The sequence below is a fragment of the Lepidochelys kempii genome, chromosome 2 (assembly GCF_965140265.1).
Source record: "Lepidochelys kempii isolate rLepKem1 chromosome 2, rLepKem1.hap2, whole genome shotgun sequence".
Lineage (NCBI taxonomy): Eukaryota > Metazoa > Chordata > Testudines > Cheloniidae > Lepidochelys > Lepidochelys kempii.
In genome coordinates, this window is record NC_133257.1 from 33,120,708 (window position 1) to 33,264,886 (window position 144,179).

The 144,179-nt window shown below is 41.5% G+C and overlaps 1 protein-coding gene across 3 annotated transcripts; it reads right to left on the reverse strand.

Annotated features, from left to right (window-relative positions):
• Nucleotides 1-25,879: 25,879 nt before the first annotated feature.
• EMC2 (ER membrane protein complex subunit 2) lies at nt 25,880-77,679 on the reverse strand. 3 transcript variants are annotated; one of them, XM_073330318.1, is made up of 12 exons: nt 77,579-77,679; nt 71,455-71,568; nt 67,299-67,363; nt 63,595-63,680; nt 56,923-56,980; nt 40,727-40,879; nt 39,920-40,005; nt 39,695-39,754; nt 36,324-36,405; nt 35,181-35,291; nt 33,280-33,384; nt 25,880-28,270 (listed from the first exon to the last, which is right to left on the reverse strand). In XM_073330318.1, exons 1-12 carry the CDS (start codon nt 77,616-77,618, stop codon nt 28,184-28,186), a joined length of 1,047 nt encoding a protein of 348 aa, XP_073186419.1. In that variant the 5' UTR covers nt 77,619-77,679; the 3' UTR covers nt 25,880-28,183. The 3 variants fall into 3 exon arrangements, with proteins under 3 accessions (XP_073186419.1, XP_073186420.1, XP_073186421.1); XM_073330319.1 differs by lacking the exon at nt 77,579-77,679 and adding an exon at nt 77,249-77,455; XM_073330320.1 differs by lacking the exon at nt 40,727-40,879.
• Nucleotides 77,680-144,179: the final 66,500 nt, after the last annotated feature.

A 144,179-nucleotide genomic window follows, 5' to 3' on the forward strand; every position in this document is an offset into this window, starting at 1 on the left:
AGGGTCGTAGTTTTCAGGGCTGGGTGGTGAAGCTACAGATGTTGGAGGCAGCTGGTGGTGGTAAGAACCCAGATATTGGGGAAAGTGGGTTGGAGGTGACATGGGGGCACATGGGAAAGAATTCTGGGACAAGGGCTGCCGGGTGGGCGGGCATGGTAGTGCTCTGCCTGCATGGCTACAAGCGCCTGGATCGAGTCCGCTTGGCGCTCCATTATGCTTATCAGCCGATCCGTGCTTAGCTGCCAGAGCACTGTGCTTTTGTGCCGGTGCTCCTCACTCTGCTGGCGGATCCTCCTTTGACTGTCTCGCCACTTCTGCACTTTTTGATTTTCATTACTTGAATGCTGCATTACTTCATGCAACATGTCTTCCTTGCTTCTACGTGGCCTCTGATTCTTTGGAGTCTTTCGGCCAGTGATAAAATGGACGCCTGAGATCTCAAGGTTGCATCTATAAAGGGAAAATGCAGGCAGCATTGCTCACCCCAGACAAAGGAATGATTCCCCCATACTTAGAAGCAAGCACAGTCTACACAATAGCATAATTTGCCTGTCCCAAAGCGAGCGCACATAACCCCCAGGAGCCCCAAAATGGTGAGTAAGCACAGGGTCAAGCGTGACTGATTGTTTCATGGCTGTACTGTCCTCTGGGTTTCTTTGCCTTGGGGAGAGCTAACAGCAGCAGGGGGCCCCTATACTGAACACTGTCCTCACATTTTCCACAGGAGTTTGTCCAGGAAAGTATCTTGCTGCTGAGGGTGACCTGGGAAGCAAGGGAGGATCTTCTACTGCAATGCAGCTTCCACCCTGGCCCGTGTGCAGCAAAGGTCCCCCCACCCCTCATGGTCAGCGCCACTGTGCAAGTTAGCCTTACTGGGACAAGGACCACAGTGGCTCTCCCACGAAACCTGTGCAAGCGCATTGCCCAAGTTCTGGATGAGACCTTTGAAGAGATCACTGAGGCCAATTACTGTGATGTGAGAGAGCACATCAATGCCCTATTCCGCATCTAGGCATGCAAACCCTCCTCACCCCAAGAGCCCACACCGAATAACTTCCTTCCCAAAATAAAAGCCGCTTACCGGGAACATCCTCTGGTGTTTGTTCTTCCCCAAACACTGGCCGCTGTGACTGGCTACCTTCCTCCTGGCTTGAGAACAGCTCCTGGCTGCATGCATCTAGGGATGCCGGGGTGTCTTCCTCTGCCTCAGCACCCTCGCTCCCACTTTGCTCCTCCTCCTCCTGCCTTGTTGCACTGGGCTCTGAAGTGTCCATGGTGGTCCTCGGAGTGGAGGTGGGGTCGCCCCCAAGTATCGCGTCCAGCTCTTTGTAGAAACAGCAGGTCACTGGGGCAGCACCAGAGCGGCTGTTTGCCTCGCGTGCTTTGTGGTAGGCGTTCTGCAGCTCCTTCACATTAATCCTGCACTGCAGTGCATCCCGGTCATAGCCCCTTTCCATCATGTCCCTTGATATTTGCCCAAAGGTACTGTAATTCTTACGGTTGGAGCGCAGCTGGGACTGGACAGCTTCCTGCCCCAAGACACTGATGAGGTCCAGCACCTTGCCGTTGCTCCATACTGGGGATCACCTGGCGCGTGGAGGCATGGTCACCTGGAAAAATTCGCTGAGAGCACTCCACGCCTGGCTGAGCAAACAGGAAGGGGATTTTCAAAATTCCCAGGGAATTTAAAGGGCGGGTCTGATGGTTGGTCACCTGAGGGCAGGGCAGTAGAGTTCAAAGTGATGACCAGAGTGGCTAGAACAGGCATTGTGGGACACTTCTGGAGGCTAATCAGAGCACACTAACAGACCAGGGTGTCCACACTGATGCTGCAGCGCTCCAGCAGGGGCGCACCAAATGTTATTCCACTCACCGAGGTGTTGTACCAGGAGTGCTGTAGCCGGGGAGTCAGAGCACTCTACGTGCCTTGTCAGTGTGGACGGGTAGTGAGCTAGTGTGCCCGGGGCTCCTTTAATGTGCTCTAACTCGCAAGTGTAGCCAAGCCCTAAGTCTCACACTCCTCCTCCACTTCACCAGATATACAGACACACAAACTGGTACAGATTTATGGAACAGTCTTGTTCAGAGAGTTACAAAGACCATGACATTTTATATGAAGAAAAATCCCTCTAAACAGCATGGCTTTGGTCACATAAATCACAGCCAGGACAAACATACACCTTTAATCATGATTATTTTCTAAAAAAAAATGCAGCTTTTAGATTAATGTAACAATCACTGATTGGCAGTTTACATAATTTAGAACCAGTAATCTAAAACCTGTCTCAAATTAGAAAAATATGATGTGGAAGTAGTTGATGTTAAATTGGAATTTTTCTGATTGCACTATTTATCAGGTAGGATTTCAGTTAATTAAACTGAGCTATGAGTAATATGAAAGGGTATAGTTATGGTCAGTTTTTATCTTTTGCTGTGCAGGGTTGTTAGGACTTGAAAATTACATGCAGGCAGGATTGGAAAAGATCCAGTGTAGACCACACTAACATCTGGTGAGGAGGGCTTACTTTAAAAAAAAAAAAAAAGTGCGTCTTGACAGTAGTAAAATAAAAATGACATGCACCTCTGACTAACGGTTATATGAAAAGTTAGCAGTGCGTTAATTATATTTTAATGGGAAAGACAGTGTCCCAATCTCAAATCTTCCAAACCCCAATCTGGAATCTATTCAAGACTGTTTTAACTACATTCTAACGAGTTTGCTTTACATAAATTGCCCTTTAAAAAGCAGTGAGAAATAAAGATAAAACTCTAATCTTTAACTATGATTTCCTGTGCTAGTCAATCATTTCAACCCATTAAAAAACTTTGCTTGGCCTTCAGGAAGGAATTGGCAGGGATTATATTTTGGCATGATAGAGAATATAGCTATCAATATAAAGTACGAATGCAGTTTGTAATGTTAAATATACCAGTCCCATTAACGAAGAGGTGAACAAATATATTAAGTTTATTTAAAGTTTGCAAAGAAGAAAGAATACCAAAATAAGTTATTTTATATAGACAGCTTCTCCCACAAAGGTTCTTTTCATTTTCTTTCAAGCCACTATTTATGCATGGAATTGCCTTCCCCAAATTAATCCTTCAAATCCCTCCTGAAGACTCACCTCCTATCATGATGCCTACAGGAAATCACCACCTGTTAATGGGTAAGGAGAAAGCTAGTGGAGATTGATGATCTTTATTTATATTTTAAAATAAACAAAAGCATAGAATCATAGAATATCAGGGTTGGAAGGGACCTCAGGAGGTCATCTAGTCCAACCCCCTGCTCAAAAGCAGGACCAATCCTCAATTAAATCATCCCAGCCAGGGCTTTGTCAAGCCTGACCTTAAAAACTTCTAAGGAAGGAGATTCCACCACCTCCCTAGGCAACGCATTCCAGTGTTTCACTACCCTCCTAGTGAAAAAGTTTTTCCTAATATCCAACCTAAACCTCCCCCACTGCAACTTGAGACCATTACTCCTTGTCCTGTCCTCTTCTACCACTGAGAATAGTCTAGAACCATCCTCTCTGGAACCACCTCTCAGGTAGTTGAAAGTAGCTATCAAATCCCCCCTCATTCTTCTCTTCTGCAGACTAAACAATCCCAGTTCCCTCAGCCTCTCCTCATAAGTCATGTGTTCCAGACCCCTAATCATTTTTGTTGCCCTTCACTGGACTCTTTCCAATTTATCCACATCCTTCTAGTAGTGTGGGGCCCAAAACTGGACACAGTACTCCAGATGAGGCCTCACCAATGTCGAATAGAGGGGGACGATCACGTCCCTCGATCTGCTCGCTATGCCCCTACTTATACATCCCAAAATGCCATTGGCCTTCTTGGCAACAAGGGCACACTGCTGACTCATATCCAGCTTCTCGTCCACTGTCACCCCTAGGTCCTTTTCCGCAGAACTGCTGCCTAGCCATTCGGTCCCTAGTCTGTAGCTGTGCATTGGGTTCTTCCATCCTAAGTGCAGGACCCTGCACTTATCCTTATTGAACCTCATCAGATTTCTTTTGGCCCAATCCTCCAATTTGTCTAGGTCCCTCTGTATCCTATCCCTGCCCTCCAGCGTATCTACCACTCCTCCCAGTTTAGTATCACCCGCAAATTTGCTGAGAGTGCAATCCACACCATCCTCCAGATCATTTATGAAGATATTGAACAAAACCGGCCCCAGGACCGACCCCTGGGGCACTCCACTTGACACTGGCTGCCAACTAGACATGAAGCCATTGATCACTACCCGTTGAGCCTGACAATCTAGCCAACTTTCTACCCACCTTATAGTGCATTCATCCAGCCTGTACTTCTTTAACTTGTTGACAAGAATACTGTGGGAGATAGTGTCAAAAGCTTTGCTAAAGTCAAGAAACAATACATCCACTGCTTTGCCTTCATCCACAGAACCAGTAATCTCATCATAGAAGGCCATTAGATTAGGCAGGCATGACCTTCCCTTGGTGAATCCATGCTGACTGTTCCTGATCACTTTCCTCTCCTCTAAGTGCTTCAGGATTGATTCTTTGAGGACCTGCTCCATGATTTTTCCAGGGAATGAAGTCCCTGGAAAGCAAAACAACTTCTAAAAGATTAGGAACAATCAGTTTATGAATTTGAATTATGGCCTAAGTAAACCTGTGTTCCTATCATTACTCTTGTTCTCCCTTCCCTTTTTCCCTGATATATTGTTTATTCCACATACTTGTCGCATGTTGCCTTAAATTGAACTATAAAGTCTTTGGGGCAGGGACTGTATAATCTTGTGTGTTTGTACAGCACGTAGTACAGTGGGGCTCCAATCCAGATTGAGGCCTGTGTGTGATACTGCAATATGGCTTCTGGTATCTGTGACATCTGGGCAGAGGAGTTTCCAATTATGACCAAAGTGGTCACTGTTGTAGGGAATGGGGCATTGTGGGAGAACTGCTGGAGAACTGTTAGGGTCGATGCAGGTCATGCAGTGTCTACACTCACACTGAGTCAACCTGAATAGGTCAACCATGGCTTTATGCCATTCAGGGAGGTGGTTTTACTGAGTCACTGTAATGGAGTGCTTACAAGGCCGGAGACAAATTTGAGCACAGACACATGCACACACTGGTCGGCACAATGCGACTTATGTCAACATAACTTTGTAGTGTAGACCTGGCATTAGTTTCCCCTGCTATTGATGTGAATATTTCACACAGCAACAGCAAGTTACATACATATTCAAATATAGGTAAATATGATTATAAAACCACAAAAACTGGCATGGGGTTGCTAGGGACTTTCAAAGGCTATGTCTACACTAGGCCCTGGTCTACACTACAGGGTTAGGTCAAATTTAGCCGCATTAGGTCAATTCTACACAAGCAACCCTGTTCCATCGACCTAAAGGGCTCTTAAAATCGACTTCTTTACTTCTCCCCGGCAAGGGGAGTAGCGCTAAAATTGACCTTGCTGGGTCAAATTTGGGGTAGTGCGGGCACAAATCAATGTTATTGGCCTCCGGGAGCTATCCCAGAGTGCTCCAATGTGACTGCTCTGGACAGCACTTTCAACTCCGATGCACTAGCCAGGTACACAGGAAAAGCCCTAGGAACTTTTGAATTTCATTTCCTGTTTGGTCAGCGTGGCAAGCTCAGCAGTACAGGTGACCATGCAGTCCCAGAATCACAAACAAGCTCCAGCATGGAGCGAATGGGACACTGGATCTGATTGCTGTATGGGGAGAAGAATCTGTGCAGGCAGAACTCCGATCAAAAAGAAGAAATGCCAATATATATGCCAAAATCACACAGGCAGGGCGTGATGGACAGAGGCTACAATAGGGACACACAGCAGTGCTGTGTGAAAGTCAAGGAACTCAGGCAAGCCCACCAAAAGACAGAGGCAAATGGTTGCTCTGGGTCAGAGCCCCGTACATGCTGCTTCTATGATCAGCTGCATGGCGTTCTAGGGCGGGACCGTACCACTACCACTGTCCGTGGACACCTGCAAAGGGGGGAGTCTCACACAACATGGAGGAGGATTTTGTGGATGAGGAAGAGGAAGAGGAGGAGGAGGAGGAGGAGAAGGAGAACGCGCAGCAGCAGGCAAGCGGTGAATACATTCTCCCCGGCAGCCAGGATCTTTTCATCACCCTGGAGCCAATGCCCTCCCAAGGTGGGATCCCCGACCGTGAAGGCGGAGAAGGCACCTCCGGTGAATCCACATTTTTAACAGTACAGAGTTTAAAAGCAATCATGTTTAATGTTTTCCCTGAAGACCTGGGATGCATTTGCGGCCAGTACAACTACTGGAAAAGTCTGTTAACGTGTCTGGGGATGGAGCGGGAATCCTCCAGGGACATCTCCATGAAACTCTCCTGAAGGTACTCTGAAAGCCTTTGCAGAAGGTTTCTGGGGAAGGCTGCCTTATTTCATTCTCCACGGTAGGACACTTTACCATACCAAGCCAGTAGCAAGTAGTCTGGAATCATTGCAGCACAAAGCATGGCAGGAAATGGTCACGGGTTTTTGGTCACATTCAAGCAAGATTCGGTCTTTATCTTTCTGTGTTAGCCTCAGGAGAGTGATATCATTCATGGTCACCTGGTTGAAATAGGGGAATTTTTTGTAAGGGAACAGTAAAAGGACCCCGTTCATGCTGGGCTGTTTGCACTTGGCTAAGAGGGATCATCTGATAGCTACGTGGCAGGGGGAGGGGTGAAGGGATCATCCCAAATAGCCACACGGAGGGATGGGGGGAAGTGTGTGCTTCACATCCACCTGAAAACCGCAGCCCCTCCTTTTAAATGGCAAACCCAACCGGCATTGCTTGCTATGGGAAAGGAGGACACTGCAGTTTGAAAACATTCCCACATGTTATGAAGGTGTTAGAAGCCAAACCCGCGTAGCCTCTGGCTTACCATGGCTGCCTGGAAACTGAATTCTGTTGCCCAGCCATGTGTGATGTGTCATCATACCAGCAGGATCTCAATGTAAAAGGCAAAATGCAACCTTGTACCTAAAGCACATGTGCTGTCTGCTGTGAATTTCTTGATTCACTGTGAAAGAGTTTCCCTTTTGTTCTTAGAAATATATCATCTTAAATTTTACTCTCCCTTTTTATCCCCCTGCAGGTGCAAATGTTTCTATTCTCCCCCTATCATCTCCGTTCCTGAGGTTATCACAGATTAGAAGGCAAAAAAAAAAATGCACTCTCGATGACATGTTTTCCAAGCTCATGCAGTCCTCCCACACTGATAGGGCACAGCTGAATGGATGGAGGCATTCAGTGGCACAGTCCAGGAAAGCATTAAGTGAGCGAGATGAGAAGAGGCAGGATGCAATGCTGAGGCTAATGGGGGAGCAAACAGACATGCTCAGGCATCTGGTGGAGCTGCAGAAAAGCCAACAAGAGCCCAGACCGCCGCTGCATCCACTGTACAACTGCCTGCCCTCCTCTCCAAGTTCCATATCCTCCTCACCCAGACGCCCAAGAACACAGGGGGGCGGGAAGGCTCTGGGCACCCAGCCACTCCACTCCAGAGGATGGCCCAAGCAACAGAAGGCTGTCATTCAAACAGTTTTGATTTGTAGTGTGTCTACAATAAGCAATGTGCCCTTGTCCTTCCCTCCTCCACTACCCCACCCGGGCTACCTTATCAGTTATCTCCCATTTTATTTTAATTAATAAAGAAAGAATGCATGGTTTCAAAACAATAATGACTTTATTTCCTTTGCCAGCTGTGATCGAAGGGGGGAGGGTGGTTGGCTTACAGGGAATTAAAATCAACAAAGGAGGTGGGTTTGCATCAAGGAGAAACACTCAACTGTCACACCATAGCCTGGCCAGTCATGAAACTGGTTTTCAAAGCCTCTGATGCGCAGCATGTCTACCGGTGCTCTTCTAATCGCCCTGGTGTCTGGCTGTTCAAAATTGGCAGCCAGGTAATTTGCCTCAATCTCCCACCCCGCCATAAACGTCTCCCCCTTACTCTCACAGATATTGTGGAGCACACAGCAAGCAGTAATAACAATATTGGTTGTGCTGATGTCTAACCTAATCAGAAAACAGCACCAGCGAGCTTTTAAATGTCCAACGGCACATTCTATGACCATTCTGCTCTTGCTCAGCCTATAGTTGAACTGCTCCTTACTACTGTCCAGGCTGCCTGTATATGGTTTCATGAGCCATGGGAGCAAGGGGTAGGCTGGGTCTCCAAGGATAACTATTGGCATTTCAACATCCCCAACAGTAATTTTCTGGTCTGGGAAGTCAGTCCTTTCTTGCAGATGCTCAAACAGCCCAGAGTTCCTAAAGATGCGAGCGTCATGCACCTTTCCCAGCCATCTCACGCTGATGTCAGTAAAACGTCCCTTGTGATTCACCAGTGCTTGCAGCACCATTGAGAAGTAATCCTTGCGGTTTATGTACTGGTTGGCAAGGTGGTCCAAGATAGGGATATGCGTTCAGTCTATCGCCCCATGCTCAGGGGCCAGGTTCTGCACGCACTGCAGTATAACGCGCAAGGTGTTTACAATGCTCACAACAGCACCGGTGAGCTGAGCAGGCTCCATGCTTGCCATGCTATGGTGTCTGCACGGGTAACCCAGGAAAAAAGGTGCGAAATGATTGTCTGCGGTTACTATCACGGAGGGAGGGAGGGGAGACTGACAACATGTACCCAAAACCACCCGTGACAACGTTTTTGCCCCATCAGGCATTGGGAGCTTAACCTAGAATTCCAGTGGGCAGCGGAGACTGCGGGAACTGTTGGATAGCTTCCCACAGTGCACCGCTCCGTGTGTCGATGCTAGCCACAGCAGTGAGGATGCACTCTGCCGACTTAATGCGCTTAGTGGGGACATACACAATCGACTGTATAAAATCGATTTCTAAAAATCAACTTCTATAAAATCGACCTAATTTCATAGTGTAGACATACCCTCAGAAAAAAGGTGTGTGTTTACAAGCTAGCTAACACATGACAGTTAACAGGTTGTAAAGACATGCAAGTTGTAGTTTTACCTTGATAGTGCTGGTTGACATGATTGGTAAAGTCACTTTGTCTACAGTAGCAGTGAAATCAATGGCAAAACTCCCATTGACTTCAGTGGGGTCAGGATTTCACACTAGGATTTTACACTGTGTTAGTCATCTCACTGTATAAACACATCTTTGTTCCTATTGAAGATATGGCCTCTGGTTACCAGAAAACAAAGGGTTAATTGTAGCTTTCATTAAAAAAAAGTTCCTCATGCTTGGAGACAAAACTTGAAAACATAACCTGAGTGTACCCTAAATGCTCAAAACCCAGAAGGCAAATAAAAAAGAACCTCAAAACTACTGTTTATTTAAAAATCTCATGATCTTTAAGCATCTGTCTCATGATTTCATAATGCTTGAGGTTGACAATACTGCTCTCCTGGCTTGTTTTATTTAAAATTACTTCACCTATCATTAGACAGACAAGGTGGGTGAGCTCTGTGTAGCTTGAAAGCTTGTCTCTTTCACCAACAAAAATTGATCCAATATAAGGTATTACCTCACATACCTTGTCTCTCTAATATCCCGGGACCAATACAGCTGCAACAGCACTTCACCTATCATAGTCAAGGGGGAAAAGCAATTGTGCTAAGGAATGTTGTCACTTACTATGTCTTACAGGCCTTCAAACTCCTGCTGATAGTTAAGAGTACACCCTCTTTGTGCTAAATTTCTGGTCCTGTTGCACCATAAATTCCAGTTCAGGGTACTAAGTCCTGTCATCTCACTTGAGTTCAGGTGGCACAAATGCTGAGTCATTCATCCTTGGGTCAGTAATGCTGAACTCATTTTCTTCCACCTTCACAAATACATTTTAAAAATCATAAGTCACCCACCTCGTATAACACCAGTGGGCAAGACAAAATGCTGACTTGGGCAGATTGGGTTTCAGCCGGAGGGCAGCTGCATGCAGACACACGAGCAAACCCATCTGCTCCTCTAGGTGCCAGGCTTGGCTCCCTAGGAGCCACTTTATATAAGCTTAGGCATTGCTTCTTTCTATAGTTTCACTACAAAATGTTGAGAGGCACCTAAGGACCAAGCACCTGCAAAATACACTTATTCTGAAGAATAATCTTTCATTAAACAGCATCTAAAACCACTAACTCAGCAAATAAATACCTACAGTGTTCCTGAAAGCGGAAAAAAACAGGCCAAGCAGTTTTTCTTCCAAGTCTGAAAATTAATTCCCAGGCTGTGAACATAGCCAAATTTTATCCCACAAATACATTTTTGGCTGCTTTTAAATCCCTAAGTATATTGGAACCAGTGACTGAGTTTTTACCGAGTATCTGCTCAGTAGTTAAAATTCAGTCACTACTTCCAATATGGAGGATCACTTACAATGAGTAAACTGGATCTTATACAATAATAGTCAATCTATAAAGGGACTAATATGGATCCCTTCTACACATAGCTGCTGGGGCTGCTGCTGCACCTCCTGGCTTAAAGTGGTTTCTATCATGCACAGGGTTTACAGTTTGGTTCAGTGGCTCTCAGCAACCCCACTGTACAAATTGTTCCAGCACCCCTGCTTCTATACTGTTTAATTAAGAGGGGAGAATTAAATTAAAATTAAATTAATTAAAACAAGAGAAGCAGAAGCATGCAATATCTTTTTACACCACATAGTTGCCTCTGGGAGCAGTAAGCGACTTTAAGAAATTTTGGAAGCACAGAGACAAAGGATGACTGATACTTTTGCTGTCAAGAGGTGAGACTTTCTGAACAGCCCAACCAGTTCTGCAGAGGGTGCGCTGTGCAGTGTCAGTCCATAGCCCCTATCTATCACCGAGAAAGACTTGATAAGAGGGGATTAAAAAGGAGGAAGAGAGAAAGGTGAGTGGAGAGACTGAAGGGCTAGGCACATAAAGCTTTATTGGAGCAAAATTCTAATTCTTTAGAGCTAGGTGATACTTCGGTTTGTGAGATTTTCTTTTCAGAATTCCTGCGTCATTCAAGCAACAGCCCCCTGGATGAAACTGCCACAGGTCTTTTAAAGCCGATGACATTAAGCTCAGGGTCAAACACCAGCAGGCAAAGCGGTGAGCCCTTTGGTATCAAAATGCTCCTGTTTAGTTGTCTTTCAGCACATGCTCCTTCCAGCAGGATACTGGAAACTCCCCTCACTCCACCAGGATTGCGTTTACAGATGGGAATCTTTCTTCCCTTTCACTCACGGCTGCTGTTTAGCAGCATTACGGCTCAGAGCTGCCTTTAAGGCCCATTTCTGCACCACTAATACTGCAGAGCTGCTCCCTCCCCATACTGCATCTGGGAACCAAAAATCCCATCTTCAGCTCCCCAGTGTACAGCATCTTTTAGATAGTGTAATTTGAAAGCAATGTCACAGGCTGGTCCCAGGAGAGTCTTTCAGGCTTTAATCACAGACCACAACCACTCTAGGTCTCCTTCAGCACCACCACGTTTTATTGTATTCTTCAGGCCTCAGCCTGTAGCACTCTTCACATATACTTAGGGTGAACAGTCAGCAAATGTGAAAAATGGGGACGGGGGGGGGGGTTAGCAGCCTATATAAGAAAAAGCCCTCAAAATTGGGACTATCCCCATAAAATCGGGACATCTGGTCACCCTACATATACTTATAGCCCATAGCCAGCTTCCCCACCTACTTCTAGGGAAGGGAGCAGTACTAGCAGTATCCAGTCCTACCTACTTCAGCCTTCCTTCAGGCTCCCTGCTCTTCTCCAGTGCTTCCTTCCTGTCTGTTTATATAACCCCAGCTCTGTGGGTTGCTTCCCTTCAAATAGCCTTTCAGCTGTAGCTCTGTGCAGTTAACTGGCACCCTCTGTCAACTACCTGTCTTCCAACTAGGTCCCAGTTAGCATGTACTGGTGGGTATTAGAGTGACAGGGTGCTGAGCTGGCTCCTGGCTCAGCACACCCTGTTACAAGCACCCATAACTTAATAATCTCTTCAAATTCTCCAAAAAACTCTACTACTCTGAAGGCTTTCATAGCTCTATCCCGCCACCGCCAGCACCACCCCCACCTCGCCTTGCCAGTGCAGCATCACAAGGGGAATGAAAAATGGAGCTCTGGTTACAATCTGAACTATGGAGCTGCTCCCAAGCAGACCACATCCAGGGGAAATTTTAATGAGCTGTAACTCAAAAAGAGTCAGACCAATGCACCATACAAAATAAGGCCCTGACCCTGCAGTGGGACTCTGCACGGATGCAAGCACAGAGGTCAACCTGTGTGGATCTCATTGTGGGATCAGGGCCAAAGACAGTTAGGTAGCTTCTATGATTAATCCATTGCTACAAAGGAATAAAAACACAGTGACTCAAACCCCACACACTCAGGCTAGCCTGCAAGTGGAACCCAGATCTGTAGCATTGAACTAAAGGAAACTCTCTTAAGTATTGCCCATAGAAAGACCTTTTAGGTCTTGTTTACATGGGAAAGTTGTACCAGTTTAACTCAAATCCTTTTAAAAGCTGCCATAACTAAGGCTATGTCTACACTGGAGACCTTACAGTGGCGCAGCTGTACCGATGCAGCTGCGCCACTGTAAGGTCTCCCACGTAGCCACTCTGTGCTGACAGGAGAGAGCTCTCTGATCGGTTTAAACAATCCCCCGCCCATGAGTGGCAGTAGCTGTGTCTGTGGGAGAATGTTTCCCACCAACAAAGAAGTATCTGGGTGGACAGCGCTGTCGGTGTAACTTATGTTGGTCAGGGGGTGTTTTTTCATACCCCTGAGCAACGGGGCTAGAGCCAGTGTAGACATAGCCTAACCCAGTGCAAACCTGGTGTGGACATACTTTGATTTAACTTAAAACTGTTCCCAACTGACAAACTGAATTGAAAAAAAAATGTTCCTATACTGAAATAAGAGCATCCACACAGTTTAGGCGGGTATTGCTATATTGGTTTACTTTCATACTTAGGTGATATCCATGAAACTTTCCTGTGTAGTCCTTCCCTCTGGCTCTCTTATTTCAGAAGACACAGTTTTTCCTTTTGCTGAGTCAATTCTAAGGAGACCCATTTCATCCGGTTACCAGGATGAGTTGCAGTGTAGACATAACCTAAAAAGAAAAACTAGTGGCACAGTCTTAGAGCCCAGGTCAATGGATTTGGCCTTACAGAGCTCTGCTGCAGGGCTAAAAATAGCAGTGTAGATGTTCCTGCTTGTACTGAAGCCCAGGCTCTGAGACCCTCCCCCTCGCGGGCTCCTTAGTCCAGTGACCTTTTGGCAATTTTCATGCCAAGCCAATTCTCAAAGCCAAATAGGTTTTTATAGGAAAACCTGGTTGCAGCCCTAACTATCCAGTCATGACAGTGATCGTGGAGTAATGTCAGGTGTTCATTATATATCCTTTTTATAAATCCTTTTTGATGAGATTACAAGCTTGGCTGATAACGCTGTTACCTTGAACAGAATCTACTTAACTTGGGTAAGGCGTTTTACTTGATGTCAGATTACATTTTGATTAAAAGCTAGAATATATGAACATGGCACACAATAAATAGATTAAAAACTGGCTAACTAATAGGTCTCAAAGTGTAATTGTAAATGTGGAATCATCATCAGGCAGGTGCATCCCCAGTGGGGTCCCTCAGGGATCAGTTCTTGGCACTATGCTGTTTACCTTTTTATCAATGTCCAGGAGAAAACAAAATCACTACTGATCAAGTTCGCAGATGACACAAATATTGGGGAACTGGTAAATAATGAAGACGACAGGTCACTGATACAGAATGATCTGCATCTTTTGGTAAACTGGGTGCAAGAAAACAATATGTGTTTTAACTTAGATATATTCCTGTTAGCTGAAAACAAGGCAGCTTGGTTCCAACACTGAAGAAGCTTTAAAGCTTGTCTTTCTCACCAATAGATGTTGATCCAATCAAAGATATGACCTTACCCACCTTGTGTCTTTAATATCCTGGGACCAACATGGTTACAACAACATTGCATACAAAAAATTCAAATTTGGGCTGACTCTTTAGAGGTCTATGATTAACGTAGATTCTGAAAGATAGATATGTTACTTCCCTTCCCCCCGTGTGTATTATGAGGAATCTGGTATTTTGGTGTATTTGGAAAAATCAAATTAAAATGTGTTTCAATATGGCTAAATGTAAATGTATATATCTGGGAACAAAGGATGTGGGCCATACTTACAGTGTGGGGGACTCTATCCTGGGAAGCAGTGATTCTAAAAAAGATTTGGGAGGTGTGGGGGATAATCAGCTGAACATGAGCTCCCAATGTGATGCTGTGGCCAAAAGAGCTAATGCATCCTGAGAGGCATAAACGGGGGAAATGTTGAGTAGCAGCAGAGAGGTTATTTTTACCTCTGTATTTGGCACCAGAGTGACTGCAGCTGGAATACTGTGTCCAGTTGCGGTGCCCACAATTCAAGAAGGATGTTGGAGAGTGTTCAGAGAAGAGCCATGAGAATGATTAAAAGATTAGAAAGGACATGACTTATAGTGATAGACTCAAAGAGCTCAATCTATTTAACTTAAAGAGAAGGTTAATGGGCAACTTGATTACAGCTTATAAGTACTTACATGGGGAACAAATATTTAATAACAGGCTTTTCAAGCTAGCAGAGAAAGGTATAACAATCCAACGGCTGGAAGTTGAAGCTAGACATATTCAGGCTAGCAATAAGGTGTACATTTTTGACACTGAGGGTAATTAACCACGGGTCTTGGTGGATTCGCTGGATGTTTTTCTAAAAGATCTGCTCTAGGAATTATTTTGGGGAAGTTCTATGGCTTGTTGTTATAAGGAGGTCAGACTAGATGATCACAATGGTCCCTTCTGGCCTTGGAATCTATAAATCCTCGCAGCTGTACCAGGCCCTAATAAAGACAATTACCCTACACAGACAATACTTGTACAAGACTAAATTAACGCATGCCTTTGTGAAATAAACTCAAACAGTGAGTTTGAATACGATGTACCTTATGAGGCACATGGTTTAGCAGGGCTTAAACCTCATATACCTCAAACATATCTTTTAAAGGGGGCACTCAAACTGGAAACAACACATGCTGCATAGGGAAAGCCTGGCATACAGTTAACTTATTGATTTCTGTTTAACATACTACAGACCTTCTGATTCTACAGCATTACATGTTTTGAACCTTTTAGTAAAGTGGAGGTTTCTCGTTTCAGTTTAACTGCTGTTAATCTGTTCCAAATGTTAACATTGCAAATAAGGTCTGGTTACTGTCTCGGCCCTGAGTTGATAATAGGAACAGAGTTGATCAGCATCTGGTTTAGTTCAGAGTACAACTTGCTGCCTAATACTGCAGAATTTGGGTTGGAAGATCCCTGCATTTCACGAACACCACAAAAAAAAATTTTTTTAAACTAATAGCACTTGCATACAGTCATGTGTCATTATTTATTGCTCTATAGGTTTGCTAAAGATGGAATATCACATTACTAATTTTGGCAAATTCCAGCACACGTAAACAGGCCAAAACCTCTTAACATAAATTATACCAGAGCTGCCTAATGATAATTAAAAAAATTCATGGTGCATGCTTTCCAGAGTTATGATGGAAAAACATTTTTAAAATAAGAAAAAAAAATTAAATCAGTTTCTTATTTCATCTTTTCCTGCTGAACACAGATACATGATCATGTAGTTGACAATGCCATATTCTCAATATATAGCAAATATGGTTAAATCTGGATGCAATGGTGACCTAAAATAATTTTATAAGCAAAATAGAGCATTTTAAGGGAATACAAAAAGCTGTTCCAAAGCCCTCATGCAGCTCCAATTAAAGTAAAAATAAAGACTCCCAATTACTTGAATCTGAGCTAGATAAGGGCCAAAATTTAGAGAGAATAACCAGTACCACAATGATCCCTCTAATATTTACAAACGTTTAATCTACTGCTTCCCCCCCACAGGTACCTTTCATACCTTTCTCACAAATTCCTTTACTCTGTGTTCCACCGATTCATAGCTGATCACACCAAAATTTCATATACCACTGACTTAACCAAACTTTGCTTTCTAATCTAAATAGTAGAGGACAAACAGATACTTCATCATAAACCTTGACAGGGCTTGCAGGTTTGGGGGGCCTTAATTAGCATCACACTATTTGCATGCAGAAAATCAGTCTGGAATAATTAATGAAAGTTGTAGGCCATGAGCAAACCTTTTACAGTGTCCACCAAAGTAACAAGGATAATAATGAAAAACAAACAAACTTATATTGGTTGCTCAGCAGTACTTACAAAACAGTTTTATATGTAACGTGAGTTGAGTATTATCACCCCATTTTACCGATGGGGAAAGTGGCTAAATGAGAATAATTTGCCCTTAGTTACATAGGAAAGCCAAGAATAAAACCAAAATGTGACTGACTTCAAATCCTCTATGCTGCCTCCTACATATTTGCCATATTTCTCCCCTAACACAGAATTCAATATACCTATGAAAAGGAAGAAAAAAAATCAGACATCATTCGCCCTTGCTGTTATTCCTCTATTTCTGAATACCAGTATCAGAGAAATATCACTCAGTGCATAATCTGTAGAGGATTTCATGACCTCAAATGCTATGCTCACTCAGCAGGCAGAACAGTAGGATGGTAGCATGGAAGGCAATGTTTACAGAGGTCTTTTCAAAAGCATCAGCATAGTGGGAAAACAATGCTTCCCTCCGCCCACCCCCCCATGACCAGGACTGCAGCCAAGTAGGAAAAACGTGAAAACTTGGCACCGATTGGGAAATTTAAAAACTTAGCATTTTCTGAAGTGCTGGCATTGCTGAAATGACACGTCTCCCTTAACAGTGCCAGATTTTAACAGCCTCCCTGCTAAGCAAAGAAGGCTCATGTTAAAGCAGCTGATTCTGTTAAAATCACAACAGGTTCTCTCGCTCCTAGGAAAGCATAAAGCCTGGAGGCCGTATCTATGTTCAATTCATATTAACCAAAGAGAAACTACATGCCAAAGATGCCGCCTGATAACCAAAAGGGAACCTAACTCTGTCAGTTCCATGTGTAACCCTGACAGACCCTGGTCGGCAGGAACCCCAGTCAGCAGAATCAAACCGGGGAACCTCTGCAGCTTAGGGCATAAGCATCTACTGTATGAGCTAAAAGCCAACTGGCTGTTAGCTAAGGCTCATTCTCATTCTCTCTCTCCCCCTGGTGCCCCTAGATGGGACAGAACATTACACCCAGGAGGTGTGCGGGTTACATATGCTGAACAATATTACCAGGCGTAGGCCCTGATCCTGCAAAGGAATCTGTAAGGGCAGGACCACACCCTCACACCAGGTGTCAACTTATCTCAGTCAGCACACATGTAGAGCAATATGTCAACACGAGAGCTGGTTGGGAAACAAAAGCACACTTTCACATGCCAATTTTTGAAAATTACCCTATCTACTCCATGCTGAAGAAAGACCCCATAGGATCTTCTTTATATACTCGACAAGAGCCTTTCTGCTGGAAAACACATGGGTGTTAAGCCAAAGAAGTTTAAAAAAAAAAAAAGAGTGTATTCTATCATCATGTTGCTGTTTGTACTAAACACATTAGGCCAGGCCCTCCTCTGCTAGAGTGAAGTGACACTGCCCTACTGATGTTAAGTTTCAGCTATGCTGATTTACACTGTTTAGACACCTGGCCCAACACGTAAACAACAGAGCTGGTTGAAAAAAAAAATTTAAGTGTGAGTGAAATTTTGCAATGAAATCCCAAATTGCAATGAGAAAAACAATGGAAGTTTCACAAAAATTGGTGTCTAAAAATGTGGGTGCTTCCCATCAGCCCCAGTAAACAAACCTTTGCTCTAAAAACAAAGTCCCCGCAACATACCATGAGTGATCTTTCAGGTTCCCATAGGTTCACAATCACTCATATTACAAGATGTTACTCAGTGTGGGCCACATCAGGCCCAAAACATTTGTTTTTATTTACTTATACATAATGTAGAAAGATATTTTTGAAGGCACTATACTGAGTCATGCAGCTGCAGTTCGTGAGGGGCAGAATTACAGGCAGCCATGTGTTTTGTTGATGATTCAGCTGATGAGTTGTCTCTTCCTCTTATGTCCTGCAAAGAGATTTAGATTAGGCAGGTTGGCCTTCCTCTAGCACCCAGGATTCCCTCTTGACTGAACAGGGCTCTCTCTGTTCAAGTTGCATAGAAGTTATAGAATCAATCGCAGTGCAGGACTAGAAGGGACCGCAAGAGGTCTTCTAGTCCACTCCACTATATTCCTTTGCTGAGTTGATCCAACGAAGGTCTTCTGCGGATGTATTTAAGGTTCATTGAAAGGTCTTCCTAATCAATCTTTGACCATTTTTAGCCTCCCTCTTCATTAAAACTTCCTAGAGGTTGTTTGTCTTATTGCCCATGTTGGATGATATCTACCCACATGCCAACCATCAGAAATTTCAAAGTAGTTTTTTCCAAGTAAACTATTTTCCTACTTTATCCCTTTAAGCCCTCTGCTGGTCCAATGTAGTTCTAGTCCTCTCCCTCTTTAATGTCTCGTATCTAACCTGGCCTCCGACCCTGCATACACTTGTGTGGAAGAGACATGGAAAATAACGAAAGAATAAGATTATGTGGTTACTTGGATGAGCAGAGTATAAGTCTTTTTTCTAAATAGATCTCTTACATCACTGATTTCTATGATTTTCCTGGCTTTGAAGCACTGTCTGCATTTATCTAGCTCAAAATGTGTATTTTATGATCTCAGACACCAATCCCACCTGCTGTTTGTTCCTTAAGACTCAATGCAGAGGTGGTGGTGGTACCCAGAAAGGTAGCTTCCAACTATAGCTATGAGAGATTTGGAAAATATATCCTGTCCCCATTTTCATTAAAAAGAGGGTAGCACATTAAGGACAACATTCTCAGAATGGGTGCCTAAAGTTAGGCAGCTAAGCATGTGACCTGATTTTCAAAAAAGAGCTGAGCAGCTGAAAACTGCCACTGAAGTCACTGGGAGCTGTTTGAACAGTGATGTTGAAAATCAGACAACTTATTCCGCTGCCTAAATATGGACCTACGAGCCTAAGTTAGGAGCTTATTTTTTAAAACCTTTGAATGCATATTGACTAGAGTGAGGAACAATACACCAGACCATTGGTCCCATTCCACATGGCAAGTCCTTTGCATTTTAAAAAGCGTCATCATTATTTGTAAAAAGGAGTACTTGTGGCACCTTAGAGACTAACCAATTTATTAGAGCATAAGCTTTCGTGAGCTACAGCTCACTTCCTCAGATGCATATCGTGGAAACTGCAGCAGGCTTTATATATACACAGAGAATATGAAACAATACCTCCTCCCAACCCCACTGTCCTGCTGGTAATAGCTTATCTAAAGTGATCATCAGGTGGGCCATTTCTAGCACAAATCCAGGTTTTCTCACCCTCCACCCCCCCACACAAATTCACTCTCCTGCTGGTGATAGCCCATCCAAAGTGACAACTCTATCACCAGCAGGAGAGTGAATTTGTGTGGGGGGGTGGAGGGTGAGAAAACCTGGATTTGTGCTAGATATCACCAGCAGGAGAGTGAATTTGTGTGGGGGGGTGGAGGGTGAGAAAACCTGGATTTGTGCTGGAAATGGCCCACCTGATGATCACTTTAGATAAGCTATTACCAGCAGGACAGTGGGGTGGGAGGAGGTATTGTTTCATATTCTCTGTGTATATATAAAGCCTGCTGCAGTTTCTACGATATGCATCTGAGGAAGTGAGCTGTAGCTCACGAAAGCTTATGCTCTAATAAATTGGTTAGTCTCTAAGGTGCCACAAGTACTCCTTTTCTTTTTGCGAATACAGACTAACACGGCTGCTACTCTGAAACCTATCATTATTTGTGTTACAGTAACTTCTAGAGGCCAGAACCACAGGGTGATAGGCACTGTACAAATACTTGACGAAAAGAACAGTCCCTGCCCTGCAAAAGCATACATGTTGGACCAGATTAGAGTAGGTCCAGAAAGAACCATTCTGAAACTAAGGACTTGAGCCATTGGTTATTTATTCAACATTTTCATTCTCCTTTAGAACTTTTTAAATATATTTCTAGCTGAAAATAAATCTAAGTAAATAACGCTCCAAGGGCCTTTATAGTAGCTTGTTAGTGAAATAAAACGACAGCCTTGACCTTAGAGAACAGAGGATACAGCAGCTATGACTTTTGATAGTACTATTAACAAGTTTTCATGGTTTTCATTCTTCATTCTGACTTAAGCAGAAAAAGCTACAACAACTTTCTAGGGAAAGGAGATACTCCCCTGTATTGGGTTCTCATACTGCTACCCACATAGTGATCTATCCATACTTAACGTGATTTCCAAAGCTTAAAATGAAACAAACATTCCCATTCTCCCAGTGACAGCTTCAAGTGTCATACTTCTCTCTCTCCCCATAAACACACACACACAGAAAGAGAGACACACACCAGGACCAGCTCCAGGCACCAGCAAAGCAAGCACTTGCTTGGAGGAGCACATTTCCAGGGGTGGCATTCTGGCCATCCTCTTTCCCACCCCCCCAGGCCCCGCTCAGTCAACCGATGAGCCCCTGTGTGGGGTGGAGTGGCGGGCTCAGTGCAGGGGTCCCGGCCTGGGGGCAGTCCCTGCCCTGGCCCCCTGCTGCGGGGGGAGCGGGGCAATGCAGCTCCCCCCCCCACCCCCCGGTCCGCCCCTGCCGCACATGTCACAAGCAGCGGAGAAGCTAGTGCCAAGCCGAGCGGAGCGGAGCCTGGGATCGGAGCAGGACCCGCAGCCAGTAAGGGACCCGCTGCCCCGGGTGGCTCGGTGCTGGGCGGGCGCCCCCGGTCCGCCCCCATCCCCACAGCTGATCCACGCCCCCTCCCCCTCACGCTCTGTCAGTTACTGTCCCCTCTGCAGGGGTGGGGCAGGTCTGAGATCGGGCTGGGGGCCCACAGGCAGGATGTACAGCCCCGAGCACCTCACTCCAAACACTGCTATAGCATTACATGTTTTTTTTGTTTGTTTGTTTTTTTTTAACATTACCAGTATCTGTGGCTTCTGGTGAGCGCAGTTTCTCAGAACTGAAATTACTAAAAAGTTATTTGAGGTCCACCATGTCTCAGAATCGTTTGTCAGGACTCGCATTCATTTCAATTGAAAGGACCATTGCAAAAAATTTAGATTTCACTGAATGATTAAAAGACTACACAAGTATAAAAATGAGAAAAATTCAGTTCATATAAATTCTTTTAATTTATGAGAAACTGGGCGCACTGGAAGACACGAACATTTTTTATTCCAGTGTATAGCTGAACCCAAATTGTTTGTAATTGTGATTTTGTTAAAATTAAATGAATACACTAATAGGAAATTGTTTTATTTCACTAACTACAAATTCTCTGTTTTCATTTTTTTTAAAAATGGTCAAAAACAAAAACACACACACACACAGCAAAGTGCAACCATGTTTAAAAGCCTTCCTCCCCCCCCCCCCCCCAAAAAAAAAAAAGCAGAGGGCAGGGGGGATGGCCAAAATGTTTTTTGCTTGGGGCGGCAAAAAACCTAGAGCTGGCCCTGACATAGACACAGAGAGAGAGAGAGAGAGAGAGAGAGAATTTAGTATAGTACATATACACACATACACAGAAAGAGAGAGAACAAAAATGCAAAACAACTTGTCAGACACACCACTGTGTCAAGCTCAATTACCTAAAGAAGCAGAAATGATGGTTAATTTTTGTTGTTCACTTTTTGAAACTGCCTCAGCGCTGATCTTTGCAGTCATTTCCTCAGGGAACCACATCAGCATGATATAAAATATCACTTCCAAATGCTATGTCCAAAAGCTAAAAGCTTGTTACAGAAAGTTATGATACATTTGGGGCACGAACCTTCATTCTTTTGGTAGAACTCACCTGAATATTAAGAGGAGATCTGCCTGGGTAAGCACTGCCTCAGGAGTAAGCAGTTCCCAGTGCCTGCCCCAGGTATTTCATTTTAAAGAAAGCATCAACTTAGGTTCTGCTCCTGCATTGGCAGAAGCTCAGGAGTAACTTTACTCAGCCTAGAATAGCTCTTTGTTTATTCTTAACACTAAGGCTGCTGGGCAGGTTGCAAGGCTTCGTACTAATAGCAGCCCAGTGAAAACAATTGCAACACAGACAGACAAGGGGACAGAAGTAAGTTTGCACTTACAACCTTCGGGCTTGATTCTCCACAGCATTTCGCCTAGAGTGGTCATTAACACCTGTGCAAAATCAGAATACAAAAGGACATAAACTTAACTAGCTGCATAGAATTGAGCCCCGGAGCTATGCTGATTTACACCAGCTGAGGCCCTTAATTCCTATAGGTAGAACTGGCAGCTTGAACTAGTGTAAAGCTCACCTTGGTTGGAAATGTTTTCCCTCCCAGTTAGCTCTATGCCATTTTAGATTATATATTTTTTTAAAGAAACGCAATTAGAAAAACTAAAAATGGTAACAGTAGTTGAGCAAAATTCAAGAGGTTGTCAGAGTCTTGCAAAGACATGTCTTAAATTTACGCACGCAAATAGACCCATGAACTGAGTAGTTCTACTTGTGTGCTTGATGCTAAGAATGTGCATACACCTTTGCAGAATCAGGTCTAAGACATCAATCTGATCTGTCTGGATAGACCCTTACATCTGCACAGAGTCCCACTGAAATCAGTAAGGTTTTATATGGCCACAGTCCACCCACATAGAAGAGACTGCAGAATTCAGGCCCATGTAGAAAAAATACAGACAAAGCATAGGGAAAAGAGTGACACACAATGGAGGTGAACTCCTGGCCCCATGGAAGTCAAGGGGATTTTTGCTTCCAGGGGCGAGGATTTCAATTTATTTATTTTAAATAGCTGGCTGGGATGCTGCTTCTAAGTCTCTTAGTCTCATGATTTTTGCTGTCATTTACTAGTGTTTCCTTTTGCTTCGGTTAATATACTCTTTCCCCATCCTCTGTTATTTCTGCATAGACTGCCCTCCCTGTTAGGCCCATACATTATATTAAGTAGCATGCACACATAGAAAAGACATTTTTCCTGCTTTCCTTTTCCTAGCTACATTTATATTTGTAAGAAAGCTAAATGCTACCATTTCCTGCCCTTAAAACCCCACAAACAAATCAGTGTGCTCTAATTCGGCTAGTCCTCTCTCATTCAGTTCGGTCTCTCACACAGAGGATACTCAAGCTTTGTACTATGGGTGCCTTGGGGAGGGCCGGAACTAACAACCCCAGTCCAGGATGGCCGGTCTGTTCCTGGAATACAGCTACACTCCTATTGGTACCTCACCACGGGACCCCAAGTGCAGAACCAATGGGCACATATTTTAGCTTTTCACATTAGCCCTCTTTGCATTGGCCAACTCAGAGCCCCACCCCCCAGGCATGTGTGTTGTACAGGCCTTTGCACAGCTTCCCTGCACTGAGCCCCTTCCTCAAATAAAAGCCTTGCCAAATGGGCTGGAGAGGGCCTTGCGCTGTCATTTGCACTTGGAGAATTTCTTGAGAGAACAAATAAATGTACCTGTGTAGTAAAGACTTTTCTCACATCACATCCAGCACCTGGACCACAACTTTATATGAGAACTTCCCTCCCCCCGCTCCCCCATTTTCCTTTGAGAAGCAAGATTAATGAACTTGTATTTCTGAAAACTACACTGTGGTTTAAATCCAACTTCCTGCTGGTACCTATCAAAAGGCTACAGATCTCGGAGGGTGCCAAATCGTTTTGGAGAAGACTAATGACTAATCCAAAGTACTTTACCCTACATGTAGATCCAAATATCTACAGCTCCAATCAAATAACTAACTGGTCCTAGAATTCTCTTCTTTCAAGTACTGCGTAAAACAAGTAATAGAAGCAGTGTATAAAGTGAAACCATTCATCTGTACAAAAAAAAAAAAAAAGTGTTAAAGCAGCATTGTAATGCTGCTACATTCTGATCTTGATTTGAATAAGGCTGGGAGAATGGTCCCTGCCTTGCAATCCAGGATAGCCTCATCAAGTCACATAAGAAATTATTTTAACTGTGTTGCATATGTTTTAGATCTTAATGGATTTTTAGTCATACTACTAAATATATAGGAGCTCTTCAGTTACAACATGGAGAGCAACTATGACAAACTTGACTGCTTGGTCTTCTTGGAACATGTGGGTGCAAGTAACAAGAAGCTAATGAATTCATGCCAGTAAATCAAGTTTAATTTGCCTTCCTTTTCTCCTTCCTTCTAAAGCTGGCTGAAACACAAGTTCCACTGCAAATGTAATGACTAGTAAACATGGGTGCCATCACAAATAGAACACTGCCAAGAGGAAACCCTCTGTTGACTAACAACAGAACTTCCCAAAGCAACTGCGAGATATTCTGGACACTAAACTGCAAGAGGTTTGAGGATCTATTCTACACAAAATATACACATTCTTGCATCTGGAGAACATTGATTTTATTGACATTTTTGATAGACTGAGAGGAAAAAATGTCAGTAACTTTTGTTAAAAAAACCCAGCAGAACAGAGGTTCTTCTGTATACTTCTATGCACTTTGTTCCAATTCAAAACACAAATACCTACCTCCCATCATGCATGCTGTCAAACTGCAGGTGCACAAAACCACATAAGAAATAACAGCTTCTCTGTTCAGTATCTCAAAGCAGAATGCTGTTAACTCAACACATGATGATTCCATATGATGTCTAATCTATGGTGCCAGTTGAAACAATATGGAATGACAGCCTATTACTTTGGAGAGAAGAGCCTGCACATGGATGACAACGCTTAGCACTTACATAGTGCTTGTCATTGTCAGAGCACCTAAGTTAGTGTCATTTATTTTTCAGTTAAATAAACTCCCTTGTATGAAATTCTATTCATTAGACCAAGGCAACATCAATAGTATTTTACACAAGTGTTTCCTATTCTTGGAACAGTCAACCTATATGAAATGCACCCATTACTGAATGAGGTTATCACAGATCTTGGATACAAAACTGTGTAAAGTGAGACTAGTGCGATAAAGGATTTACAATTCTTCATCTGAATAGAAAACTCAATTCTATTTGATGGTATTTGCAACCCCTTTCAATCACTTTCCATAAACATTCTGGCCAACTGTTTGCAAGTGTTAGTGGAAGGAAAATTTCACAAATATTCATGCTAGTGGATTTGCATAAATATTGGCTAGGCCATTTTCTAAACTCTGAAGCTTGGGGAAGCATCCAAGCCATGAGATTAGTCACATAACACAAAGAGGGAAGACCTGATGCAACAGTCGTAGAAGACTGTCTGTCAGCAGTCAACAAAATGACATGTCACTGAATAATTTCAAAGAAGGAACAAAACTGATGTCTATTTGTGGATAATTTGGGAATTAATAAAAGGGCCTAGATTTGACGAATAAGTTGTCAATGTGCTAGTTATGCTGAAAATTGTCTCACACAGAACATCTTATACGTTCATTTTCAAGGACCACCAGCTGTCTGATGCATGGGACCAGTGCACTATCTATTAACACACTGCACAAAAGTTTAGTACAGTTGGCAGAAATAAATTTGGGGGGAATGATTCCTAATTACAAAATGACAAATTACACACAGTAAAATGTTTAAACAGTTTGGATGTTACTACACTTAGTACTTTTGTGGTTTTATTTTAGTGATGATCCTAAACTCAACACAAGGAGCCGAAACTGCACAGCATGACTCTTCTACTTCGCCCATTGGAGTTAGAGATGAATGTGTACGTTATGAAATAGTGGTTTCAATTGATTTTGCATTTTAATGCTACAGTGATAGTAACTAAACTACACTAGATACAAAATGTACAATAAATTGAACCCATTTAGAAAATCTAAACCTCTGAGGCAAAGAAGAGACTTTATTTTTGTACAGAAGTGTTTCAACAAACATTGCTAGAGCTTGCCATTCTTTTTGAACTGCAGGATGCATGTTCTGAAGAAATTAATGGATTTTTTTTAAAACTCTAGAGGGCGCACTCCTACAGTATAAGGCTGTACATTCATGAAGAAATCTCTAGGTTTACTTGAGAGTTTCACACTTAATATTCTCTATTGACATATTACTGTCATGTTAAAAGTACACAATAAAAAGGGCTTGTGAATTAGTTATTGTAGTAAGGTATCTCCTTGATTTACTCAAGTTTAGAAGTGGCTGAATACACACATTTCTTTTAGATATCAGTATAAAAGTGAAATTTTAACTATTTAAAGTATATCCCATAAGACAGGGCAACTTTTTATATAGAAGTAATCTGGAGGTGGAAATCCTTTGACTGTGGAACAGATGAGGAATAAGATCATAATTAAGGACTGAAAATGTTTGTGAGAACTGCCATTTTCTAATCTTGGTACAATTAACATTGAAAACATTCCTAATGTGGAAAAAAAAATCTTAGCTTTTATTCCTACACTTGATAGTAAAATATTACAAATAATATAGCTAATTCTGAATTGACTAATCAAAGGCAATTCATTTAAAACCAAAATCTGTACATCACTGGCTTCACATTTAACAAGCACCCATGGAAAAATGTACTTGCTATTTTTCACTAATTTTACCAAATTTTCAACCCATTGTTTGGAAACACTTCATGCTTTGTTTCAATTATTCACTGAAAAACCAAATGAATATTTTGTTTTAAACCGTGCCCCCCCCCCCCCCAATCTTTCTGAAGTGACCCAAATGAAGTAAACCATGTTTCTGAAATGTGAACTAGTCCTTTATAGTACATGCCTTTTGGTATTTAGCAGGATTGAATTAAGGCAAAACCCACATCCCAAAGCCCCTCTGCCCATGCCCCGCTCCTCCTTGGGGTGGAAGCATGTTTCAGAGTTAAGATGAATAAGTCAGTTCACGTTTTGGAGCTATTGTTCAAAAACAGCAATTTGAGCTATTGCAGGCAGACTCCGGCAGCTATCAGTTACACTTGGGTCACGTTTTCAAGCTATTCTGTGAATCCACAAGGGACAGAAACTTTTAATTTATTTATTTAAATGAAAGCTGAAAGTCTCTGATCTCATCACATGACCACAGGAATTGGGGCCTTAGGAAGGCTTATAGTGCCTTTGACTTAACCGTGCTCTGGGTATAGAAGAATATGAAGTTTAAAATATGAGCTGTGTTATTAACTATATTGATATCCATCATTAAAATCAAGGGTTGAAGTATCTCTTACTGGAATTTTTTAATTGATATAATTTCCACTCTGCAGCCCAGTTGCTGAAACTGCAGTAGAAGAAACAGCTGCATGACTAAATTGCCACAGCTTATGAATTACCAACAGCTTAATTCTGACTGAACCAAAGATCCATAAACCATGAGCTGCACTGTTTTGCTCAGTAAACATCGAAACGAGTACACAACGCTGTATTCAGATAGCTCTTGAAGCATGAGGTGATTTCCTACTGTCCTTAACTGCACAAATAAAAAACGTGCAGGCAGATGCACCAATCACATAGCTGTATAGACAAGCAGATACTTGCTCATGCATTTATACACAAAGGCTCCAGCAAAGTATTAAGCATATGCTTATCTCTAAGCACGTGAGTTCTTTCCACTGAAACCAACGGTATGAATATATTGCTTCCATTTCTATACTGCCAATTACACAAGAAAATATCTTAACAAAAACTTTAATATCAAATTTATTCTTGAATAAACTGTGCTCAGGTAGAGTAATGATTCATGTTTGTATAATGAATACTGCTCAGTAACCGTTTACCTTTTACCACATTTTAACTCAAATAGATAATTTTATCTTAATTGAATAACATATAGTATTCATCTATATGTATAAGTCTGCAGGTCCAATACATAACTGTACTTGATCATTTAACAAGTTTATTTCTACATCAGATTATGGCTTAAAAAGCAGTCACTGTACATACAGAATCTAAAGAGACTGAGGTGCAATACATTTAATTTCTTTATGTTATCTTCCTGGGATAAGTTATACATTTTAGTGAGTTTTCATTGTGTCTTCTTCACAGCAGCAATAAATAGACATTTTAAATGTTCATAAAAACATCCTTTAAGATAGCACATTAACAATGGAATTGGGCATTTAAAGTAACGTAAGTCATAGATCATTAAAGGTTGAACATGGAGTTGTAAAATCTCACATTAGATCTCTTTGTGACAGTCTAAGATTGAGTGATTTGCAGGGCTTCCAACATGTCTTCCACTGCCTTCAGAGAGTACTTAGTCTCTTTCTTACTGCGACCTGCAAACTAAAGAAAAAGAATAAACTCACTTTTACCAGTGATGTGACAAAAAATTCACTATACCATGCTGTGCAATAGACTTGTACAAGCTATGGTTCTAAATGTTAATCAAAAATAACTTTTAAAACACAAAAATAACTTTTAAAACAGCCCACCAATTTACTACAAAAAAAACAAACGTTTCACTAAGACTGTACCACTTAAGTTAGCATTTACCTTAACACAGAGCAAAGACAATTTTTCCATTGTCTGCTTTGTGATTTGTCAGAAACATTTTAAAAAGCTGGTCTTTTATTTGATTTAACTTCGATCATGTTCATATTTTGATAGAGGCAGGATATGGACATGATAAAAAACTAATAAGACTCCATATTATTTACAGCACAGGAATGGAATAGTTTACTTACAAAAACATACTGTAAAGCAAGACAGTGATCCCATAAATGTATTCCTCGGTTCAACTGTGATTGTGAGTCAGAACCTTTTATTTAATTATAATCTACCATTACAATTGTAATTCCAGATGGAATTGGAAATAAAGCCTATATTGGTAATGAAGGAATATGTAGCCATGCAAATATTACCTTTGTACATTTTAGCATTTAAAATTCCATGCTATACTAGTAACCTAGCATCAGGGGAGAAAAAAGAGTTGTTGACTACCCCATGCTGATCTCAAAATGAGTTTTCTAACTGTACTGACAATTCCCATCACTCATCAGCCTGACAGAACACAATAGATTTATTGGCTAGGTTGGTGCTTTAGTCAAGTAGGAAAAAAAAGCCGCCACCACCAAACATACACTAAATATTTTGGTGATAAAGTACTGACTATAATTTGCTGTTAGTAAAATACCCTATTCTCTGACTAAATGTTAACATCTAAACACTCAATAAATTTACAGTTTAATGATTTTTTCTTCAAATACCACTGCTGTCCTGCATGTTTAGTCATTGATTTATGATGTGTCCCATTTCTCTTGTAATTAACTTAATTTAGCAAACTTCTCATGACCTGTTGGGAAAGATTAAGTGATCAAACTCAGGTAATATCATAGCAGCAGCAAGCTGCAGGAGCTGTTCACCTGCTTTTGACCCCTTAGGCTACAGTCTAACATTAAGTTTCCCTTAATTCCTAGCTGTTAGCTTTGTGTTGTTAAAAAACTAGACTTGGTATGGGAAATAAAAAGGCATTACAAATTAAATATCTAGAAGCATAAAATGTAGCTATGATGACAAACTGTTTACTGTATCCCTTAACTAAAGAATACCTTGCTTTTACTGGAAGTGGAATGCCATTTAATTTTGCCTGTGCTAGTAGGTGTAAATCCACCTTTTAAATTGTCAGATTCCCATAACTGCCCATAATGATAACACTTCAGAGGAACAGCAGAGATTGCTTTATGCCTTCCCAGCTGATAAAGTAACTTTTGCCTGGATTTGAACAGAAGAGAAGAAAACCTCTCTTCTATGCCCTCCTTTTCCCCCACACAAAACAAGAACAGCCCTAATCAAATACTCGGGGAGGTCCAATTCTTTGAGAAACAGCTTTGATTTAAAAAAAATAAAAATAAAAAACAGATAAAACAGCATGTGTTACGATTCCTGTGACTCTTTCAGTAACAGCACAGAAGCCTGTGCACACTGTGGTCAAAAAGTAATGCTGCATGGTAGAAATAGTTGGGGGTGGGGCAGGGGTGATCAGAGGAGGGAGGCAGGGGATTTCAAAATTAGCAGAATTTTACTTCTGTTTCTGCTTTAAGGACATTGAGAACAGAATTAATATTTTATGTCAATTTAAGTAACATTACTTGTTAGTTTCATGAACCGCTGCCTTAATGATACTGACATGCACTTTAAATTAGAATAAAACTAAACTCCACATCATAACAAATAGAAGCTTGAAATCTAATCACTTCAAATTTTCCTTGATGACCAATTATTTTTTCTATTCCGGCATTATACTGCAATTCAGATGATTGAGCCGGAATCCTTTTTTTTTTTTTTAATCATGATTTAATTTTCTGTTTCCCAAATGGTTTGTAAAGGAATCACCTCTCCAATCATAAATAACATGCGACTCACTAACACTGAAGAATTTAGCAATGTGCCTAAGAAACATTTATCTGGAAAGTTACCAGGAGTGGGATCACATAAAAGATTTTCATGAGCATCAATCAAACTTGCTTGCCTCTGCTGAAATGCTTCTACCACAGGACATGCTAAACCAATTATCTAATTGGAGAGCATTAGGTAGCCATATTTTGTTTCAATGTTAAGCGACACAAAGAAGTAGTTCTTCACTTTTTGTGTGATTCACGTCAATAGTTATATAAATGGATTTTATATACAACTGTAAAGAGCTTGCTTTGATACCACAGGTCAGAATTTCCCTAAAAAAGATGTTCTGTGACCTCTACACAATGTAAAACCTAATCTGGATAACAAGCCACCAGTCTCAAGTGTTTAATATAATAGAAATGCACTTATACTTCAATAGTTAGTACTTTTAGAAAGGATTTCATATGATGGGTTAACAGTGTTTTTACAAAGAATTAAACCCAATGCCCTAAGAAGTAATCCTGTTTTAGCATCAGGGTTAGAATCCAGGAGTTCTAGATACCAGACAATTCTCCCTTCCTAAATGGACATTTCTCTACTAGACCAGGCACAGCTAGAGAAGCACTAGTTAGCAGGGATGGACAAATATTGAACACCTAAATAAATATGGATTGCCAAAAAATACATAAGTGCAAATATTTGTACTCCTAAAAAAATTCACGATCTAATTCGACCTTCCTAACTTCCACCACTTTCCTTGGGAGCCTATTCCAGTCTGACAGATCTTGGTGAAAGGAGACCTTCTTGGATAATTCAGCCTAAATTTTGTTTTCTTTAATTTCATCTGTGTGTTCACAAACAAAATAAACCACTTAATACAAGAAACCAAAGTAATTCAATAGTTCGAATAGAGACTCAAGCTACAGGAAAAAACAAAGCAAAAGACTAAAATTAGGTGCCAGAAGCCAGATGAAGAGAAGTAGGCCACTAAAGAAACATTTTTAATTAGGGTTTATCAAAAATAGAGATCCACTGAAAAACAAAACAGCTGAATATTTATCAAACAAACTTGCAGACCTGAACTTGCCAAATTAGAGGAAGTTATCCAAAATTAAGGGTATTGTGCATGAAACTGGTGGGAATTTAAGTTCAAAATCCACATGGAAAAGCATATATTTTGCAGTGGAACTCCCAATACCTCTATACTTCTTCAGTTAAAATATCCATATTCAGAGCCACAAATCCACATTACTTTGCTAGGTAGCCAAATCAGGATGAAGAATGCATCTACCTCTCTGGAGTAAGAGAACAGACATGACTGAAGGACAAACTGAGTTGCTGACAATGCCAGCAAGTCCACGTAGCAGAACTCATAAACCCATGGCAAACTCACTAAGATGTTATGTCTCCTATCTCACTTTGCATAGAACTTTGGGGAATGTGGGAGAAGGGTGGCGTTTCATAGACTATTTAATTATCCAAAATGGAATCTCCTCTCACGAAAAAGGCCATAGGGACTTTAATTGACACAAGTGACCAAAGTTTCATCTTCAACACCACAATATTATGCAACGGCTCTGATTCCATATCAACTCAGAAGGGAGACGGCCACCTTCTGCAACACCCCCATTTCCTGTACCACCTGTGTCGCCAAACCCTACCCGCAGTTTTGTCAGACTCACATTTTAAGCAGGGTGGGACTGGGAAATGGTCCTGTCCAGCTGTGTGTGCACGTGTGTGTATTTTTATACAATATATAAAAGTACACACACGCGCGCACACACACAGAGCTGCTAGCCAAATTCTAATTTGAGTAGATACATGCTACAAATCAAAATCCCCCATGCAGTTTCAGTCAGATATGGTATTTGTCACTTTTTATCCCAAAGTGCTATAAAATACATCTGAACTATGCAATGTGTCACAAAGGAATGAAGGCACAAAGAAGTTCTGACATTTGTTTTAAATATATATATTTTAGTTGCGTTAATGTGATCTGTTCTGGTAAGCATCAACTGAGAAAGGGAAGCCAAATCATTTTAACCTGGCTCCAAAATAACTTCACAAGAACTGTATAACTGCACCATAGAGTTAAAAAAACAAAACAAAAAAAACACACAAATCATATTTCCTGAGAGATCCTGAGCTGTTAAATAGCCACATGAAAAGAACAAGAATAAGTGGCTGTGAATCAAATAACTACAAGCTTTCATTTTTACGAATAAATCTCTAGTTTTAAAGTTGGAACCTGGGACTCAAGATTCCATGGTATTAATCCTGACTATGCCACCAATTCACTAAGGCCAGCACTGTCAAAAACGGGCTTGTGACTTTGAGTATTCAACTTAAGACACCTTAAAAGAGGCCGTTTTCCAGAAAGCGCTGAGCGCCTCTCCCCCAAAATCCAGTGTTTTAAACTGGGCACCCAAGTCATTTTTTTAAAAAAAATCTTGCCTTGAATCCTTTCATCTCTGCTTCTTTTAGTAAATAACACAACTAAAGTAGAAATTCAAAACTATTTTAATTGACTACTGACATACCACATATGATGAAACAATCAGAAACATATAGACCCAAGCCTTGGAGATTCATATAATGCTACCCTGTGCATTCAATGCTAATACTAGAAAGAACAAATCAATAGATACCAAAAAAAACAAAAAAAAACCCAAACCCAGTACATTATACAGATACTACAGCATGTAAAACATCAGAGTCCTTTACACAGAAATAGAATGCATACATTTGAATCAGATCGTCAGCTGGTGTGACCTGAAATCAACCAAATTATGCTGATTTACGCAAGCTGCAAATCTGTCCAATTTAATTTTAAAAGAAGTAGAAAAGCTATTAAGATATGCAGACATCTTGCCTTTTAGTAACCCATTTTATCATAACATAGAGATATGCAGTATGTCCAGGAAAAGACTTTAGAATGTAGACAAAATACTAACCTGGTAAGCTCTATTGATTTGGTTAGCTGCCCAACTGGCATACTTCATATTGTCCTTTTTCATTTTTGCACTTGCTTTAGGATTGGAAGCAATATGGCTGGCAGACTAGGATTACAAAACAAAAAATAGTAAGAGTGCAAAATACATACATATACAAAAGAGGAGACCATAGGAACTGGTGGTGTGCACCACACACAGTCAAACAGAAAGGAACGAAGAGAGAATGTAAAATGAACCCTTGGCTCATAAAAAGTCTCCAGCCTAAAACTAGACTGTTAAAAGATCTGAGAACTGATCTCACTAAAATGAAAGACTTTTGGGTTCAGCTGTCCACAAGAGGGTCTCTCTCTCCTATCCCTGCAAGGGAGATTGAATATGCCCAGTTCTTTTCCTATCAGTCGTTTTCCATTTATGGAGTGAAAGTGTCACAAAAATAGCTTTCTGTCTCCATCTGCTGGCAAGGAGGCTATAAAACCCAGTGTCTTGGGATATGTCTACACTGCAGTTAAAAACCCATTCCTGGCAGTGCCAGCTGACGCAGGCTTATGCAGCTCGGGCTAAGAGCTGTTTAACCGCAGTGGAGATGTTCAGACTTGGTCTGGATTCTAGGATCTGCAAGGTGGGATGGTCCCACAGCTCTGGTTGCACCCTAAACCCAAATGTCTACACTGCAGTTAAAAAGCCCCTTAGCCCAAGCTTTGAGAGCCTGAATCAGCTGGCATGGGCCAGTCGCTGGTGTCTAACTGTAGTGTAGACATACCCTTAGTGTCCAGACTGACATATTAGGGACATTAGAGATCAACAATTTTAAGGTAGTTCAGGCTTTGTGCATGTCTACCCTTAAAATATAAATACAAACAATATAAATGTTGAACACAGTTTCATTACAGAAGTTTCCATTAACGTAAAACACATAAGGGATAAATTGCTTGCTTGCAGAAAATTCTCAAAACTAATTATACAACTTGTGACTGCAGAAACACTGGGCCTCTTTACGTACTCTGGCAGCAGAAAATCCCATCACCACTCAGTAATGAAGAAGCCACAGATTTAGGAAAAAGGTTTTATTTTATTATTAATTTGGTCTCATTAATGCATAACAATTCAGTGCTTGAGAGTGCCCTAAATAGAAAGGGAAGATATTGCATATAGTATGTTTGATTCATTACCAAACTTCTAATTGACAGCTAGCGTCCACAAATTTTTTTTAATTCCCAAGTAAAAACACATTGTTAACTTAAGGTTAAGACAGTCCTACTATAATAAATATAATTGTTAAAAAGCACACACTGTTACCATTAATAACCCAATCCTCAAAAATGCATGTAAATGGTAAATTAAGGTTAAATAAATAATAATTCTAGTACCCTCACATTTCACTTTATCCAGTTGCTTTTCAAAGGTGAATTACTTAAAATGTTGGCATCTCATTTACACTAGGCTTTCTCTGTTGCTACCCCCGGTGGAGTTGAACTGGTGTAGGAAACTGGGGAAATTTTTGCAAAGTTTCTGTAGTACAGACAAGGTTATAGAATAATTACACCTTTTGCAATTAAATTCCCAAAAAAACCCCAAAACCACAATACTGTGCACTAACCAGATCTCAAAGCACTTTACACAGAAGGTTGAAGTAGAATTATCCCATTTGAATATGGGGAACTAAGGGCACAGAAGGATGATGTGAAGGTCAGGGATAGAGCAAGAACAGAATCCAGGTCCTCTTGTGTCCCATAGATTGCAACTGGTGTGGAAGCAGGCCCTTAACGCGTTGGCCTAACAAACAGTTCATTCCTGATATTTAATAACTCTCATTCAAAACAGTAAAACTATTATATTAGACTAGAAAGATTACTGAATTTTAAATGACAACACACAATCAATGAGTATTCATTCAAACTCACCATGTATAGTCCAAACAAAGCTCTCATGTTTCTATTGTTCAGTTTCAATGCTTGTGCAAAATATTTTCTTGATAATTCAAGGTTTTCAAGCCCGCCTTGGGTATATTTAACCTGTTAAAATTAGAGACTGATTAAACCTGTTTTATTTTACTACTTTGAAAACTTGCATGTTTCATCATGCCTCAGATAGAAAATATCTACCTACTGCAGCTTCTGGTGCCTATCTGAATCAAAGAGATTATAGAAACTACTCTTAAAACTGTTAAGACTCATCTAAATCTTGAATGCCATGTGAAACACAAAAGGCAAAGCACTAACCTGTGAGGTATCTGATCTTTTTAATAATCTAATTTAGAAAAAAAAGATGCTTTCACTATAAAAAAAGTCGCTATTTTAAATGTCACTCACCGACATAATAAAGGAGAAATTAAATGAATTAATTCCCATTATTATAGTAACTAGAGGAAGAATACTTTTTAGAAGATGTATTCTAGAAAATTTGGATTTCTAGGAACCAGAAAGTGATATAAGCAGACTCTTAAATTTGAACAATTATCTAATATTTAATCCATGTAAATAGAACAAATTATATTTACTCTCACTAATAATAATGCCATTTTTTTTAATTTAAAAACTGGAATCTAGTGCAAACTGTTAAATATCTTAGGCCAAATCCTGTAATGTTTTCCCAATTCTCTGTCAGGCAAGATTTCCTACAAAGGAGGACTGCAAGCTCTGGCCCCTTGACTGTCCCAAAAACACAACATACTTCCCAAGAAAAGCATTAATAATATATAAAAGTTTAATTTATCATTCATTTAGTTTTGAAATTTCACTGAAGAGCATAAACGTTTCAACAAGCTTAGTTTATTTCCATAAGAATTTGTACATTCAAATGATGGTTTAATTCTTATTTACAATTTAGTAATAGTAGTAATCCTAGGATTTTTTTAAAAAATCATGACTCAACGTGCAAAATTCTATCAAGTGTTTTAAACTGATGCCTCCCCTTTGTACGTACTTAAAATCCCAAAGAGGAAATATACTAAAAAGAAATCATTTTCATTCTATTTGTATTATTCCTATTAGCTGCAAAACCAGAACAGCTATTCAAACACAACCGATTCTTTTGAAAATACTTACTTCAGCAAATTGCTGACAATATAAGTGGTTGTGTGGATTAGTCATCATAAGCTCCTCCAAACAGAAGGCCGCCTTTGCATAGCTGAGGAACATCAAAAACAAAGTGACATAAAACAAACTGTTGATTTGATGTGGGTATAGGTCTTTGCTATTGTATTATTTACATTTCAGTATTTTTAGCCCTCATTATTATAATTATATATTGTCTCATTATTTCATGAATTTTATTATAACAAAACAGAATTTTTTTTACAAATTTAAGATTTATTGATTTTTTTTATATAAAATCATAATACGTGGTGAACTGAGATTGGCTCAATGGACATGATCTGATATCACTGTGAACTCATGTATCTTCCAGAGAACTATGCATTGAAGTTATTTAAGGATTCCACACCCAACAGTGCAATGACCAGTATTGAGTATTTTATGTGTTATTTTAATGGACCTGGCACATACAAACAATTAATGTAGGGTGTGAACACGTTAAGACACCTACTAAGCAGCGATGGGTACCACTGTAATTTACAAGACATCTTCTGGTGCCTTTTCAAAGCTTTAAAAAACTCAAACTGCTACAAAGCATTTGATTAATTTTAAAGACAAACTACCATCATTTTGTTCCACAGCTGAAGAAAGTATTTTAAGTTATTTGATGCTTCATAAGCCATTGAAAATTATGGAGTAAGGCTCTGATTCTGGAATTAACCCCCGCACCAAGGTCTACCCTTTAGGAATTAATTGCAAGACTGAGACCTAACACCTTAACATGAACACCTTTAAATCAAGAATTCCAGGTTTGCATACAGATACAAAATACTATACAAATGTAAATGGAAATATTTATACCATTCAAAAGGGGAAATTACCACTTTTTTCTTTAATTAAGTCTTTAAAAAATAATTGAGAAAAGCTCACAAAACCATTTTTGGGGCCTTTTTGTTTTCTAAATATACACCATAAAATTTTAGTGAGGTTCAAATGATTTACACTGTTACCTGGAGAACATTCAGAATTTGGCTTTAAACTAGGTGTAAGACATTTTAGTTCAATGTGGTTTGAAATAGTAAGATGCCCAAACCCAGAAAACTGGCGTTTATTAAGTAAATATTGACAGATATTTACTTTAGCTATAATAGCAAACGAACCATGTTATGAAAGTTTATAGCTGTACAATTTACAGCTGTAATAGGGCCTTTTTTTTTTTTTTTTTTTTTTAGATTAGCAGTTTTGGTCCACAATTTACTTATAATATCTTTGCACACATATTTATCATTATACTGTATATACTCGTTCATTAGCCTGTTCGTATATGAGCTGACCCCCACAAGATGGATAGGTAAAAATAGTAAAAACCGTATGACCCTTTCATAAGTCGACCCTATATTTCAGGGGTTGGCAAACTTTGGCTCCCGGTCCATCAGCCACTGGCAAGTTGGGATGTTTTGTTTACCTGGAGTGTCTGCAGGCATGGAGCCCCTCAGCTCCTTGTGGCCACAGTTCGCCGTTCTGGGAACGGCAAACTGCAGCCATAGGGAGCTGAGGGGCTCCATGCCTGTGAATGCTCCAGGTAAACAAAACGTCCCGACCCGCCAGCAGCTTACCCAGACGGGCCAGGAGCCAAAGTCTGCCAACCCCTGAAATATAGGGTCGACTTATGAAAGGGTCATACGGTTTTTAATAAAATTTTAAAAAAATGTTGTAAACAAAATGACAATGTATTAAATATTCAATTCAACGATTTCATAGAGTTTAAAATCAAATTTTGGTGTAGACCCATTTATAAGCCGACCCATTTATAAGCTCTTTGATGCGTCATTTTTTTACCAAAAATATTCGGCTTATGAATGAGTATATACGGTATATTATCATGGCCCCAATTTCAGCTTATACACAGATGGATGGCTACTCCAAGACCCTTCACTGAGGCTACGGAGAGGCACATGGTTCCTCACTAATGGATCAGATTGCAGGACTGGGGACTATTTACAGTTATTAAAGATAAGCATGTGCATAAAACTTTGCAGAATCAGGGCCAAAATTTGTAACTTTAACCAGCTTCAAAGTCAAAACAGAATTTATAACATAGCTGAGAAGGGCAGGGCAAGACCACAATTATTTCCTAAAAAAATTACTTTCAGCTGTTTCTCAGCCAAGAATTTGCATTATTTCATAACCAATACGCTTGAAAACTATTTATTTGATAATGCTCATGGGCATACATTCAATGTGGTTCAATTTTTCAATGAACTCAGATAAATTCCATACACTATTGCTCAAGAAAATTTTTGAAAAAAAGCAGAATGTCAGCAAAAAGTTCTAACAAACTAGAAAGAAATAATCGTGTAGCTATAGCCTTCATTATGTAACATATATTTTTATACATTGTAATAAAAAAGTTTTCCAAGCTATTTGTTTTTCCTATACAGTTGCTGCACATTTCCCAAAAGAAATGGAAAATCTGTGCACTAAAACTGTAAATCTAGAGAGAGTCAGAAGATCTGAGTATTCATTTAATTTCTTTTCTATGGGAACTGGGACTGTTTTTTCTGGCACAATGAGAAGGGCCACCTTTTCCCTGAGAATCTGATTCTTTTACCACTTTGTGGAAAGGAAGGAAGGAAACAATATGATATAATTCAGGCTGGGTGATGAACTAAAGAGAAAAAAAAATAACATGCCTCCGGATGGAGGTTAGAATTAATGCTGCAATATTAGAAAACTTGCACTAAGGCTTTGGGCTAATCCTCTCACACTGGGATTTCCTCCTGTCACTACAGCAATAAAAAAAAGCTAACATTAAATATCCAATAAGCAAGTTCCTTCAACATTCTTGACTGCACTGAGTTTTGTACCCAGGCGACCAAATGCCTCTACTTTGGACCAAATTTTTTTTTTTTTTAAAATAAAAGAACAATGGTAAATGAATACAATTTGTATTATGTCCTTTACAGAAGTCTCCTAGAAATCCACTCAGAGCATTAATTATCCACAGATAGTTTTTGTAGACTCCAAGCATTTCAAATTTAGATGTAATGAACAACATTATCCAAACAGGATATTCTGAAAATTATTATTCAATTCTTCTTTACATCAGCAGGATTCATTTTGAACAAAATGTAGTCAACATTCTCCCTCTCTCCCCCGCTCTTAGTTAAATCCTTCGTCTTTTTAAATAAAATACCTTGTTAAAGAGTTTGCTAGCTACATCAGGTTCCTAATTGCTTTATGATTTTTTTTGTCATACTGGACACCAAATTGTATACCTTTATATAAATGTATACATGCCTTTAGAAACAGTCACTATGGATTTTGATTTACATGGAGAAGATTTCAACCTAGCACTTCTTATGTAGACTCAAACAACTTACTCATGCTCATTGATGTAAAGTTCTGCAAGTTCATGCCAAGCTTCTTGGTCCCCAACAAATCTGGATGGGGAGAAATTAAAAAAAAAAAAAAAAAAAAAGCTTGTGTAGAGATTCTGTAAATGAACAGCATGGAAGAAAAGGCGTAAATCAAATGCAAATTCCATTTTAATTAAAAAGATTTATCAGAATAGCAAAACACAATCCTTTTTCTTGTAAAACACTCACTGTTCCAGATACTCATTCAGCTCTCGGATGGCCTCAACATTTTTCCCCTGGGCTTTTCGAATGGCAATCTTACGCTTTCTTGTTGCCTATGGGTTGACATTAATAAAGGATTAGGCTCTCATAATTCCCTGGGTTTTTGTAAAGAAGGCAATTTGACTGTGCAAATTATTATCTCAATGCAAGAGGAATTCCACTGCAGAACAACTGCTTAGCTGGAGTTTATAAACATACCCTATGACATCCCACTGGGAGATCTGAAAACTCCTCTTACAATCACATTACATATGCTTTACTTTGGATGCAGAAACTGTATGCATCATTTCATCCAAATAAGTGACTGTCCAGATTCTGATAATTACAAAGCAGCAGGGTGATGATAATCTTTATCCAACCCAAAGTCTCCCACCCTATCATTCATAAGATCCGTATTTTAGGGATAGTCGGTCGCTAGAGATTAGAGAATCCCACAGTGGCATCTTGATATAAGAACGGTTCTCTGCAACTTAAGATTTTTGCCATGAAGAGCTAAATGTCACTTCTCGTAGTATTGTTTTAAATTGCAGTATCTTCTTAATCAAGCTTTCATCATTCTTAATGCATAAAAAATAATTTTGAGTATGAGGTTAATAAAAAAATAGCTACTACATTTGTGCCCTTCATCTTAAATGATTCATGTGACAAATGTGCAAAGCTTTTCCAAAAACTAACTTGCTTTTCATATGTGTGTGGAAAATGCATTTTAACAATATAAATCCAAAAGATGGAGGTATTGCATCGTAGTAACAGTTTACACTTCCCCCCACATACCAGAAGAGAGACTACACAGCATTTTAGTAATTCATTATTCTGAGCAGCATATATGCACACATGGATTTCTAAAGTGTGCTGACAGTTCTCGAAGGTAGACTTTCCATTGGCTTCAGTGGGCTTTGGATCAGCATGTAAAGGTATGCATAAACTCTAAGAGGTAAAAAAAATTGATAGGAAAAAAAAGTGTTTAATACTACGAGTCTCCCCAGCCATTTGCTCCAAAACCCTATACCATACCATACCATAAAACACCCCAGCATGCCCTGAAAGTCATCAGATCTGGGCTCTGACAGATCAAGAGACCAAGCAGGGAAGCAAGTTCCAGAGTATAGTCACCTCACAAAGAGCGTACTACCAGCAACACTCCACCTCATTCACTTAAACTATTGTCCCTTGAATGATCACAAGTATTGAAGACAGACATGCAAAAGCATTCATCTCTATATCCTGTATGCACTCATACACCCGAACCCCATGTGGTGGCAATAGCCACACTAAATTTTGGTATCTCTTATTTTCTCTCTCCATCCTCTTACTGTTGCTCATGATACACCCCCCCCCCCCCCCGCATCATACCTAAAATTTAGATTGCACACTTTGGGTAAGGGCCATGTCATCTGTACCACATTTCTCATGTTCCTTTGGGTGCCATAAAGCTATTAATTGTAATTTTAAGGGCATTTGATAAATGCATTTCTCATGCACTTTTGATGGCCTCACCTGCCCTTTCTGCCCCAACCCATCTCCTTTGAAAAAGATCCTAACATTCCAAATACCTGCTTTTTGCCACCATCCTGTCTCTCCTTAAAATAAAACAAAAACAAACAAACCTGTACTATTTTTCTTCCTTCTTTTCCCACAAGTGTGGAATTCCTCCCCCAAAGTTACACTAGGCTGAGCCCCAGGATGTGCTTTACTTAAACTTGAACCTGTAGAAGCTTTACAGCAAAAGTCCCCAAACTGTAGGGTGCACCCCTTAAAGGGGCGCAGAGGAACAGAGGAACTGGGTGCACCACCCAGTCCCGCTCTGCTCTGGCCTCACCCCCAGCCTGACCCCTGGCCCCGCCCCCGTCCTCAATCCCCGACCTGGCAATGGCTCCACACCCAGCCCCACACCCAGCCTAGGCCCCTGGCCATAGCTCCATTCCCAGCCACAGCCCACAGCTTCCACCCCCTTACCGCTGTCCGAGTCCACCCTCCCAGGAGCTGGGACCCTGCTCCCGATGAGGGGATGCACAGACGGGGTAGTGGGGACACGACCCTGAAAAGTTTGGGGACCACTGCTTTACAGGCTGATCTCTCATGAATAGAGCTATGATATTCACACACTTTCTTTAAAAAAAAAAAAAAAAAAAAAAAAAAAAGTAAATTTCATGGTATAGGTGAGGGGCAAAAAATGCCAAATTATGAAAAGGTCACCAAAGAGCCATCCTCCTCCAGAGTCCTCAAGAAAGTCACCCCCCATAATACTAGGCTCATACATATTTATATATGAACACACAAAATTAGAGAAAAAATGAGTAACAAAAGTACACCATGTAAGGAAAATATCTAGATGCTTGCGTTGCATGGAAATGAACTGTTCAATAAATATTGCTTCATTTTTTATTAAATAAAAAGCTGTTCATTTCACAGTTTGAAATCATATTTCTAAAATTCACTTTTGTGTCATGCCATCCCAGCCACATAGTCAAGCATGGTCTACTTCAGTCTCTACATTTTTGGCTACCCTTAATCCTTTAGGAATCTCTAATTACATACTCATCCTTTTAGGATTTGCCTAATTTAATTTCTTCTAGGTTGGAGGCAAGCATGTAACATTCACTTTAACAGAATTCAAGAATATGAAAAAACTGAGAATGGCATAGTGAAAAAGAAACTTGACACTTACTGAAGTTTACTCTCTCTGTTATTAACTTTGGCCCTCTAAAATTAAATGAAAACTTGAGCAAGTCTGGAAAGAAGCAACACAAATTCTGTAATTATGCTCTAGAAGTGATAAATCAAGTAATCAAATCCCCAACTCAACAGCATTGGGTTAGACTAGTACGTAGAAGATAAAACTCTAATTTCTCCCAATTTTTCCTCTATTGTTGTAATATAGTAGGCATAATTCTTTCCTTTGAGTCAGTATTGTACCAAAATACAGTGTAGTAGATCTCAGTATTAAACTTCAGGTATGATGCAGAACTGAGGTATTAGCATCACTAGTCATGAAAATTCTTGCCCTAGTTGGTATATGGTGCCATTGTACTTAACAGAAAAATGAAAGATGAAATCCTTGCCCAGAAGAGATTAAAATTAACTTTCATACAATCAATAAGAGTAAGGTTAAAAGTACATGGACTAAATAGATGAGAGTATGAATGCTTACTGCCTAAGGCCATGTGGTTACTCCTATCAGTAATGCATATATCTTGGAGGTTCCACAAGATTATTTTAAAATGCTACTCTTTTTTTTTTAAAACCCAAGAGGACAAAGGTCTGTGGCATCATGCTAGAAAGGAGTTTTGAAGAGCAACTTGGAAGACAGAAAGCACTGCTAACAAGGTCTGGGTGAAGGTTAGCTCAGGTGGAAACTACAACATCGAGGCATGCTGCTAGGACAGAACAAAGGGGAAATGAAATGAGAAAAGCCAAACTATGTGGGATCTTGAAAACAAGGACACCATGCTTTGGGACTTAAATTTAATTCAGAGATAGAGAGGAAGCCACCAAAGGGATCTGAAGAGGAACTTGACATGATCAGTGTGGTAGTTCTATTCACAAGAGCAGTCGAGTTAATCCACAAGAGTTAATCCATGTTTCCTGGCCTAACTACAGTTTGGGTAATAATGTTGATACTTCTACTTTTAATGGGAGTTGAGTAGCTAAATCTCCAATTCGCTTTGAAAATTTCTAGCATTAGTTATACACAACAGCAACATACTGTACATCATTTTCTTAAGTTTTTTAAAATGTGTATAATAAGGTGATTTAAAAATATTTGTGATGAAATATAAACAAAGGTAACAGACAAAAACAATGTATTTAATATGCTCAACTGTCAACAGTTTACAGAGATGTCTTTATTTTGGCTGTCTCTCTAATAAAATAAAATAATAATACCTGTACTGTTTTTCCATCAGTAGATCTCAAAGCACTTTACAAAAGGAGGTCAGCATCATTATGCCCATTTTACAGATCCGGAAACTCAGGCACAGAGAGACTATCCAAGGTCACCCAGCAGGCCAGTGGCAGAGCTGGGACTACAACCTAGGTCTGCTGTGTTTTAGTCTAGTGGTCTATCCACTAGGATATGCTGCCCCCATTTGAAAGGAATACTGTCTCTATATTTGCAACAAAAGGAATAATTTGTGTAATATTGTATCGTAAGATGCAACATTTACTCTAAACTATTTGGAGACTGAAAACGGTGCAGAACACAATAGCTTGCCTCTTGAGCAAGGTAGCTGCAAGCATCGTAACACTCGTGCTTTGGATCTGCACTGGTTGCCTAGGGGCCTCTGAGGGGAGTTTAATCTGTTGGTTATGACATATGAAGACCTACAGAGAAAGGAGCTATTTTTTGTGACAGGCTGACCGAATTAATTTCTGAATAATTATTTTAATGATGGCAGGGTTTTGCTGTAGTATTAATTATGTATACAGCCTTGCATAGGTGTATTTATTATTTAAAACAAAATAAATAATTGCTCAGTAACAGAACTTAGTTCTGTAGCCACAAAAGGAAAAGAAACACGTTCTTATATTCCCCCATTTTAAAAAGGTAGCTTTTGGATAATGTACTCCAACAGGTATTAATTTAATGCCCCTGAAGGAAGAAAAAGAAAAAAGGAAAAATCAGGAGATGGAACAGAAACAAAACTGCTTGGGGGAATTTAAATTAGCTGTTTAATACAAAAAGAAAAGGAGTACTTGTGGCACCTTAGAGATGAGCTGTAGCTCACGAAAGCTTATGCTCAAATAAATTGGTTAGTCTCTAAGGTGCCACAAGTACTCCTTTTCTTTTTGCCAATACAGACTAACACGGCTATTACTCTGAAACCTGTTTAATACAACAAGCCAACCAACGCATCCAGCAACTTCACTGGCAACAATATACAGAGCAGAGAGCTAAATCTCCCTGAAGAGTGTTTCTTTTCGTCCGAATGAAGCTCCTTCAGTTAAGTAGGCCCTTCCAGAATAGTTTGGAAATAGACTCTCAGCTGTTACAGTTCTATTCACAGACTACAGTATTCTTCTAGACAGCACAGACCATTCAGACCCCAAGCCAACTATTTCTGGAAACCTTACATCTTTTTTAGGACACAAGTATAAACTGATCATCTGCAACTAGCATCTACTGGATATCTAGTCACATCAGAAGATCACACGATCTGGAATGATTAGCAGGCTTCAGAATCAACAGTGCATAGCATTCAGGTCTGAGATGAATTATGTGCGCGGTTTGAAGACATTTCTTCCCCGCAAGCCCTGCTCCTACCTGCACCAAGCCTCTCGAGCACTACACTTAATTTTCTGCTTCTAATATTTTTCCCATCACTCAACCTCAACCCCAAAACCAAAACAGAACAATTCAGATTTTTAAACCAACATCCCGTCACCTCCCAAAAAGTGCCTTTTGGGGAAAATGTTGAATAAAATGTCCCATGTCTTACTTACAAATGGCAACTTTCAGCTTAAGTGAGCGTTCTGGACATTTAAGAGCTGTGCTGGCATTTCACAGAGAAAGCACAGCACCTGGAAGAACAAAGTGCTTTTAAAATGGCATGGAGTAAAAGAAATTGGTGAGTTAATGTATTTTACTGAAGCTATTTTGTTGAAACTATTTAAAATTGTTGGGAAGGATTTGAAAGGAGGGTGTGACTTTAATAGGTTTTCTATTAATAGGTCTAAAGGTTTTCAATCCCATTAGCAAAATAAAAGGGAAACTGTCTGAATATGGGACCAGGAGTTCACATACTCTCGTGTGTAGCACTGCCAACCTGAAGTATTAAAAAAAATCATGAGTCAGGGTCATAAAATCACGAGATTTAATATTTTTAGAAAACCCAAAATTCAAAATAATAATACATTTTTGCTTTTATTGGTCCTCCAGTTGAAGAGCGTTTAGAGTGCACTCAGGTCATGTTTTCAACCTTTTCTCTGCAACCATGAGGGCTAGAAAGTTTACCAAAAAAAGTTGAAATCCTCATTTAAATCAACAAGACTAATAGCTCGGGCCTTAAGGAAAAAACACTGGTATCACAAGACTTACATGAAAATCGTAATCTTGGGCAATACTGTGATCTAATCCTCATTCTGACTTATACTCCTGCTGCAACCTTGAGCAGCAAGTCATTCTGTGTTTCAGTTTGGCCCTCTGTGAAATGGGAATTATACAGTAACTCCTCACTTAACGTGATCCGGTTAATGTTGTTTCGTTGTTACATTGCTGATCAATTAGAGAACATGCTCATTTAAATTTGTGCAATGCTCCCTTATAACGTTGTTTGGCAGCCACTTGCTTTGTCCACTGCTTGCAGAAAGAGCAGCCCATTGGAGCTAGCTGGTGGGGGCTAGGAACAAGGGTGGGCCAGCAGCCCCCCTAAGTTCCCTGTGTGGCAGCCACCCAGCAGGCTATCAATTGCTGTGCAGTTCAGACGTCCCTCCCCGCACTGCTGTGTGCTGCTCCTGCCCTCTGCCTTGGAGCTGCTCCTGGGAGCCTCCTGCTTGCTGTGCAGGCAGTGGGGGGGGGAGAGGGGGGGGAAAGAGGGGTGCTGATGTCAGAGTGCCCCCTGCTCCTGTACCCTGTCTCCACAGAGCAGCGGAGGACAGGACAGGGCTCAGGTTGGAGGGAACCTGCTGGCAGCAGCTGCTGTCTCAATTTGCTGATCTACTTAAAAAGGCAGTGTACTTAGAGTGGCGCCAGTATACTTAAAGGGGCAATGCGCGCGTCTCTCTCACAGACACACACGCCCCGTCCCCCCACCCCGGCACTTTGGGAAGTGGAGGGAGTGGTGCACTCCAGTGGGATAGCGTGGGATCATCATCAGAGTTCAGTTTCCACCGGGAATGTTTGCAGCCACTGCCATGGGTCTATTGTGTCTCCTCCCTCCATTCATGCTGCCTTATAGAGTATGAGGCTAAATTAACAACGTGTTAACCCTTGATGGCTCAGCCGACTGTTAGTTCATCATTTAGCAGTAAGGCATTCCTTGGGAAATATCCCACACTCTGACTCCACCACCTCAACCAAGCATCACAATCATAGCTTTTACAGTATTAAATTGTTTGTTTAAAACTTATACTATGTATATGTATAATATTTTATAGTCTTGTCTGGTGAAAAATATTTCCCTGGAATCTAATCCTCCCATTTACATTAATTCTTATGGGGAAACTGGATTCGCTTAACATCGTTTCGCTTAAAGTAGCATTTTTCAGGAACATAACTACAATATTAAGTGAGGAGTTACTGTATTCCTTTATCTCCCAGATGTCATGAGGACGTTTAATAAAGGGTTGAAGACAGATAAGTAATTATTATTTACACTATTAGCAAGATTCTGTTTTTGCATGTATGACGTTGAAAGATATAACTTAGATGCAACTTGACAGACAAAAGCTATTAATGGTACTTTTGCATACAAGGGAAAAATAGCAGTTATATTCTAAAAGACTTGACATTTATTTGTTCCACACATCCAACTGAATACCATCCTCAGTGGAAGTGGTTATACAGACAGTTTATAATTATCATGCACTTTAGGCAGTATTTTAGCTAGGGAAAGTAAAACCTAATAGATTTAAGAAAGGTAAACATTGGTGGAAAAAATAATGAATCTACAAATCTCACTTAATTCAGATTTGGGTTTTCAGTATTTCACAATACATGTTCACCCAAAACTGCCCCAAGAGAAACTAAATTTTAATAACAATGCAATCTCAAGAATATACTATGGTAAGTATTCTAAAAATGAGAGCAGCTATGGAAGTAGAAAAATAAAAGCTGACACCCCTATAGGTAATTTTGAATTTACCTGAAAAAGTATTTCGCATTCTTTATATCTCAGCAAAAAAGATAAGAACAAGTTTGACATACAAATGGCTATTTTTTCCTTTCCAACTAAAGAAGAATTTCAGGAACAGGACGAAAATGTCTGCCATTGAAAAGAAATCTATGTTGCTTGACCATGCAGAACCTATGACATAGAATTCCCCCTATCAATTTCTCAGAGTTTAAAACAAAACACTGGAGCAGCTATTGACTAACTCTGTGAAGCCAACATTTTAATGGAAAGAAATATGTCATCTTTAAGAAAGACATACTATAATCAGTATCATATGGGCTAAGGTGCTTTAGAATGTCACATATTTCTTTATTAAACAATGAACCTTTCCAAGATATTTCTTTTAAAAACTAATAATCCCCACTCTGGTTCAAGAACTAATCCTCCATTTGTCATGATTCTTTTTAATTAGCATTTAGTAGACTAAAAGTGAAGTGAGGATTTGAGCATTTATCAACTTCTGCATTTGATTAGTAAAAACATACCAACAGAGAGTCTGAGATCGTTCTAAATTTCATGGTTGGAAGGAGATATTACCAGGAGATGGATTTGCAGTTACTGACTCTCTTACATGAAGGAACAGTTCCACATTTTGTGTAACTGGTTTCAATGTTACAGAAAATTTAATTTTGTGAACTATAAAAGTAATGAAATTCTTCAAAGCAAAAATCAAGAATATTTTTTGTTTTTATCCATGGTCAAATTCATTTTTATAAAAGGGATAGTAACCTTCTGAAACTAAAGACCAGATCATTTTCTTCAAACCGCAAAAAACAAGGCAGAAGTAAGAGAGAACAAGAATTTTACAGATGTTACTAAATGCCACTCCCCACCCCCACCAGGCTGGTTGGAATGGCTCTTCAGTAAATTTGTTCCTTTCCCTCAGAGCATTCTGTTGGACAACTGCTGCTCCTCCACAAAGGCACCCTCAGGATCCCACCTTACCTCCTCCTGTTGCAAAGTATGTAAAGCCACTAAGTGAGGCAGAGAACATTTTAGGCTGCAGCATTGTCAACATGCTGATGACCCTTAGATCTATGGTTGCCAAGTCTCCAGGATTGTCCTGGAGTCTCCAGGAATTAAAGATTAATCTTTAATTAAAGATTATATGGTGTGATGAAACCTTCAGGAATATGGCCAACCAAAATTGGCAACCCTACTTAGCTCTATGACACCCAGATTCTACAGTCTCATTACTCTCCGTGTCTTTGACAGAAGTACGGATCTGGATGGAAGTGAAGCAGCTGTGATTCAAACAAACAAGACGGTAGCTGTGCTTGTTGGGAGTGGGAGGCAACCTGAAGACTGAACAGAGGCTGTGTTTGCACTAGCTATTGAAGGCAATATACACCTGCTTTTTGTTGAAGTTATCCATAGCCTTGAGATCCTAAGGATGCAGCATAGTACCTGGGTTCCCACAGAACATCAACTACATCCAGCTTGTGCAGAATTCAGCTACCTCCCAGCAAAATGGGGCAGACAAGTGTAAACATACACGGTCAAATCCATGTACTGCTTCCATGAACATGCAACCAAGCTGTTAGTGGAGTTTATTTTTAAAATCCTGGCTGGTCTGGGACCAAATCAGAACCCTGTGTTTGGATGGAAATACCCTGTTTAGGCCCTGACTCAGCAAGGTACTTAAGTGCACAAGTAGTCCCAGTGAAGTCAATGGAACTACTCATGCTTAGACACATTTGCAAATAACTTGCTGAAGAAGGCCCAGAGTATAGAAAATGTCAAGAATAATGTGGAAATTCTACCCAAACACAGATTTCTGATTGTTCCCCTAGGTAGGGTTAAGGCTGGACTTCTGGTCAAATGCAGTCTTCTTCACTGGAGCATAGCTGTTGCTAGACGATACAGCCCCACTATCTATCTAATTTAATCTTCTGATTAGCTGAGCTGAAGAATAAGAGGAAAGTTGTAGCTACAGTGGAAGGTTAGTCCTATGTTTAGGGTGCTAGTCCGGGTCTTGAGACATCCAGGTTCAGTTCTCTGCTCCATCACAGACTATGTGTGATCTTGGGCAAGTTGTTTAATGCTAGATCCACAAAGGGGATTTAGGCTCAGCATTGCAATGCCTAACTTCAAGAGCCTTGTTGCCCAGTGGAATCCTCAGCCCCAAGTTAGGCACCCAAGCTCCCCATGCATTGTATAGGGAGAGTTAGGTGGCTAGGAATAAGATTCAAAGAAGCCTGCATGCTGAGCAGGGAGCTGCTTAAGCTAGCTAATAGGAAATGGAAGGAGAGGGGTGGGGCCCAAGCCCTGCCTCTGGAAGGGAATAGGCAGCTAACTCTGGGCTGGATTCAGAGCTATGAATTCTCTCCTGATGTCAGGTGCCTGAGCAGGTCAGCATTTCCTCACAAAAAAAGGATGATGATCAGGTGGTGATGGTGGTCTGCCCTCTTATACTGTATAGCTCATTGGTCTGAGCACTCACGGAGTATGTGGGAGACCCACTGTGCTTCAAATCTCCACTTCACCTGATTCCGAGCAGAGATTTGAATCCAGATCTCCCACATCCTTGATGAATGCCCTTACCACCGGGCTCTAGGGCATAAGGAAAGCACCAACACACCCTAGTCCTCTGTGTTTCGTGTGGGGCCCAATCCAGTAGGCATGTTCTTAGCCTCTGAGAATGCTTAGCAGATTGGGCCTGCAAGCAAGATAGGGGGGGAACACTTACTCTGAGGATACTGCCGGAGCCAAAGTGATAAGTAGCCTGGGGCATCACAACTAGGGTGGCTATGCGCATGCCCATCAGCAGAAATTCAGACACCTTGGGGACTTCACTGGTGGAAACATAAGAACCTATGATTTTAGGTGGTTGCAGAGCCAGGGTTTTGAAAATCTAATTTCTTTTATTTAGGTGCCTAAAGTAGCAATTACATGCCTAAATCCTTTTACAGATCTAGCCCAGGGGAGGGCAAACTATGGCCCGTCAGGGCTTTCAATCTGGACCAGGGGATTACCAGCCCCATGGTGCAGCAGGATTAAAGCAGGCTCCCTGCCTGCCCTGGCCCTGCGCCACTCCCAGAAATGGCCAGAACCACATCCCTGCGGTCCCTGGGGGAGGTGAAAGGGGCAGAGGACTCCGTGCACTGCCCTCGCCTGCAGGCATCGCCCCCCACAGCTCCCATTGGCCGCAGGCAAGGGGCAGTGTGCAGCGGAGCCACCTGCTCCACCCCACCCCACCCCCAGGAGCCACTGCCAGACATTCTGGCCACTTCCAGGAGCGGCACAGGGCCAGGACAGGCAGGGAGCCTGCCTGAGCCCTGCTGCATGCCACTGCCACCCCGGAGTCGCTTGAGGTAAGCAGCGCTGGGCTGGAGCCTGCACCCCAACCCGCTCCTGCACCCCAACCACTTGCCCTGAGCCTCTTCCTGCACACCACACCCCCACCCAGACCCCGCACCCCTGCCCCAGCCCTACATTCATGGCCTTGCATACAATTTCCACACCCAGATGTGGCGCTCAGGCCAAAAAGTTTGCCCACCCCGATCTACCCCTGTCTCTCTGTTCCCCATCTGTAAAATGGGGTAACACTGCCCTATCTCAGAGGGGTGTTATGAGGATATACATGTTCAAGACTGATATGCTCAAATACTACGGCAATTAAGGGTATATAAGCACCTAAGGGGAAATAGACTGATAGACTCTACTTACTCTGATCAGGTTTATTACTAAATGCTCTACAAGAATACCATTCAAAACATAGTGATAATATTCTCAAACTTGTTAGTGGAGATACTAAGAACTACATTATAAAATATACTTCATAAAATAAAAAGGTTAAAAGTTGAATCTGGCCCCAAATTTTGTTTTTGTAAAATCAAATTTTTAAAATTTTATAAAGGTGTTCCACTATTTTATTTGTTTTTAAAGTTCTGATAGAAACAGTTAAGGACGAATAATTTACAACCCATCTCTAGAAAACCAAAAGACTGGATCATAATGCATACTCACAAGGGGCTGGATTTAAAGTTGCTCAGGTAACCTTAATTCTGGCATTTCCTAACTTTAGAGTGCTTAAACTTTGCACCTTCAATGTTCTTTTAACAGTTTTTTTTTAAAAATGCAAATTCCTAATATTTTTCTAAACTGAGGAAAATAGAAATTCTATTTGGAACCATCCTGAGTCATCAGCAGGGTTCAGATATTATCCACCAGACAGACCTTTAACATTAGAGCTAACACAATAACAGACAGCAGCAGCAAGCTATTATCTTCAGTGTGCACCACACCCTAGAGGAGAATGACACACAGTCTTTGCCACTGGGTTTTATAGCTCTATGCTGACAACAGATGATTGCAGAGACTCTGAACTCCCAAATTCAGTTTTGGGTTCTAGAAGTGAGTCCGCATTATGGGGTTTTAGCCCTTTTAGACCCTTCTACTCCTGTGTCCCCAGCCTGTCTCTGTCCTCCTCTGCTCCTATTCACCCCACCTGGGCTCCTGTCCCTCTCTCATTCTAGCCACACCTTAGATTGACACCTCACACCTTCAGGGCAGAGATTTTTTCTTATTCTGTGTCTGTTCAGTGCCTAGTATGGTGGAATCCTAATCTCAGCTGGTCTCGAGTCACTACTGTAATATAAATAAAACAATTTTAACATGGCTCCAAAATTGAGTGGCTTAATTTTCTTCCAGCTAGAGATCTGAAAGGGAGAATGAAATGTTCTTAAGTGAGGCTTTTACATTTATACAAAACTAAACACCTATGTCAACCCCCATCCTTAAATAGTCCAATAAAATAGCTGTTTGCCATGTTGTTGTAGCCATGTTGGTCCCAGGATATTAGAGACAAGCCAGGTGAGCTAATATCTTTTTTTGGACCAGCTTCTGCTGGTGAGTGAGACTAGCTGTCAATCTTACAAAGAGTTCTTCTTCTGGTCATTCTCTTAATTCAGAAGTTTTAAGTCTAACAAAAACTGACATGAAGATGCACTTTTGTATTTCATGAAGTTAAGTTCATAATTCCATTTACCACAATTAAAAAATCTGCTGGATCTCAAAAAACAAATGATTTCTTAATCTTTGTACAATTCCCAAGCAACTTCTTGTCTGAAACTGTCAATCCATGCAGTGTGCGATTTTTACGACTTGTGTGAACAAACGTCTGTTTCACTTACAGCACTTGCCAAACGAGAAAAAAAAATGTTTAATATATCTAAGCAACTCCATGTGTCAGCACACCAGAAAAAACTGGTGCACGGCAAAGTGAGTGCCAAGACAAACTCAGCCATGGTTACTTTTTTAAAACCCTGAAACATTTATTTTCCTACAGCAGCCACATGTGTGCATGGAAATAATTAACAGGTAGATGACAAATAATTCAAATACCTGACAATTTATCAAGTTTCTATTTGACTTTCACTCTTCAAATGCAAGACTGACCCAATCTATTCTACAGTTATCTTTAACACGCCACCACCACAAACTTTGCTCTATATTGAGCAGAGCCTCCTCTATTTTCAGAATCTGAGAAAGTCAGGATGTCACACACCTGTTCTAATATTTGAGTTTACAATATTTTATACCTTTCACTATTAATGTCTGTACGTATTTAGGGTTTTTAATGGAGAAAAACAATTAGATAATTTCATCAAGCATGATGGTTCCTTACTAAAACAAAATTATACATTTAAATAATAATATCCAACAAACCACAGATTCGGATGATGTTCGCCATTTGGAAACAGCTGAAAAGAGCACCTGCCAAAAATATGTACTTCAAAAGGCTTATGGTCTACCCATATCTTAAATATGGAGCTCCATTTTCCATTAGTTTCAGCAGAATCTTACAACACACATACCTAGCTGACGTATTCTTGTAAAATGTGACTACACTTTGAAAGCATCTTTGCTTTGTTTCAGCATGACTTCTAGAGAAAGCTAAAGGAGTTTTGTTCTTTTCACCACTGGACAGAATTCTGCCCAGTTTTCATGAGCCAGAAATTGTTGCAAAAAGACAATTTAATCTGACTCAAAAACAGGGATATCATCAATGTAAAAGCATGCTATTCAAACAGCCTTTACTTACATTTGTTATAATGTGTAAGATCCATTTCTTCCAAAAATGATTTACATGTATTTTTTTCCAACTTTGTGCATTTGATAGTGGTTGGTGTAGAGTTATTTTTAATCAGACTATCCCTGTATAGTCAGTTTCCCCATGTTTGTGTGCACCCTTTAAACATAAATAGGAAACCAAGGAAAATAAGTGGATTGCAAAAAAGCTAGCGGAGTTTGAAATCCATTGCTGAATGTGAACATGTGACTTCCAAATCCTCCAGCCTGTCTAGAATACCTGAAAGTATCATACGTGTGTAAGTGCCTATCAAAAACTGAAAGAACAAAAATCTTCAGAAAGAGTACATGGGACTCTGTGGCACCAGCCTCCTGAGAGATGAAGACAAAATAATTATGAGTTAAAAGGACATTGTCTGACTTAGTTGCAATTCAAGGAGGAGAAAGAATGTATAACAACTATGCAAAATGGCTTCCCATCAAGCTTTTTCTCTTGACTGTTCATCAGTAAAGAACAGCTTTTTTACCACTGAGAACAGTTTCATTTGATACCTACGGAGGAAAAAATAAATTGGAATGAGAGGAAGTGAAGAAACTCAGATGCATCATAATACCGAAGTGGATGCAAGTCAGGCTTTGTAAGCACAGTGATGTACAATGCTAAGCCAAGAGACCAAGGAGCTTTGCTGCGTGCAAGATCCAGTTACTGACTACTACCTAAACCCTACAAACACTAATACACTTGAGTATCTATGTACATACAGTCACAATGACTTCAATGGGACTTATGTGTAAAGTTACTTAATATGTAATAGTATATAAAGTTACTTAATATGTAATAGTATTTGCCTGATCGGTGACTAAATAAACACTAACAATGGGAGCCAAGACTATGTGACAACATATAATTTAGTATTGCCCTTTTGGGTTATCTTACTAGCTATACATTTTGAATATGAAATAGCCATCATCCTTTCATATTAAAGAAGTCCCCAGTGTAAGAGTATAAGCTGTTCTGGTCAAGAGCTGTGCCTTCTTTTGTTTATGGCAGGACATTGTGGGTACTACTGGAGAGGGTGGGAGGGGAAATGTTGTGTTAAGCATTAGAAAAATATGAAGAGGAAATAATGGCCTGTAGGTTAGAAAGACCCTATATACATTCAGTAGTATTTATGAAGTGTTCAACTGTATTCGTGGGGGGAGAGGGGAAGAAAAGCACTCAAACGCTGAAATGTCCCAAATATCTTAAATGACATGGCAGGACATTGCTACTGTTCAAATACTTTCTTTTTTTCAAGTCCATAAAATTCACATCCTGTGCAACTGCAGTTCCCATTCCACATGATGTCAAGGCATGCACCATACTACTATCAAATCCTTACAGAACAGCACTCAAGATGAAAGCCCATCTACAAAGATGTTGCAAGCCAGGTTCCCCTCAAGCCCTAAAATGTTGGTATTTTTTAAAAAAAAAATAAATATATTTTATAGTCCACACAAATGTTGAAAGATACAATATTCAGTGATGGAGGAGGAGGACATCACATATATTATTTCTAATATACAGGCTCTGCTTTCCAGACTATTAAGGAATGAAATATCAACAGAGACTGTGCTAAAGCATCCCATTGAGTAGATGCCACCAGTTGCAGGGCATCTGGATTTAGGGGATCCACAAAACAAAAGAATGGGTGATTTCATTTTAGAAATATCCTTTAATATGCCTTTAACCTACTTATTAGGAGGATTTAAGTTTTTGATTCAACTTTGCAAAATTCCTGTGAAAGCCTCCAAGATGACTGAGGAATGATCTACTAATAAGACAGGACTAGTGATATTTTACTTGTCTATCCAAAAAAAGAACATACAAATTACTTAGCCCAGAAAAATGGGTAAATTTTGCAAAGACTAGTTTAATTTAATTGATGCTTGAAGCTAGTAATTGCAATTTTATCAATCTAAATAATCGAATTTTTCTCAGAGCTCACAAGATACACAGGTGCTATCACTAATGCTCAAACCACTGTCATGCACCAATGCGGATTTAAAAAAAATAAATAAACCAACAAAACCACAGGATAGAATTAAGTCCTAAGAATACATAGAGAAGTTTACTAATACAAAAATAAGAAGAAAAAAGAAATCATTACCAAATTAAAAAGGCATACTGCCTACCCTTTTTAATGCATTATAACAGGAACTGGAATCAGTCAACTGCCACACAAAAGACCCAAGCCTACCTTTACCATATCATGGTAATTTCCAACTTTATCCAACAGCTGAGACACAGATGAGCTGCTGCCAGCATGGTAGCTCTGGAAAAAGTTAATCATTTGCACCTTCAAACTATTTTGCATATCAGGTGACAAGATAAAGTCTCAAAACAGAAAGTCCCTCAAAGTAATTCCAAAACCAGCACTGAAGCAATACTTAAGAACACACAGCATTGCAGGACTGCAAGTGTCATCTGCATGGATGATGCCAGGAGCCCAAAATCTCTGCACAGTGATTTTTTTAAAATGGGCACACTGTACAGTGAATCGCAGTTTGACTCAAGAGCAAGTTTATAGCCTTCCAGCTATTAAACTGAGAAAGGTAGTGTGCAATTCAAACATTCACAGAACATATTTTTATTTTCAAAATCAGATTAACAGAAGGTAGGGATAGGAGAGACATAAGAGACTAGTTTTAGTCTATCTACCATCTAGAACTGGATTGCCACCAACAGGACTGCTTGACAGCCTGAGCTCCAGCCCAATCCACAATGTCCACACTGCTAGCTTTAGCACACTAGCGTGAGTCTGTCTACCTAGGCTGGGAGGCTTGCTGCCAGCCGCAAGTATAAACATACCCACGGAGGTCAAACAGGACTATCATTTACAGTGATAGGCTCTCAAAATTCAACTTACGTAAAAGAAAATGCAACCATGAATCCTTTTGATGAAAGGAAATTAAATAATTCTGAAAACAAATAAATGCTAGAATATTACACTAGGAAGTTTTAAAAAATGATTTCTCAATTACCCAATGATTTCACTACACTTATATTAGCAAAGGTTTAGTACAAATTAAAAATATTATTTCCAGGGAAAACATTTAACTTACTGTATTGGTTGAATCTTCTTGTAAAATTCTGTCATATAGCTGCAGGGCATCATCGTACCTATTTAAAGAAACAGAGGTGAATTCTAGAGGTGACGCAGCTCAATTGTTTGGTTAAAAAGTTTTTGATTGGCTCCGTAATTAGGTAACAACATTATAGTATTTTCTATACTTGGTATTGTGCTAACCTTATATAGCTGCAAAGGAAAATGCGTACCAGTCACTGAATTTTACTGTCTGTACATAAACATTTACTCAAGCAAAACTCCTACCAAGGAAGTCTTGACTAAGGATGGCAGCATTGGGTTTCACCAAATAAACGGAAAAATAAATTGCAGTTCTTAGTGGGATATTATTTAGATTGCACCAGAAGCAGGGCAGGTATTTTATATGCCTTTTGTTTCTTCATTCTACCTTTTAAGTTTCCTAGAAGGTCCTTTATTCTCCCTCTCCCCCACCACGACCGCACACAGCCATTTTAAAGACCACCCAAAACAAGAGACTTGCTACTCCATTACAGCAGTGGTATTTCAAAGCTCCAGAGAGTCTCATTTTGGATTTAAAGTTTCTCTTATGATGGTGTAAAGTATAAGCAGCAGAATATAATGGATTGTGAGGCTATCGCAGATACCACACATACTCCTAGTCTATTGCAAAGATTAGATTAACCCCTTCTAGGCACCAGAACAACACAGAGTTACTCCACTATAATTCTGCTACTAGAAATACACAAATAAGTTAACCCATGTTGCTGCAATGAATAGCTCTACTGTTTTAAACCATCTCTGAGAAACAGTCGTCATTTTATCCAGCCCACTTAATAGCTTGAGCTGGTTTTATACAGTGTAGCTATGTAGATACTGTATTACAACTACATGGTGAGGGCTCTATTTGACTTCTTCAAATCTCCATACTACGTAATACTTTTATCAGTTTTCTACAGGGTCTTTACAAACCTAAATAGAATGGCTACAGGCCCAGCTGTTTGACGCAACACTTATTCTCCAGTCTGGTAGAGGATGTTCTTATCACTCAAGACTCATCACTATGATCTGCTGCTATTGAGGACAGCTAGATGTTACTGTTGAGTGACACAAGGTGATCCCACCTCTAAGGCATTAGCTTGAGCACCTATATTGTCAGTTTTGGAAAACTGCTGGTTGAACTCCATTCCCCTGCTGAACGATTCCAGGTTGCCAGCCCATGACGACCCTAAATTGTCATCCCCCACATTTACATTTGCTTGCTTGCCATGTGCTTACTTGATTAAAGATTATAGTGTGGTGTGACTCCAGACTGCCATCCTTTGATCACTAATCCTTTTAGAATCCCTTGAAGAGGGGGCAGAGAACTCAGGGAGAGCAGGGGTTTTAAAAGACAACTCCTAAGCAACCAGAGGAGCTAGTGAACAGGAGAGGTGAGTGAGAGCGCAAGCAAGAGGCACATAGACTTAAACACTAAGTTTAAACTTAGGCCAGTAAGACACACACACAACCCTGAAAGAGTAAAAATAATGCAAGCAAAAGTCCAGCAGCAGAGTGCAGGGTTACCCAGTTTATTGCACTGAAAGCAGCATGTACGATTACCTGCCTTGTGGGCAGGTAGCATGTGTGTGCATGCAGTACAAACCGCTCTGGGGCCCTCAGAGAAACAATCCAGGCTTCTGAGGCCAGAGTGGCTGAACTAGAGGAGTTACAGGGAAGAGAGAGGTACATAGATGAGACTTTCAGGGACATAATAGAGCAATCCCACCTCCAATCTGACAGAATCTGTGCTATTAAGGAGGATGAAAGTCTCATGGAAGGAGAACAACAGGCTGGAATGGACGGAAACCATCATCATAGTTGGGAACCTCTTTCCACTTGATGTCATGGCATCTTCTTGCACTTAGGATACTCCTCCAGGGAAGGGAGCCCCAATTATTAAGAAGAAAGAGATAACAGTAATGGAGGATATATGATTATTAGAAATATAGATAGTTGAGTTTGTGATGACTTGAAGAAACACACTGCAAACTGCTTGCTAGGTGCGACGGTTGCAGATCTCACAAGGCCTCTAGACATGCTTATATGTAGTGATTGGGAGGAGCTGGTGGTCATGGTACATGTAGGCACCAGTGATATAGGGAAAGGTAAGACAGAGGTCCCAGTCGCCAAATTTAGGCTGCTAGATAAGACATTGAAGTCCAGGACCTCCATGGTAGCATTATCTAAAATGCTTTCAGTTATATGAGCAGGGGCCAGAAAGACAAGCAAAACTGCAGGGTCTCAATGAATGGATGAGATGAGAGTGTAGGGAGGAGGGTTTTAAGTTTATTAGGAACTGGGGAACCTTTGGGGAAAGAAGGAGCCAATACATTAAGGATGGGCTTCACCTAAACCAAAGTGGAACCAGACTGCTGGTATGTAAAATTTAAAAGGTTGTAGAGCATTTTTTAAATGAAGGGTTGGGGGAAAGCCAATGAGTGTGGTGGAGCACATGGTTCGGGCAGAGTCATCCCTTAGGGATGAGTTTATTAAAGGGGAAATTCTATATACTAGAAAAAAAGACAGGAAAGAAGTTCGTAAAGTACAGGTAGGAGTTAATGAAGAACAGTCAAACGCAAAAGAGTTCCATTTAAATATAACACATGAAGGCAAGCAACTGAATATTGACAAAATGTACAAATGCTAGAAGTCTAAATACTAAAACGGGTGAACTAGAGTGCCTGGCTTAAATGAGGGTATTGATATAATAGGCATCATGGAAACTTGGTGGAATGAGGATAATCACAGGACAAGGTAATACCAGGGTACAAAATATATGGGAATGACTGAATAGGTCACACTGGTGGGGGAGTGGCACCATGTGTGAAAGAAAGTACAGCGTCAAAGTAAAAATCTTAAATGAATCAAAATTGTACCACAGAATCTCTAACGATAGAAATTCCGTGCTTGATCAGTAAGAGTATAGCAGTAGGAATACACTATACACTGACTAGGATGGTGACAAGGACTGTGAAATGCTCAGGGAGATTCGAGAGGCTGATTTAAACTATCTTCATATTAATTGGGTATATGTCACCTCAAAAAGGGATGCAGAGATAAAAATTTCTAGACACCATAAATAACTTCCTTGGAGAAGCTCATCCTGGAACCCACCATGGGAGATGCAATTCTTGATTTAGTTCTAAATGGAGCACATGATCTAGTCCAGGAGGTGAATATAGATGAATCGGTCAGTAATAGCACAAGAATATAATTAAATTTAACATCCTTGTAAGGAGAAAAGCAATAAAGAAACACATCACTGTAGCATTTAACTTCAAAAAGGGGGGAACTCCACAGAAATAAGGAAGCTAGTTAAATGGAAACTAAAAGGAATAGTCACAAGGGTGAAATGCCTGCAAACTGCACAAAGACAATTTAAAAATGCCATAATGGAAGCTCAGACTAATTGTAGATCCCAAATTTAAAAAAAAACAAACAAAAAAAAAACGAATAAAACTAGTAAGAGGACCAAAAAATGCCTCCAGGGCTAACCAGCAGAGTAAAAGAGGCAGCTAGAGGCAAAAAGACATCCTATAAAAATTGGACATCAAATCCTATTGAGAGTAATAGAAAGGAGCATAAACTCTGGCAAGTCAAGTGAAAAAGATAACAAGGCAGGTCAAAAAAGAATCGAAAGAGCAACTAGCAAGACACAAATGGGTTTTTAATACATCAGAAGCAGGAAGCCTTCCAAACAGTCAATGGGTCACTGGAAGGTTCTAAAGGAACACTAAAGGAAGAGAAGGCCATTGCACAAAAGTTAAATGAATTCTTTGCATCATTCTTTACTACACAGGACATAGGGGAGAGCTCTATACCCAAGTCATTCTTTTTAGGTGACAAATCTGAGCAACTGTACCAGACTGAGGTGTCAATACAGGAAGTTTTGGACCAAACTGATAAATTATATAGCACCAGGACCAGACGGTACTCACCCAAGAGTTCTGAAGGAACTCAAATATGAACTTGCAGATATATTAACTGGGATGTAACCTATTGCTTAAATCAGGCTCCATACCAGATGACTGGAGGATAGCTAATGTAGCTATGTTTTTAGAAAAGGCTCCAGAAGTGGTCCCGGCAATTACAGGCTGGTAAGCCTAACTTCAGTACCCATCAAATTATTTGAAACTGTAATAAACAACAAGATTATAAAACACATGAACAAACACAGTATGTTGGGGGAAAAGTCAAAATGGCTTTTGTAAAGGGAAATCATGCCTCACCAATCTAGTAACTCCTTGATGGAGTCCACAAGCATGTGGATAAGGGTGATCCAGTTGATACAGTGTATTTGGACTTTCAGAAAGCTTTTGACAAGGTCCATTACTAAAGGCTTTTAAAAAATTAAGCAATCATAGGGAAGGAAGATCCTCTTATGCATCAGTAACTGGTTAAAAGATAGGAAACAGGATAGGAATAAACGGTCAGTTGGGCACTGTGCAACAAAATGGCAGATGAAATTCAATGTTGAAAAGTGCAAAGTAGTGCACACTGGAAAAAATAATCCCAATTATACATACAAAATGATTGGATCTAAATTAGCTACTGCCACTTAAGAAAAATCTTGGAGTCCAAATAATTCTCTCAAAACATCTGCGCAATGTGCAGCAACAGTCAAAAAAGCTAATAGAAGCATTAGGAAAGGAATAGATAATGAAACAGAAAATATCATAATGCCACAATATAAATCCAGAGTACGCCCACACCTTGAATACTGCGCGCAGTTCTGGTTGCCCCGTCTCAAAAAAAAAAAAAAAAAAATTAGAATTGGAAAAGGTGCAGAGCACGGCAATGAAAATGATTAGGGGTATGCAACAGCTTCCATACAAGGGGAGATTAAAAAGACTGGGACCATTCATTTTAGAAAAGAGATGACTAAGGGGGCACACGATAGAGGTGTATGAAATAACGAGTGGCATGGAGAAAGTGAACAGCGAAGTGTTGTTTACCCCTTCACATAAACAAGAACTAGGGATATCACCCGATGAAATTAACAGACAGCAGATTTAAAAAAAAACAAAACACACACACATAGTAGGAAGTACTTCACACAACACAGTTAACCTGTGGAACTCATTCCCTGGAGACGTTATAAAGGCCAAAATTATAACTGGGTTAAAAAAGAGCTAAGTTTGTAGAGGATAGGTCCATCAATGGCTATTAGCCAAGATGGTCAGGGACACAACCCCATGCACTATGTGTCCCTAAACCTCCAACTGCCAGAAGGATTTGGCACTGGCCACTGTTAAGACAGAATACTGAGTTAGATGGACCAATGTCTGACCAAGTATGGCCATTCTTATGTACATATGCCTGCCTATGGTTAGAGTCCATTTGTCAAAGGCATGGGCCAACATCTTTAGTTTGGTCATACAAACCTGGACAGAAGCATGTACAAGCAGACAGAGCTGACCTTCACATTTTTGAGCTGGTTTGAGAACCAATTTTTGCCATCTATTCCGCAACCAAAACCAGATTCCTGTTCACCATGCCACACCAATATGTATATGCCAGAGCTAAGAATTATGGGAAAGGATTAGCAAGACATCTCAAATCAACTCATTTTACATAAGAGTGGGTATGAGAGTAGGATTGCTTAGGTACCTTAGCCTCGTGCTGCAGCAGAAGAGCCCAGCATTCCATTCATTTCAACCCAAACAACAGGCTTCATAGATTCATATCAATTTACAGTTTCAAAACATTCTTTGCAAGGAAAAGAAAGGATGAGAAACATCTGTTAAATGAAAATGGGGTTTTCTCCCTTTACATGTCTTATGTCCAGGATTCGGGGTGGCCCATGATCTCTAGGCCTCAAAAGCCAACACTGTAAGCAGTGTGTTACAGGAAGCATGCTCGGTACCAGCGTTCCATGTTGGCAGTTTCTGGAAGCCCTTTGCAAAATTTCTAGCTGCCACACCACAAGTAGATGGTTTTGGAATAGCTTACTGGAACTTGATATACAACATGTCCAAAGGGGGAAGTCAGGCAAAGACTAGAGGTGCCCTAGAGGACAGTCTACTCCTCTCCTTTGTGGGAAAAGTCATATATTATGGACAGTGAACCCATCTGTAAGCCGTCTGAACCATCCTATATAAAAATGTAATAGAGTTATAGTCCTTCAGTAGGATAGAGCAAAAGCATCCAGAAGGGTTATAGTTTTCACTTTTATATTCTACAAGGTTTTTGGAGTCAACCTATTAGGGTTTTATCCACAAGGACAAAGCTTAGAGAAGAGCTATATTCAGCAGTTATTTGGGGCAGGGCAATGGTTCTGAATGCTACTTGAATTCTGGACCAGTTGGATTAAATATGTTGGTTTATAGCTGTGGCATACAGACTTTGTTTTGCCAAAAAAAACTGTGTAGTGTTTTACTGTCTATAGTTTGATGATGGCAAGTAAAGGACCTTTTAAATCTATCAAGTCCAAATGGAAGATTACAAGTACTGTAATATTGTGCTAGCCAAAATGCAACAGAAGTGCCTAAGCACAATAAGGTCATCATACACAGAACTATTTTTATAAAGGAAAGAGCATTGCATTTATACCCTCTGCTCTGAATTTTACTGTGTGAAGAATTCCTTTTTCAAGAGATATCAAGTACCTTTTTCCAGACAAGAATTAGGTTTTTAAATTCAGCCATACCTTTCCATGTATTCAAATCTCATGCCAGTTAATCGCTTAACCCTATGGCTCCCAGGGAACTGTCGCCTTAGCTCCTGAAGACAAAACTGCATAAATAAAATAAATTCCTCAGAGTTAGTGATTTAGCTTTGAGTGACAAATACTACTTATCACATTAAAAAAAAAAGTCAGAATCAGAAGGCGTATTTGTCACCAGCACTTCCTACCACAACCAGAGAAAAAGCACATCAATACCTAGAAAAAGGTCTACTACTTCCTGTCCAGTGATATCACAAGGATTCCAGAATATGTAGACAGACCACAGACTCCAAGCTGAGAAAGACTCATGGCCAGCGATTAATTATTTTCAGAGTTTAAACTGTTTAATTCAGTCAATACCCTGTGAATATTATTCAACACATGGAAAGAAAAAGAAAAAAAAATACTCCTTGATTAAGTCAACAACTTGGAATGTGACTTTTGATTAAAACAAAACAGCAACTTCTGGGATAAGCAATAAAATGTATTAATAAAGACAAGCTCAGAAATTGAAACCTTGTCAGCTAGAAGACTTAATTACAAGATGAATTTTCCATGCAAGTAGCTAGACAATCAGAGCTCCTTGGAAACAGTTATTTAGCTTGGAAGATTTTTATTTGCTTTTCAGATTTGAGGCCTTCCTAAATCAGTGCACAAAAGAAAAACCCCACCTATAAAAACAATAAGAGTTCAGGTGGCACTTTTTTGTTTAATGAATGTATTCTTTATAATGGAAAAAACTGCCTTTGAAAGAAGCTGTTTATAATGGTTTGCAATACAAAGAAAACATTTATATATAATAATGTTTGTGTCACTGGGTTCAATCAATCCTACAGACACAGGAGATGCAGTCTGCACACTCCTGCAAGCAATGAGACAGCTGAGCAGAAGATATTCACCCCCTATACTATACTTGCCTTTTTTTTTGGGGGGGGGGGGGGGTAGGTGTCTCTGCTGCTACCTGATTGTGTACTTCAGGTTCCAAATAAGGTGTGTGGTTAACTGGTCAGTTTGTAACTCTGGTGTTTGTGACTCTGAAGTTCTACTGTACTTCAACAGGTAGGTTTCTTAATCTTAAGAGTCTGATTAATCCTACAAAGGCAAAGAAAATGTAACTCTAGCATGTTAGACACAGGTTTTGCAGGTGTCTACCAACAGTAGGTGATCTCACTAAAGCCATGTGTTACAAATATGGAATTGGCTACATGTAGTATATGCATGGGTTATGATCAGTTATTTGGTGCAAGGGAATGAAGAAAATCAGAGGACAAAAAAGAATAATGAGATGAAAACCATCTCAGACTTCTCATTTGGAACAGACACCAGTCCCTTAGGAAAGATGCATCACAGCTGTCAAGTGCTTCACTGCTAAGTAATAGGAATTCAAAAACTATTCACATACTCAGGGGCTGCAGCTGTAGCAAAAAGCCACTATGATGTTAGCTAGTTTGAATTAAATGTGTGGACCTATAACAAAACTAAAATAACCCCAACTCAGATGTAAGGCTTGCTCTAAGTTTTTAGCGTATACGCAGTGCTGTGGATAAGCAGCTATACTCTCAGATCATGCTGTGTTCCTCATAGGACACTAAGAGGCCAGTAGTCCAAACTCAAAGCTGCTGCTTGGGTTATTAGTAAACACAGTATTTGGCAATTTTTGATTTTTTCCCCATGTTGGTCCATTTAAGCATTTCACAAAAGCGTTAAAAAAACCCACAGAGATAAAAAAAACTCAGAAAAATAAGTGGAAAAATAGTATAAAAAGAAAAGGAGTACTTGTGGCACCTTAGAGACGAACCAATTTATTTGAGCATGAGCTTTCGTGAGCTACAGCTCACTTCATCGGATGTACTCCTTTTCTTTTTGCGAAGACAGACTAACACGGCTGTTACTCTGAAACCTAGTATAAAAAGAGGCTTCTCTCTCAATCTATTCATTTATTTCCTTGGTGGAAGAGAAGACTTATCTATGAGAGGAATTCATGAGGCTTGCAGAAAGTGCAATATGGTATATTACGTTACTGTATATACTGAAGTTCACCCTAAAACATGGAACTCAAAATCATTACACTTTTCTAATCCTGGCTATTCGAGAGACTGACACTCTCCCAGTTCTATACTGCCATAGCTGTGGTCAGTGAAGGCACTTGAACTGAAACCCTGGCGTTTAAGTGTGCACAAGGCACTGTAAGAGCAGTCTCAATGCAGGACTCTGAACTATGGAATTCTCTCCCTTCTTGGTCTGAAGAAGCCCAGGCCTGTTGACCATCTGGGCACAACAAAACACAGTTCTTCTCCCATGCCAGGCAGGAGAATGCACTGAGGGTTGAAATGTGTGCACAGAGGTCCTTTTGTCATTTTTCTTTCCTGATTTTGGGAAAGTTGCTGAGTTTGCTTTTGTTTGCATTTTTAATCCATTACCATAGTGCTTAGAGCCCTGCATAGGCGCTTTGTCTTCAATCCTTTGACATAAGATGCTGGAGAAAGAATTAGTTCACTAACCACACAACAATGTTAATTATTAGCTAAAAATCTTACTTTTCCCCCTGCATCTAAGTAGTAATGTTAAAAAAAAAAAAAAGGCTGAATAAGATATCCAAAAGACTTTTTAAGCTTTAGAGACCAATTGTGGCCTGTAACAAACAAATTAAAATATAAGAAGGCTCCCTTAATTTACTTAACAGGCTATTTCTAACAAGGCTATTCACAATGTTGATCTATTAAGAAAGCATATTGAAGTATTCTGAAAAAAAAAAAAATTTCTACTGGACCAACTTCTATGGCTGAAATGCAGTAACTTTAAGAAATGATTACTGGCAAGGGCACTTGTTTTTTGGTTTTGATTTGTTAAACCACTTCTCCCCCTCATTCCCAGTTATTTTACATGGGCTTAATCCTGGTCTCATTCAAGCCAATGGAAAAAAGCCCCGCTGATTTTAATGGTGTAGTAACAAGCCTCATGTGACTATCAGGTCCTCCCTTTTGTCTTTGCAGGACTCTGGTGTGCTTTCAGGGGGTGAAAAGTGATGTCACATAATGCTGTAACTTCAGCTCCAGCTCTTCCTCCTCAGAACGCATGGGGAGGAGGGAAGGAAAGAATACAACTCAATATATTTGTAGTATAAAAAAGACAAAGCATGTTTAAGTTTATGACTCTTTATATACCACGAAGGAGTAATAAAGGGTACAGCCACATTTTCTGCTTTAATATTCACCTTTAAAAATGCTGCAAGCAGCTGATCATACACATTGGCCTTCCTAATACACTGTGCAAGCATTTAGCTGCATGACTCCTGTTAATGTTAATAATTATCTGCAGCTAAATTCACATGCACAGCTCTGGACACTTTTTCTCAATGTGTTTGAAAAAGTGATAAAATTTGAGAGGTTTCCAACAAATATTCTCTGGACAATATGGCAGTTTTAATATTATTCCTGACTTTCAGCCCATATCAGAGTAGCTATAAATGTTTTCACAGCTAGAAGAAACATGATCTCCCTAAATAAGAGTTACACATTAAGGTGGGTGGAGGAGGTTTCTCCCCAGCAGTATATTTCTTGAAATCCTACAAGGCCGAGCTACATAGTTCCTAGCATCCTATAAAACTGTCCAAAGAATCAATCTGGAATAGGTTCATGTGAAAAAAAAACTTAAGGTTTGAGTGAAATATCTGCTTGACAACTTACCAATGCCAAGTCATCCCGACTGCAGTCCAGGGCAGCAATCATCACCTGTTCATATATTATCCATACTAGATACAAGAGAGACATATTAAATGTGAGAATTGATTTTTCAAAATGATGGGAAACACCTAAAACGTAAATAAGGTTAATGAATTCCGTCTTTGTATATTTTTCCCTACCACTCCTGTACATCATTACTGAAACAGGGACATTTCAACACACTGCTGGAATTAATTAAAAGTACACTTATGCAATTTTATTGCTTCAGTAACAAAGTATCTTTTGACATCTTGAAAGGCAAAAAATACTAATTCTTTGCTTTTCTTAACATTGTATCTACAGTTGTCTGTTGAAATAGACCCATTATGAAATGCACTGTGACCAGATCTGGAGAGCAGCCATACATGCTAGAAAGAAGAAAACTTTTCCCTTAACTGTTTCACTACCTTACTGTAAGTACAATATTGCCTTCTTCCCTGTTCTGTGGGAATTAGCTTATTCCACTGACAAATGTTATTTGTATTAGGATAGAGTGTAGGGGACAACTGAAAATGAGGCCCCATTGTGCTAGGAACTGTACAGAGTAAGAGACAGTCCCTGCTAGGGAGAGTTTACAGTCCTGTTAGACAAGACAGAGAACACGGGTGGGGAGGTGGCGGTGGGAGGAAGGGGAGGGGAGTATGTAACACTCCCTAGAGTGAGCTGAGTGTTAAGTCAATGGGAGTGAAGCGTGTTCAGCTCCTTGCAGGATCAGGCCTGAAGCAAAAATTTTCTACAAAGAGGACAAATAGCCACCACCACTGGTGCTCAGAGAACTTGAGGGAAAACAATTTAACCTTTTATATAGGAATTTCCTAAGAAAGAAAGCACAAATCTAAACAGTAACGTTAACCTTTCCCCATACCAGAATAAAGGCTATTGCTCACTGAACAGGTATTTCTAATTTCATTAGAAGAAAAATTACATTAAAAAAAATTCTAAGTTACCACAAGGAAAATCAGATTTCATTGGAACACATCAGGCCGTAGTCCACTCATCTGGTATCCTGTCTCTAGCAGTGGCTAGCTCCAGATGCTTAGCACAAGAACCCCTGCAGCTGACAGTTATACAATAAGCTGCCCCTGAGGGAAGCCAAGGGCTTTTATATATTTTTAAATCCCATTCAATTGGACTTGGATTTTCTGACCATCCATATAAAAGTTCAGTCCTTCTTTGACCACTGTTAAACACTCAACAGCTTTTGATGAGTTCCACAGGATAAATAAGGTGTTCTTTTAAAAGATGTTCCTTTTTATCAATTTGAAAATGGTTTCCTTTCAGTTTTATTGGATGTCCTCTGTATGATGGGACAGCGTAAACAGATACCCAATTTACCTTCTCTGTGGCATTTGTTAATTTCTATTCTATATAGGTTCGTAGTGTCTTCCATTAGTGCATTAAGTGCCACATGTGGTTCATTCTCTCATGTCTCCACAGGGGAGTTGGTGGGGAAATTGTGTATATAGCGTCATCTTTGAGGGTTGGGTATTTGTTGTTTTATTTTATAGTTTTGCATTCTTCTATTGTGCTCCTCTTACCTATCTTTCAGTCGTTCATAAAAAAGTATTTCCATGCCTCGAGTCATTTTTGCTGCCCATCTATGAACCCATTATGTTTCTACTATATCTTCCTTGAAACAGTGAAAAGAACCCAACAGGAATACAATCAGACCTGTAAATAATTTTTGATCCTCTTACACATTTGCTTGGAAGTCTAGCAATTCAAATGAAGGTTGCAACTAATTTAGCTAGTAAAATCTGATTACAGTAAAATATGGGACACAGATATAGTCCAGTCTACACACACACTCTGAAAATGATGAAGACTGGACTGGACAACAGAGGGCATGATGAAGAGTGACTCAGCCTGTGATGCAGAAGGCAATGGAGTGGCCCACTGTGCAAGGGCTCTGGTAAAGACGGGGTGGGGAGGCACCCCACAAAGCCAGCACCAGCCCATAATAAAATGTAGTTTTCCTCATAACTGATTAACAAGAGCCTAATAAAAGAAGCTAATCCACAGTGAGTTTCTGTTTATTTAAAGAGGAAAAAAAATGACAACAGCTCCCTTTGTTAGGCCCTGCGTTAATTTTACCACCAACTTCCTGCTGGAGCTACTATCAAATCCACCCATGGACTCAGGGGTGCTGAGAAGCATTGAACCAAACGGTAAACCCTGTATATAATAGAAACTACTTCAAGCCAGGGGGTGCAGCAGCATCCCAGCACCCCTAGTCCCAGCACCCATGCATGCAGTCTTACAATGCATTTATAATAGTTGAAGAAGGGAGGCAGCACATGCAAGACTCTTATTAGGTATTTAAAGACTCTTAGTCCCAAGAAGATTGTGCTACAATATACATAGCGAAGGCTGTTTGTATAGATCATGGGTGGCCAACCTGTGGCTCCGGAGCCACATGCGGCTCTTCTGAGGTTCATATGCGGCTCCTTGTATAGGCACCAACTCCAGGGCTGGAGCTACAGGCGCCAACTTTCCAACGTGCCAGGGGGTGCTCACTGCTCAATCCCTGGCTCTGCCACAAGCCCTGTCCCCACTCCACCCCTTCCTGGTCCCTCCCAAGCCTGCCATGCCATCGCTCCTCTCCCTCCCCCTGCCCCCAGAGCCTCCTGCATGCCATGAAACAGAGGATCAGGAGGCACTGGGAGCGGGGAGGGGAAGGAGGTGGAGCTGATGGGGGGCTGCTGACATATTACTGTGGCTCTTTGGCAATGTACACTGGTAAATTCTGGCTCCTTCTCAGGCTGGCCACCCATGGCATAGATTATCCATATGACTATCTAAAGATGATGTACTATTTATAATGGTTAGCATTTTAAGATCCCTCTCATTGCAAGAAATCTGGAGGAAATACCATGGTACAGGGAGCCATCTTTACAGTTTCCAGGAAACTTGCAAGTTGAAAGATTTTTGGTCAAATATTAAGAAAATGAGTGCAAGAGTTAGTCCAGGATATATTTTGCTAGATTTTTAGTCACTGGTCTGTTAAAGAAATAATTTATTAAAATTAAATAGGGACTTGTTTAAAGCTCTTCAGACTTCAATTAATAAATATATTTCATCACTATGGTTGCAAAACTTCAATAGCAACTCTAAAAGAAAGGCTGGCAAATGAAAAAAAATGAAAGTGAAAATGTACTTTTTGTATTAAGTTAACTAAATTATAAAAAGGAAAGCCGAAGAAAGAGGAATGAACATTAAAAACAAATCATGGATATTTATCCCTTCCTGCCTGTATGGGATTCATATGCAAATTCTTGCCATGAAGTATTCTTGCCATGAAGTATTTTGTTTTTTCTACTGCTCTTACATAAAAAGTAATATTGCATTGTTATTTCTGAACAATTCCCTTCTGGTCTGAAGCACTCTACGCCAAGTTCTGTCCTGAGAGACATAGTGTCAAGGAATTAAAATCCCCTGAAAATAGCTATTTTATGTATTGCAGAAACCCAGAGGTGCCCTAAACTACAGCGTCACAAATGCTATTCTATCATAAGAACAGCTTTCGTATTAATTTCTACAACATAGTATCACTTATGGCTTAATTTAAGGAATAGCATTCCCTTTTCCTTATTAAAAAACTCCCCTCGTTTTTTTTTGCCATCCTTCTGAAGTGTAGATGACCTGTTGAGTGACAGCTAGACAACAAATCTCTGCCAAATGTTCACAGTAGATTCTTATGACTGGTCACTATGTGCCAACCTAAGAGTCCAATCATAGGTGCTGGAACTAGGGGTTTTGGGGGTGCAGCAGCACCCTCTGGCTTGAAGTGGTTACCATTATATACAGGGTTTACAGTTTGGTTCAATGACTCAACACCTTCACTATAAAAATTGTTCCAGCACCCTTAAGCTCAATTAGATACGTTTTTCACCTACTTCCTCTACAAGCCATCTTTGAGAAGCAAATTAAGAGCTTAGAATACTGGCAAATCAGAAAATTAAGAAAATAATGTATGTACTCAACATTAGTAGATGCAGAATGACAACAAAAGAGTAAAAATAATATGGAGAGTATAACAAGCGAATAGCAGAGTAACAAAACTAGCTGCATATACTAACAGTTACAGATAGTAAAAGGTTTTCAAATAATTTCAACCTACTGTCATCCCCAAGCTTAGATGCATATTCATTAATTAACTCTTCTCCAACTTCCACTATCTGCTCGCTGTTCCGATGGTTTTCTTCCCTCCACTTCCTCATTTTATCACGCATCTCTGAAAAACAAAATATAAGATTTCCATGCAACAACATAATGTGAAGTCTATTTCTGGAAATGACTTTGAGGGGTATAATCTATTCTTAAACATATACAGGAGATCCACAGAAGTAATTTCCACTAATACCAGAATCGCTTGTGGACAGATTGATCCCTGGAACTTTGAAATTGTTATCTTGCAACCCTTGTGTAGACTGTCCAAAAGCGGGGGGGGGGGGGGGGAGAGGGGGGAAGTAATCCACTGAATTTGTGAGTTCAGAGGATATTGGATTAACAATCTAAACATCAGATATGAAAAAGACTCCATACAATACAGATTCAGCTCCGAGCATGGCTAATTCAAGCCCTACGATTCAGCGTAGATCAATTTAATATGTGTAGGGCTACACATGTTAATATGTGTAGGACTTCAAACTAACAAAAAATAAACCAATCAAACAAAAACCTTAAAAACTGAGTTCCTCCCCTACTGGGGATGGCAACAGGTTGAAGATCTTATTAAATCTTGCTAAGGGCTTATCCTGGTATTCTTAGTCATAATTACCCTCTCTCAACCATTGGTGCCATTTGTCCATCTGGCTGTCACCCTCTCCAACCCTGAGTGAGTTATATATTTGAGTGATGTTGCATGGATATGCTTTGGAGGGCACTCAGATTCTCCTGCATAGAAAGCACCATTATACAAGATATTACTGTTCATCACTACTGGGAAGGAAGGCGAGTCCACAGAGAGTAGACAGGGAAAAAAAAAACAAAAAAAAAACAAACAAGGAGTTCCACCTTAGAACTGTTCTAAGCTACCAATACAAAACTTCATCATACAAACAAGAAAAACAGAACAACTCCTATTTTCAAACTTGTGATTGGTATCTGCAACATAACCTTATCTGGTAACTTTCAAAGTAAGTTTCAGCATCCCCATGAATTATAACTTTCCTATAGCTAATAGACCTTGCTATATTTTGACAGTTTTCCTTGCATTTCAAAATGCACAAATTAACGAAACTTGACAGTTTAAGAGTAAATGTAGACCCTTTTCCATCTACCAGAAGTGATCTCAGATCTCTCATAAAACTGTTACTGTGTCACATTTTGTATTTTGAAAGTCAACCAAAACCACCACAGGGTTACATTTGATGTGCATGAGTAAAATTAAATGGTTCTTGGCATGACTATCCCTGGCAATTTAAATATTAGACAGCAAGAATGTGACTGAACACAAATGTATCACACAAACTGACAGTCTAAACATACACAAAATAAATAAGTCATCCAATTTTCACCAATTCATTTACTTGACAACTATTAAAGCCTCCATGCCAGGATAACTTTCAAATGTAATACTATCTAAGCTACTAACAACATTCATGTCAACCATTAATCACCAAAGTAGGCTTTGCAGTGATGGAAAAAAGCAAAACACAGAGTATGCTGTATCCCTTGATCACTGAAAGTGAGAACGCAAGCAAAAATAAATGTGCTAGTATACATAAATACAATAAAAAATATGTTAGCTAGATTATAAAGTGCTGCACTCTGAACAGAAGGCCAAAAAAATGAAAAATGTTGGTAATCTAAGCAGACTCATTTTGGGAGGTGGGGGGTGTTAAGCTTATCGGTTGTGTCAGCCAATCATACTTTAAATTTTTAGGGCAAGTACACCTGTACTTTGTAACACAGGGCTGGGTAGTAGCAGTATTGGACTCTGGCAGAGGCGCGGGGAGGTTGGTTAATTTCACTTATATTTATGTTGCTATGTATATAAGTTGATCTAGAAGAACTGATGGATCTGTTTATTTTAGTGTGGTTTAAAAGAAAAATGGTTAAGGTCGTCCAGAGTTACAGATATATAAACGGAAGTGTAAGAAACCCACTGCAACAGACACTTTGTCACAATGGTGGTAATAGAACTGAGCATACTGGGGCCATTCTATGCAAGAAGTGAAATGCAATCTCTGCTCTGGAGAGTTTACAGTCTGGAAGGATGACATGGGCACACTGGAAAACAAAAAGGTACAGTTTGTAGTTACTCCACTTTTACTAGGTTTTCAGTTCACATTTTCTGGGTATCAAAGTCGCTAGACTAAAATCTTAATTTTTGCAAGTATTTTAAGATTTTAATTCTCTTTGTTTGTTCAGTCTGCATTTTGGAATATAGTTTTCGAGTCTTTACATTAAAAACACAATTGAAGAAAATAAATCCATAGTTAGGGGCATGATTACCCAATAGCAGATATTCACATTTTCTGCACTTTTACTTTGATTTGTCTAACTAACTGTGATCAATTATTAGGCAGTTGGGCCCACAACAAGGAGGACTGTATACTTAATGATTTATACCACCAATTTTTATACTACTTTCTTAAAGTCCTTTACAATGGTATCTCTAAGTTTTTCACTCTTATCTGTAAAATAGCAACAGACTAAACAACTTGCCCAGGGTCACACATTAGGAAGTAATAGAACAACTGTGTTGTATTCAGGTTCTTATCTCCTTGCCCTTTACCAGGGTATCCAAGCTTCTGAATGGCAGTCTTGCCAGGAAAGAAAATCCTCACCTACTAACAAAGACCAGTGCTTTATCCACTGGCCCATGTTGCCTCTAACTGTGACAGCTCAACATCTGCAGTTAGCTAAGTTAATGTTTAAGAACCTTACTTTTCTCTGTGGCAATCCCAGTTTTAGTCATCTTATTTGGTGTATAAAATAAAAGTACTTCTTTCTTAAGGACAGCCTGTCTTCCTTCTGGACTATTCTTCAATTATCATGTTTGAGCAAAAAATACAGTTGTTACATTTTAGATGCAGTTGTGATTAAAGATGAAATTGCAAAAGGAAGATCTGCCTATTTCAGCTATTTATTTTTTAAGTAGTATTGAGGGTCAGTGAATGCAATGAGTAATACTAAATGAGCAATATGGTAATATTAATTCATAGAAGCACAAAGTATCATGGTTGGAAGGGACCTCAGGAGGTCATCTAGTCCAACCCCCTGCTCAAAGCAGGACCAATCTCCAACTAAATCATCCCAGCCAGGGCTTTATCAAGCCTGACCTTAAAAATTTCTAAGGAAGGAGATTCCACCACCTCCCTAGGTAACCCATTTTAGTGCTTCACTTCAATTAAATAACTGCATTGAGTTATTTTGTTTAAGAGAACCCATCCTCAACATACAGGATTCTGAAGACTATCCACCTTCAAGATCACCATCATTTTCTATAGTTTCAGAGTTATCTGCCAATGATAGTGTTTCAACCATATCATGTATGTCACATAGCCACAGTTATCACCTGTAGCAAAAAGAAAAAAAAAATTCCATCATCCAGAAACCACCATAGATAAGTTTGTGATAAGAACCAGCAGATTACAAAAAGAGGTAATTGATGATAAAATTGCCCAGTTTGTTTATGCAACAAAGTCTCCTTTCCATACAATTGAGAACCCACACTTCATTAACATGGTTCAGTCATTAAGACAAGGATACAGTCCACCCAACAGAGCAGATGTCACAGGCAAATTGCTGGATAAAGTGTATGAAAGAAATTGAGCAGTGTGCAAAAGGTCTAGAGAAGTGCTACTCAAAGTGGTGGTCCGAGCCATCGGCTGCCAGTCTGGGAGCATATTGGAAAAAAAAATTGTTGGTCCCCCACATCAGATAGCTTGAGAAGCACTGGTCTAGAGGGTAAAATTGTTAACCTGAGTCTTGATGGGTGGAGCAATGTCCACAATGATGCTGTTGTATGTGCTTGTGTGACAACAGAAGAAGGGAATGTCTTCCTTAATGAAACAATTGGTACATCAGGAAATGCACACACAGCAGAATACTTACAAGAAGTAGCAGTAAAAGCTATAACAAGCTGCGGAAAGAAATTCAAATGTCTAGTACGCAGCTTGGTCACAGACAGTGCTGCAAATGTATCCAAGATGAGAAGAAATCATTTAGCAGAGAGTGAAGAGAGTCCCAAGCTAACAACATATGGTTGCAGTGCTCATTTGATGCACCTCCTAGCCAAAGTTTTCAAAATAAATCACTTTAAAAACGTATAGTGTGTATCTTCTAACAATGAAATCTACATTTACCTCCGAGTTGTGAAGAATATGTATTAAGGTTATAACAACCAAGAAGAATGCACTTTTATGTAGAAATCCATGATTAAATAGAGCCATCCTGAGTAGTGATTTAAATTCTGATTTAAATCAAATTCACCCTGATGCTATATGATCTGGCATTTGTGGATGCAAGAGTAAATTAGTTGTTTGTTGCAAAGTACTTTGAGGACTTTAGACAAAAGCCCCAAAGTAAAATAATTTATTGTAATATGAAAGTGTAAGGATGAAACTTTCAGAAGTAACTACGTGATTTCAAAGCATCAGCCCCATTGCAGCTTGTACTCATAAGTCACTTAGCAGCTTTTGAAAAACCAACACATAATTCCCTACTGTGTCCATGAGAAGTATCTGTCATTCTTGATAACATTCAAAGGGGTCAGTTGCATACAACTTTCTGTAAAGTTTTCTTTGGGGCTTGAAATTTTCCATCTATTTTCTTTTATTCGAAAATCAGAGTTAAATCTGTACAGCCATTTTTGAGGCCATGTCTACGCTAAAAGGGGTTTGTCAGTGTAGACATAAGCTTATACAAGAGTTCTTTTGCTGGTATAGGTTATACCAATTCCCCAAATGAAATAAACTATAACAGCTCATGTAACTGTGTCTAAACCAGGGCTTTTTGCAAGTATAGAAGCGTCATTTTAAAAAAGTTTCACCCCTCTACTGGAAAAGTTTCTAGTATAGACCTGCCCTGAGTTATTGGACAATTTTAAGTGTAAGCATGTAGTTTCTCATTAAGGCTTTTTTCTCTCTCAACAATGAAAGGACAGTTGCTAGTGGGTTGTCTGCCAACAGGTCAAGATACCATGCAGGTTTAACAACAATGTGAGCTAAACACATTAACAGAAATTTTGTAACAGAGCACATGTGCGAGAAGGTTTGGAAAGAAGTTTGGACCAGGATACCTGTTCCACACATGTGATGTTACAGTCAGGGAGAGAGGACAAACTTTTCCCTGCCAGTTCTCATTTGGGAGATACTGGCATGCAAGGTAGCGTAAATACTGAGAAGAGGGCCAGGGAAAGGGGAATGTGGGAGGGAGGGAGAGAGAGAAGGGAAACGGGGGCAGGAAACAGTGGGGAGAGGAAGGGGGATGGAATGGGGAGGGAAGGGCAAAGGGGGGGGGACACAAATGGGAGCTTTGCATGTGGTATCCCCTCAGCAGATGCAGCTGGGGCTCCCCTGTTAAGCAGGCCCATTGAATCCCCATCCTAATTAGCCCACCCACCTGGACCTCCCCAAGCCTCCCGCCCCCTCACCAAGCCACAACCAGCTGCACCCAGACACACCCCCCTTTACAGGGCCCCATTCCCCCACACTTGGATCCTCTCTGCTGAGCCCCAACCACCTTCATCTGGACACCCCGGCAAAGTCCCACTGCCCCTGCGCCGAGATGTCCTAAACGAGCACCTGTGCATTCAGATCCCCCCCGCACCCAGTCTGGCCCACACAGAACCCTCTCATCCCACCCTGGAGTCCGCCCGACACACACACTGAGCCCCTCCACACTTGGATCCTGGTGAGCCGAGCCAGCCTGCCCGCACCTGGCGCAGAGGGGCAGGCCCCCACCTCGTACTGTGTCCCGGCCAGGCGCAGCCTCCGCCCGAGTCCGTCCCAGGAAGGGGGCGCTTGGGGGCCGCAGGGTGACCGCCCATGCAGCCAGTGGCCGGTGCGCCCCACTGCCAGCTGGGAGGGCCGGCGGCGCTGGCCTCTCGCGGGGAGCTCAGCGCACTGCTCGGGCCCCAGCCAGACGAGACCCCCCCCCAACCACGGCTCCCCGCGCCGGGCAGCCCGTGCTAGTGACCCGGCGCAGAGTCAGAGGGAGGCAGGTCACGGGGGGCGGAGCCCGGCCGGCCGCACGCCCCGGATCCCCCCCCGCATTCGGCCAGGAGCAGTTACCTTCCCAGGTCACATCGTACAGCTCCGAGACCTTCGCCATCTTGCCGGCGTAACCGCCTCCTCCCCGCCCCTGTGCGATCACCCTCCGAGCATGCGCCTGGGGGCTGCGCACGCGTGATGGCGTCTGCTGAAGCCTCTGCCCTGCCTTGGGCTGTGACCGGGCTCCCCGCTGTTGGGTGAAAGGGCGCGGGATGCGGGAGGGGAGAGTGGCTGCCCAGGAGGGGCAAACAACAGCGGGAGGCCGGGGTAGTCAAGGGGTGGAATCAGGCGGGTGGGGGAGGCGCTGCCAGACAGAGGCAGATGGGGAGCCTCGGGCAAAGTTCCCACAAAGGGCAGCAGAAATAGGGCTAAAAGAAAAGGAGGACTTGTGGCACCTTAGAGACTAACCAATTTATTTGAGCATGATCTTTCGTGAGCTATATAGGGCTGTTTCCCCCAGCTGGGCAGGTCGGTTCCCGCCTCCCAGGGCTGAGTGTCTACAGGCTCAGCGCAGCCCAGAGCCTGGACAAGGCCGGGCTTCTCCACCTGCAAGGATGGAGTGAGCTGCTGAAGGATCCGGTGAAATATTTCACACACACGCACACCCCTAAAAACTCTGATGGCCATCCATAGTTGTAGTGGTTAAAGAAAGTGGTTATCCGATAGTATGTCTGCATAAAGCCTCAGAGTAGCTTGTCTCAGCTGCTGTTCTGACTGCTGGCATTGGACTGTCTTTCTTGTGACAGAGTAGCAGCTGTGTTAGGCTGTATCCGCAGAAAGAAAAAGGAGGACTTGTGGCAGCTTAGAGACTAACATTTATTTGAGCATAAGCTTTCGTGAGCTACAGCTCACTTTGTTGGATGCACTTCACCGATGAAGTGAGCTGTAGCTCACGAAAGCTTATGCTCAAATTTGTTAGTCTCTAAGGTGCCACATGTCCTCCTTTTCTTTTTCTTGTAGTTCACTATAAATGTAGTTTCATGCCTTTAAAATATTTTTTAAATGCTATTTTTATTACTCTTCTTATTCTTAGCACTTCACTTACCTTCATTAATACTATGTCAATGGATGACGTGCTATTTAACTTATATTTTAATACTAGATCCTTGAACATATTAACAGTTGCTAGTAGCTTCAGCAATCATATCTGACAATATTTCTAGAATAACACTTCCTATGTTTTTACGGCAGTTTTGTCATCTACAATTTTTAATTTTTTTTTTAATATATAACAGATTTATTCTTTAAGATCACATGACTTCAAGGCTGACTAATTTCCTGGGTTAGCGTCAAAACTTTAGCTTCCTTTGATTTGCCAATGAGGACTGCCTGTGTCAACTGTTATTTCACCTCTGTATCCATCACCCTAGTGCTTTTTCACATGTCACCATTGTGTGTAGAACTTCATTCCCAGATATTAACCAAAGGCTGTATTTAAGGGTTTCATACAAGATAGTACAGTGCCCTTATGGCCACATTTCTAAAGGTATTTAGGTCACTGGTGGGATATTTAAAAGCATCTAGATGCTTTCAACCTTTACAAAGGTTGCTATCACTTAAAATCTAACTTATTTTTGTTTTGTCTAAAACCAGTGTGTGGAAATTATAACTTGGGGTGGAAAGCTGTTGCATATCTCTCTCCACATTGAGGGAGGGGGAAACTTTATGAGCTTATGCTGTACAGTTTCCTGTGCAGTGCAAGATGGTATAATTTTGGTTTTACACTCCAGAGGGAGGTGCGTGCCTTAGCAACTGGGAGGTGCCTTAGCTGAGCCTTCCCATACAGAGCTGATCTCAGCATCTGTGTGTAAAGCTGCAGCTGGATCTGTGTGTATGCTGATGAAAGAGCAAGGTTGGAGAGCTTGGCAACTTATCACAGCACCACAGTGTGAAAGGGAGCCCAGGCTGGTGGGTGAAGTGGTCTCAGTGGTACCCCAGTTTCAGGTGGTACCCCAGGGGAACCTGTCACACCCATGCATTAATCCGCCACTGAAACACTGGAGCACACACTTTTCTATTACTTCATTTGTTGCAGACATAGATGCTGTTGTTCTACCAAATTGTTTATATTGCTAATTGCATATTTTACTTTTATAGCTCTTTATGTATGCTACATATTTTCTTAGGATATATTCTGTTTCTGAGAAATTCACTGTTTTGTACTGCCAAAAATCAGCAATTTTTAAAAATCAATTATTCTCTCACTCCTTTGCATTGGTCTGGGAAGGTGGGGTGCATAATGCTGACCTCCCTTAGTTTGCCTTTTGGCAAAACTTAAGTGCCTTGTTTCCACTATGGTTTTATAGAGTGATAGCTAATAGATGTTAGCTACACAGCAGTAAAAAATAATAATTAAAAAAACCCCACTTTTCTTAACAGTGAGGACACAGATTATAATGCTGACTCAGATGTTTAATGCACCATTATTGTTTGTGGCTTGACCATTCTGATTACGTCGATAACTGCTCTTTTGCCATCAGAGGTATTTGCATCTGAATGTCTGCAGCCCCCCACTGGAGTGGTTGTCATGGAAAACTAGTTAAAACATCCGTAAACTAAAGGAATTAATAAAGGCTTTCCCCCCTCAATTTCCTTTATTCTTTTCCCCATTACTTACTAAGGGCTTGTCTACTATAGCCCTGAGATTTAACACTGTAATTTGGAAAAAGAATTCTACAAAAGGACCTTTATTTGTGTCCAAATTTAAAATAGAGGTTTCACAATGGTAGCCAATGGTGATGGTAGTGCCCCCATCCATCACAAATAGCTGCCCCCTGTCCCAGAGGATGTGGAAAGGTAAAGACAGTGAGCACTTAGGAGTGGAGAGTAAAGATAACCTAGGTCTGGTCCAACGCCTAAATGACGTCTTTGACTCAGTTTTTAATAAGGGTAATGAGGAACCTGGGGGCAGTGGCAGGGTTTGGGAACAATGATATGGAAATAGACATTACCACAGCCAAGATGGAAGCCAAGCTCAAACAGCTTAATGGGACCAAATTGAAGGGTCCAGATAATCTCTATCTAAGAATAAAGGAAATGACACATGAAATTGCAGGCACAATAGCAATGATTTTTAATGAATCTGTACACTTCGGGGTCATACCTGATGACTGGACAACTGCAAATACAGTACCCATTTTTAAGGAAGAGAAAAGTGATCTAGTAAACTACAGGCCCATTAGTTTGACCTCAGTTGTATGCAAGGTCTTAGAACAAATTTAGAAAGAAGGAGCAATTAATGACACAGCGGTAACAGCAAATGAAATAAAATACAGCATGGTTTTACAAAAGGTAAATCATACCAAACCAACCTGCTCTCTTTCTTTGAGAAGATAACTGATTTTCTAGACAAAGGAAATGTAGTAGATCTAATCTACCTGGATTTCAGTAAAGCATCTGATACAGTTCCACATGGGAAATTATTAGTTACATTGGAGAAGATGGGAATTAATATGAGAATTGAATGTTGGGTAAGGAACTGGTTGAAGGGAAGACTACAACAGGTCATGTTGAAAGGTGTCAGGCTGGAAGGAAGTTACTAGTGAAGTCTGTCAAGGATCCATCTTGGGACCAATCTTATTTAACATTTTCATTAATGAACTTAGCACAAAAAAGTGGGAGTGCGCTAATGAAATTTGCGGATGACACAAAGTTGGGAGATATTGGCAATATAGAGGAGGACCAGAATATCATGCAAGAGATTTTGGATGACCTGAAAAACTGGAGTAATAGAAATGGAATGAAATTTAATAGTGCAAAGTCATGCACTTAGGGACTAAACAAATTTTTTTCCTATTTAATGCTGATGTATCAGTTCTAAACAACAGAGGAGTAGAAAGACCTGGGTGTCTTTGTAAATCACAGGATGACTATAAGCCACCATGTGATGTGGCTGTGAAAAAGCCTAACACAATCCTAGGATGCATCAAGTGAGGTATTTACAAATGCCTCGCATGATGCATATTAGATTGAAGATAGGAAGTGTTATTACCATTATACAAGACACTGGTGAGACCACATCTGGAATCTGTGTGCAGTTCTGGCCTCCCATATTTAAGAAAGGTGAATTCAAAGTAGAACAGGGGCAAAGAAAGACAACTGGGATGATCAGAGGAATGGAGAAACTACCTTACCAGAGGAGACTTAAGGAAGCTTGGTTCATTTAGCTTAACAGAATGATGGATATGGGGAGATATTGCTCTCTGTAAATATATCAGAGGGATACATACCAGGGAGGAAGAGGAGATATTTAAGTTAAGGGCCAATGTTGGTCCAAGACCAACTGGATATAAACTGGCCATGAATAGGTTTAGACTTGAAAGTAGGTACAGGTTTCTAACCGTCAGAGGAATGAAGTTCTGGAACAGCCTTCCAAGCAGAGTAGTAGGAGCAAAATACCTAACTTGTTTTAAGACTGAGCTTGATAGGAAGGCCTAAAAAGAATTTTAGGAACAATTACCCAAAGGCTCAAAAAGTAATAGCAATCTTTTTTTAATTACATCAGAAGCAGGAAGCTTGCTAAACAAGCAGTGGGGCCACTGGACCATCAAGGCGCTAAAAGAGCACTCAAGGATGATAAGGCCATTGCAGAGAAACTAAATGAATTCTTTGCATCGGTCGTCACGCCTGAGGAAGTGAGGGAGATTCCCAAATCTGAGCCATTCTTTTTAGGTGACAGATCTGAGGAACTGTTTTAAATTGAGGTATCATTAGAGGAGGTTTTGGAAAAACTTGATGAACAGCAATAAGTCACCAGGACCAGATGGTATTCACCCAAGAGTTCTGAAGGAACTCATATGTGAAATTGCAGAACTATTAACTGTAGTCTGTAACCTATCATTTAAATCAGTTTCTGTACCAGATGACTGGAGGATAGCTAATGGGATGCCAATTTTAAAAAAGGCTCCAAAGGTGATCCCAGCAATTACAGGCCTGTAAGCCTGACTTCAGGAGAGGACAAACTGGTTGAAACTATAATAAAGAACAATATTGTCACACATATAGATGAACATAATTTGTTAAGGAAGTGTCAACATGGTTTTAGTAAAGGGAAATCATGCCTCACCAATCTACTAGAATTCTTTGAGGGGGATCAACAAGCATGTGGACCTAGGGGATCCAGTGGATATAGTGTATTTAGATTTTCAGAGAGCCTTTGACAAGGTCCCTCATCAAAGGCTCTTACATAAAGTAATTTGCTATGGGGTAAGAGGGAAGGTGCTCTCATGGATTGGGAACTGGTTAAAAGATAAGAAACAAAAGGCAGGTATAAATGGTGTTACGAGGCAAGGCCAGATGGCTATAGAAAAGCAGGGGGAGATAGATATATTAGCTCCAGGCTAAACAAATCCCTGGTACCACGATAAGTGAAATGGCAGTTGCTCCAGGTCAATTAAGACACCTGGGGCCAATTAAGAACTTTCCAGAAGGCAGGGAGAAGGCTAGGTTGGTTGGGAGACCTGAAGCCAATCAGGGGCTGGCTGAAACGAGTTAAAAGCCTCCCAGATAGTCAGGTGGGTGTGCATGTCAGGAGCTGTGGGAGGAAGTTGTGCTGTTGGAGAGGCTGAGTAATATCAGGCACAAGGAAGGGGGCCCTGAGGTAAGGGTGAAGTGGAGCTTGAGGAAGTGAGGGCTGCTGTGGGGGAAGTAGCCCAGGGAATTGTACATGTCATGTTTCTAAAAAGTTAGCTACCATAGCTGATACTATTAGGGTCCCTGGGCTGGAGCCCGGAGTAGAGGGTGGGCCTGGGCTCCCCCCACCCCACCTTTGCCCCCTGATTAATCACTGAGACTGGGAGACAACATAGACTGTGCAAGGGAGGATAACTTCTCCTCACCTCCCTCACTGGCTTATGATGAAAATGGCTCAGACTGTGACCCTTGTCTCTGGAGAGAGAAGGGTTACGTGAAGGGTCACAATGAGCCTCTGAGGCTAGCGAAATCTGCCAGGAAATGCGGGACCCACGGAGGCAAGGACAGAGCTTTGTCACAATGGTCAGTTTTCAGAATGAAGAGAGGTAAATAGTGGTGTCCCCCAGGGGTGTGTTCTGAGACCAGTCCTATTCAACATATTCATAAATGATCTGGAAAAAGGGGTAAACAGTGAGGTGCAAAATTTGCAGATGATACAATATTACTAAAGATGCTTAAGACTCAGGCAGACTGTGAAGAGCTACAAAAGGATCTCTCAAAACTGGGTGACTATGCAACAAAATGGCAGATGAAATGTAATGTTTATAAGTGCAAAGTAATGCACATTGGAAAGCATAATCCAATCCTAACTATACATATAAAATGATGGGGTCTAAATTAGCTGTTACTACTCCAGAAAGATCTTGGAGTCATTGTGGATAGTTCTCTGAAAATATCCACTCAGTGTGCAGCGGCAGTCAAACAAGCAAACAGAATGCTGGGTATAATTAAGAAAGGGATAGATAATAGGACATAAAATATCATGTTGCCTCTATATAAATCTATGGTACACCCACATCTTGAATACTATGTGCAGATGTGGTCTCCCATCTCAAAAAAGATATACTGGAATTGGAAAAGATTCAGAAAAGGGCAACAAAAATGATTAGGGGAATGGAACAGCTTCCGTATGAGGAGAGATTAATAAGCCTGCGACTTTTCAGCTTACAAAAGAGATAGCTAAAGGGAGATATGACTGAGGTCTATACAATTATGACCAGCGTAGAGAAAGTAGATAAGGAAGTGTTGTTTACTACTTCTCATAACACAAGAACTAGGGATCATCAAATAAAATTAATAGGTAGCAGGTTTAAAACAAACAAAAGGAAGTATTTCTTCATACTTCGCACAGTCAACCTGTGGAACTCCTTGCCAGAGGATGTTCTGAAGGCCAAGACCATAACAAGGTTCAAAAAAGAACTAGACAAATTCATGGAGGATAGGTCCATCAATGGCTATTAGCCAGGATGGGCAGGGATTGTGAGGAATTAGTTCAGCTGCAGAAGTCTTCCCTGGCGGCTCTTGTGGAGGCAGAAAATAAGTACAGTTATGCTGGGGCCCTAGGTCAGGGCGGGGCAACAATGACTCAGGCCCTCAGGCAGGGGCTACACAATAATACTATGCAGTAGCAATATAAACAGTAGTAAGTCCTGGCCCTAGGTCAGGGCAGGGCAATACTGAGTCAGGAGCTCAGGTCCTCAGGCAGGGCTAAGCAGTAACAGTATGCCCAAGCCTCCAAATGGTCTGGGAGAGGGGGAGAATTGGGTGGCAGGGGGGACGCAGGCCCTCCCGCTCCCCTGCGTCCCAGCCTGGAGCCCTAGGAGCGGTAGAAGGCCCACTGCTGTGTCAGTGGGGATCCTGGCCGCAACACACTGACATGGACTCTGGCAATGCTACAGCCAGACTAGGGTCAGCTGCCCCCGGGCTACTTCCTGACTACCCCTGGTGGTACCTGTGTCACGGTGGTGTCCTCTGGAGGGTCCAGCATCATGGGTTCCTCCAGATAGCGGGCACGGGGCAGGTCGGGCCAATCCTGGTATGCACCTTGGGGCACAGGGGCTTCCCAGCTGTGGCCTAGGCTAGAGGCATCTGGCCCTCCAGTGAGCTCTGAAAGCGAGTCTTTATACTTCTGGGTTGCCGCTTGACCCTCTGAGGGGTGGGCTCAGAGCTCCCTAGCTCCGCCCACCCCAGCGTCTGGATGGGCTTGTCCCTCTCTGGGGCGGCAGGGAGCCACACCGGCTCACTACAACCTTCCTCTGCAGTAGGGGGCATGGGTCACTTGCTGGTTTGATCTAGAGTAAATGGTGAATTCTCTCTAACTTGAAGTCTTTAAATTGTGATTTGAAGACTTCATTAACTCAGCAAGAGGTTATGGGTGTATTACATGAGTGAGTGGGAGAGGTTCTGTGGTCTATGAGATGTAGGAGATCAGACTAGATGATCATGATGGTCCCTTCTGACCCTGAAGTCTATGAGCAAGTTATGACTAAGCAGCAAAAGAGAATTCCTAGATGTCACTAACTGCTACCAACAGCAAATTGTGCCAGAGCAGTTTGTAACACTACAGCCCAGCTCATGTTATTCCTGGTCCTGAGGAGAAAGGGACTGGGGTAGCCCTCATTGGAGGATAGTGCCAGGCAGGGTCTATGTGGACCAGCGGGTGGGCTGCTTAGTCACAGCACTGGGCTTGGGGCTCAAAGCTGTTCCAGGAAATGGGAAAGGGTGGGGATTATTGAAAATGAGATGTGACAATCACAAATCCACACCGAGCAGCAGTCTGCCCCCCTATACAACCACACATCTGCACCCAGCCCCCTGCACAACCACACAGCAAGTTCCCTTTACAGTTATACACAAAACACAGTCACATCCACAGCCCCCTCTGCACAGTCACACCTCATGCAAAATGTCCCCAAACACCTTGCACCATCACACATACCTCACCCCCCTCCCTTCACAATCACACAAAACCCTACAATATCATCCCAACTTCCCTGAAAAATCACACATACACCTCAGGCCGAATCATCCCACATCACATACACTGCAACTGCTCTGCATAATTACACTGCAAAAAACACCCTGAAAAAAAATCACACTCACACAACTGTAGAGTGCACTTCTAGTTTGCACAGATATGCAAACTCTCTTACACACACAAATTTGATTTGCAAGAGAGTGAAATCTTTAAGACTGCCTTAAAATGAATCCACAACTATATGAGACTGGGCAGGTCTGGATAACTGAAAAGCAAAAAGTGAAAGTCTGATAAATTCCTATCAGAGTTTTCTGCTTTGCTTCAAGAATGAAATAGCTACGGTGAAAGGGGAGAAATCATTGACTTTTCCAGTTTGGCCTATTTGACCTAAACTCAGTTAGAAAGATCTGGTTTTACTCATTTAAAATGTGTACAGATTACGAGGTACCTACTAATCTAGTTTTCCCTTTTAGTATTAGGCATTCTGCTTTAGCCCATCACCAGTGTGACTCTGTCATCCAAGCATCCTTACATATGAGCTGCCTGTGACTAAGATAACAGCAGAGAGATCAGAGAGAGGAGATTGTGGTAGGATCTGCAACTTCTCAAAGGTGAGGCCTACATAAGCATTTTTTTTAAAATCTTCCACTGTTGCAGTAGGACATTGCAGCTCCACCAGTGGTAGAAAAGGTGAAAGCACTACTGCAGAGCAACCCCTGCTGTTTTAACCCATGGATTATCTAACTCTGCACATCATGGGGATCCTGAAAAAACTGCCCCACATGGTGACATTCACATTAATATCACAAACATTGACAACCCTGTTAGTTAAACTTCACATAAACACTTCAAGCACAACATTCTAATCCTGTTGAAGTCAGTGGGAGTTTTGCCATTGACTTCAATGCACCAGGATTTCATGCTTTTTTTTCAGTTTCAGGTTGATTTGGCCTATGTTAGTTGATCTGTGATACAGTAGCATTGGTAGGGTACTGGACTGTCACTCAGGAGAGCTGGGTTCTATTTCCTGGTCTGCTGTGTGATCTTGGGCAAGTCACTTTGCCTCTTTGTGCTTCTCTTTCCTGTCTCATCCTTTTTCTATCTCATCTCTTTAGATTGTAAGCTATTCAAGGCACAGACTGTCTCTCACAATGTATAAGTGCAGCACCTAGCACAACTGGGTCCCAACTTCGGTTAGGGCCTCCAAGCACTACTGTAATGCAAATAAGAAATAATAACAACAGTAGGGAGGGATAGCTCAGTAGTTTGAGCATTGGCCTGCTAAACCCAGGGTTGTGAGTTCAATCCTTGAGGGGGCCATTTAGGGATCTGGGGCAAAAATTGGGGATTGGCCCTCTTTGAGCAGGGGGTTGGACTAGATGACCTCCTGAAGTCCCTTCCAACCCTGATATTCTATGATTCTATAGAGCTTAAAGAGGCACTATCATCTTAAAAGCCCATGATTAAGATTTTCAGAAATGACTAGTGATTTTTGGTGCCCAACTTGAGACACCTTCAAGGAGCCTGATTTGTTGAAAATGCCACCCAGAAGTTTAAGCTTCCTAACACTGTCTCACAAATATTTCTCAACTCTGATCTGAAGAGATCTCCTTCAGAAATTAGTAGATATTTCAGGCTCTATCCCCCAAATCAAGCCTCAGTCTCTGTCAATACATTTACCAGTTATTGCCAAATTATATTTTACTCGGTACGAATTATGTTGTCTATTCTGAACTGGACTGAGACCACCAATTGTTTTTACAGTCTGTCAAACAGAAATTAGATGGCCTGGATTTTGGCCACGAATGGACCTGAACTAGAATTTCTCTCAGCTCTACCCACAAGCCTTTAAAGAGGAGTCTTTGCAGGCTCTGCATGATAAGTGGGCCAGGATCCATGAAGAACCACTTGAGTGTCAGATGGAGAGTTTATTTGCATTAACTTCCTAGGTGATTCTACAAGTCCAAATCATGGAGTGTGTGCGCAGTACTACTTTGCACTCTTCTACTTATGGCCTAGCCAGCATCAGGATTGCTCAAGCTGCATGCAGAGCCAGCAGACAGGAAAGTAACTTGTTTCTGCCCTCCACTGACTGCTGTGTAAACCACGCAAGATTTTACTCTATTATTTACAGCCACTAGCATTTTATAATAACGAATGAAATAAAAGCTCTAAAATGTGCTCATAAAATGTATCTTAGTCAGTAACACTTTGCTAACTACCATAGGACTGAAGATAGAGCTTCTCATTTTCAATGTACACCGTGACACAGCTGGGGAACTATCCTGACTTCCCTATAGTGGATTCCTCAAGAATTACCTTTTTTCTTTTGCTGGAAAATATCTGCAAGTACTTCTCAGTTTTGTAGAACACCTTGTCATTTTCAAGCCAAAGGGCACATAGAAAAAATGGGGGGACATGGAGGTCTGAATCTGTATAAACATAGCCAAAAAACCTGGAAGTTCAAGGACATGTCTTCTAAGCAGATGGTGACAATAACCTACTAATTCTTTTTTTCATTTGAAATAATGAAAAACTGGCTGTTTTGTTTTAGAAAACTGGCTATTATATTAATACCTTGGGGGGTCAAATCTTGACATCCTTACAAAGGCAAAACGTCAGTGGGACTCTAGGATACCATAAGTTAAGAATGTATTCCCATTTCTTTGAGGCCAGCAATTGAATTTAACTCTTGTCTTTTTCTAGATTAATATTTCCTCTTCCTTTTTTTCATTACTCGTCTGCTTTCCATAGTATAGCAAGTTCTGCAAAAGGTTGCAGTGAACATAAAAATGTGTGAAGAGTCCTTAGAGATGGATAAATGGAGATGTGATGTAAGATCTCTAAAAATTAACAACTTTGAAAGCTTTATGCTCTGCTGATCTCTAGACCTTAAATCTTAAAATCTGCAAATGGTTGTCAATGACTATGCAACCAGGTTTGCCAGGGAACCCAAACACTCCTTTAACCACATAAAATAATCAAACTTCTTGCCTCTAGCTAAAATTTTTCCCTTAAGTATAAGGGAGTTATAATCGCAAGCCGCACACCAGACCTGCCTCCAGCGAGGCTTTGACATCAGAAGCCCTTCCTTGCAAAACAACTGGTTGACTCCTAGCTTCTGAAAGTAAGCCACAGATGGAAACTTTGACCAGGGAGGAACACAGCTTTTGGCCTGGAATAGATCCTTGTGTAAACCCCAAGAAAACTATTCCTGAATGTCATTTACTGTAGTTCTACATCCCAGAGGAAAAAATCAAACAGTCAAATCTAGTGCATACATTTAAACAGTGGCTCTCACAAATAATGAGCCAAACTGTGGTCTCACACACATGAAACCCCTTCAGAGCACCAGCATTGTATAGATGGAAGTGATAACAGAGGGCTAGATCATGCCCCCTGTAGTAATAAAGCCTGTGGTAGGAGCTAAGGGGAAAAAATCTCCTTTTATGGAGATCACCTCAGTGAAATCAGTCACTAGGCCTGACCCCAATCTTGGACAATCCCCAGGGATCTGTACAGATCCCATGACAACAGTGGGGTGCCAGGGCATTCTTTGCAGAGACCCTTTTCAGTGAGGATGTGGGAAGTCACTATTACTGCCTATGCTTCCATACCAGCTGTGTGTTGCTGGGACCCCCCACACACCCTGGCAATATAATGTTACCACAGTGCTGTATCTTCGATCCTGAGACTCCTGGTGACAGAATCATTTACCTTGGTCAGAGCTAAGGTGTTGTGTTATGAAGTAATATGCATTTCTTTATACCTGATAAGAAAAATGGAAAAGATCATCAGCTGGTGTAAACTGGCATATTCCACTGAAGTCAATAGAATTACATTGATTGACACCAGCCGAGGGTCCTGCCTAGTGTAGGGCAGTGGATAATTTGTGATGCCCTTACTTTTAAATGATGTGAGCCATAATTACAATGCTGCCACGTAGTAACCTTAACTGGGTTTTTTATATTTTTTTTTTTGCTTTTGGAATTTAAATATTGCAGACACCAACATGTTGTAAATTCAGGGCCAGATTCTACCATCCTTCCTTACAGTGAGTAGTACCTTACTCTGTGAATAGTCCTTTTGATTTTAATTGGGGGTAATCACAGAGTAAGGCACTACTCAAGGTGAGTAAGGGTGGGAGAAGATGGTCCTCCATGGATGTAATCTTGAAGTCCACTCAGAACTTCCAGTGAAATCAAGGGGAGTTTGTACTGAAAAAGGCAGACAGGTTCAGGCCCTGTACAGAGTCTTTAGCCATCAGCACCACAAGATGGCTGCTCAGATTAATAGCTGTAATGTCTTTTCCTCCATTGCAGAGTAGTTGTACAATGAGAAGCAGCAAAGCATTATTACAGCAAATTAAAGTTTCAACCACAACATTATTTTTGAAGGTATCACTGTAAAAAAAAAGTCATAAAATGGAAAAAGAACAAGAGCTTATTTCACTACAGGTACAACAAACAATTTCTGGAGTATAAATCTGCATAAGCTGTCAAAAAAGTAGCTACTCTTACTTCACCATACAAAGTATGTGGTAACTGAATCATTTATTCTGTGCTGAGCAGCTCAGCCTGCTGTTCACATGGAAAATTTTTGATCTCTGGAAATAAGAATGAAAGTGTTTCTGCTGGTGAAGGGAATTTATCATCAATTTTAATATTATCTTTCATTTACTCTTTGATGTGTTTATTTTGGTTTAAGGCTCACTGACAGTTGAGGTTAAAATGTTTTACAATCTGATGACAAATCTAATAAAGATGATCTCATGAAATAGTTGATATTCACTGATGTATTGAAAAGATCCATAGATAACACATGTGGGGTTTGGCTTGTTTTGAATTTAGTCAATTTGATCCTGGTGTTAATAAGGCTCAGTTTCTATTTTGTGCAAGTATGCACAATGTTTAATTGCCAGCAGAGTAAAATATATATTTTGTCAGTAAATTAAAAGCAGGATTTATCTTGTTGAAACTTTTAACATTCAGTCATTTGGAATGACAGCACATCCTTTCTATGCATAGAACATTTGTATTGCACATCTTCAGTATGAAGAGAGAGCTTGGTGGTGTACACTAGTATGATTGATTTGTTAGCATTGTTTCAAAGGATCATTCAGAGGATTTTCACATTTTGCTTAGAGGTGAGTCTAACATATCGAAAACATTTCACGCACCAGTAAAAGGAGGGAATGGTGTGTTCAGCTATTTGCAAGCAGTGCACACAGCATCAAATGGCCCAACATGCAGTAAAGTAGTCAAATACTTTTTGGACATGTGCTTTGTTACGTCAGTGTCATGGCACATTGCTTGATGTCAGTAAAAAAGAAAATCAACACATGAACCTGTGAGTGCCTTGTTTGAGTCAGAATTGTTTGTGTAACCCTTCCTTTGCAATTAAGGTGGGAAGGCTATGACAGATACAGAGGCAGCAGAGGGAGTGACTCATGTAGTGGAAGACACAATGAAGATGACTGGATGTGGAAGCTGTGGTATGTACATGATCCTGGAGGGGGGACCTGGTAAGAGTTTTGTCTGCATGAAATGCCGTCTGATAGAGCTGATGGAGGAAAAGAGCCGAGGTTTGGAGATGCAGGTGGAAACTCTGGTTGAGTTTAGAAAGGGGTTCAAGCAGATTATGGAGCAAAGACACGAGGAATCTGAAGGGAAAAGCTCAGACTTGCAGATGGAAGCAGGACTGAGGAATTCTGAGGGGAGACTGAGTGAGGAAAGTGGTCAGTGGAAGCATGTGACTAAAAGAACCAGGCAGAGGAAAAGACGGGCTAGTGAAGGAGAAATAGAGCTCAAGAACAGGTTTGCAGAGTTGGAAAATGAAGAAGGGGCTCAGCAGGTAGTCACTGAAGGTGGAAGGGCAAGGAAGAAGAGAAGAGCGGCTAGTCCTATAGGAAAAGGGGAAGAGTTAATGGAGACCACACCAAATATGAGCCCCAGGAGGATACAGGATGGGTTGAAGAGGATTACAAGGGAGAATAGGAATGGAAAGAACTTGCAGCCAGAGGGAACAGGGGTTAGACTGGAGAATAGCACCATCACCAGGAAAAAGCAGGTCTATGTGATTGGGGACTCTTTACTGAGAAGAATGGACAGGCCTGTAAACAGAGCTGATCCAGAGAATAGAAGGGTATGCTGTCTTCCAGGTGCTAAGATACGGGATGTAGACCTGAGGTTGAAAAGGATCCTAAAGGGAGCAGGAAAGAATCCCCTAATTATCCTTCATGTGGGAACAAATGATATGGCTAGATTCTCGCTGGAAAGAATTAAGGGAGACTATGCTAGGCTGGGGAAGACGCTTAAGGAAATCGAGGCTCAGGTGATCTTTAGTGGGATTCTGCCTGTTCCTAGAGAAGGGCAACGAAGGTGTGACAAGATTATGACTATCAACAGATGGCTTAGGCAGTGGTGCTATAAGGAGGGCTTTGAGATGTATGGCCACTGGGAGACATTCATGGACAGAGGACAGTTCTCTCAGGATGAACTTCATCTGAGTAGGGAAGGAAATAGACTTCTAGGATGGAGGCTGGCACAACTGATTAAGAGAGCTTTAAACTAGGAATTTGGGGGAGACGGTTGGGAGATGTCCAGGTAATCTCCATGCCGGATTTTAGCATTGAGAGGGAAGAAAACAAAGTAAGAAAGGATACAGCCGTGGGTAGGAGAATGTATATAAGGAGGAAGGGCAGTGTGGATACCAGTCTAATAGGTTCTGACTGTAGAATGACCGTGCCTAATAGGGTACAGAATGTGAGCGAGGCCAAACAGCAAAAATTAAGAGGTTTGTACACCAGTGCGAGGAGCCTCGGTAACAAAATGGAGGAACTAGAGCTACTGGTGCAGGAAGTGAAACCAGATATTCTAGGGAGAACAGAAACATGGTGGAATAGTCGTCATGACTGGACTACAGGGATTGAAGGGTCTGTGCTGTTTGGGAAAGACCGAAATAAAGGCAAAGGTGGGGGAGTAGCATTGTATATCAATGATGAGGTAGACTGTAAAGAAATAAGAACTGATGGAATGGATAAGACAGAGTCTGTCTGGGCAAAAATTACATTGGGGAAGAAAACTATTAGAGCCTCCCCTGGGATAGTGCTTGGGGTGTGCTATAGACCGCCGGGATCTAATTTGGATATCCTTTTTAATGTTTTGAATGAAGTAAATACTAATAGAAACTGCGTGATCACGGGAGACTTTAACTTCCCAGATATAGACTGGAGGATGAGTGTGAGTAATAATAATAGGGCTCAGATTTTCCTAGATGCGATTGCTGATGGATTCCTTCATCAAGTAGTTGCTGAACCGACTAGAGGGGATGCCATTTTAGATTTGATTTTGGTGAGTAGTGAGGACCTCATAGAAGAAATGGTTGTAGGGGATAATCTTGGTTCAAGTGATCATGAGCTAATTCAGTTCAAACTGAATGGAAGGATTAACAAAAATAAATCTGCAGCTAGGGTTTTTGATTTCAAAAGGGCTGACTTTCAAAAATTAAGGAAATTAGTTAGGGAAGTAGATTGGACTGAAGAACTTATGGATCTAAAGGCAGAGGATGCCTGGGATTACTTTAAATCAAAGCTGCAGAAGCTATCGGAAGCCTGTATCCCAAGAAAGTGGAAAAAATTCATAGGCAGGAGTTGTAGACCAAGCTGGATGAGCAAGCATCTCAGAGAAGTGATTAAGAAAAAGCAGAAAGCATACAGGGAGTGGAAGAAGGGAGGGATCAGCAAGGAAAGCTACCTTATTGAGGTCAGAACATGTAGGGATAAAGTGAGACAGGCTAAAAGTCAAGTAGAGTTGGACCTTGCAAAGGGAATTAAAACCAAAAGTAAAAAGTTCTATAGCCATATAAATAAGAAGAAAACAAAGAAAGGAGAAGTGGGACCGCAAAACACTGAGGATGGAGTGGAGGTCAAGGATAATCTAGGCATGGCCCAGTATCTCAACAAATACTTTGCCTCAGTCTTTAATAAGGCGAAAGAGGATCTTAGGGATAATGGTAGCATGACAAATGGGAATGAGGATATGGAGGTAGATATTACCATATCTGAGGTAGAAGCGAAACTCAAACAGCTTAATGGGACTAAATCAGGGGGCCCAGATAATCTTTATCCAAGAATATTAAAGGAATTGGCACACGAAATTGCAAGCCCATTAGCAAGAATTTTTAATGAATCTGTAAACTCAGGGGTTGTACCGTATGATTGGAGAATGTGCAAATCTCCAAAAAATCTTGTGCAATTGACCGTCCACATGGGAGCGACTGCGGAAGAGGGGTCCACACCTGGACCTTAATAACGCCGGTGTAATCGGCGTCAATGACCCCTGGGATGACAAAAAAACCCTGTTTCCCAGAGTGTGAGCGAGGGAGAACCAGATCCACAAATCCGTCAAGGAGAGGTCCCGTCACCTGGGTAGGTATGGCGCAAACCTCCCCTGGCAACTGAAAATCAGCATCCTCCTGCATAATCAAATCAAGCCCTGCACTTCCGGCAGTCGCGGCCCTCATGGAGTCTACGGATTTTAAAGCAGAGGAACAGTTGTCTGAGGGGGAAACACCCCCGTTTGGCCCTGGGTTCGGGGGGAACCCGTCGTGCAGTTTCCCGACCCGCTACGACACTGATTAGCCCAGTGATAGCCCTTCCGACACTTGGGGCACTTCTTTGAGGGGCGAGCAGGCACCGCCGAGGAGCGGCACTCCCGCTGAAAGTGACCCTCCTTACCACAGCGGTAACAACGCTTCCCCTCCTTCCCGCTTTTCCGCAGGGCGGCAGCCAGAACTCCAGCTTTATGTGCTTGGGTTCCGATGTTTTGGCACGCCCGCAGCATGTCTGACAGCTCTAGAATTCCAGAGGCTTGTGCCACCTGGAGAGCGCGGCGGCAATCCTCGTTCGCATTTTCAACCGCCATCTTTAACAGGATCTCCTGAGCTGCTGCAGGGCTATCCACCTGTCGGAGGATAGCCTCCTGCAATCTGTTGGTAAAATCCATAAAGGACTCTGATGCACCCTGACGGATACTGGCAAAGCTTTTGGTAGGCTTGCCTGAATCCAGGACCTTCCGGAAAGCATGCTGGGCGCAGGTGGAAATAATGGGGAAGACGGCCTGAGGGAGTTGAGACTGTATCTGAACGGTAGCAAACTGGCCCTCCCCTGCCAAGTGCTCATAAATGATACCGTGCTCTCTATATACCTGGGCTTGGCGTTCCGCCATCTGCCGATACTCACTAAGCCAAATAACATACTGACTGGGTGTCAGCATCATGCGCAACAGCGCTTTCCAGTCTTCAGGGACCAGGGTGTACCCAGTACCTAGCCCTTCAATAAGACCATGTACATACATGCTAGTCAGGCCGAACTCGCGAATCGCTTTCTTTACCTCTCTGATCACCGAGTAAGGCAAACTGACCCAGTTTGCAACCTGGTTGCCCTGGCCATCATCCTGCCAGGTCACCGGACAAACTGAGACCAGATCAGCCAGCTCCTCTGCTGTAATATCGGAGCGAGTCTTCGCTGCGTGAACCATTTGTTGCACCAGCGAAAGCCCCTGAGCAGACGCAGATGACCCTCCGGGGGGCCCTGGAGCATGGGGCCCCACGAGAGGAGAGCGATCACACACCGGCTCCGGTGGGGAAGACAGGGGAGGCGGTGGTAATTGAAGCGCTGGGGGCGAAGCATGGGGAGGGATGGTTGCAGGAGTGGACGGGGGTGGCGAGATCGGCAGCCCCTCTGTTGGCGCAGGAGAGGGTCTTTCTGAGGCGACACGCTGTATCGCGTCGCGGCAGAGGTGCCAGGCATGTAAAGCCTGCACGGGCGCCTGAGGCTCTTTGTGCAATGTCTGGCCCAACCGCTCCCAGTCCGCTAGCTTAAGGGTTCCAGCTTCAGGGTACCACGGGCATTGGGCACTCACCTCCTGTAGCAGGAGAGTGAGTTCTCGAGTGGGGCAATCATGCTGAGCCTTACACAGCAAATACTGTAGCTCACTGCGGTGTTGCACTTGCAAAGCAGAGAAGGAGCTTCCCATACTTACCACAATGAAAAATACTCACTGGGATCCGTGAAGCGGATGAGTGACGCGTCTGAAACCCTTGCCAAGCGAGGTGAGTGCTGAGGGCCCCACGTTTGGGCGCCAGTTGTTTCGGTTCAATACAAGACAGGACACGGCTTTAGGCGAGCGAGCAGGCTGGTTTGCTGATGGGATGCCCCTGTCAGCCTTTCCACCTCTCTTTTATTTCTCTCCCCCCCGCGCATTACATACTCCGACTGCAAAAGGCATCAACAAAGGAAATAATATGACTTGGATTAATATCCTTATTTACCAGCCTCTATCTACTACAATCCTTGTTCTCAGGCCTTGAACCCAGTCCAAGGAAGCTTCCCACAGTTCATGTCCTCTGAGCGACTTCCCATGGTCCATGTCCTTGGACGGAGCAGTGTGTGCACTGCTCCTACACAACAGTCAGGGTGTGCCCTGAATGTTTCCAGGTGCATGAACTCTACATGAACCCTTCAACCAATCCATGAGAGCACCTCCCCTCTTATCCCATGGCAGCTTACTTTACGTAAGAGACTTTGGTGAGGGACCTTGTCAAAGGCTTTCTGAAAATCTAAATACACTATATCCACTGGATCCCCTTGGTCCACATGCTTGTTGACCCCTTCAAAGAATTCTAGTAGATTGGTGAGGCATGATTTCCCTTTACTAAAACCTTGTTGACTCTTCCTCAACAAATTATGTTCATCTATATGTGTGACAATATTGTTCTTTATTATAGTTTCAACCAGTTTGCCTGCTCCTGAGTCAGGCTTACAGGCCTGTAATTGCTGGGATCACCTCTGGAGCCCTTTTTAAAATTGGCGTCACATTAGCTATCCTCCAGTCATCTGGTATAGAAGCTGATTTAAATGATAGGTTACAGACTACAGTTAATAGTTCTGCAATTTCACATATGAGTTCCTTCAGAACTCTTGGGTGAATACCATCTGGTCCTGGTGACTTATTGTTGTTTAATTTATCAATTTTTTTTTCTAAAACCTCTTCTAATGATACCTCAACATTTTAAAAGGTCAATAAATGCAAGCGATAATGTTCCTACATCTCTATTTTAACTCAGCCTCATTGCAGACTCTGTATATTTTATTATATAAATATAACAACATCAATAAACAAATATCAGGTTACTCATTTTACAAGGAAAACTGAAACAAAATCCATGACAACATTAATACCATGGTGGGAACATTCACTTTTGCATTTTCTTTTTCAATTTCAACTGTTCCATCTTAATGTTGCATTGCTATAGTTTTTTGCAGTTATTTATTCACTTCAGTTATAGGTTTTATGAAATATTTACTTGATATGTATACTTTGTAGCAGTTCCCTATCATAGCAATATTGTTTTTTTCCTACACTTTCCCTCTGTCCTGGACTATTTGGATTTTTCTTCCCACCACCTGATTTCCAGATTCCCCAGCTGTCCTTTCAGCAGCATTTTGTGGCCCAGCAGAAAATTCCAGCTTTCACAGAAGCTTAATTTGATGCTCATGGCCATCAGCCCTATTGAAGACAATGGGTCTCATTATGTTCATAGACATAAGCACTCCATAAGAGTTTACAGGACTGGGACCTAAATTTGGAATATCGTACAGCTCTTCATTTTGTTTGCACACAAGAACGCAAGTTTAACATGTCTGAAAGGACCAGAAACTTATGAAAAGGAAGGTGGTTTTCTGAGGACAGGAGACAATTAAAAACTGTCACATATTCACTCTTAACATTTTATGGGAGCTATGCAAATCTCTCAGCTGTGATTAGTTATTCTATTCTCTCGGCTAGGATTGGCTCCAGTAGTCAGAATGTTGAGATTTTTACCCCATTTGGCTGAATGAAAGGGAAACAAAATGAAAGAAACGAGGCTGCCGAACTACTGAAAGGGAAAATGCTTTAAAGCTACTTTTAAACCCGTTTGGCTTATTTCCATACTTCAGGCCCAATGCAACTCCTGTTGAAGTCAATGGAGTTTTGTCACTGACTTCAGTGACAGTATAAATGTGCCCTTCTTCATATACCTCTGCCCCACCATCTCATCAGTCTTCATTCATTGTTCAACAATATATATTTGGTTTTCTATTGGGAAAATCCCAGACACTCCATTCCAGTTTAGTTTTGAAACAAAACCTAACCAGATTAATAGAAATATAGGGCTAGAATGGACCTTGAGAGGTCACCTAGTCCACCTCCCTCACTGTGGCCAGATTAAGTATACCTGGACCATTTCTGAGTGGTGTTTGTCTCACCTATATTTAGAAACCTCCAGTGATGGGCATTCTACGACTTCTCTAAGTAACCCGTTCCAGTGTCTAACTATCACTATAGTGAGAAACTCTTCCCTAATATCTAAATATATCACTTCTTGTCTCGGTAGAAGAACCTTGCAGAGTAGTAGAGAAGGAAAAGAAGTGTGAAAAGGGGATCAGAGAGAGAGAGGGGAAGGACAGTTAAGAGGAATAGAAAGGGAGATGAAAGGGACAAGGGCTAAAATATTTGTAAACAATCTTTCATCCCTTTCAAAGCTCAGGTTTTTTATTGCAAGATTTTCCCTTCTTTTTAATTTGCAATATTAATATTGGATCTGATGAAAATGCAGGAAATTTTCTTGAAAAATTTTTATTTCAAATTTCAAAGTTTCAAAATTTTGGGGCCATAGTAAAAGCTGCCCACAAAACAACAACAAAAAGTGGGAAAGATTTTTTTGGGAAAAAATCATCAAAAGTTTTGCACTTAACTTTAAACATGTGCTTTAGTTCCATTGAGGTCAAATTGTGGTCAATGAGACTTAAGTGTGCTTGAAATTAAGTGCTTTGCTGAACTGGGATCTACATCAGGTCAAGAATAACATCAGACCAGGTGAATAGAGGTAGGAAGCACTTTAACTTATTTGCCTATTTACATTTAGTGATAACTTCAAAATTAATTTAATAAAGAGCACTGGAAAGCAGTGGTTCAATTATGGAACAGGTGACTGGCTGCTGCAAGTCATTATAATCTAATCACTCTTGAGTGGCCTCTGTTAAATGAATTGATAGGCCATGTGATTTAGGAGCCTAAGTTTCATTTTCATAAGCTATTTAGGCATTTAGGATCCTATGTCCCATTAACTTTAAATGATAGTTAGGCCCCAAAGCAACTTAAACAAAGAGTAAAATTTTCAACATTGCCTATTTCAGGCAGGTGTCATGGCACAGAACCCACCACCACAGTAGCGCACAGCAGTACTCTTTTTGACAATTTCAGCAAGCAGAACAATAACTGAATGAACATGGAGACTGACCTACTCTCCCATTCCTAGAATCACCATTCCAGGTCAGGGTTAAGGCACATTAAACCTGATTAAGTTCCAAGCACCCAGAAATTCCACTGAAGTCAGTGGGAGCTGTAAGTGGCAGGCACCTTTGAAAGTCAAGCCAATTGGTGGTCCAAGTGAGGTGGACTCTTGCACTGCTGAAGCCAGTAGTAGATCTTTTCTGTGGACAAATACAGGACTTCAGTCTCCTGGGGTGGCAATTAAGCACTTTTCATTTACAATATGTGAATCAAAACCAAAACCACTGGTAATTTGCAAGGAAAGACCGTGGCCAAAATTTTCAAAAATAGAACCCTAAAGTTAAGCACCTATAGGTGCATGATTTTCCAATGTGCTGAACACCTAATGGGTCCCACTGAGGTCCCATTCAGTTGTTGGGTGAGTGTTCAGCTCTTTTTAAAATAAGACCACTTGTACTGAGCACAAATCATGCGATTACTCATTTGCTTAAGTGCTTTGCTAAACTAGGCTGGCATGCTCATCACCTTGCAGGAGTGAGTCCATATTTAGGTGCCTATTAAGTATTATTTGTATAGCAGCAATGCCTAGAACTCTCAGTCATGAACTAGGGCCCCATTGTGCAAGACACTGTACAAACACAGGACAAAAAGGTGCCCCCACATTTAGGCTCCTCTTTCTGAAAATCTTGGCTAGTACTACCAACAAGGTTTGTAATTGAGTTTCCAAAATACAAATTGAGTTTCCAAAATATTCTGCCCATGAAAAACTGAGATTGCAGACACATTTTATTTTCACTGGAAGTGGTCAGAGATTTGTAGGTGAACAATGCTCAATGTGTGTTCATCTGGCTAGCCAGCACCACTTGCCTTGAAAAGCAAAAGAGACTATTGTCTTTTGCAAGATCTTATGTGGTCTATCACAGAAGTAGGCTGGGTTCTGGTGTGGGTCCTGCAAACAATCCTCCCTGCCTTCTACAGCTGCTGTTTTGAGGGAAAGGAAAATATTTTGTGGATTCCATGAATTACAACGATCAAATAACCACAAAAAGCATTCAAAATTAAATGCAGCTCTACCTTGAGTTTCATTTTCTTTTCAGAAGGTCCCCGTAATATTGTCTGCATTGGTATTAACCAACTGCAAATAACCTTATCGAGCTATTACAAGCTGCATTTCTCTCTCTGACAATGATGACCCAGTTGCATCGTCTAAAGATGTCATTTAAAAAGTAAAAACAGGCTATTACAAGCGACACAATGAATGCTTTATTCTGGTTACAACTTCTGCATTAAAACTAAGTAATTACTTGGCTGCAGTGATACTTTGTCCCTGGAACGATAAGCTTGCAGACATTTAGCAACAGCGGATTACAATAATGTTTTCCTATGGGTTTGATATTGAATGTTAAAATAAATCACGGAGTCTAGACTGTAATTTAATGACAATTACTATAAACTGTTTCATGTGTTTTGCTTCAAATAAAGGTGAATGCATTAGATTGTCCTCAAAGGGAAGGAGGTTAATTCTGATTCCTCTCGTTGTAACTGTAAAAACTGATTTGAAAGAAAAGTATAAACAGGATAATTTTTAGAACCATACAAAACCTCCTTTAATATACTAGTACTTTATACTCATCAGGATGTCAAAGTGCTTTGTAAACTGTTAATTAATTACCCCATCACTGCTGTGAGTTGGTCAATATTATTATATCCATTTCACAAACTGAGGAGAAGTCGTTTACCCAACATCACACAGCAAGTGAGTTGCACAGCCCACCTTGATTATCACTACAAAAGGTTCCCCAACCCCAATCCCCCGCTCTCCTGCTGGTAATAGCTCACCTTACCTGATCACTCTCCTTACAGTGTGTATGGTAACACCCATTGTTTCATGTTCTCTATGTATATAAATCTCCCCTGCTGTATTTTCCACTGAATGCATCCAATGAAGTGAGCTGTAGCTCACAAAAGCTTATGCGCAAATAAATTGGTTAGTCTCTAAGGTGCCACAAGTACTCCTTTTCTTTTTGCGAATACAGACTAACATGGCTGCTACTCTGAAACCTGACAGCTGGAAAGGGAACCCAATGCGCAGATGCTCAGCTAGTGTAAATTTGTCACTGATGTCAGTGGAGCTACAGCAGTTTATACCAACAGATGTTCTGACTGTCCCCAGCAGTCCTGAGTCCCAGCCCCCTGTTTGAATCATTAGGCAAAACAAAGTCTTTGAGTTTCTATGCCAGATTTGACAAGTATTTTCCTTGTTTATTAGTAGTTAGAATACAGTGTCAGAATCTATGAAACCCTTCACCTTAGGCTCATTCAAAAAGGACCACGCTAACTAAAAGCTTATGCTCAAATAAATTTGGTAGTCTCTAAGGTGCCACAAGTACTCCTTTTCTTTTTGCAGATACAGACTAACATGGCTGCTACTCTGAAACCTGTCACGCTAATTATGTGTAGGAACATATGATTGCAGTTACAAGGAATTCAACATAGTATTATGCTAAGTAAATGAAGACCAAGCTCTCAAAAGTGAAAGGATACATTTCAATTCTCAGTAAAGTTCTGATTTCCTTTCATTCCTCAGCCAGTGCAAAAATCTTCCCAACCCCCATGCAACTGGTGTCTGGCTCCCGCGTTGTGGCTTACCTCTCACTGCAGAGCCCTCCTAGGTGGAGGAACCTGTTTCAAAATCAAAAACTTAGACTTAGGCTTCTGAGATTTTATCACACACCTTCGTGAACCCTGATTTCCCATTCTTATGCCCCCCAAACCCACCCTCTTAAGCCTCCTTGTAAATTCAGGCCACTCCTGGCTGTAGCTTTATGATGGGCAGTGAATTACATGCCAACGGATTTATAGAATATACAATGGATTTATAAAAAGAAAAGGAGTACTTGTGGCACCTTAGAGACTAACCAATTTATTAGAGCATAAGCTTTCGTGAGCTACAGCTCACTTCCTCAGATGCATATCGTGGAAACTGCAGCAGGCTTTATATATACACAGAGAATATGAAACAATACCTACTCCCACCCCACTGTCCTGCTGGTAATAGCTTATCTAAAGTGATCATCAGGTGGGCCATTTCCAGCACAAATCCAGGTTTTCTCACCCTCCACCCCCCCACACAAATTCACTCTCCTGCTGGTGATAGCCCATCCAAAGTGACAACTCTTTACACAATGTGCATGACAATCAAGTTGGGCTATTTCCTGCACAAATCCAGGTTTTCTCACATCCCCCCCCACCCCCATACACACACAAACTCACTCTCCTGCTGGTAATAGCTCATCCAAACTGACCACTCTTCAAGTTTAAATCCAAGTTAAACCAAAACATCTGGGGGGGGGGGGGTAGGAAAAAACAAGAGGAAACAGGCTACCTTGCATAATGACTTAGCCACTCCCAGTCTCTATTTAAGCCTAAATTAATAGTATCCAATTTGCAAATGAATTCCAATTCAGCAGTTTCTCGCTGGAGTCTGGATTTGAAGTTTTATTGTTTTAAGATAGCGACCTTCATGTCTGTGATTGCGTGACCAGAGAGATTGAAGTGTTCTCCGACTGGTTTATGAATGTTATAATTCTTGACATCTGATTTGTGTCCATTTATTCTTTTACGTAGAGACTGTCCAGTTTGACCAATGTATATGGCAGAGGGGCATTGCAATGGATTTATAGAAACCAGCAGGCAGTAACAAACTACTAGTTCCAAAAAGCTTATCGTTGTTTTCAAATATATAATCTATTGCTCATTCCCTCAGGAAGGTCACTGTACATCAGAGATGAAAATGATTGTCCACATATGAATTACCACTCAGAAGAAAGAAAAAGCAGGATACCAATTTCTAATGGTCTTTTATAACAAATCACAGTAAAAATAGTAACATCGCTGGCAGAGACCACGAAATTTGCAAATAAACCTACTATACATTCCATGATAGTGAGTGACTGCTCAGAATCAGCATCTACATCAGCATGGGAACTTTCTGCTTCTCCCGGGAAAATCTCTTCTTCCCACCCCTCAATCAAACAGACCACAACATTGGATCAAACTAATCAAACAGACCACAACATTGGACCAAATCTTTTAACTGTATAACATTATCATCCATCTATCTACATTAGGGTTTTGTACTGCTGCCCAATCACCACAGAATCTGAGCGCCTGCCATGTAAAATCCATAGCAATAACTCCTAGTAGACTTCACATAATCTCTCACACTTCTCCCTTTTTGGGATCAAAACTCTGCTGAGGGAGGGTTTGGGATTTTCACTTTTTATATTTTATTAATTTACTTTAGTGTATGTATGCTTAGGGTGGTTGATTTGTTTCTGGATACCTTTTTATGGGGTTGGTTGCATAGGCACCATCTTTAAGAGTTGCTGGGGGGATGCTCAACCCCCACTCTGCATGACACCCCGCCCCCCACTCCATCCCTTCCCCCAAGCCTCCATCCCCGGCCCACCTCTTCCCACCCCCGCCCTCCCCTCTCCCCCGAGCACACCCTTCGCTCACTCCTCCCCCTCACCCCCAGCACCTCCTGAATGCCACTGAACAGCTGATTGCAGCGGGAGGGAGGTGCTGGAGGCTAGGGGGAAGAGCTGGCTCCTGGTGGATGCTGAGCACCCACTAATTTTTTTCCAGTGGTACTCCCACCCCCGAGCAACCACGGAGTCAGCGGCTATGATTCATTGAGGTTTTTTGAATACCATGATTGGAATCATAGAATATCATAGAATCATAGAATATCACGATTGGAAGGGACCTCAGGAGGTCATCTAGTCCAACCCCCTGTTCAAAGCAGGACCAATCCCCAACTAAATCATCCCAGCCAGGGCTTTGTCAAGCCTGACTTAAAAACTTCAAAGGAAGGAGCTTCCACCACCTCCCTAGGTAACGCATTCCACTGCTTCAACACCCTCCTAGTGAAAAAGTTTTTCCTAATATCCAACCTAAACCTCCCCCACTGCAACTTGAGACCATTACTCCTTGTTCTGTCATCTGCTACCACTGAGAACAGTCTAGATCCATCCTCTTTGGAACCCCCTTTCAGGTAGTTGAAAGCAGCTATCAAATTCCCCCTCATTCTTCTCTTTCGGAGACTAAGCAATCCCAGTCCCCTCAGCCTCTCCTCATAAGTCATGTGTTCCAGTCCCCTAATCATTTTTGTTGCCCTCCGCTGGACGTTTTCCAATTTTTTCACATCCTTCTTGTAGTGTGGGGCCCAAAACTGGACACAGTACTCCAGATGAGGCCTCACCAATGTCGAATGGAGGGGAACGATCACGTCCCTCGATCTGCTGGCAATGCCCCTACTTATACAGCCCAAAATGCCATTGGCCTTCTTGGCAACAACAGCACACTGCTGACTCATATCCAGCTTCTTGTCCACTGTAACCCCTAGGTCCTTTTCTGCAGAATTGCTGCCTAGTCATTCGGTCCCTAGTCTGTAGCGGTGCATGGATTCTTCCGTCCTAAGTGTAGGACTCTGCACTTGTCCTCATCAGATTTCTTTTGGCCCAATCCTCTAATTTGTCTAGGTCCCTCTGTATCCTATCCCTACCCTCCAGCGTATTTACCTCTCCTCCAGTTTAGTGTCATCTGCAAACTTGCTGAGGGTGCAATCCACACCATCCTCCAGATCATTAATGAAGATATTGAACAAAACCGGACCCAGGACCGACCCTTGGGGCACTCCACTTGATACCGGCTGCCAACAAGACATGGAGCCATTAATCACTATCCGTTGAGCCCGACGATCTAGCCAGCTTTCTATCCACCTTATAATCCATTCATCCAGCCCATACTTCTTTAACTTGCTGGCAAGAATACTGTGGGAGACCATGTCAAAAGCTTTGCTAAAGTCAAGGAATAACATGTCCACTGTTTTTCCCTCATCCACAGAGCCAGTTATCATGTCATAGAAGGCAATTAGTTTAGTCAGGCATGACTTGCCCTTGGTGAATCCATGCTGACTGTTCCTGATCACTTTCCTCTCCTCTAAGTGCTTCAGAACTGATTCTTTGAGGACCTGCTCCATGAATTTTCCAGGGACTGAGGTGAGGCTGACTGGCCTGTAGTTCCGTAGATCTTCCTCCTTCCCTTTTTTAAAAATGGGCACGACATTAGCCTTTTTCCAGTGATCCGGGACCTCCCGGTTTTGGGATTTTGACTTTTTATATTTTATTAATTTACTGCTTTTTCAAAGCATGAGTTTTCAAAGATAATGGCCAATCGCTCTGCAATAACATCCGCCAACTTCTTTACCACTCTCAGATGCAGCGCATCCGGCCCCATGGACTTGTGCTCGTCTAGGTTTTCTAAATAATCCTGAAACACTTCTTTCTCCACAGAGGGCTGGTCACCTCCTTCCCATGCTGTGCTGCCCAGTGCAGTAGTCTGGGAGCTGACCTTGTTCGTGAAGACAGAGGCAAAAAAAGCATTGAGTACATTCACTTTTTCCACATCCTCTATCACTAGGTTGCCTCCCTCATTCAGTAAGGGCCCACACTTTCCTTGACTTTCTTCTTGTTGCTAACATACCTGAAGAAACCCTTCTTATTACTCTTAACATCTCTTGCTAGCTGCAACTCCAAGTGTGATTTGGCCTTCCTGATTTCACTCCTGCACGCCTGAGCAATATCTTTATACTCTTCCCTGGTCATTTGTCCAATCTTCCACTTCTTGTAAGCTTCTTTTTTGTGTTTAAGATCAGCAAGGATTTCACTGTTAAGTTAAGCTGGTTGCCTGCCATATTTACTATTCTTTCTACACATTGGGATGGTTTGTCCCTGAAACCTCATAAGGATTCTTTAAAATACAGCCAGCTCTCCTGGACTCCTTTTCCCCTCATGTTATTCTCCCAGGGGATCCTGCCCATCAGTTCCCTGAGGGAGTCAAAGTCTGCTTTTCTGAAGTCCAGGGTCCATATTCTGCTGCTCTCCTTTCTTCCCTATGTAAGGATCCTGAACTCCACCATCTCATGGTCACTGCCTCCCAGGTTCCCATCCACTTTTGCTTCCCCTACTAATTCTTCCCGGTTTGTGAGCAGCAGGTCAAGAAGAGCTCTGCCCCTAGTTGGTTCCTCCAGCACTTGCACCAGGAAATTGTCCCCTACACTGTCCAAAAACTTCCTGGATTGTGTGTGCACCGCTATATTGCTCTCTCAGCAGATATCATGGTGATTGAAGTCTCCCATGAGAACCAGGGCCTGCGATCTAGTAACTTCCATTAGTTGCTGGAAGAAAGCCTCATCCACCTCATCCCCTTGGTCCAGGGTCTATAGCAGACTCCCACCACGACATCACCCTTGGTGCTCACACTTCTAAACTTAATCCAGAGACCCTCAGATTTTTCTGCAGTTTCATACCGGAGCTCTGAGCAGTCATACTGCTCTCTTACATACAATGCAATTCCCCCACCTTTTCTGCCCTGCCTGTCCTTCCTGAACAGTTTATATCCATCCATGACACTACTCCAGTCATGTGAGTCTCTGTTATTCCAATCACATCATAATTCCTTGACTGTGCCAGGACTTCCAGTTCTCCCTGCTTGTTTCCCAGGCTTCTTGCATTTGTGTATAGGCACTTGAGATAACTTGCTGATCGTCCCTCTTTTTCAGTATGAGGCAGGAGCCCTCTCCTCTTGTGCTCTCCTGCTTGTGCTTCCTCCCGGTATCCCACGTCCCCACTTACTTCAGGGCTTTTAGTCTCCTTCCCCCGGTGAATCTAGTTTAAAGCGCTCCTCACTAGTCAGCCTGCTTGCGAAGATGCTCTTCCTTCTCTTCGTTAGGTGGAGCCCGTCTCTGCCTAGCAATCCTCCTTCTTGAAACACCATCCCATGGTCAAAGAATCCAAAGCATTCTCTCTGACACCACCTGCACAGCTATTCATTGACTTCCATGATTTGACGGTCTCTACCCAGGACTTTTCCTTCCACGGGGAGGATGGATGAGAACACCACTTGTGCCTCAAACTCCTTTATCGTTCTTCCCAGAGCCACGTAGTCTGCTGTGATCCGCTCAAGGTCATTCTTGGCAGTATCTTTGGTGCCTACGTGGAGAAGCAGGAAGGGGTAGCAATCCAAGGGCTTGATACTAAACTGGGAGGAGTGGTAGATACGCTGGAGGGGAGGGATAGGATACAGAAGGACCTAGACAAATTGGAGGATTGGGCCAAAAGAAATCTGATGAGGTTCAATAAGGATAAGTGCAGGGTCCTGCACTTAGGACGGAAGAACCCAATGCACAGCTACAGACTAGGGACCGAATGGCTAGGCAGCAGTGCTGCGGAAAAGGACCTAGGGGTGACAGTGGACGAGAAGCTGGATATGAGTCAGCAGTGTGCCCTTGTTGCCAAGAAGGCCAATGGCATTTTGGGATGTATAAGTAGGGGCATAGCGAGCAGATCGAGGGACGTGATCGTTCCCCTCTATTCGACATTGGTGAGGCTTCATCTGGAGTACTGTGTCCAGTTTTGGGCCCCACACTACAAGAAGGATGTGGATAAATTGGAGAGAGTCCAGCGAAGGGCAACAAAAATGATTAGGGGTCTGGAACACATGACTTATGAGGAGAGGCTGAGGGAGCTGGGATTGTTTAGCCTGCAGAAGAGAAGAATGAGGGGGGATTTGATAGCTGCTTTCAACTACCTGAAAGGGGGTTCCAAAGAGGATGGCTCTAGACTGTTCTCAATGGTAGCAGATGACAGAACGAGGAGTAATGGTCTCAAGTTGCAGTGGGGGAGGTTTAGTTGGATATTAGGAAAAACTTTTTCACTAAGAGGGTGGTGAAACACTGGAATGCGTTACCTAGGGAGGTGGTAGAATCTCCTTCCTTAGAGGTTTTTAAGGTCAGGCTTGACAAAGCCCTGGCTGGGATGATTTAACTGGGAATTGGTCCTGCTTCGAGCAGGGGGTTGGACTAGATGACCTTCTGGGGTCCCTTCCAACCCTGATATTCTATGATTCTATGATTCTATGATGAGTCTTAGCAGTCTCTCCATCACATCGTGAATCCTAGCTCCTGGCAAGTAGCAGACTTCTCGGTTTTCCCGGTTGGGGCGGCAGATAGATGACTCAGTCCCTCAAGGAGAGAGTCCCCAACCACCACCACCCGCCTCCTTCTCTTGAGAGTGGTGGTCGTAGAACTCCCATCTCTAGGACAGTGCATCTCATGCCTTCCAATCGGCAGAGTCTCCTTCTGTTCCCTTCCCTCAGATGTATCATCTAGTATACTCTCCGGGGGTATCCATGTTGAGAGTGTCATTCTTATGATAGGTTTCAGAGGAACAGCCGTGTTAGTCTGTATTCGCAAAAAGAAAAGGAGTACTTGTGGCACCTTAGAGACTAACCAATTTATTTGAGCATGAGCTTTCGTGGCCACGTCGGTCCCAGGATATTTGAGAGACAAAATGAGTGAGGTAGTATCTTTTACTGGACAAGAAGAGCTCTGTGTGGCTTGTCTCTCTCACCAACAGAAGTTGTTCAATAAAAGACACTACCTCACCCACCTTGTCATTCTTATGATAGAACTGCTTTTTCAAAGCAGAAGGTTTTGTTGTATTTCTTAAACATGGTCAGAAATTGGATTTGACTAAGGAAGTTTATAGGAAATATCCATCATTTACACGTAGGTATAATGGACAAGATCGTCTGCTGGTGTAAATCAGCATGGCTCCATTGACTTTCATGATCTGCACCAACTCTTTGTTCCCACAGAAACTGCTGATACATTATAAAAGACATCATTATGTACTGGTTACACCAGGACTCCTGGATTCTATTCCTAGCTCTGCCATTGACTTACTCTGTTTTTCACGATTCAACCAATGTCTCACTGTAATTAAAAAGTGGAATAATATACCTTGCTAAATGTCTTTGATGGGAGGATCTCAAAGCACTTTATGAGCAATAGCTAATTATGCCTCACAAGACACATGTGAGCCAAGGAGGAAGGATGTTGGTTAACCCACATAATTTCAAGCTATTGCTATTCTGATATCACTATGCTTGCTTATTTAATTTATTTATTTATAATATTTACTTTATATCTTCCTTTTGGCCTGCCCCTTGGGACCTAATATAGAACTGTTCTTTAGCTTTGTCTGTAATTGCTAAACTCTAAGATTTGTAGGTAGGGTATTTGCACCCTTTCATATCTGTCAGCCTTAAAGAAGAATTCTCCTTTGTTTATCAGAGGCATCCAAGTGTATAACAGAACTCCAAAAACAAGGGCTAGAGCCTGAAAAGTCTTATTCTTGGAGTAGCTATGCATGCCTCTAAACTGCTATGCAGAACATGCTGCCATATATCTAAAAGGTCTGGTGTATCACAACAGTCACTGACTGCACTGAGGTCAGTTACAATATAATAATTGCATACACATCCCTAATTGTTCACAAGAACTACTTTCACTTAATACACTAAATTAACACTCATAATTGGAAAAAATACTCTAGACTTCATTTTGGAGTTTGTGAAAAGCTTCTGCCCACATAAGACTATTTAAGAATCACAACAAGACATTCCAGGATGTGTGTCATTGCCACTTCTGAGAAGGATGAAGTCACTTGGCCTTTGGTCTTGTGCTTTCCAGCACACCCGAGAAAAGTAATATCTCATCAAGAGCCAGGTCCTGAAACGTCTTCTTCCTTAATTACCACTTTAGCTTTGCCTAACCATATTAACCCCTATTTAGCAAGCATACTGTTCTGGTCCCTAAGGTGCCTGGAACAAAATAACCTTTAAACATGCTTATTGTTAAGAAATACTTACCTGATACATTAGACAATCCCAGAACAAGTGATTTCAATCTATCCAATAAATAATACATATTTAGTACCTGAATGTTATTTGCCTTTAAATTTCCTTTATATAACACCAAAACAGTAAGTTTAAAAAACACTGAAGTTGTGATAAAAATCAACAAAAGGCAGGAAACTCCAAGACCATCAGAATATTCTCAGGCACGATCAGTGCTGTTCCCCTAATCCTTTTTGTTCTGAATACCTCCTGAATGTGGGATGGTGACATCAGAATGGGTGGGAGCCCCGGATGAGGCAGCAGAACCCATAGCAGCAAAGGAGGCTGTTTGAACAATTATTGAACTTGATAGCCAACAGGCTGAAGACCCCAGTGGTAGCACCTGCATCTGCAACACTGCTAGTGGACTCCTCTCCACGCTGTCAGTTCCTGCAACCAATGGAACCTCTGAAAACAATCACAGGTTGGGCCACGAGTCCAGAGGTAGTGCTAGGGGGGCCCTAAGCAGAAATATTTTTGCCCACCCCCCACACAGCACATAATAAAAAGCAAATGGGGGTGGGGGCTTGAACTGCTCAGGGCACTAAGCAATTGCTTTGTCTGCTTCTGCTTAGTGCCGGCTCTGCATGAGTCTTTCCCTGCACTCCTGGAATAGAAGTGTGCATGGGCAGACATACCCTATTCACTCTACCCCTGTGCAGCTATGTGGTAGGGAGAACAGGTATTCTGGCAATGTGCAATTCTATTACCAGGGAGATTGCACTGACTGGTGTCACTATTAGTAATAAGTTTCAGAGGAACAGCCGTGTTAGTCTGTATTCGCAAAAAGAAAAGGAGTACTTGTGGCACCTTAGAGACTAACCAATTTATTTGAGCATGAGCTTTCGTGAGCTACAGCTCACTTCATCAGATGTTTACCGTGGAAACTGCAGCAGACTTTATATACACACAGAAATCATGAAACAATACCTCCTCCCACCCCACTGTCCTGCTGGTAATAGCTTATCTAAAGTGATCAACAGGTGGGCCATTTCCAGCACAAATCCAGGTTTTCTCACCCTCCACCCCCCCACACAAATTCACTCTCCTGCTGGTGCTAGCCCATCCAAAGTGACAGCTCTTTACATAATCAAGTCGGGCTATTTCCTGCATAGATCAAGGTTTTCTCACATCCCCCCCACCCCCATACACACACAAACTCACTCTCCTGCTGGTAATAGCTCATCTAAACTGACCATTCTCCAGGTTTAAATCCAAGTTAAACCAGAACATCTGGGGGGGGGGTAGGAAAAAACAAGAGGAAACAGGCTACCTTGCATAATGACTTAGCCACTCCCAGTCTCTATTTAAGCCTAAATTAATAGTATCCAATTTGCAAATGAATTCCAATTCAGCAGTTTCTCGCTGGAGTCTGGATTTGAAGTTTTTTTGTTTTAAGATAGCGACCTTCATGTCTGTGATTGCGTGACCAGAGAGATTGAAGTGTTCTCCGACTGGTTTATGAATGTTATAATTCTTGACATCTGATTTGTGTCCATTTATTCTTTTACGTAGAGACTGTCCAGTTTGACCAATGTACATGGCAGAGGGGCATTGCTGGCACATGATGGCATAGATCACATTGGTGGATGTGCAGGTGAACGAGCCTCTGATAGTGTGGCTGATGTTATTAGGCCCTGTGATGGTGTCCCCTGAATAGATATGTGGGCACAATTGGCAACGGGCTTTGTTGCAAGGATAAGTTCCTGGGTTAGTGGTTCTGTTGTGTGGTATGTGGTTGTTGGTGAGTATTTGCTTCAGGTTGCGGGGCTGTCTGTAGGCAAGGACTGGCCTGTCTCCCAAGACTTGTGAGAGTGTTGGGTCATCCTTTAGGATAGGTTGTAGATCCTTAATAATGCGTTGGAGGGGTTTTAGTTGGGGGCTGAAGGTGACGGCTAGTGGCGTTCTGTTATTTTCTTTGTTAGGCCTGTCCTGTAGCAGGTAACTTCTGGGAACTCTTCTGGCTCTATCAATCTGTTTCTTTACTTCTGCAGGTGGGTATTGTAGTTGTAAGAAAGCTTGACAGAGATCTTGTAGGTGTTTGTCTCTGTCTGAGGGGTTGGAGCAAATGCGGTTGTATCGCAGAGCTTGGCTGTAGACGATGGATCGTGTGGTGTGGTCAGGGTGAAAGCTGGAGGCATGCAGGTAGGAATAGCGGTCAGTAGGTTTACGGTATAGGGTGGTGTTTATGTGGCCATTGTTTATTAGCACTGTAGTGTCCAGGAAGTGGATCTCTTGTGTGGACTGGACCAGGCTGAGGTTGGTGGTGGGATGGAAATTGTTGAAATCATGGTGGAATTCCTCAAGGGCTTCTTTTCCATGGGTCCAGATGATGAAGATGTCATCAATATAGCGCAAGTAGAGTAGGGGCTTTAGGGGACAAGAGCTGAGGAAGCGTTGTTCTAAATCAGCCATAAAAATGTTGGCATACTGTGGGGCCATGCGGGTACCCATAGCAGTGCCGCTGATCTGAAGGTATACATTGTCCCCAAATGTGAAATAGTTATGGGTAAGGACAAAGTCACAAAGTTCAGCCACCAGGTTAGCCGTGACATTATCGGGGATAGTGTTCTTGACGGCTTGTAGTCCATCTTTGTGTGGAATGTTGGTGTAGAGGGCTTCTACATCCATAGTAGCCAGGATGGTGTTATCAGGAAGATCACCAGTGGATTGAAGTTTCCTCAGGAAGTCAGTGGTGTCTCGAAGGTAGCTGGGAGTGCTGGTAGCGTAGGGCCTGAGGAGGGAGTCTACATAGCCAGACAATCCTGCTGTCAGGGTGCCAATGCCTGAGATGATGGGGCGCCCAGGATTTCCAGGTTTATGGATCTTGGGTAGTAGATAGAATATCCCAGGTCGGGGTTCCAGGGGTGTGTCTGTGCGGATTTGATCTTGTGCTTTTTCAGGAAGTTTCTTGAGCAAATGCTGTAGTTGCTTTTGGTAACTCTCAGTGGGATCATAGGGTAATGGCTTGTAGAAACTCGTGTTGGAGAGCTGCCGAGCAGCCTCTTGTTCATATTCCGACCTATTCATGATGACAACAGCACCTTCCTGGACTTCCTGGACACTACAGTGCTAATAAACAATGGCCACATAAACACCACCCTATACCGTAAACCTACTGACCGCTATTCCTACCTGCATGCCTCCAGCTTTCACCCTGACCACACCACACGATCCATCGTCTACAGCCAAGCTCTGCGATACAACCGCATTTGCTCCAACCCCTCAGACAGAGACAAACACCTACAAGATCTCTGTCAAGCTTTCTTACAACTACAATACCCACCTGCAGAAGTAAAGAAACAGATTGATAGAGCCAGAAGAGTTCCCAGAAGTTACCTGCTACAGGACAGGCCTAACAAAGAAAATAACAGAACGCCACTAGCCGTCACCTTCAGCCCCCAACTAAAACCCCTCCAACGCATTATTAAGGATCTACAACCTATCCTAAAGGATGACCCAACACTCTCACAAGTCTTGGGAGACAGGCCAGTCCTTGCCTACAGACAGCCCCGCAACCTGAAGCAAATACTCACCAACAACCACATACCACACAACAGAACCACTAACCCAGGAACTTATCCTTGCAACAAAGCCCGTTGCCAATTGTGCCCACATATCTATTCAGGGGACACCATCACAGGGCCTAATAACATCAGCCACACTATCAGAGGCTCGTTCACCTGCACATCCACCAATGTGATCTATGCCATCATGTGCCAGCAATGCCCCTCTGCCATGTACATTGGTCAAACTGGACAGTCTCTACGTAAAAGAATAAATGGACACAAATCAGATGTCAAGAATTATAACATTCATAAACCAGTCGGAGAACACTTCAATCTCTCTGGTCACGCAATCACAGACATGAAGGTCGCTATCTTAAAACAAAAAAACTTCAAATCCAGACTCCAGCGAGAAACTGCTGAATTGGAATTCATTTGCAAATTGGATACTATTAATTTAGGCTTAAATAGAGACTGGGAGTGGCTAAGTCATTATGCAAGGTAGCCTGTTTCCTCTTGTTTTTTCCTACCCCCCCCCCCAGATGTTCTGGTTTAACTTGGATTTAAACCTGGAGAATGGTCAGTTTAGATGAGCTATTACCAGCAGGAGAGTGAGTTTGTGTGTGTATGGGGGTGGGGGGGGATGTGAGAAAACCTTGATCTATGCAGGAAATAGCCTGACTTGATTATGTAAAGAGCTGTCACTTTGGATGGGCTAGCACCAGCAGGAGAGTGAATTTGTGTGGGGGGGTGGAGGGTGAGAAAACCTGGATTTGTGCTGGAAATGGCCCACCTGTTGATCACTTTAGATAAGCTATTACCAGCAGGACAGTGGGGTGGGAGGAGGTATTGTTTCATGATTTCTGTGTGTATATAAAGTCTGCTGCAGTTTCCACGGTAAACATCTGATGAAGTGAGCTGTAGCTCACGAAAGCTCATGCTCAAATAAATTGGTTAGTCTCTAAGGTGCCACAAGTACTCCTTTTCTATTAGTAATAAGTGCAACATGCAATGAAAACTGTTTGCACACTTTACTTACTGGTAGTTGGGATGCCTATATTGCTTTTTAATAAATGATCTTTTAATAAAGATTTTGTTTTTACTCTAGATTGGGCTGGAAAATGAAGAAACAAGAAGTTTTATCCAAAGCTATTAACAGAGTCTCTCAAACTCTCTTAAAATAACATAAAAGCAACAGCAAACAGAAAAATTGGTACATATACTACCACAATACACAGCATCACATCTCCCTAAGCAACACAAGCAAATGAGTACACAAGGCATCCCTTACTTTTCTTGCTCTCCTGGACCCAGCTCCAGTGATCAGAGGTGCACTTTCTTGTTGCCTGAAACAGTGTCTTGAACCACTCTTAGTGAAGCCCTCTCCCTTATCCTCGCATATGTTGTATGGTGTGCAGCATACCCCAATAACAGGAGTGTCATTGGAACACTGGCATCCAAACAGATTTGTGAACAGCACCATCTTGCCTGAAAAATGCATATTCCACCACTGTCCTGCAACTGTTCAGTGTGTGATTAAACTTTCTCCTGCCAGATGCTCATACATCAGGGTACAACTTCATGAGCCAGGGCAGGAGAGGGTAGGTTGAGACCCTAAAATAATAGCAGGCACAGACATTCCATCAGTATCCATATTATCTGGAGGGAATAAAGTCCTTTCTTTTCCAAACAGGTAAATGCCATATTACCTGAGAACCCGAGCATCATGCACTCTGACAGCACATCCCACATTGCTAGGGGCCTACCAATTTCACGGCCGTGAAAAAATGTGTCACAGACCATGAAATAAGCCCTTCCCCATGCAATCCAATCTCCCCATGCTGCTGGGAGCACCCCAGTTGAGGGCTCCTACTTGCTATTCCAGCCCGGCTGGGGACAGACAGGACTTGTCCTTCCCCAGCACAGCCACTCTTGGTGGGGAGATCAGTCCCACCTCCGGAGGCAGCACAGACGTGAAGGTAGTACAGGCTTTAGTTTTCTATTTTGACAGTCTAAGAAAACTTGTTAAGAGGGAACAGACAAGTTCTCCCAGAATACACAGAGGAAAAATTCCTAGAGCAGCTCAATTTAGTAGGGTGCTGAGAACCATGGGATATATTCCCAGAAATCTTAGGTTACTGCAGGTTAATCTTAGGTTAAATCAGGTTACTGCAGCATGAGGGTGAATGAAGCCAAATGAGCATAACTTCAGTGCAGCTTTGCAGGATGGATGCTGGCAGGTGGGCTTAGTGCCTGGTGCCCATATCTGTGTGCCCAGACCTATGTAAATTCTGTAGTGAAGATGTGGAGCTACATTTGCCACAGAAGCCTGGCTGATTGGCTAGACTATTTCAATGGCAACATTTTGAACAGACTCATGGAGATGAGGCAAGTATCTTGGAAGCTACAGTGAAAGTGGCTGCAGTAATTGAAACAAGAAAAACATGTCTTCAGAATGGATTTATGTAACAGGAAGGTGAGGAATGGGCATAATCTGGAGATGCTGAGGAGTGAAATACAGTAAGATATAGTGAGAGCAGCAGTGGGGGGAGGGGAAGAGAAGGAAGAGGCGGGGAGGAATAAACATATACTGAAAGCATGAGGGACACAACCGTGCCAAAGGTAAAGGAGAAGAGAGGAGGCAGCCAAGGTTGGGGCGGGGGGGAGAGGGAAGGTGAGAAGCTCAGGGTTAGCTATATTAAGTTTGAGTTGGTAGCAAGACAGCCAGGAAATTATGTCAGAGAGAAAGAGATGTTAGCCTGAACAGGGATGGAAGGCAGATCTGGGAGTCGGTGATAACTGACAGGTGAATGGAAAGGATGAGGTCACTCAGGGATAAGGTGTGCGGGGAAGTGGAAAGTGCCAAGGAGAATCCCTGTGAGATCTCAGTAGAGAGAGAATATTAGGCAATTTAAGAAGAGAATCAGGAGAAGACAGAATCTCTGCAGGGAAAATATCTACCAACAGAATGATCATCTGTGTTGAAGCCAGATGGTAGATCAAGAAGGATGAGCACAAGAGTAAGGCCATGAAACGTGGCCAGGAAGAGGTCACTGATAACTTTGGTGAGTGCTGGGGCCAGAAACAGATTGTAGGGAATGAGGAGAGAAGAAATAATGCTGGGGAAATAAATACAGCATTGCAAACAATACAGTCAAAAGTGTCACTTAATTATATTTCTTCAATATAAAATGGACAGTCTTCCAAAATAAGGTGCATTGTGACTGACTCCATATGAAATTAAATGGGGCTTGAGTGTTTCTGGAAAGCAAGTTAATTCTTTGTAACTAGCAAAAATGACAGGGAACTTAAAATTGTAGGGTGGGGAAAGGTGCGGAGGGGAGGGAGAGAAAGAGGCATGTTTAAATCTGTTAATCAATAAATGATCTAACAATCATTTCATTAACTTGACACAGGTGTGACTATACCAGGCAAGACATCATATTTACTGAAACATAATGGATTCTGATATCTATTACTCTATGGCAGAAACAGCAGCGGGACTCCCTGGAAGCTGCAATGAATTATCAAGGATTTTGTTGTTATTGTTGTTTGTTTTGTTTTGTTTTTTTGCTTCACTTTGAAGACAGCAATTCGTTAAATCATGGAGTACAAAAGAGTGAGAGAACCCATAACTGTTTACTTTTAGAAAGTCTGGGATATAGTAGCCAGGTGAAAAGTATTACTCCCTTTGGCTCCAGATCTGAGAATTCTTCATGTTCCCTCCATTTATTTTGTTTCCTGTGTTGGGTCTCTGTACTAATATATTATCTCCCAAGACTTGGGAAAGATAACTGGCTGCCTTTCAGTGGGCAAAGTTATCACTGCACAAAACAAAATGGATTAATAACAACTGGAGAGAATTGAAATGAAGTCTACTGAAAGCTCTCAGTTCCTATTTTTATGGCGAATGAAGTGTTAGGTCACAAAATCTACACAGGAATCAGACACAGTGAGGACACCCTAGGTCTCTTAATTCACAGAATCATAATTCATGTTTAAGAGTTCAAACACATGTGGGTACTCAGCACTTCTGAAAATCAGGTCTTCAGCACTGAAGGACATTTGAATGGAGAGCTTAGAAAATCATTACCTCATTGTGTCACTTGTTGGTTCAGAGACAGATGTTCCTTTCAAATGTAGGTTAAAATGGTAGGCTTTTCTCAGGATACGTCACCCCAGTTTGACTAGATTCTAATAGCCATTTGACTGGTGTCTGTAGTGAAAAAGCTTCACACAAAGGATTTATGGATTTTCTTTAAATTGTGCTTATCTTTTCTGCTTTGTTATGATGGAGCAGGTCTAAAAATGGTATTAGTGCTACATGAAAACACTCAAACAAAATAAAAACTGAAACATTTTTGGTTTTAAATTGCCCACCCCTTTTCTCTCCCTATTTTTACTGAAGGGAGGGTGGGAAGAGGCAAAACAGGTGATTGCACCCTCTGTTGAAATAAGCATAGGTTTGGGATACAGGAATTCCCAAGTTCTAAGCAGGGCTCTAACAGTGACTTGCCGAGTAGCACTGGGCAAACCACTGCACCTCTCTGGCTCAGTTTCCCCTTCTCTAAAAAGGGAATACTACTACTTACTCATTTACCTCATAGGTTTGTTATAAGCATTACTTAATGTTTTCACAGTGCTTGAAACATTGAGGCACTCACCCAGGGCCTAACTTTCCTCCCACTAAATTCAAGGCTAGAATACCTTTTTATTTCAATGGAATCAGACCTAGAACATTCTGGAGGGCTTTTGAAAACCCTACTCTTAAAGTTCAGTGCAAGTGTTAAGTATTATTACTGTTAGCCAAGGTTTTCAAAAGTCCCTGTGGTTTTCAGTTTCAGTTTGAGACCTAAAGGCGGCTTGATTATCAGAAAGTGCTGATCACTCACCCTCTGATAATCAGGCACCTAAGGTGTCTTAAGATGGGCTTCCCAAAATTCAGGGACCAAAAATCAAGATTTTGAAAATCTTGGCCATGATCTTTCACATCATTTACAGGGAATTATACTCAGGGTGGGATTTCCAAAGACACCTAAGCACAAATACGATTGAAAGTCAGTGAAACTAGTACTGCTAGGTAGAGCTGGGTGAAATTTGTTGTCCAAAACTCTTTTTCATTGAAAACAAGCAGATTTGCTGATTTGTTTCGGTCAAAAAAAATATTGGTTTTGGTCAAACACTTTTTTTTGTACTTTTCAGTTGGCCAAAATTTTACAAAGATCTTTTGCGCTGACCCAAAATTTAATGTTTTAGTTTAATTTTTGGTACAGCCAATGAACCAAAAAATCAGTTATTTACACAGCACTATTGGTAAATTACTTAGGGTCAGATCCTCAAAGGTTTTTAGACACCTAACTCTCATTGATTTCAAAGTGGGTCCAGTTACTAAACAAGAACAAGGCAATCTTAGTCTGGAATAAGAATGTTCTCACATGGAGTTAGTTAATCAGGAACAACTCCAGGTGTACACAAGCACTTCGGCACTTTTGAGAATCCCACCCTAAGTCCTTAAAATAGTGCTAGATGTTACAAATGACTTCCTTTTTCAGGCCCTCAAGTGCACTGGGAACTGCACATTTGCAACTTAATGAAACTGACAGTTTAGTTCAGAAAATGTATAAACATAAAATTTTAAGTTTTTTCTTTCTAGTCTGTTTTTTATCATTTTTAAATACCATATAATTTAGATAACTTTGTGTGTTGTCTAAATTTAAGATGTATCACAAATACAGCTGGAAAGAAAGGGTTAAAAAAAACCCCAGCAGGGCAGAAAAAATAGTAAAAGTGTCCATTGGAGATAAATTGTAAAGGACAAGGGATTGACCTATTTTTCTGTGGAGAAGTGGGAGGTTAATACAAAATCCATGATGAATAACTAATGGTTATGAAATCTTCTGGTTACCACAAATCAGTGTATATTCATAGGGGTGTAATATGTAAATATTTTTTTTAAAATGTACACAGTGTCATTTTAAATGTCAAAATCTTTAAAATTATAATTGAGGCTTGTATTATATTAATTATATCATGCTAAAGCTTATAGGGTTGCAATTACCCCCTGGGCAATATATAATACTGTTCAGAATCAAAAATGAAATATCCACAATTAAACCACAATCTGGAAAGATTATAACATCTGTGTGTCCAGTAAACTTCATACCACCCAACCACCAATTGGTTGATGCTTCTACAAGTTAAACCTCACTAGCCTCTACAAGTAGGAAGTACTATTTAATATATTAAAGCTACGTTGAATATGGCAGAGAATATAAACAGAGGCCATAAGGGTATAATTAAAAAATTCAGGGTTGGTTGTTTTTGTTTTTTTGCCATTTATATAACATATGAAGCAGGGTAGTGGTTGTTATTTAAAAAACAAAACAAAACCTACCACCATTAGACAAGAGTCTAATGTGGTAAACAGTGCCCTATTTGTAATGAGTTGCACTTCAAATTACAACACAAAGTATGCAAAGTGGATGAAGCTAGCTGACTAGTTCCAAGTTTTCTTAGGTCAAACTTTTTTCCCCTTACCAATGGTTTTCACTTAATGCAAACTAACCCTGTGGCAGATGCCCAACCTAATGCTTAAATTATGTAATTTTCCAAAAGTAATGTCAAGTTCTTTTGCTATTTCTCTAATATGAATTGATTAGACTGAGTGTCAGAACTCTATTAAAAACATCTGAAGATGGAGAATGCCTGGGGAAAGTGGGTACATCAGCAGAAACATTAATATTTTCTTTCAAATGGAGAGACTGATTTTGTTGATGCTGCACATTTCTCTGTGCTGGAATGGATTGGATAGAATTTCAGACTCTGAAAAAATATGAACTCTTATGTTTTGCTGCCTAGTTATACTTTATAGAGCTCCATTGCCCTTTGTGGAGTATACATATATATATCAGTATACTGACGTGTGTGAATGTTCAAGGTAAATATGTAAAATACTTTTACTGCAATTTAACATTGCTTTATTACTTAGGATTTACACCAGTAACACACAAGAAAGCAAGAACAGAGAAAGACAAAGCAGGCTGCTCCCTAAAACAGAGAGGCACAACTCACCCTACCTTACTCTGGGCTGGCTCTTTGCAGACTTATTCTGATCACAAGCTTCTTTGCAGAGCACCCTGCTTGCAAGAAGGACCAGGAAATCTCTTCCCCTCCCCTAACTCTTCAAGTACTGACTTGCAGTTCCAAACATAGTCCTTAACACATCACAGAGTGGAAGTTTATTTGGATGGCCAGTTTATATATATATATATATATAAACTGGCCATCCAAATAAATATATATATCCCTTGGGGAGGGATAGCTTAGTGGTTTGAGCATTGGCCTGCTAAACCCAGGGTTATGAGTTCAATCCTTGAGGGGGCCTATTTAGGGATCTAGGGCAAAAATTGGGGATTGGTCCTGCTTTGAGCAGGGGGGTTGGACTAGATGACCTTCTGAGGTCCCTCCCAACCCTGAGATTCTATGATATCCAGTGAAGACATGGCCTAGAGACTAAGAGAGGGACCAACAGTAGGATCCTGTGCCTGAATCTACAGAATGAATTGCTCACTAGAGTTTACTTTTTCAAGCACAGAGACAAAGTTAACAAGCAGACATCTTAGGGTTTTCTACAGCAATTATCACCAAAGCACCTAAGTGTGTCCCAAGTCCCTACTGGACTTCTGCTCTTCTCTGTTCCTAGTTACAGGAAGCTTTAGATAGTCCAATGGGGCGATGTCTTCTTAGATCAGAATTCTCCTAAATAAGCAAGACTTAGAGTATTTTATTTAATAATATGAGACAAAAAATGATATAATTCTGAAATGTACAGTCAATCACCTCACACCAGTATCTGACAGAACTATTGCTAACTGACAGCTTAATACCAGCTTTCATATTGCCATCCACTAACATTCTCTTCTGTGGAATTCTCAGCCAGCCTGATGCCAGGAAGCCTGACAATAAAATTTAAGTTTACACAAAAATAAGGATTACCAACAAGTCTTGCTCTGAGCTTTAGCACTCATCTGCTGGCCACAATCTCTAATGTTAATACCTGGAAAAGGCACATTCCACTCTCTGCAAATGGAGCTATTAGCAGCACATTATTAACCAATGGAGTTATCAGACCCACCTTTCTGCAGATGGAGAGATGGACCTGAGTTTTGGATTCTGCTTCAGATCCAGTGTTCAAGGGAGTCATAATCAAGGCTTTGTTCAGATCTGAGATGGAGCAATCCATCGGTGATGGCAAGAACCATGAAAACATGCATGTAGTGCCAGAGAAAGAGATAGAGAAGGAGAAACCAACTGTGTAATGCACATAACAGAGCTGAGTTCCTTCCTTTTTCTTCCCATATATTATAAAAGATAGTGGGTACTCTTACTTCAGGGGAGTATTTTTACCATTTTGTATTTCTTCAGCAACAAGAAGAAGCCACAGTACTTGATGGAAGACTATTTTCATACTTAAAGTTAAGCACTAGCCTAACAGGATTGGGGGCTACAATTTTAATCCACACTATTTTAACCCTTCTGCCCGGTGGAGTCAGCAGCAACAAGGGCCAGGTTCAATATTTAAGGGTTCCACTTAACAATACAAAACAGAACTGGCTCAAGCCCCCACCCAGTAATCTGGGAAAACTGACCATCTCTGGGTGTCTCTAAGGGAAAATACTTCCCCATGCACAAGCCCCACATCTTTGTATAATAAAAGAAAACTTTTAATAAAAGGAAAAGGGAACCCAGCATTAATTTGGGAAAACACCACAACCACAATTCAAAAGCATGTGACCATAAGCAAACACCCACCCCCACAGTACGCTGGGCAGTAATCTTTGCTCCAGTTTCCCATGTTGCGGTGTAAACATCCAACGAACAAACGTCCCTTTAGCACACAACTCCCCTTTCCCTCTGCGGCACCCCACTCCCAGGTAGTTGTCCTGGGTCAGTGAAGACTCAGGGTTCAGATTCGTGGGTCTGCCTCACTCCCCTGAAAGGGATGGGGGATAAGCAATGGCTCTGCTGCTGCCTCCTTTGCAGCTGGCCCACTGCTGCTGCTCTCTCTGTCGCCACTTGCTGCTGTCGCCTGCCACTGCTCAGCACTGCTGCTGCCGCTGTTATCTGTGCCACGTCCGCCACTTCCTGACGCTGTTATCTCTGCCACTGTGGTCTGCTCACTGCTACCTCTGCTGCTCTTATTTACGCTGCCACTCAGCTCTGCCAGTATTATCACTGCCACTTCTGCAAAGCCAAATTCTGAGATCTGGCCACCAACCTCCACTCTTAGTGATTTCAGTGTCTTTCACTGCAACACTGTCTCCATACCACATCTAAGACTTAGCCCCTAGACCTGCTTAGCAGCGATTTCAGCTCTAGTAATCACTGAACAGAAACAAGGACTCTCAATGGAGGCCAATCAGCTTTGTCTTTAAACACTGAAAAGGGGTCTAGGGTTCCTGAGGCAGAGTCCACACCATCAAGTAGAAATATCTTTCTCCATTCCCTTCTCATTTTAACTGGGGTTTGGCATCCCTGTCCTCTGCTTAGCCAGTGAGGTACAGTGTAGGGTGACCCCTGCAATCAGGGCATGCTAAGCACAGTACTGCTGTCCTTTACTCATACAATAAGGATAACATTTAGTTACCCCTGCATTCAGTGAATTGTAACCGAAAACCAGCCAAAATTGATCACTTTGGCAAAGCAGCTCTGTCTGCTGAACACCTAGGCAGAGTAGGTGAGTCCATGCAAATACAGTCCTCTCCTGAAGTCTTTTCCCTCAGTTCATCACTAGATGTTAGGGGAGATCTCATTCAGAACATAAGAACGACCATACTGGGTAAGACCAAAGGTCCATCTAGATCAGTATCCTGTCTTCCGACAGTGGCCAATGCCAGGTGCCCCAGAAGGAATGAACAGAACAGGTAATCATCAAGTGATTCATTCCCTGTTGCTCATTCCCAACTTCTGGCAAACAGAGGCTAGGGACACCATCCTTGCCCATCCTAGCTAATAGCCATTGATGGACCTATTCTCCAGGAAATTATCTAGTTCAGACCCTGCTTATGCTATTATTCAAATACAATATACAACTTCAGAGAGTAACTTCATTGTTTTTTTTATACATTGCTCAGACTATAAACAAATACGAGTGCATTTCTGTTCCACTCTGTTAGATGACAATCTCCATTAAAAAGGGGGGAAATTATTTGTGCCCCTTCTTGCTGGAAGGCTGGAGGTTTCTTTCTTCTTGCAAATATTAAGTATGTGAAGGTTTGTTTTTCCTCTGCTTTCTGGAAGACTTTTGGATGACTCAGACATGCGGACTGGGAATTTGAGGGGACAAGGTATAGAATCCTTATCAAAGGGAACTTCCCCCCCAAAAAATACAGAGTTTTAAACAGTCTGAGTTAAAACGGTCTCAGATACTATCCCTCCTAATTAACCAGGTTTCACTTTCTTGGAGTCAGTAATTTTACAGTTCTACCAGTTCTCCAATCATACATAAAGTCCGCCAGGGCACTCAAGGATTTTCTAATATCAACAGCAAGCAGAGAAAACATTTTTTAAAAAATCATAAAAAAAGCACAGAGCACAAGCCTAACTTTTTTTCTTTTCAGATCAGCTTTAAGCAAACAATTTTTGTCACTCCCTTGAGTGGTTGTTTAACATGCTTCCCTCTAATGTCACATAATGCACCATTATCACATTCTGGGATGCAGTCCAGACCAGTGAGGGATTGTACACTGCCTGCCCTGTAACCTTGGGTGCCTCACAATGCTTCACTGTTGTAGCTCCCCACCTGGGCCACTCACAACCACCCTACCAGCATGCAGGTCATACCCAAGTGTCTGCAAGCTAGACAGCCTTGGTTCAGTAACTCTGACCCCAGCAGCTAGTCTACAGCTGGCCCCACTCTGGTTTCTACCAGCCTTAGTTACTAATTGCAAGGAAACCCCAACACACTCCCAATCCTGAATTTTCCCTAAACTGTATTTTCTGCAATGCCCAACCCTTTCCTGGGCAGTTCAGAGAAATAATATGGTTCGTTTGCTCCTTTAAGGAGACAAAACACCAGTTTGCCACATTAACCAGAGTTGACATTCACTTTAGTATGAATAGAGCACTGTTGGTTTAGAATAGTAAAGCAAGTTTATTAACAAGAGGAGATAGGATTTTAAGTGAGTTCAAGTATAAGAGATAAAGTTAGAAATGGCTACAAGCAAATAAAAGTGAAACCATGCCTCTAGAAATTTAAAACTTAATATAGCAAGTTTTGGTTCAAGGCTTTGTTCAAGATGGGCCTTTCTCACCCACAGCCATCCAGCAAGATAGTGATTGACACTCTCCTCGATCAGGATCTCTCCTAAAGGAACAAAGGTGCTGGTGCCTTTGTCTTCTTAGGTGAAAGAGATAAAGGGGCAGAAACCTCCAAGCTGTTTTATAGTCCATTGAATCTTTGAAGTGGATTGTTCTGAAGGTTACCCCTCAAAGTAAAGATTATTCAAGCAGTGAGGATGGCAACATGGAGTCTGATGGTGAAGGAGGCACCATGCTGTTTTTTCTCCCACTTGTGTTTGCTGAAATGCAAATTGTTCCGTTTCCTGCCATCTCCTCCTCCTGCTGTCTTGATGCCCCGGTTTACTACTTATATGCAAATTGAGGTAAACACACATTCCTTTGTTTAAGATAGACCTGTTTAACAACTTTTGCCTAAGCAGGGCTGTCTGGTTTTGAACAAGTAACCTCATACAGGGGGAATTCATAACTTTACATATAATGTTACCACATTTCACCATGATATCAACCAGCGAGTTATAAGTTTTCAAATTATACCTCACAAGGCACATTTTACACAAAGATTATTACAATAATGTGGAGGGTGTGAATACAGGCGTGCTTTGGGTCACAGCCATACAATCTTTGGCTCTGATTTTGCTAAATGATCTGCATGGGTGGGTGCTTATGGAGTCCCTTTGCAGAATAGGAGGCTTAGACACTGTAAATCCTTCCAAGGAGTCCCTAAAGAGAAATTGGACTTTTCCACTGTCTCCTCTCCAATATCAGCATCACCAGATGTAGCACACTTCATATTCTTAACTTCAAAACAGCTGTCAAAAGTGTGTGCCAGACACTCAACCATCATGGCATACAGACAGTATTTCACATAACACAAGTGGCTAAGTAATATTAATGGAATAATGGCATACAGTACTAAAAGAAAAATGTAATGGATTCACATAATGGTGGCTGACTTTACAGAATTTCGATCTTCTGTGGTTGTAATATATTTAACAACAGAGAGCTCTAAAAATGAGGATGCCGTATATTCAGATGTTGCAGCCTTTATCAGAGAAAAAAAATCTTGATCTCTTATGTAATTTAAAGACAGAGATCTCAACCATAATTTACCCTGAGCATTGAAGGATAAAACTCCACCCTAAAAGTCACTTTAGTTTGCTTTAGTTATTTCTTCGAGTGCACAAATCACTTCTTTAGATGAGTGATGAGGTATAGTGTGTAACTTGCAATTTTCACACAATGGGGTAAAAAATCCTCAAAAACCTTGGCTCCATTCAGAATTTGGAAGGATTTTACCAGTTATTAAATACAAGTAGAGTTTTTATATTATACTGTACTGGACCAGGTAGATTAAGGTGACACTTTTTATTAAACAAATATATAGATGCCAATATAAAATCTTTCAGGCTAAAAGTGTCCCTTTTTAAGAAACTAGACAATGATTTCCATCTTGGCATATTTAAAAATGCCTTTTCAACTCTGTACCAGGGTACAGCTGTACCATTGTAAGTCACTCACAGAGCAATGTATCGTAATATGTAATATGCTTGTTTCTGGCTCACAATCACAGAACAAAATCCTAGACTGCTCTGATCATGCGGTTTTCTTGTGGTTATTTGTATATTTGCCAGATGCCATGACATCACAGGAAAAGAGCATGAAGTGAAAGTCAGGTAAATATTGGGGATTAAGATTTGCATTGGACTGAAAAATAAACATTATCATGCCAAAGACTCTGCTCAGCAAATTAACTGTGCAAATTGTGAAACCAAGGATGAACGTGACAAAGCATTTCATTTCATGAACTTGCAAAGTAATCCATTGGTTACAAAAAGAAAAGGAGAACTTGTGGCACCTTAGAGACTAACCAATTTATTTGAGCATGAGCTTTCGTGAGCTACAGCTCACTTCATCGGATGCATGCCGTGGAAACTGCAGCAGACTTTATTTATACACAGAGAATATGAAAAAATACCTCCTCCCACCCCACTGTCCTGCTGGTAATAGCTTATCTAAAGTGATCATCAGGTGGGCCATTTCCAGCACAAATCCAGGTTTTCTCACCCTCCACGCCCCCACACAAATTCACTCTCCTGCTGGTGATAGCCCATCCAAAGTGACAACTCTTTACACAATGTGCATGATAATCAAGTTGGGCCATTTCCTGCACAAATCCAGGTTCTCTCACCCCCTCACCCCCCTCCCAAAAACCACACACACAGACTCACTATCCTGCTGGTAATAGCTCATCCAAAGTGACCATTCTCCCTACAATGTGCATAATTAAGGTGGGCCATTTCCAGCACAAATCCAGGTTTTCTCATATCCCCCCCACCCCCATACACACACAAACTCACTCTCCTGCTGGTAATAGCTCATCCAAACTGACCACTCTCCAAGTTTAAATCCAAGTTAAACCAGAACGTCGGGGGGGGGGGGTAGGAAAAAACAAGAGGAAATAGGCTACCTTGCATAATGACTTAGCCACTCCCAGTCTCTATTTAAGCCTAAATTAATAGTATCCAATTTGCAAATGAATTCCAATTCAGCAGTTTCTCGCTGGAGTCTGGATTTGAAGTTTTTTTGTTTTAAGATAGCGACCTTCATGTCTGTGATTGCGTGATCAGAGAGATTGAAGTGTTCTCCAACTGGTTTATGAATGTTATAATTCTTGACATCTGATTTGTGTCCATTTATTCTTTTACGTAGAGACTGTCCAGTTTGACCAATGTACATGGCAGAGGGGCATTGCTGGCACATGATGGCATATATCACATTGGTGGATGTGCAGGTATACGAGCCTCTGATAGTGTGGCTGATGTTATTAGGCCCTGTGATGGTGTCCCCTGAATAGATATGTGGGCACAATTGGCAACGGGCTTTGTTGCAAGGATAAGTTCCTGGGTTAGTGGTTCTGTTGTGTGGTATGTGGTTGTTGGTGAGTATTTGCTTCAGGTTGCGGGGCTGTCTGTAGGCAAGGACTGGCCTGTCTCCCAAGATTTGTGAGAGTGTTGGGTCATCCTTTAGGATAGGTTGTAGATCCTTAATAATGCGTTGGAGGGGTTTTAGTTGGGGGCTGAAGGTGACGGCTAGTGGCGTTCTGTTATTTTCTTTGTTAGACCTGTCCTGTAGTAGGTAACTTCTGGGAACTCTTCTGGCTCTATCAATCTGTTTCTTTACTTCTGCAGGTGGGTATTGTAGTTGTAAGAAAGCTTGACAGAGATTTTGTAGGTGTTTGTCTCTGTCTGAGGGGTTGGAGCAAATGCGGTTGTATCGCAGAGCTTGGCTGTAGACGATGGATCGTGTGGTGTGGTCAGGGTGAAAGCTGGAGGCATACAGGTAGGAATAGCGGTCAGTAGGTTTCCGGTATAGGGTGGTGTTTATGTGACCATTGTTTATTAGCACTGTAGTGTCCAGGAAGTGGATTTCTTGTGTGGACTGGACCAGGCTGAGGTTGGTGGTGGGATGGAAATTGTTGAAATCATGGTGGAATTCCTCAAGGGCTTCTTTTCCATGGGTCCAGATGATGAAGATGTCATCAATATAGTGCAAGTAGAGTAGGGGCTTTAGGGGACGAGAGCTGAGGAAGCGTTGTTCTAAATCAGCCATAAAATGTTAGTGTGTGTATGGGGGTGGGGGGGATGTGAGAAAACCTGGATTTGTGCTGGAAATGGCCCACCTTAATTATGCACATTGTAGGGAGGATGGTCACTTTGGATGAGCTATTACCAGCAGGATAGTGAGTCTGTGTGTGTGGTTTTTGGGAGGGGGGTGAGGGGTGAGAGAACCTGGATTTGTGCAGGAAATGGCCCAACTTGATTATCATGCACATTGTGTAAAGAGTTGTCACTTTGGATGGGCTATCACCAGCAGGAGAGTGAATTTGTGTGGGGGGGTGGAGGGTGAGAAAACCTGGATTTGTGCTGGAAATGGCCCACCTGATGATCACTTTAGATAAGCTATTACCAGCAGGACAGTGGGGTGGGAGGAGGTATTTTTTCATATTCTCTGTGTATAAATAAAGTCTGCTGCAGTTTCCACGGCATGCATCCGATGAAGTGAGCTGTAGCTCACGAAAGCTCATGCTCAAATAAATTGGTTAGTCTCTAAGGTGCCACAAGTTCTCCTTTTCTTTTTGCGAATACAGACTAACACGGCTGTTACTCTGAAACCTGTCATTGGTTACACTGTATCAGAGACAACAAAGAAGAAAACCCATCACAGGAGCTTCTCTGAACATTTTAAAACCAGATTTGAAAAGATTTTGGTCAAAAAACAACAATGCATAAGCAGATAGAGGGAGGTCAGACTAAACGATCTAATTGCCCCCTCTGGCCTTAAAATTCTATGAAAAATGTGGCAGAAGTGGTCATATATTTCCAAGTCTTTTGAGCTTTAACCTTTTCTTCTTTTGCCTTTACTGTGAGTAGTTGAAGTTTTCCTTTAGATTTTGCTGTGTATTTAAGTACATTGTTTTTGCTTTCTTTGTGACTTTTAAATCTCCATTTGTCCTTTACTATCCCTGAATTCATTCATCTAATTGTCTCTATTCCTATTATGTCATTCTCTCACTACTTGTACATTATCTTACTCATTTTGTAGAACTTTCTTAATAAAAGATTTGAGTATAGAAAAACAATGTGTTTAATCACACACGCTAATTAAAAGAATATTGTAAGCTACTGTTCTACATGATTTTTTTCTCACTCTTGTTTTTCTTAAGTTGCTGGTTATCAGTTATTATTTTAAAAGCTTGCCCATTGTCCAACAAGACTACACAAACCCAAGAGATTATAATAAAGCTTAGATAAGCTTCCAAATCTGGGACACTGTACACTTTGAGAGCTGACCTGCACTATCAGGAATCAGGGCCTCCAGCAGAACCCATTTCCAGGCAACCTATTGAGTGTAGCTGGTCTGTAATAGGCTATCTGATTGGCTACACTGCCTGATTGGTGGGAAGAGTCAGCAGACCAGCTTTTGATGCCTCAGCAGCAGCAGTTTGGTAGCTCCTTAAAGAATTTGCCCCTAGATGTGATAGTGTCTACCCTGCCCTGCTTCACACCAAGTGACTCAGCTCTGATTCCAGAGTTCAGCTCTGTCCCTTGGCTCTGTCATCTGACCTCTGACCCTCAGCGCCTATTTCTGGCTACTCATTCCTGCTCCAACTCTGAGGCACAACTGCCCACATCCTGATCTCTGCCAAGCACTAGCACATCTGCTGGCAGTGACTTTTCATCCATCTTCCTGCTGAACGTTCACATTTCATAAAGGATACAAGTCAGGAATTTCTTATAGCTTATAGACCATCCCGATACTCACCTTAATTCCTATCTGATCTTACTAACTTCATCAGTTATTGAAATCCCTGAGTTTCTCTTGTTAAAAGCATCTTCCACGCCTAAGCAGACAACATCTCAGGTTTACTCAGGGTTACATGACCTCCATTGTAGCCATGGAACTATCCCAATTGGCTTCCAATGGAATTCAGACCAGTGGGTATGGTCTGGATCTGATTTTGGGGATAGAGATGGAAATAGGGATTGTTAGAAACACACCATTATCGTATGGTATGGTGGCTGGCTACAATGCTGTTCTATCAACATTATTCAGTACAGATGTTTTGTTTAAACCTTAGGTTTATATAGGTACACATTTTTTCATTTATACTGATTATAACCACAATCTACTCCGTCCCAGAAATTAACTGCTAAAACTTGTCAAATGTTGTCATTTAATATGTGGATCACTTCTAGAACGGTGTTCTGTAGTGGAATGCTTCAGTTCCATAGAGACACATGTTTTAAGTTAGCAGCAAAAGAGTTAAACAAGTGCATGTGAAAGCATGGTGCAAATAATGTGTTTCATTTTAGTTATTTATAGCTGTCCACAGCTATATCATTTTTTATTTGAAAATTATTAAAGCAATTACAGGAGGTTTATTTATGTATACAGCCAAGAATGATTCACACTAGGCAACACATGTATATAAGCAACAGCTTCTGGTGACAGTATCTTCTTTTGGCCATTACAGAGGCTTTTGAAATTAATCCATATTTTTTGGAAAGATTGCACTGTGACAGGATCCATACACCCACTCTCATGATAGATGGGAAAGAGTTAGCCTTCTTAGAGCTCCCCCCTTTAAATATAAGGATGTGCCAAGTAGCAGGGCTGGCCCAGCTGTTAGCTAGTTCCCCAGCATATTTGAAAAGGGCAAATCTGTCTGGGAGGATGGGGAGAAAGGAACTCTAGGGAGAGGGCTGCAGCTGCAAAGAGACTGGGCCAAGGGTATGGCTTTGTTCCTTTTTCCTGTTGGACTTGGCTGAAGTGAGCCACACTTAATTTGGGGGCTACAGCTGAAAAAGTCTGGTACTGTTCTACCTAGACCTTAAAAGAGGGAGATTTTAAACAAAACCACCAACCACTTTTTACAATAACATCAATCACATCTGTGAGAATCTTTACTTAACCAACCCTACTTGACTAGCTTTAAGTCACTGTAAAAGACCCATTTGTTTGATAACAACAAAAAAGTGTATTGGGAAATATACCGTATGTCTACATACAGGTACAGACAATAATTATAAATATATGCATGCACAATGTAGTTACGAGAGAGCTCTATTGTAGGGGTACAAATATCAATGCTTACAATTAAGGATGCCTGACATTTCTCATTACAAGACCCTACTTTAATTTTCTTATAACTTTGCCAAACTAGCCACTTGGGCTGAAATTTTTCATGCTGAATGTTTCAGCCAAAATGGTTTAGTTGTTTCTGAGAATGAGATTATGGACAAATATGTTTGTGATACTGAGCCAGAAAGGATTAAGCAACTTGCAGGCTAATTGACCCAGATTCAACCTTTAGGGACATATTAGTAGATAATAGCTGTGGAGTTTTGTGTATTTACATATATATTTTTAGAGGTTGACAATGAAACCAAATGGTTCCTCTCTGTCGCTGTATTCTGTTAATTCAGAGATCAAAAGGAGATGTTAAATTTAGATGAACTGTGAATGTAGTAAAAAGAACGAGGAGTAATTGTGGCACCTTAGAGACTTACAAATTTATTTGGGCATAAGCTTTTGTGTGCTAAAATCCACTTCACTGGATGCATGTAGTGGAAAATACAGCAGGAAGATATACAGAGAACATGAAAAAATGGGTGTTGCCATACCCACTATAACGAGAGTGATCAATTAAGGTGGGCTATTATTAGCAGGGGAAAAAAAAGCTTTTGTAGTGATAATCAGGATGGCCCATTTCCAACAGTTGACAAGAAGGTGTGAGTAACAGTAGGGGAAAAATAAGCATGGTGAAATAGTTTTACTTTGTGTAATGATCCATCCACTCCCAGTCTTTATTCAAAACTAATTGAATGGTGTCCAATTTGCAAATTAATTCCAATTCAGCAGTTTCTCGTTGCAGTCTGTTTTTGAAGTTTTTTTGTTGTAGTATTGCAACTTTTAGGTCTGTAATCGAGTGACCAGGGAGATTGAACTGTTCTCTGACTGGTGTTTGAATGTTATAATTCTTGACATCTGATTTGTGTCCATTTATTCTTTTACATAGAGACTGTCCAGTTTGACCAATGTACATGGCAGAGGGGCATTGCTGGCACATGATGGCATATATCACACTGGTAGATGTGCAGGTGAACGAGTCTCTGATAGTGTGGCTGATGTGATTAGGTCCTATGATGGTGTCCCCTGAATAGATATGTTGGCACAGTTGGCAACGGGTTTTGTTGCAAGGATACGTTCCTGGGTTAGTGTTTTTGTTGTGTGGTATGTCGTTGCTGGTGAGTATTTACTTCAGGTTGGAGGCTGTCTGTAAGCAAGGGCTGGCCTCTTTCTCAAGATCTGTGAGAGTGATGGGTCGTCCTTCAGGATAGGTTGTAGATCCTTAATAATGCATTGGAGGGGTTTTAGTTGGGGGCTGAAGGTGACGGCTAGTGGCGTTCTGTCATTTTCTTTGTTAGGCCTGTCCTGTAGTAGGTGACTTCTGGGAACTCTTCTGGCTCTATCAATCTCTTTCTTCACTTCCGCAGGTGGGTATTGTAGTTGTAAGAATGCTTGATAGAGATCTTGGAGGTGTTTGTCTCTGTCTGAGGGGTTGGAGCAAATGCGGTTGTATCTTAGAGCTTGGCTGTAGATAATGGATCGTGTGGTCTGGATAAAAGCTGGAGTCATGTAGGTAAGCAGAGTGGTCAGTAGGTTTCCGGTATAGGGTGGTGTTTATGTGACCATTGCTTATTAGCACTGTAGTGTCCAGGAAGTGGATCTCTTGTGTGGACTGGACCAGGCTGAGGTTGATGGTGGGATGGAAATTGTTGAAATCATGGTTGAATTCCTCAAGGGCTTCTTTTCCGTGGGTCCAGATGATGAAGATGTCATCAATATAGCGCAAGTAGAATAGGCGCGTTAGGGGACGAGAGCTGAGGAAGCGTTGTTCTAAGTCAGCCATAAAAATGTTGGCATACTGTGGGGCCATGCGGGTACCCATAGCAGTGCCTCTGACTTGAAGGTATACATTGTCCCCAAATGTGAAATAGTTATGGGTGAGAACAAAGTCACAAAGTTCAGCCACCAGGTTAGCCGTGACATTATCGGGGATAGTGTTCTTGACGGCTTGTAGTCCATCCTTGTGTGGAATGTTGGTGTAGAGGGCTTCTACATCCATACTGGCCAGGATGGTGTTTTCAGGAAGATCACCAATGGATTGTAGTTTCCTCAGGAAGTCAGTGGTGTTTCAAAGTTAGCTAGGAGTGCTGGTAGTGTAGGGCCTGAGGAGGGAGTCTACATAGCCAGACAATCCTGCTGTCAGGGTGCCAATGCCTGAGATGATGGGGCGTCCAGGATTTCCAGGTTTATGGATCTTGGGTAGCAGATAGAATACACCTGCTCAAGGTTCTAGGGGTGTGTCTGTGCAGATTTGTTCTTGTGCTTTTTCAGGGAGTTTCTTGAGCACATGGCATAGTTTCTTTTGGTAACCCTCAGTGGGATCGGAGGGTAATGACTTGTAGAATGTGGTGTTAGAGAGCTGCCTATCAGCCTCTTGTTCATATTCCGACCTATTCATGATGATGACAGCATCTCCTTTGTCAGCCTTTTTGATTATAATGTCAGAGTTGTTTCTGAGGCTGTGGATGACATTGTGTTCTGCACAGCTGAGGTTATGGGGCAAGTGATGTTGCTTTTCCACAAGTTCAGCCAGTGCACGTCGGCGGAAGCACTCTACGTAGAAGTCCAATCTGTTGTATCGACCTTCAGGAGGAGTCCACCCAGAAGCCTTCTTTTTGTAGTGTTGGTAGGAATGTAGTAATATCTCTGTCTTCATTTTTCTTTAAAGCATGTAGTAAACTACCTATAAATGGCCAGAGATGGGCAGTTGCCTTATGTTAATTAATGTAGCTAATTACCGTGATTCTTAGGAAATAGGAGGTTACTTCAAAGACACTATTCTTCATGTAAGGAATGCTTGCTGTCAAGAGGCTATCGATAGCCTGCTAGAGAACTATAAAAAGGACTTTTGGGCTGTGATCCTGTTATCTCAGATCTGCTTAAGCTTCAAGCAAGTTGCAAGTTTAAGTTTAAGTTGCAAGACCGAGGTCTCCAATCCCATTTGTATCACTCTGACATTGAACATTGGACTGTAACCTATGGACTAATTCTGAAAGAACTTTTTGCAAATCTAAAGCTCACCACCTCTACTATAAAATTCAACTAAGAACTCTGTTAATACCTGTATGTATAATGATCTTTTAACCCAGGGATCAGCAACCTTTGGCACGCAGCCCACCAGGGTAAGCCCCCTGCGGGCTGGGCCAGTTTGTTTACCTGCCTCATCAGCAGGTTCGGCTGATTGTGGCTTCCACTGGCCGCGGTTCGCCGCTCCAGGCCAATGGGGGCTGCAGGAAATGGTGGCCAGCATATCCCTCAGCCCATGCGGCTTCCTGCAGCCCTCATTGGCCTGGAGCAGTGAACCACGGACAGTGGGAGCCAAGATCGGCCGAAACTGCTGACGCAGCAGGTAAACAAACCGGCCTGGCCTGCCTAGGGGCTTACCCTGGCAGGCCGCGGGCCAAAGGTTGCCGATCCCTGTTTTAACCAATACTCTCTTTTCTTTTTTAATAAATTTTAGTTTAGTTAATAAGAATTAGGGAGGTGGTAGAATCTCCTTCCTTAGAGGTTTTTAAGGTCAGGCTTGACAAAGCCCTGGCTGGGATGATTTAACTGGGAATTGGTCCTGCTTTGAGCAGGGGGTTGGACTAGATGACCTTCTGGGGTCCCTTCCAACCCTGATATTCTATGATTCTATGATTCTATGATTCTATGAATTGGCTATAAGTGTGTATGTGGGTAAGATATGAAATATTCATTAACCTGGTGGGTAATGTGTCCGATCCTTTGGGATTGGTAGAACTTTTTATATGATGAACAAGATTTTCAGTAATCCTCATCATATTTGACTTAGCTGTTTGGGTGAGAGCTCAAGGCTGGGTTGCTTTAAGGGAACTGTGTTTTGGTTTCTGGGTAACTAGTAAAGTATTGTAGAAGAGGTTTTGTGGCTGGCTTGGTGAATCTAAAGTATTAAAATAACCACCAGTTTTGGGGATCTTCTGCCCCATTCTTTGCAGTTTGCCCTAATTGAGCAGTCTCAGCCTGGCCTCCCTGAAGCCCTGGTCACAATGTTCTTTTGCCCATGTTAAAGAATTAGTTGTAAGAATATTTTTGAAGCTGTAGTGCCTCCATGCTTTAGAGCAGGAACTTGAAATTGGGCAGGGGGTGGGTTGTCCTAGTGTCAGGGATGCACCTTTTGTTGTTCCTGTAAAAAACTACCCCAATTTGGCCAAATTATGAACCTCTGGAAAAAAAAATCTCAGTTTACATGTGCTTATTAGAGACTGGTGAGTGTCTGGCTGCTAAATGCTCTGAAGATTCCATCTGTACTAAATATGCTTTAGCCCTACATAGCTCCTAGGTATGATTCATACCCCACAGAACGGCTCAGCATGCTCCAGCCCAAGGCTGCCATAAATAAAAATAATTTACATTTGATCATTTGAAAATCCAATAAATTATTCCAAAAAAGTTATGATGGGTTGATCCACAAAGGCTTGATAACAAAATGCTGAATGGAAGTTTCATATTCGTAGGATTGTATTATATACTTGGGATGATACACTGGTAAAAAAATGGTAGTTGACAACATAATTTATTTAGTAAATTTAATGCTTTTCTCTTCACATGTTTTCCACAGAAGGAGTTCTATAATCTTTTTATCTAATCAAAATTTGTCAATGTTAAATAAATAAATAAATAAATAAAAGCCTGTGGTAAAGCTCAGACCGTAAGTATTCATTTTATATTTGAAATTTAGAATTCAAATTGTGTGATTTGTCACTTAAGTAACATGGCATTATTTTTGTTCCTTGATTGGATGACTTACCCTTGATAAAACAAGTAGACAACCTCATTAATTCATTAGAGCATTTCTCTTGGGGGTGAGAGGAGGGGAGGAAAATAAGCAAGCGAGCATGTGTGCGTACGTGCACACTAACAGGAGATAAGTAGAACAAGGACATTTTAGGACAGTCTTCTTTTCTTTTTTTTTCATGAATATTTTTTGCAAAACATATTCACATAGCTTTCTATCTCTTTTATGAATATATGCAACAGTGCCTGAGCTCTGGTTAAGGGGATTTGGGGAACTACCATTTTAAGTGGGCTGGGTGAGGGCTGCTTACCTCACTGACATCAGATGTAAGCCATTCCTCAGTTTCCTTCTTCCATGCCTTGGTTCCCCACTGCTTGTAAAGTAGTTAGCCCTCAGGCTAAACCAAGAAGTTCTTCACTTGAAAGGTAAGCAAAAAAAAACACAAACTACAAACTTTATTCTTACTCTGTCAGAGCCACTGATTTTCTTCCAAGGGTCTATGCAGCCTTCAACTATTTTGGCTCAACTATTTCTCCCTCTTGCTCCAGAATTCTTTGTCCTTTCTGGGACACACAATCTCCTACTGGGTTTGCCTTTTCCAGTAATACAACTCTCCATGCAATTCCTCCAACAGCCTCTTCCAGGGCCTGGGTGGAGAAACCCACAAGCTATTCTTTGCTTCCACTGGCTTATCTGCCTTTATACCCTTGGTCTCAGGCCTACAACTCCGCTGATTCCTGAACTACAAGTCCCAGAATTCCCTTGATCTATAAGGAAACCAGACACGACCAGAGCTGGAGCTTGAACTCCTGTCCAAGGCTCCGTTCATCTGGTGACAGTGCTCCATTCCTAAAACAATATTTCATGGATCTACCAAGTGCACTGTTTGAATTTGCTGGTCTCCATTTTTGTCATTTCCACATATGACTCACCACTATCCTTCATCAAAAACAGTGCAGTAACTGGGCACAGGAGCAGGGGAATGTATGCATACATTACCTCTTCAGCAAAACACACTACAGACATTGAACCCTTCCACCTTAAGTCCTGGCTCATGCACTATCAGCAGATGCAGGAACTCCTCTAAGACTCTCTGTGTAGTGAAGGTCTTGTTGTATGATGGAGAGAGCAGCCAAACTTCACCTGGGAGATAGTACCATCAAAAGTATGAATTTCCTCCCCAAAATACCTGTCTGCTGCATTCCTTGATATTTCTCCGGTGCTGCTGCTGGCCACACATACCCACCTCACTATTGTCTGGGAGCCAGATAGTGTGAAGCATTGTCATAAATAATTAAAACTAAAGTACACATGTTCAAATAAGTGAAAAACACTATGACACAGTCTCCTTTATTGTATTACTGGATTTGTTCATGTGCTCATTAATTTGGAAAATTAAATAATCCAAAATGGGTCTAATAGCTTCAGGGTTAGTGGGAGAATGGTTATCATTAAAATGTTCTGTTTACAAGCCTCTCTCTCTCTCTCTCTCTTCCTTAACTATGCTAATAGGACTGAATCCTGCAGTCCATGGGTGTCAGCTCCCAATGAATGGAATCAATGCATGCACAGGACTGCAGGATCAGGCCATATTAAAATCAATGCAAGTTCTGCAAGCAACACGAATGCAGGACAGGAACCGTTGACATCAATAGGAGTTCTAGATTAAATTCCTACAGAATCTGCAATTTATTTTCACCAGGGATTTTATCTTTTACAGAAAATTTAGATCAAAGATTTGCTCATTTCACAACTGTGTAGAGGTGTCTTGTTAAAAGAGAAAAGAAAAGGAGTACTTGTGGCACCTTAGAGACTAACCAATTTATTTGAGCATAAGCTTTCATGAGCTACAGCTCACTTCATCGGATGCATACTGTGAAAAGTGTAGAAGATCTTTTTATACACACAAAGCATGAAAAAATACCTCCCCCCACCCCACTCTCCTGCTGGTACTAGCTTATCTAAAGTGATCACTCTCCTTACAATGTGTATGATAATCAAGTTGGACCATTTCCAGCACAAATCCAGGTTTTCTCTCCACCCACCCCCCCACAAACCCACTCTCCTGTTGGTAATAGCTTATCTAAAGTGATCACTCTCCTTACAATGTGTATGATAATCAAGGTGGGCCATTTCCAGCACAAATCCAGGGTTTAACAAGAACGTTTGGGGCGGAGAGGGGGAGGAAAAAACAAGGGGAAATAGGTTACCTTGCATAATGACTTAGCCACTCCCAGTCTCTATTCAAACCTAAGTTAATTGTATCCAATTTGCAAATGAATTCCAAGTCAGCAGTCTCTCGCTGGACTCTGGATTTGAAGTTTTTCTGTTGTAATATCTCAACTTTCATGTCTGTAATCGCGTGACCAGAGAGATTGAAGTGTTCTCCGACTGGTTTATGAATGTTATAATTCTTGACATCTGATTTGTGTCCATTTATTCTTTTACGTAGAGATTGTCCAGTTTGACCAATGTACATGGAAGAGGGGCATTGCTGGCACATGATGGCATATATCACATTGGTGGATGTGCAGGTGAACGAGCCTCTGATAGTGTGGCTGATATTATTAGGTGTCCCCTGAATAGATAGGTGGGCACAGTTGGCAATGGGCTTTGTTGCAAGGATAGGTTCCTGAGTTAGTGGTTCTGTTGTGTGGTATGTGGTTGCTGGTGAGTATTTGCTTCAGGTTGGGGGGCTGTCTGTAGGCAAGGACTGGCCTGTCTCCCAAGATTTGTGAGAGTGTTGGGTCATCCTTCAGGATAGGTTGTAGATCCTTAATAATGCATTGGAGGGGTTTTAGTTGGGGGCTGAAGGTGACGGCTAGTGGCGTTCTGTCATTTTCTTTGTTAGGCCTGTCCTGTAGTAGGTAACTTCTGGGAACTCTTCTGGCTCTATCAATCTGTTTCTTCACTTCCGCAGGTGGGTACTGTAGTTGTAAGAATGCTTGATAGAGATCTTGTAGGTGTTTGTCTCTGTCTGAGGGGTTGGAGCAAATGCGGTTGTACCGCAGAGCTTGGCTGTAGACAATGGATCATGTGGTGTGGTCAGGGTGAAAGCTGGAGGCATGTAGGTAGGAATAGCGGTCAGTAGGTATCCGGTATAGGGTGGTGTTTATGTGACCATCGTTTATTAGCACTGTAGTGTCTAGGAAGTAGATCTCTTGTGTGGACTGGACCAGGCTGAGGTTGATGGTGGGATGGAAATTGTTGAAATCATGGTGGATTTCCTCAAGGGCTTCTTTTCCATGGGTCCAGATGATGAAGATGTCATCAATATAGCGCAAGTAGAGTAGGGGCGTTAGGGGACGAGAGCTGAGGAAGCGTTGTTCTAAGTCAGCCATAAAAATGTTGGCATACCGTGGGGCCATGCGGGTACCCATAGCAGTGCTGCTGATTTGAAGGTATACATTGTCCCCAAATGTAAAATAGTTATGGGTAAGGACAAAGTCACAAAGTTCAGCCACCAGGTTAGCCGTGACGTTATTGGGGATAGTGTTCTTGACGGCTTGTAATCCATCTTTGTGTGGAATGTTGGTGTAGAGGGCTTCTACATCCATAGTGGCCAGGATGGTGTTATCAGGAAGGTCACTGATGGATTGTAGTTTCCTCAGGAAATCAGTGGTGTCTCGAAGATAGCTGGGAGTGCTGGTAGCGTAGGGCCTGAGGAGGGAGTCTACATAGCCAGACAATCCTGCTGTCAGGGTGCCAGTGCCTGAGATGATGGGGAGCCCAGGATTTCCAGGTTTATGGATCTTGGGTAGTAGATAGAATATCCCAGGTCGGGGATCTAGGGGTGTGTCTGTGCGGATTTGATCTTGTGCTTTTTCAGGGAGTTTCTTGAGCAAATGCTGTAGTTTCTTTTGGTAACTCTCAGTGGGATCAGAGGGTAATGGCTTGTAGAAAGTGGTGTTGGAGAGCTGCCGAGCAGCCTCTTGTTCATATTCCGAACTATTCATGATGACGACAGCACCTCCTTTGTCAGCCTTTTTTATTATGATGTCAGAGTTGTTTCTGAGGCTGTGGATGGCATTGTGTTCTGTACGGCTGAGGTTATGGGGCAAGTGATGCTGCTTTTCCACAATTTCAGCCCATGCACGTCGGCGGAAGCACTCTATGTAGAAGTCCAGTCTGCTGTCTCGACCTTCAGGAGGAGTCCACCTAGAATCCTTCTTTTTGTAGTGTTGGTAGGGAGGTCTCTGTGGATTAGTATGTTGTTCAGAGCTGTGTTGGAAATATTCCTTGAGTCGGAGACGTCGAAAATAGGATTCTAGGTCACCACAGAACTGTATCATGTTCGTGGGGGTGGAGGGGCAGAAGGAGAGGCCCCGAGATAGGACAGCTGCTTCTGCTGGGCTAAGAGTATAGTTGGATAGGTTAACAATATTGCTGGGTGGGTTGAGGGAACCATTGCTGTGACCCCTTGTGGCATGTAGTAGTTTAGAAAGTTTAGTGTCCTTTTTCTTTTGTAGAGAAGCAAAGTGTGTATTGTAAATGGCTTGTCTAGTTTTAGTAAAGTCCAGCCACGAGGAAGTTTGTGTGGAAGGTTGTTTTTTTATGAGAGTATCCAGTTTTGAGAGCTCATTCTTTATCTTTCCCTGTTTGCTGTAGAGGATGTTGATCAGGTGGTTCTGCAGTTTCTTTGAGAGCATGTGGGACAAGCTGTCAGCACAGTCTGTGTGGTATGTAGATTGTAATGGATTTTTTACCTTCAGTCCTTTTGGTATGATGTCCATCTGTTTGCAATTGGAAAGGAAGATGATGTCTGTCTGTATCTGTACAAGTTTTTTCATGCAGTTGATAGATTTCCACTCCATAAGGCTAAATGCAGTGCCTTGCATAATGACAGGTTTCAGAGTAACAGCCATGTTAGTCTGTATTCACGAAAAGAAAAGGAGTACTTGTGGCAGCTTAGAGACTAACCAATTTATTTGAGCATGAGCTTTCGTGAGCTACAGCTCACTTCATCGGACAGAAGTATCCTCTCCAAATATTTTCTCTAACTAGAAAGATCTGACAGACTTGGAATGTTAGAGCTATAAAGTTATGGCCTAATCACAGTCCTAAAGCAAGCAAAACTCCCACTAGCTCCAGTAGCAGTTTTAGTTTTGGTGGGAGTTCTGTGTGCACAAGGACTGAAAGATCAAGCATGGATTTTACAAAGGAGTAGACACGATTTAACAATTTCTGAGCTATAGTGAAACAATCAAGGGGAACTGGGCATTTGTCACTCCCAAATTTGGTTCTGGGAAGATGAACCATTTGGGATACACAATTGTGACAAGGGGTCTGATCCAAAGCCCATTTAAGTTAATAGAAAGACTACAATTGACTTCAGGCTGTGGATCAGCTTCTCTATTATTCTATCCAAAAATCTCACCACTGGTTTTTATTTACTTTGGTTAGGTAGATAATTTTGTTTGTATTTATTCTAGGATGTTCCTTTTTCCAGTTTGGAATACAGTGAATAATGCAAAATTCCCCTGTAAGTGACGAAATGCTGCTTTCCATTACTAGAAAAATACAGGTTTGACTTTTATTTGGGGCTTGCTAGGTCTTTGAATTACTGCTCCTTTGAGAACCTATGAACCCAGGAAAAATTTCTCAGCTCACTTTTTTATTTTGCATGCTTGTAGGTGAGACATTATGTTCTTTGTAAACTTTTCTTAATAGGATCCAATGTTCAGATTTTAATCTGCTCCATACTTTTATCTAATTAACATCAGAGAGGCAGTGGCTAGCCTTCTTTCTTAAAAGATCATACTAAAAGCTCCTCTTTCCTTAGTTTTTATTTTATTTTAGCCATTTACCATTACATTTGTGATCTTTTCTTCTTCTATGTAGTGTTACCAGTGTATTATTAATTATTATTTGTATTACTATAGAGCCTAGGAGCCCTCTAGGAGCCCAGTGAAAGGCCACTGGGTTTCCCACCCCAGGGATGAAACATTTCAGCAAGTGGTTAAGCAGCCTCTGTATCATTTTAGTCTATAGAGCTCTTTAAGATGCTTCTGGCTGAAAGCAGCCATATCAAAATAATCTGTTTTAACAGTGATAGATATGAAATAATCTGAGGTTATGACTAGGTGAGATCTTAAACAACATATGGGATGTCATTTTACAGTCAATGCACCTAATTACAGTGAACACATTCATCAAACAGACTTTGGTTTTGTACTGTACCTACGTTACTCCATGTTATCCGTGCAAGATGTCCCACCTGCAAACACAAAAAACTGCAGTTTAGTTATTGGTGATTTTCCTGCTTGCATACTTGTCTCTTCTATGATAAATCAGTTTCAGTCATGTATTTTTAATTATGTTGTCAAGATGGCTGGGCTCTCTATCAGTGACAGGCATTGGCTGGTCAGTCACCAGGCACCCAGCTGTAAAAATTAAACTCAAAGCAAATATCAGGGTTAAAACAAAAAGAAAGCTTTGTGCAGCTAAGGACTTTAGATGGATATAAATGAGATCTTCCCTCACTTAGGTTGTACACTTCCCTGCTTTGGATCTTACCCTCTTAGCTCAGTCAGTCTCTCTGTTCTGTCTGAGATCAACTCCCTGAGCATACAGTTATCACATCACCTCCTTCAATACACTATACTTTCCCTTCCTAAGAGGGGAATTTACTACTGGACCTGCACAACTTCCCAGAATCCTCTGCAATCACTGGCAAGAGGACAGATGCTTATTATCAGTCTCTTCATGAGGGAGAGAGTATTAAATTTCTTCTGCCAAACACTGAGCAGGGTCTGTCTATTCTAGGCCTAAATAAAATATTTACCGCATAATATGAGCAACATGAAAATTGGGCTCTTCATATTTTGTTGCCAGATCACAAAAATGAGTCAGTTTAATAAAAAACTTGTAAAATGTCAGGGTTTTTTCCCTCTTAGAAACTGGACCTCTTTGGGCTGAAAATATTTTTACACAGAAATAACCCTAGTTGAGAGCAAATCTCATGGATTTTTCAAAATTTCAGATTGAAAACTTTAATTCAGATGAAGATACAATTTTTGGTTGAAGTCCGTGAGGTGTCTTGGGTTTAATGGAGAGTTGAATTTGTCCCATGCAATTATGCATTTTTTCTAAGACACGGGTAGTTTCATACATCTAGCTCTTTTTCACAGCCATCTGGTTCATCAGGAATTCAATCAGCCCACTGAAACATTTTATTATTTTACAATGTATTTTATGTGGTTGTAATAAAATATATATTAACAATAGTAACGCTCATTCTTATAGTGCTCAAAAATCCTACCATGCTTTACAAACTAAGGTCCTGATCCAAAGCCCACTGGAGCCCAACAGGAGTCACTTCATTGACCTCACTAAGGTCTTTTGGTCCTGAACCTACAATGAACTTGTGCTGGTGCAGGGGTTCATTAGGTGACTTAAGTAGTGCACAGGTTTTGTGCTGGCCTTCTGCACTGGGCTGAATTTCCCACAAAGTGAATTGCAGGTACAAGTAGAGTTGCCAACTCTCCAGGGTTGTCCTGGAGTCCCCAGGAATTAAAGATTAATCTTTACTTAGAGATTATGTTATGTGATTAAACATCCAGGAACATGTCCAACCAAAACTGGCAACCCTAGGTGCAAGTCTGATTCCCTGTGCATGTGCATTCTTGATTTGTCTCATAATTGAATAGATAGTGGCACAAGGATTTAGATTAACTCTTGCAATTTAACTGTGGGTACAAATTCTATTAGCTTAAACTGTGGCTACTAGAGGCCACCTTTTTGAAAATTCAGATCACAGAACCTTTTCCAGAACAGG

What these genes read in the sequence shown, in the direction of transcription:
- EMC2 (XM_073330318.1), bottom strand. Translation starts at nt 77,618, where the DNA reads ATGGCGAAGGTCTCGGAGCTGTACGATGTGACCTGGGAAG. An exon ending in CTGAATGAGTATCTGGAACA is followed by an intron (nt 39,755 to 39,919) that starts GTGAGTGTTTTA and finishes CTCCCCATCCAG; the next exon opens with ATTTGTTGGGGACCAAGAAG. An exon ending in ATTGTCAGCAATTTGCTGAA is followed by an intron (nt 35,292 to 36,323) that starts GTAAGTATTTTC and finishes TAATTTTAACAG; the next exon opens with GTTAAATATACCCAAGGCGG.